Below are 144,179 nucleotides of genomic sequence, written 5' to 3'. Positions count from 1 at the left end.
GACAAAAATTATTAAAATCTATTTACAGTACTAATATTTTTAAAGAAAGAACCCCTCTTTTTTTAACACATAAGATAAAAGCCCTTTTAATTTTCCCTATACAGTGTTATCATTTGAGTTTACCATTTTGGTAGCATGAAACAAACATATAACCTTTACCTGAAGCATGTTTAAAGGATGTCAAAATCTAATAAAATTTACGGCCCAATTCTTTGCAATTGCTCCAATATATATTTCCTTTCTTAAACCAAGGTTATAAGTAAAAATACCATTTCTTTTTAAATGACTTCACATAATAAAAACATGAAGTCTAGATTAAATTGATCTTTTTACTACTGTTTATTCTGCTATATTCTCTTTACAAAATTGATATTTCATGTTCAAATGTTTAATTTCAACTAAAATTAGAAGACCAAAGCTACTTAGGCTATATAATAACAAAATTGCCTCACACTGGTACAGTTTCCTATTTTTCAAAGCACTTTCTCATTATTGAATTTTGTCTCACAGCAAATCTAGTTATTATTTCCCTTTTGTTATATGAGGGAAACGAGGCACCAAAAGGTTAAGTGACTTGTTTTTAGTTACACCATTTAATTAGTGGTGGAGCTAAGGCTGGCACCGAGTGTTCCTGTGTCTGCTACAGAGTTCTTTTCCACTCTGACTATTCCAAGAGTCTTGATATTTTCATGGAACTGAGCCAGGAGTGTACCCTCACCAGTGGAACCCTGACCTCTTCAAAATAGAGTTCAAGGAGATTGTCAGTTCTTGGAACACCCTTCGAAATTCTGCAAGAGAATGTGGAAACTATAATGACATTGGCAATCTAGTCTTTGGGGAGATGACAAGGTTCAAGTTTATATGGATCCTACTGGGAATCAGATAAATGCAGGATCAGGTGAATGGGTCATGGTTAAGTGCAAGAAACAAGCTCATGAAGTAGCGGGCTAGAAATTAATAGTTAACCCGGTCTCCATGGAAGTTTTTTAGAAAGTGAGAGTGTTCCTGGAGAAAGATCAGAATCTGAAGCTATGAGAAATGGGCTAATTCAGATCCTTTTCCATCCTTCAGCAGCTGACGTCGGACTATGTAGCAAGTGCCTATCAAGTGAGAGCTACATGTTTCTAGAAAATATAAGCATTTTCAAGGTACTCAGTGCCAGGAACTGGAGGAGAGGATTTGGGGATGAAAATTAGAATTTCTAGGCCTGGCATTCAGAATTATTCAGGAGTTTAAGGCCTCGAATGTCTCTTGCGACCTTAAAACAGGTATCTGGGAATATATCAATAGATATTCAGGAATATAGGGATTTACCAGGGCCGGCGTCAATAGGTCGATTCTGACCATACAATTACAAGAAGACAAGGCCTCAGCCCCTGTACCAGGACTGGAGAGACTGTGTCGATATGAATTTAAACTAGATGCTCTGGGACAAAGTCAGAAAGATTTCTGTGGGTAGGTACAGGAACAATTTACAGTCAGATTTTTCTGAAGGAGCTCAGACAGCTAAGAGACAGAGGCAAGGTCAGAAAGAAATTTGCCAAAATTGGTGAAGATAATTTAGAAGAAGAAAGAAAAGGAGAGATCTGGCTGTCAGGTGACAGGTAAACCAAAAAGGGAGTTTGCCCAGGTAAGTCCCAGTTCAAACTTGGGGAACTAGAGTTACTTGTTACGATTCAGTCTCCCAGCCCCAGTCCAGTTCCCCACAGGAGGATTTCTCAAAAAGAGGAAAACCCAGCCCTCCACAGAAGGATGCACAGAAAAGCTCAGGTCCTGCTCAAGCCCCACCCACTAATGTACCGGTGGTTTAGGCTCCCTATTCCCTGACAGGATAGGCACGACCACCTGAGCACCAGTCCTCTGGTATTCCTGTTGCAGGAAAATATGGGGCCTGAGAGGACGGTCATGTCCCAGGTTTCAGGTGAGTCCTTGGGACGGGCCGCCAAGTGAGGGTCCTTGGCTTTGCGCAGGAAAGAATTCAAGAGCGAGCCATAGTAAAGTGAAAGTGAGTTTATTTAGAGAGATATGCATTCCTTAGGCAGAATGTGGTCCATCTCAGAAGGCGAGAGCGGGCCCTAAAATATGGGGTGGTTAGTTTTTATGGGCTGGGTAATTTTATAGGCTAGGGAATGGGAGGATTATTCCAACTCTTTTGGGGAAGAGGGTGGGGATTTCCAGGAATTGGGCCACTGCCCACTTTTTGGCCTTTTATGGTCAGCCTCGAACTGTCGTGGCACCTGTGGGTGTGTCATTTAGCATATCCTAATGTATTATAATAGCACATAATGAGGCTCAAGGTCCCCTGGAAGTGGAATCTTCCACCGTCTTGGGCCTGATTGGTTCTAACCAGTTTATGTCATATCATCAATGGCTATGTCATTCTTTTAAAGTTGGTGCTCTGACGCCTTCCCTCCTGTTTCATTCTGAGGAAGACAAAGGAGTGCTGGGAACTCTGTTGAGAGAAACAATCAGCTTTCTTTTTCTTTTTCTTTTTCTTTTCTATTTTGAAAAGAGTAGGCATCTTGAAGGAGTACATCTATAAGGCAAATTTTACCCTGGTCCTCCGGAAACTGAGACAAGAAAATAAGGCAGGGATGTATTCCAGCTTGTTAGGTATTTGTGAAGGTATTCTAGCTTGTTAGGCTTACTACCTTCTCAGCCCCCTTTCCTCCCACTAGAGGCAGGGAACCTGAAGGTGAGGCTGACACAAGCCAGGTGTAGCCCTCAGAGACAATGGGAGTGGGGGTCAGGGATGAAAGACCAGAGATGAGCCCTGGGCTCTGGGGTAATTGAGGACCCAGCGTGGGCTTCCCAACTACTTTCCCAGGCAAATTTATATCCCCAAGCTCCTGTAATGAACCAGTGAAATCCACTTTTGCATGAAGAACAGGAGAATTCTCCAGAGTGGGAGGTGGGCTAGCGTGGGGAAGATGCCCTGTGGGAAGAGATGAAAACATTTCCTGTATCCTGTACCCTCGCCCATCCTAGCACGAGTGGCTGAACCCTAAGGCTTGAGAACCACGTATAAATCTTGTGTTTCTCTTCTGTTCATTCAGCCTAAAGGGACAGAGTCTCTATAAATGATTTGTCAGGGAGGAAATATTTTCTCAGGGGAATATGTAGTACCTGGGGAAAAACCCTTTTTTCTTTGCAGCTGGTAGGAGAATTCCTTTGTGGGAAAAGACACAGATTTGTTGAAGAGATGCCAGTAGTGGGGTCTAAGGAAGCTTCCAGTTGGCCCCTACATTTCTTGAAAAAGGAAGGTAATTTGAATAATATGAAGGGAGAGGGGGGAGGGGAGGACATAAGGGCTGGGAGGGGCAAGTTTCTGGAAAAAAGAGGAGGACACAGTTGCCCAACCTAACAGGTTTCAGAGGAAAAGAGAAATTTTTAAGAAGATATTATTAAATCATTGGCTAAGTGACATATGGAGTAAAGTTCCTCTGCTTCTCCTCTGAAATTACTTGTAAATCCTGTGTTTCTTACTCATACCTTCGTGGGGGGCGTTATTTTTTTTTTTGTTTTTTGTGGGAGTAGCTCAGAGCAACAAGTTGTCTGCTAGACACTTGAGTTACCCCAGGAGAAATAAAATGCTTTGAAATACAGCCATTGATCCCTGTTTCATCAAGTTTTTATGGGATGACTTGTAGTTTTAATATGTTCTTATAAAATCATTATTTTCTGTAAATAAGGCAGTATCATAGGTTCCATTTTTGTGAATGAGGAACTGGGCTTCAAAGAGAATAAGTAACTTGTCCAAGAGAAAAGTAACTTGAAATTTGATTCCCCCTTTTTTTTTTCTTGCTTAAGGTATCCACTGATATATTTTTTAAGGACTTTATTTTTTAGAGCAGTTCTAGGTTCACAGCAAAACTGAGAGGAAGGTAGAAATTTCCCATATACCCCTGTCGGGGAGGAAGAAATTTTCCTCTACACTTCTAGGTTCTTTCAGCTGGTCTAAGAATTAAATTGACATGAGACAGATTAACAGGAAAAAAATCAAACAAAAGTTTAGTAACATGTATATGTGGGAGAGACCCAGGAAAACTGAGTAATTCACCAAAAGGGCTGAAGCCCTCACCTTAAATACCATCCTTTGATAAGTTTCTAGGAAATTGGTCATCCTCCTTTTCCTGGTACAGCGAGAGAGACACCATTACAAAGGGAGATTTCCCTTATAAATGTAAATGTTTCTTAGGAAAAGGTAACTTCTACTTGGTTTTCAGAGTCTTTCCCATGTCTGCTGTTTCTTAAAAAATAACCAGCTTAACATAATATTCCAAAGAGACACATTTTGGGGTGGCAAATTCTGCCCCCCTAAACACATTGCCCCCATCTCCCATTTCTTATTTGCAGGAAAAAGACTTCAGCCTCCTAGACCTTCTGGAATACCAAAGGGCAGATTCAAACAGTTGCTAATCAGGGAAGGGAGGGAATGCAGAAACAAAGGAAGAGCAGTCAAGAGACAATACTGCAGTGTTGGGGCAGGGTCCTGGTTCCTCCTCAAGGAACATACATAACAGTATCTCTGAGTTCTTCTGCGAGAACTAAGGCCCCACCCACGTGGAAGAAGGTAACTACATGCTCAGACCCCAGACTGGTTAAAATCTGAAGGCTGATGATTGAGATTCCTGGAGTACCACCCTGTTACCTCACCACCAACCAATCAGAAGAAAGTCAATCACCCTGCAGACCTCACCACAAATTTTGCCTATAAAAACTTCTCCCTGAAAATCATCAGGGAGTTCAGGGGATTTTGAGCACAAGCCACCTGTTCTCCTTGCTTGACTCTGCAATAAACCTTTCTCTGCTCCACGCTCCAACGTTTCAGTTTGTATGGCCTCATCGTGCCTTGGACACATGAACTTGCCTCTTCTTTCCTGGCGAGGACTTGGCCAGTGAAAAGCTGTGGACTTTTTGTTTACTATAGCCCTCCCATCATCCTTCTCTCTATATAAAAGTGCTCTCCTTCCCTTGCCATGGGGAAACTTGCACATGGCTCATCATGGTTGTATACCCCAAATTTCAATTCTCTGCTGGTCCTGAATAAATCCCATGTTTGCTGGAGAAATATCTGGCAGTCTATTTGCTTTAGGTCAGCAATATCATACAGAGCATTTTCACTGCCCTATAAATCCTCTGTGCCCTCCTATACATCCCCCTCCCCAAATAACCACTGATCTTTTTACTGTTTCCATAGTTTTACCTTTTCCAGAATGTCATATAATTGAAATCATACAGTATGTAGCCTTTTCAGATTGGCTTCTTTTACTTAGGAATAAGCATTTATGGTACCTCCATGTCTTTTCATGGCTTTGAACTTTGATTCCTGTCAATGAGTTTGGGTGCAAGGAACCCTATACTTGTTAAATAAAGGGTCTCAGTGGTATGCTGGTAAATGTCTCCATGGGGAAAAAAAGCCAGGATTTGTAGCATTTGCTAGATTTCCATGATGTAAATGCATTTTACTTACGGTTGGTTTCAAACTACCAGTGGTGATGTCACCAAGTGCAGAGCTGGGAAGACATGGGTATGACCAGTAAGAGCAGGGAAGAACCAGCTCCAGCACACCACAGGGTGTTCTACAGTAAGGACACAACGGACAACTCCAGGGACATCCAAGGACAGGAAACAAATTATTGCTAGATCTTCTTTTAAAGCATTTGATGAGGAATCTTGTAACTTTTTTGCTTTTCTTTGGACAGATTCACTGATTTTAATCATGCCACTGACATGTTTACCTTGCTAAAGTACAACTTTCAGAGTCCAAACCAATAAAGGGAGCTAGTGTGTAGAGTCGTTTACAAAAATATCTTTCTCTTTACAGAGACTGAGTAGGGCCAGTCCCTATGCTGTTCGTGGAGTACAGAGGTGGGAAATATCAATGCTGTCCTGTATAACTCAGTGGTGTGCCACAGGGGACAGCCATCTGATGAAACACAGCTCTGAAACATGCAGCAAGAAAAACTAAGATTTACAGCAGACTATTCTCTTTTCTACATCCTGGAACTTCTATCACAGCCTAGTGACAATTCTCTAGAAGGATCCTTCTGTAATCCACTGAATGGACAGTTTCCCTATGAGAATGATGCTGAGAAGAAAAACCAGGAATGGGATTAACTACCTTGGAAACTTCCACTGACAGTGATTATGAGAATATCTTGTCTCTAGCACACTTTGGGACAAATAGTAGATTCTCAATAAATATTTTTGAATTGATAATTTTTCAAATACTAGCACATACAAGTATAAAATTTATTTCATTTGACAGGATTTTAATGTGATCAATTAAAATATTTTAAAATTTCACATATAACTTGAAACAAACGGTTTTGTCTTTGTAATAGTTACCTTCCCAAATCTTGGAGAATGAGTAATTTCTCTGGCCAGTGGTGATGTCACCATGAACCAGGTGTAAGGTTAGCTGCTGCAAGGACAAGGATTGATAGAACACAGTCCTTTAGGAGCTCTAGACTAACTCAAACTTTCCAATTAAAACCAAAAACAAGATTATGAGATTTTTTTTTCAAAAATAAATTCAAATAAATCCAAAAGCCATGTTTTAGTCATCTTAATTTTCTGTTTTTAGGAGCAAACATCTGATAGTAATGCACTTTGTATGGGCTTTCCTCCCTTTCTTACAAGAACAATAGGAGTACTTCTTGTTAAATGATTAGCACAGATGCCTGGCCTGTTATGCATCTGTGTATCTTTTATTTAACATTATGATGAGCAGGTTACCACGGTCAGTGACCAGAGCTCAATCTTGCTGCAGACTTTTTAAGAGAATGTGTGGAATACACTTCAGAATTGTGCCACTGAGTTGTGAGTCCCAGGCAAGCCCCTTCCGCTATTTGTTGAGGGTTGGGTCACTACTACTGGCACTAACCCTCCAGCATCTCTGGGTGGCATGAGCACATCCTTCCCTCTAGCTTCCCATTGCCTAGGGCTCATGCAAAGACCTCTCCTGAGGCAGATGCCTCACAAAATGATGTTTCTTCTCCTCAAGATCTGCCTTCACCTCCCCTCTTGGCTTCTAGACCAGTGACTGGGGTCAGGTCTCAGCATGGATCAAATGGGGGAAATACTGTCCCTGTTTTGTAGAAAACAGCTAATTTCCCCAGAGTTCTTCAGAACCTGGCTAGTATATATCAGCAAGAACCAGGAGGTTTGTATGATATGAATTTTGAGGGGGTTGGATGGGGGCTGGGGGTAAGGTGGGGACAGCATATTAACTTACTAGGGAAGAGTTTATCAATATGGGGTGCTCTCCTGTGACTTAGAGTGCAACACCTTGACAAGGATGCCTGGAGTCGGTCTCAGTACGCTGCTAGAATGACGCCTTGAACTTGGAGATAAGGATGTCTACAGTGGAGATGGAGATGCCAGCACTGCCTCAGCAAAATTTTGAGAAAGGGGTCCTGATACTCAAAGGGATGGGTTTATTACTTAAGTCCAGGGAACCCACTAGCTGACTCTGTTACCTAGAAGGGCCTGGGCAGGCACTCTTCAGGAAAACTCGAAGGATGCACTAGTGAGGGGGTGCTGGCATCATTGAAAAACTAAGTGATGGATGTCATCTCTAGGTCAGGGTTGACAATAGGGGAGACTGCTATGAAACTGAGCTTCCTGGTGATGAGGGAGATGAAAAGATTCTGGAATAACAGAGGCCAGGTGGCATCACTTAACTATTTCTGTAACAGGCACAGACTAGTGGTAACCAAGGAAACTTGATCCACAAGGATCTGTGATGATGGTTAATTGACCAGGGTGTGCCTTGGAACTAGATAAGTAGGCAACCAATAACAATTGTTGCTTGATTTGTATAAGCAAAAACAAAGCTGGAAAGCAAATGGTTGATGTCAGCTATTGCAATAGCAAATCATGATCACTTAACTTGTGTTCACATCTGAGTCAGTTATCAGACCCACGACTCATTAATTAAGAAGAGGAGACCAGGTTCCCTTCAAAAAGGGACTTGTAATGTCATAGCAAGTATATAAAATAAATATTTCACCAAATCTTCTCCAAAAGAACCTCAGGCCTTTTATCATATTAACTGTCCACTAGAGAAAGGGTAACACCCAGACCTTTCAAGGATTGCTTGAAATAGAGTCAAAGATGACACTGATGCTGAGGGACACAGAATGTCATCATGGCCCCTGTTCAAGTGGGAATACATGGAGGCCAGATGACAAATAAGGGTCCTGTCCCATGTCTGTCTCACACTGAGTCCAATGAGTCCCCAGGTAATTGATCATTTCTCCATTATAAATGCAAAATTGGATATCCCTTGCAGCTAGCAGAAACCTCCCATTAGTTCCCTGACTTGCTAAATAAGTGCCATGGTGATAGGAAAAACCAACAACAAGTCTCAGAAACTGGCCCTGCAAAATAGTAAATCAAAATCAATCTATATCTCAGTTGGAATGCCAGAGATTTTTGCCATCCTCAAAGTCTTAAAAGATAGACTCCACGGCTTCCCTCGTGGCGCAGTGGTTGAGAATCTGCCTGCTAATGCAGGGGACACGGGTTCGAGCCCTGGTCTGGGAAGATCCCACATGCCGTAGAACAGCTAGGCCCGTGAGCCACAATTACTGAGCCTGCGCATCTGGAGCCTGTGCTCCGCAACGAGAGAGGCCGCGATAGTGAGAGGCCCGCGCACCGTGATGAAGAGTGGCCCCCGCTTGCCACAACTAGAGAAAGCCCTCGCACAGAAACGAAGACCCAACACAGCCATAAATAAATAAATAAATAAAATTTAAAAAAAAAAAGTTCCTTTATAAGATTTATAAAAAAAAAAAAAAAGACTCCATTGCATTCTCATTTAATCCATTGGTATAGCCCCTATAAAAATCAGGTTGATGACTGCACATAATAGTGGACTACCATAAAACTGACCTTACTCACAGCTACTGTCATATGCGATATTGCTACTAGAACAAATCAACACAGCTGCTATTGACCTGAAAAATGAATTTTTAAAAATCATTATCAGGAAAGAGAATCAAAAGCACTTTACATCCGTCTGGATGGAGAGCAGTATACATTTAGAGTCCTGCCCCAGCTCTTTGTGAACTTTCTTGCTTTCTCTCGCAGTAGAAGCTGAAGGAGCACTCCACAGAACGTCATGCTGGTCCACTAGGTGAATAACATCATATGAATCAAACTAGTGAGCATGAAGTGGCAAATGCTCTGGTAAGTCACGTGTGAACTGGAAATTAAATAAACCCTAGGGACATCCCTGGTGGCACAGTGGTTAAGAATCCGCCTGCCAATGCAGAGGACATGCGTTCGAGCCCTGGTCCAGGAAGATCCCACATGCCACAGAGCAATTAAGCCCGTGTGCCACAACTACTGAAGTCTGCGCACCTAGAGTCCGTGCTCCACAATAAGAGAAGCCACCGCAATGAGAAGTCCGTGCACCACAGTGAAGAGTAGCCCATGCTCGCCGCAACTGGAGAAAGACAGCATGCAGCAACGAAGACCCAACGCAGCCAAAAATAAATAAATAAATTTATAAAATAAATAAATAAACCCTAAAAAAATTCACAGTACATTAGTGATATTTTTATGACCCAATGTTTTGAGGAATGCCAGGACATCCCTTCAATACTGAAAAGCAAGTTATTATACCCTTACCACAAAGAAAGAGGCACAGCACTTTAGTTCTCTTTGGATTTGGGAGATATCCTATCAGTAGGGTTAACTATCTGACATTCCTTGCTCCTTCTTGGTAAAATTCAGAGATATGTTTTTCTCAGTCTCTCAGAAGATCCCCAGCAGGATTGAGCCCCAGTTGTCCACAATGGTGACTTCTCATTAACACTAAATCTTTTATTGGCTTTTCTCCTTATCCTTCTCTCAGCACCACATCCTACAATGCTTCTCAGGAATACTTCCTAAATAAATTACACCCAAATTCTTGCTCAGGATCTGCTATTGGAGGCACCCAAGCCAAGACAGTTTATAAGGGTCTAGACAGGGAAAATAGGTACAAAGTTATTGCCAATAATCCAACAGGAGATGATGATGGTTCAGTCAGGGTGGTAGCACTGGAGATAATTGGAGTCATCAGGAGAGATTGAATTCTGGATGTATTTTGAAGTTAGATGTGTATAGTTGGATGTGTGATATGAGGTAATGAAGGGGCCCAGGACGTTTCTAAAGATTTTCCTGGATTAACTGGAATGATTGAGTTTCTTTCAAGTAAGATGGAAAAGACTTCAAGAAGAGCAATTTTTCTGGAGTAGATACAGAGCTCAGTTTTGGTCAGCTGCACTTTGAGATGCCTACTAAATATTCCAGAGAGGCTTTCAAGTAGTTAGTTGGAAACATGAGTCTAGAGTTCAGGAGGAAGCTCCACCAAAGGGATACAATGGCAGTCATTGGTATATAGATGATATTTCCAGCAATGAGATCATCAAGAGAGTGAATACAGAGGGAAGGAGAAAACCAAAACCTGAGCACTGCATCCCTCCAATGTTAAAAGGCTAGAGGGAAGAGAAGGAACAACGGAGATCAAAAAGAAGCTAGCAGTAGAATAGGAAGAAAACCCAGGAAATGGGATGTCCAAATGGGAGGCCAATGGGGCAAAGAAAAATGATGTATCAAGGAAGAGGTATCAAATGCTGCTGCTAAGTTAGGTCAAATAAGGACTAAGCATTTATGAGTGGATTTAGCAATGGGAAGGTCAATTCAATCCTGATGACAAATTTTGGTTGTCTAAACACTTCATAAATCCAGTGAGCTTCAATGGATATCTGAGCCTTCCTGGGACTAGATACAATCCATGCTTTCTCAAGAAGATGAAGAGGGTATGCATGAAAAGAAGGAAGGACTATTAAAATGTACTTTGGCTGCTTTGCCATTTTGCCTAGGGTCAGCCATGTCACTGACAATAAAACACTGGGAATAATATGAAGGGCAGATGAACAAACTCCCCTCGGTGCTCTGGGGGAAAAATACGGGAACATTAGAATCTCCTGGCAATCAAGCCAGATTAATTTACTCAATGCTTTGTGATAGATTTTGCTGTAAAATAAATTGGATAGTAGATTCTTTTGAGCAATAGTACCTAAAATTTCCAATTTCAGAGTATTTTGGCTTATTACAATCAATGGGAGGCCCCTAGATGCCTGAAATGATGGCTGGATCCAGGATGGTGCAGCCTCCTAATGGTAATGCTGGAAATCGCCCAACAGTAAGCCTTCATTGTTCAATGAAAACTCAAGAGGGATAATGCCAAAAAGCCTTATATACAAAAAGCAACTGACTCCCAGAAAGGAGGGGGCAAAATAAGTTCACATAATCACGTCATCCATCCTCTATGTGGCAAAAGTTGTTCTGTGTCTGGTTTTAACGTTGGTAAAAATAATAGATTATTTTACTCTCTTGATCGTATTTGATTTTGATCCAGGAATTACCTTTAGCTTTACTTCATTGGTGCTCAATATCATCTTCTCTCCTGATGGAAAATCCTACCTAGTCAGTGTTTGCATTTCTTCATCCACCATCGTTCTCATGGCAATAGTCACACTTGGGATAAAAATAATACCTATCTATAGGGTTGTTAAGAGTATCATGCAACTTAATCTAGCTCATTCACTTAAAACAGTACTTGGAAAAGAGCTTGTGCTGTGTGTATGAGTGTTTCCTCTTATTTTTACCTTTATACGGTAAATGTTCTACCTTTGCATGGCCTATGTTCATATTGGTTTCTGTTCTTTGTGACCGTGACAATTGTAAAATATAGAGTTTATTAAATCATTGTGAAAATGAATACCTCTAATTCTAAATGTATGAATGTGCTGGAAATGATGATCCCGAGACCTTCAGAAACCCCACAAACTCTGGAGACAAGAGTAAATATGAGCCACTCATATTCCAAAGGCCTGGATCAGACCTCAGAGTCTGAAGGTCTCTGAGTCTGAGATAAGCAATCGACATATCCTAAATGAGTACTTACAGCAATTACATACTTCTAAGAAAACTAACGCACCTATCCCTCTGCCAACCCACTCCCCCCCACCTCAGATTCAGTAGGTCCTGTCTTTGGCCCAAATAGGTCACAATTTATTGTCCAAGCCTGGACTTTTCTTTGTAAAGAGGTATCATTGATAACATGAGCACTGAGACCCTTGCAGAGGCTGGGAGCTTTGGTGATTGGATCCAGCCATTCTTCAAGCTCCTAACACCTCCTTGGGATGCACTGAAGGGGTAGAGTGCAGGTCTGCTACTCCCAGGACCCCTAATCACCACCCTCCTAGGACCCTCTTTCAGTTTTGTCATGTCCAGTTCCTGATCCTAGGGCCTCAAAGCCCATCCCCTTTCTTGGACTATTTTCTTTCACGAAACAAAATTTTCTTAACTCTGCAAGGTAAGGTCCAGTTCTGCATTCAACCAAAAGCCTAACCAGGACGGACGGGTTTGAGGAGGAGAGAAAATTCTTGTGCTTCTGCTCTATCTATAGCTGTGCAAACAAAACACAAATGAATTCCTCAGTGAATGATTCTGGCACATAGTAGTAAAGAGGGCTGTACCACCTCTTGCCTCTGACTTTCACACATGTCGCTTTCTCTGCCTGGAATATTGCTGCTTTTCCTTCCTCCTTACCTGGCTAACTCCTACTCACTCTTCCCATCTTAGTCTAAACATCACTTAGCAAATTTAAACTATGCCTTGATTCATTATTTTAAAAAATCAGCACAGCTGAACATTTTCAAGAACACTAATACACTTTCACACACAGTGTTCACTAGCACAGCTGAAAGTGAGGACAGGGTGGCCTGAGATGACCTGTGAGTAAGGCCAGGTTTCTCTTCAAGGGCTCCTACTTCCTTCCGGCAACCTTCTCACTAAAGGACGTCCACGTTTTCTGGAGCTGAGTGCTCCCAGACTCTTGCACCTTTTCGTAAAATCTTCCTGCAGAAAAGGATCTGTAATCAGTCATTTGCATCTTAATGGAAATGTAAATTGCTGTGTTAAGTCTCCCAGGGCAGCTGCAGCTTAAACCTAGGTACTTTTGTGGAATAAGGGCTTTGTTCCCAAGTAAAATGAAGTTAAGCTGCAGGGAGGATTTTGCTTATTTCAGTACGGTATTAAGCGACTTTGGGCCTGCCCTAAACTCTCCCTATCAGTTAAATATCACCAAACTTATTCTGATTTTCCCAAGGGTTATTTTGAAAACCAAATGAGATAATGTATTTGAAAGTATCCATAAACTATAAAGTATTACACAAATGTTAGTGCTATTATTAGTAAGTTATGAATTTGACATTCATTGGCATTCAAAGCAAGTCTAGAGATTCCTTATTCATAATTCCCAGACCTCAAAGTTGCTGTATTCTGTTCTGCATTCAGTAGGGTTTGTAATTCCATGTAGATTTAGGGAGAGGTTCTGAATATTGTCATAAAGCAAGAAAGCATTTTTCTTTAAGAATAAAATGATACATGTGTCTTGCAATGATTTTTTTAATCTTTTTGAATTCTGTCTTTTGTCTCAGTGGGAATCTTCCAGCCTTCCTTACTTTTATCCCAGAAGAGCATTTTATTTTCCTATGCGACTTGATTTTTTTTTTTCTGTCTGATCCAAGAGCTAAACTTTAATATTTATTAAAATAACTCACTTTTTCATTTTCAATAAAAATGGATCAGATCCTCTCTTAACTCCTAGTTAATTAGGAGACAATATTATATTTATTACTTCTTATAAGCGAATTACACAGAGCTATAGAAACGTATCTTTTAAAAAACTACTTTTTTCTGCCTACCAAATGTGTGCCGTTCAAACATTAGCATGTACTTCATATTTCCTGCATATCACTAAGCCACTAAATTTTTCCTTTAATCAAATGTTTTGAATTTGCATGAATAAAAATGATCACTGTCTATTCATATTGAAAGTTTGTGTAAAGATTGGTCTCTGTTTAAAGTGGTCTTTGTGAATCTGTTTTTCTCTGAAGCCAGAAAATAGTTTCAGAAAATAGGCAGTGAGTTATCCTAGGAAAAAAGAAACAAAAGAATCTGTTAGTTTATTTTCTGTTAAAGTGATATCTACTAGGTAAGAGTATGGCTGCTCGTGTTGCTAAATCAGAGGCAATGCCCTCTCAACCCAAATCAAATGAGCCACTGAGCTTTACTGACCCTGATGCACAGTAAACAAACAAATAAATCCATCTATCCATCCTCAAACTCAAGTACCTACATCATGGGACCATTTATGTAGATACATAGCTCTGAGTGTCAGAAAAGCGAACTGCAATGTCATGAGTCACATTGAGACTCTTGAGTGTGTTGGCCTTTTTAAAAAATTTTTTTCATTCAAGTATTCATTTACTTATGCAGGCAACAAGTACTTTTGGCCAACTATGTGCCCGGCAACCATTTAGGTGAACAAGTGCCTGATCCAGGCATTCAGATGAGTAAGAGAGAGAGGATCCCCTGCCTTCATGGAGATTATGATCAAGTGGGTAGAAGCAGACCATAAACAAATACATAAAACAAGATGATGAAGCACTGCAATGAGGGAGACGGATTGGCAAACAAAGGGAAGGTGACTCATTTAGATTGGGTGGCCAGGAAGCCCTCTCTGAGAACGTGAAATCTGTTTGAAGAACAAGAGCGAGCCAAACCCAGAAAGAACTAAGGAAGAATGTTCTTGGCCCAGGGGATAGAAATGCAAAGGCCCTGAAGAAGGAAGAGACTTGGCCTTTTTAGTATTTCTGCAAGGAGCCAGAGTGGCTGCAGCTTCGTGAGCAGAGTGGTGAGTGACAGGACAGGAAGTTAGAGATGGAAGTGGGGCCCACATCATCAAGCTTATGAAGATCACAGAAAGGGCTTTGAGTTTTACTCCATGTGGAAGAAGAAGCCACGGAAGAGCTTTAAGTACTGGAGTTACAGGGTCTGTTTACATGTACCGCATCACTCTGGCTGCTGTGCAGGGAATGAATTGCAAAATTGCAAGAGCAGAAATGGGAAAACTAATAGCAAAGTAATTGCAGTAGACTAGGTGAGAGATGGTGGTGGACCAGGTGAGAGCAGAGGGGATGGAGATAAGTTAATGGGTTTGTGGTACCTTTGAAGGTAAAGCCAATAGTTATCAAAATACTAGATTAGATACTGAGGAGGAGATGAGAGAAATCAGGGATAACTCCTAAATTTTTGAAATGAGGCACTGTGTTGATGGCCATGCCATTTACTGAGATAGGAAGGCTAAGAGAGGGATAAGTTTTTGATAAATCAAGAGTTCCATGAAGAGTATGAAACCGGGCAGGAGAAGCTAACATACCAGAATACTATATCTATCAGGTTAGACAAAAAATAAACCAATCACTGGTAGCAGAACTGCAATTAGGGAGGTATGAAACATGGTTCTTCCAGACTTATCTTTTTTTCTGCTTCAAAGACTAAACAATGGGCACAAATAATTTAATGCGTTCTGTCTTGGGAGGGCTGTGATTGCGTTTAGCTGCAGAACACATAGATTCACAGTTTTACAAAACATTGATATATTTAATTTCATCATATAAGCTAGAAATATTTTACTAGCAGAAATATACATATATTATAGAACTAGAAAAGTGTCTGGTATATAGTATATGCTCAAGAAATATTTGTTGAATGAATGCAAATATGTATAAAATATAAAATAATTATGAGTACGTGTGTTCATGAAAAGCTAGACTAAGAATCATAAACTACTTATAGATGCATTCAGCAAAGTGGTGAGCATAGAGAAAGCCAGAGTGGACACAGATTAAATGCGATTGTACTGTTGCTGATTCCACAGCTCCTATCTTTTCATTTTTTTCAAATAGGGAAAATCACTCAAAGAACATGTCATTTTAAAAATCAGCTTTCACCTGATGATACGATGAAATCTGCATCCACAAGGAAACGTGAGGATGTGGCCAGATGAAGGATATTCCTTCCTGGAAGCTCTAAGAACTAATGCTATAATTGATTTGGCTGGATTCTAGGGATGATTAAGTGGCCATAGATCATTGGGAAATAGAAGATTAACTAGAAAATATGTTCTTTGCTTTAGAGTAATAAGCTGGGAGTTTATGGTTTTTGATAATTTCACTATCCACTTTACATTTTTATTAAATCTGTGTTATCGGAGTACAAGTTAGCTGACTTTAGATGTAGCCTGTTATTCGTTGCAAAACATAGCTTTCAAGGAAATGCTGGTATGGCTTCTAAGGGTTAAAGTTTCCAGTGTCAGCTTTTCCTAGGCAACAGTTTAAAAGGCTTGACATTTGCTGAATAGCCCCTGAGAAAGGGCCTCTTATTAAAAGTGTTCTTCCTCTTGGCACATAGCATTTGTAGGAGCTAGACTCATTCAACAAACATTAATCGAGGGTCTACTATACACAAGGCATGCTGGTCTGAGGCCTTGAGACAGGCCTTCTATCTAATACAGAGATTAAATAGACCAACACCTACCCCCTTCCTTTCTCCACTGTTTAGTGGGGAAACAGCACAGCAAGGATAGGTACCCTGAGAGTCTAGAGGAGCAGCACCAGGCCCATTGCTGGAGCCTGGTGGCCCAGGAAGCCTTTCTGGAGGGGAATGACAAAGCAGCTGAGTTTTCAGAGATGAGTAAGATCTAAGGAGTTCACATTTCTAACATCTATCACCATTGTCTATTAACTGTCCGTTGTTCCTTACTTGTGGAATTTATATCATGTAAACTGTCATCTAAGGAACAGTATTACCTTAACTGAAACTTTGCATATTCAAACTACAAGAGTTCCAACCAGAGTATGTAGTTATTCTGAAAACTATGCTTAACTCACCTAATTGTTGAATTCATTATAAAGATTGAATTTAGCAAATTACATCCCAGAGCAAAGGTATCTGGGAATATCTTTAACAATAAGGTACACGTGTGTATGGGTGCTGTAAGGTTTCTCAGGCTTTGAGAGATATACTCTCTTCCTGGAAGTTTGTTGGGCAAGTATGGAGGAATAGAAAGCCATTGCCTAGCTAAGCCTCACAGAAACTTTGGATAATGTTTCTGAGTCAAGTAGCTTTTAAAATAGCTTTAAAAATAGTGGCTTTTAAAGGGAAAAAAAAAATGTATATATATACAAAGGTAAGACTAAGCCTAAACTCCTTAAGCTAATAGCTCTTATAAACTAAAATAAATACATAAATAAAAAATAAAATCAACAAAATTGCAAATTAAATATAAATCGAAGTATAAGTCTAATGCAATTTAAATTGAAAACATGGGACTTCCCTGGTGGCGCAGTGGTTGAGAGTCTGCCTGCCAATGCAGGGGACACGGGTTCGAGCCCTGGTCTGGGAAGATCCCACATGCCGCGGAGCGACTGGGACCGTGAGCCACAATTACTGAGCCTGCGCGTCTGGAGCCTGTGCTCCGCAACAAGAGAGGCCGCGATAGTGAGAGGCCCGCGCACCACAATGAAGAGTGGCCCCCGCTTGCCGCAACTAGAGAAATCCCTCGCACAGAAACGAAGACCCAACACTGCCATAAATAAATAAATAAATTAAATTAAAAAAAAAAATTGAAAACATTAACTATGTCTCATGCTACTATTTCAGTAAAATTAAATAGACAACTAAATAAAAGACTGGATAAAATAATTAAATAATAGAAAGATTTGAAAATACAGACTCGAGTCTTATATTTATGTATACTTTTTTTTTTTAACCACTGTGACAATCAAGGACCTTTATTATATTTTTCTGTTTTCTACCATCTTTACCTGCCACTTCTTACAGTATTATTTCAACCCCATCTTATAATGTTAAAATATGTGTACATTTTTTAACCTCAATAATACTAATATGAATAATGCTAATTCACATTAGTATTAATAATTTTAAGAATTTGCTTGCTATTTGAAGATAATCAGATCTTGTAATTAACTAAATTTTGTCCAGAGCAACCCTTGATTGTCAGTTTATTGAAATTTGCATTAAATAGGTACCTAACTCCAGTTAGTGGTGAGGAAAAGAAAAAAAATTTCTAATGTGTATCTATGATTCTATTTACCAAATACAGAGCCGGAATATGCACATACATCTCTGTATTAGTTTCTTATGGTTGATGCACAAATTACTACAAACTTGGCATAAAACAACATGTATTTATTATCTTGCAGTTCTTGGAGTCAAAAGTCCAAAATCGGTTTCACTGGGTTGGACTAAAGTGTCGGCAGGGCCAAGCTCCCCCAGGAGGCTCTAGGGGAGAATTTGTTTCCTTGCCTTTTCCAGCTTCTAGAGCTGCATTGCTTGTGTTCCTTGGCTTATGGCTCCTTCCTCCATCTTTAGATCTGTCTTTGCTTCACCATCACACCACCTTCTCCTTTTCTGTCTCTGTAGTCAAGTCTCCCTCTACCTCCCTCTTATAAGCCTGCCGCAATCTCCTTGCAAGTGTGGTTGTACTGTGGTGAAGACTTTTTTGAACTCAGCATGTTGTGTGATCACTCAATATTTCCAACACTTTTCTCAAGTTCCATTCCTGGGAAAGTCGCACTGATTTTAGTTGGCCTTAACTTGGTACATAAAATGTAAATGCAGTGTAGACACAAGCATGAGATTGGTGGCCATCCCAGTGATCCATGCATGAATCGGCTTATTTTTTCAGACTATCACATTTTTCAGCACATAAAATCTCTCTGGTCTGTTTGTCTACCATCATGGCAGTTTAGCTCCTCTGAGCCTGAGTTTTGACTTCCCCAGGGTGAGGTTTCAATTGGTTTGCCCAGCAGCATTTGTAATAGGTTATCTCCTTTGGACAGAGCTTTTGTGCCAGGCTGCCTAGCCCGGGCTAACAGTTATGGGATAAGCATCAGCAGGTCCAGTTATGCATAAAGCACTTTCTCTGGGGAAGGTAGGCAGTTTCTCAGAAGTGGGCAATCTAAATGCAAGTTTAATTGCATAATTTCTTTAGTAAAATTGGAATGGATTCCGTGATTCTAGAGCCTATGCAGTAATGAGGGTCACTAAATTGCTACAGTTGAGGAGATATGATAAATTCAAGGAAGAATACCCAAATTTATGAAATCTTTTTCACTATCAGTTACAGCTATATACAAGGCTAAAAGGATTGCTAAGTGCTTAGGGTGAAGAGGAAGGTGGGTTAAATTTGAGAAAACTGTCCAAGAGTTGTTATATCTTTATTGATTTCTTGCACGAAGAAAGGTTCTTCTCTTTGGAAGAAAGGAAGGGAAAAATACTTTCAGTGCAGGAATAAATACAGAAGAAAGTAAAAGTGTGAGAAACACATAGGAAAGATCAAGGTGCAATTTGTTTGACTTCAGCAAACAAATTAAGTTGGAGCAAAGCAGATGAGGGGATGCAATAGAAGCTTAAATTTATGGGTATTATGACTTCTCTAGTGAGTGAGAGACCCACAATTTAGGGTTCTTCTACCATAATTTGATGTCAGTCATTTATTTTGTCATGAATTTGAAAGCTTCAGAGAGGTAGAGTAAAATGACAGATGATGTTTATAGTTTCCATAGAGATTGTTGGGCAGAAAGGCACGGCAGTTACCATGGTCTAGCATTTTTATAATCTATTTTTTCTCATGCACCTCTCACAGTAATATATAATTTTTAGACCTCCTTGGGAAATTTAAATCATTTGGTAATTTTTATGTACTGCTAAGTTTCTAGGAACTTACTAAATTTTGATATGCATGAACTAAAATTACTGTGTGATTGAGTTTATTGAAGAATTTTATTCAAAACAAGACTAACAATAATTGAGAATCATGCTAAGACATCATTGTTGTTTATATTATTTCCCTGACCTATTCTTATAGGATGCTACTTCTTTGTTACTCATTGGAAAGTAAGAGAAATAGTGTATATGAGACAGAGTTCTTTTGCTCCTGCCATGGACCAAGTTCTAAAAACAAATCTTATGGCCATTGTCCTAGGGAAATTGGTTGGTCATTTCTAATAATGACTAGAGCATGTTTGTGGCTGACAATGGGGGAAAAGTGGAATCAACAGTGTATTGTCAGAAGTGGTCCCCATTGTTTAAAGCAATGAGAAGGTTCACAGGATTCTAAATAAAGAAATGACTGAAAAAAAAGGATGTTTCAAAAAGGGCAAGATATAGACCAAATTACTAGAATAGACAAGCATTAAAGATGGCAAAAAGGAGGTGCATCTCTACTGAATCTTTGCATTTACTGAATATCTGTTGGCCAATAATGGCTTGGTTTCTAATGCAACCAAATGCAAAACAATTTGGGCACTGAAAGTGCTTCTTCCAAAAGCAAATCTTTTTTTTGGAAAGCCAAACAAGTGAATTTTATGATGCATTATGATGATTTTTCCTAAATCACTAGTACAAATAGAATGTGGAGATTTAAAATTATATGTGGGATTTTGCCAGAATGCCCATTCTTAATTATTTTTTGAAAAGGATTGGATAGATTTAAGTTTGATTTACATTTTTTATCATCTTAGTTCCTTATGTAAACCTGATTTGAAAATTCAAATTTATCCAGAGAAACTTTCAAAATGAAGCAATACATCACTTTAAGTGAAAATTTCCAGAAATGCTAATTGGTAGAGAGAGCTTCATTTCCTAGCAACAAGTCTCATTCCAACGTTGTATTTTTCTGACTGTGAATATGCATTGTATCATAAGATTATAATTGCATTTCAAATTATCATAATTTACAGTTATCTTTTCCTTATATATACAACTTAACAAAGTTAAGGACAAACCTAACACTCTGACTAATCATTTTTTTTACCAGTTTAAACTGCCACAGAGAAAAGCAATTAAAATAGAGAATCTTTTGTTTGTTAACAGCTCACCGGTCAGACAGTGGGTAAGCAATTATTTTTCTGCTTTTTTTTAAGTTAAATTTTGAGATGAACAATTAACTTGTTAAAGACTGGGCATATATTCCCAAAATATATTATTATGACATGAGAATAGCATAACAAGATTTCTGAGGGTGAAATAATATTTCTCAATTTATTTCTCAATGATTTGAGAAATCATTTCTCAATGATTACATTTCATTTATATAAAATGATATTTCTCAATGATTACATTTCATTTATATAAAAATCAAGTCATTTATAGGACGTTTGGGAAGACAGGCCATTCTTGATTATTTAGAGATCAGAGAGGTCTTTCTTCTGAGTTTTCATAATCAAATTCCTGGATTTATACAAGATTGTATAGGAAAGAAAATACAAAATACTTATAAATACATAATACAAAACTGGCCATTTATAAAATTAGTACTCAGTCAACACAGAATTCTCTATGCCTAACACTAGATTGTATACTCCCTGTTGCTTAAAGCATCAGCATCTGGACAATATGATATAAATACAATGCAAATCAAATTCAAAGTAAAAATACAAATATTGCATAAGATGCAAACTTTCTTGAAGTCACTGAAAGTGACAATGGACAGTTTCTAGAATCTTGAGCAAATGAGAATTTCACCACTCAACCACTGGAGAAGAGAAAAGAAAGCAGTAGCAATGATGACAAGGTAGGAGCTTCAAAAGAGAATTATTTGACTATCAAAGGATTAAGAGAGACCCTTGGGAAAAAGTGGATTCATAATGCCATGTCCAACTATCAAAAACATTTCTTTGCCATGTTACACCTCAAACCAATGAATTTTTGGCTCATTCTTGGTTCATTCTAAAAATGAACACAAGGGCTTCCCCTTGGTGGCTCAGTGGTTGGGAGTCCTCCTGCCAATGCAGGGGACATGGGATCGAGCCGTGGTCCGGGAGGATCCCACATTAGCGGAGCAGCTAAGCCCATGAGCCACAGCTGCTGAGCCTGCGCTCTGGAGCCCACGAGCCACAGCTACTGAAGCCCGCGCGCCTAGAGCCCGTGCTCCGCAACAGGAGAGACCACCGTGCTGAGAAGCCCGCGCACCGCAACGAAGAGCAGCCCCGGCTCGCGGCAACTAGAGAAAGCCCGTGCGCAGCAACGAAGACCCAACGCAGCCAAAAATAAAATAAATAAATAAATACATTTATTTATTTTTAAAAAAATGAACACATAATTGCAGTTATAACCTAAATGTTAAATAAGATAATTTATTTTCACAATTTAAATTTCATTTTTTAAGCTAAAGATCCATCAAATCTCTTTTATCTTCCTCTTTGTTCTTCTCCATCGCCTCTTCCTTCTCTTTTTTTTTTCATTCTCCTACTTTAATATTTGTTATGAAATTTTGCCCCGGGGTTAAGAGGACCCACCTCCCACCTCAAGTGGACCTTCCCAGTGCGAAATAGTGTCAGATCCCAGGGACCTACTGGGCAAAAACAGAAAAAGGAATGAGCCAGAGCCATTTCAGATCTCAATATTCTGAAAAAGATGAAAGAGCAGGCATTTTGGGACATAGGTAACAACACTTGTTCTGGAATGCCATCATCTTTTGGGGGTAGAATATCCAAAATCGGTGGCCTTTGGGGGTAGAATATCCAAAATCGGTGGCCTTTTCCCAGTTCTCAACCCTTGACCTCTCAGCGCTGGAGGAGAGTTTTTTAAAGAGAAGAATGTGATCGCGATGTTTTTCAGTCTCTTCCTCCCTGCACCCACCTGATTCACGTACAATCCCAAACTCTTCTTCAAAATAAGTTTTTCAAACTTAAGTGATGCTTCCTCTATACCTGAATTCTTTCTTTTAATCTGCATCATCTTGCTTCTCCTGCCTCCTAATGTCATCAGTCCCCTAAGGTTCTTGTCCCTCTTCCTCAATACTTTCTCCTTGAATGTCCTGGATTTCGAGACTCGGGTTTTTGGAATGCTTTATTTACCATGTGGTAAACAGGGACATTTTAGAGATCTTTCTAAATACTTGTCTGACCAAAACAATTTTTTTTCTAATGGAAATCAAGTTTCAACAAATCGAACAGGTACAACATGCACAGTCTCAGGAGGAGGCCATTCTGGTTGCATTACTATTCTGCAACGTGTGGAAACAAATCTCTCACATCCTTCCCTTTCATTCTGGACTTGAAACGGAATCTCTTTCTATTCAATGTATTCTTTTTGTTAATTCCAAGTATCAGAGAATACCATCACCAGAATAAATTTTCAGTCTCTCCCCGGCTTGAGTAATTGAAAAAGGGGATATGACTGAACAGCTTTGCTCATTATGATTCAGCCAAGAGGATCCATACAAGTGAGGAATAAGAACCATGGGTACCTACCCTCCCAGTGCTTTCTAATGAACCATAGGTCATTGGTACTGGGTCTTTTGGTCACCCCTAGTTCTAGTATAGATGCCCAATAAAAATATTAAGCATAAATTTTAGGTTGAGTTTGAATCTTAAGAGGCTGTCCATATTTGCAATTTATTTTCTTCAGATACCTTACAACTGATCTTAATAGATTATTTTAAAGAAAATCTCACCAGTGACATAGCTCCAACATAAAATGTGAAATCATTATGCCTTATAAAAACATGATTTATACAGGATTTTATTATATTTCATGTAAATAGTTATTAAGTAAAATGTAGTTCATTGACTGATTATAAACTTCTATAAATTGTTTCATGATATTCTTCATTTCATTTATGCAGAATATGAATAATATATCATAGAAAGGAGCTGTTATCCCCTCCGAAGTCATGTTGGAAAACTACAAAAGAAAGTTTATTACTTTAAAAACAAATTCACAATTGTAAAGTTTTTCTTCTTATACTTCATTTCAGTGAGTTAAAATATTGATTTTCACAAACATGAATATTTTTAACTTTTACTGTATTAAAAAACATGCCAAACCTTGTAAAGTAATGAGTACTGTATTTGTATTCAAATTTTCATTAGGAATTTTAATAAATATACTCTATGTATTAAGTAGTATACAAAGAAGATAACAAGTGAAGCTACTTTAAAATACAGAGGCTGCAGTACAATCAACTTGGAATAAGATTGTACTTCTCTTCCAAAGAGCTTGGTGCCATTTTTCTCCTTAAATGTTTCCTTTAAGAAGCGCATTGTTTGGAATTCATATTGCTCTCTCTTAGCAAGGTTAGGTCCTTTGTTGCCTTGACAGGATATGGATGTCTTGATTCATGTTTGCACAGAACTAAACCATCACAGTGTATCACACGACTACTGAAACTATTTTATTGTCTTTCTGTCACATTACAAATTGATTTTAAAATACATTTGCCTTATAAAGGCGAAAACTGCATTGCTTGTGCTTAAATATTGCATAAACCAAATTCAGTGATCTGTTTATTCTTTATGCTTGCTTGGGCCCAGTTGTTAGCACTTTGGAATGTCCAACTGTCTGCAATAATTTACTGCAGAATAAACTCTTTCCTATATTTCTAGAGTCTGCAACTCTTTAACCTTATGAATTTAAGAATGAGTCAGTTTAATCTTATATCCTACTACAATAATATATTTGTATGTATGTACTATTACATTTGTATGCATTTGATCTTAGTTGTATATGTAGTGGTTTGTTCTGTGTTTACTTGGTTGTAAATTTAAGTAAAGCACAACAGAGAAATGAATACACATACTGATTTATTGACAAAGGCTGCAAACATAGTTCAGTTTGTAGGAAAGAAGGTGATGTATTTATCTATTTTATTGTCTTATGGTAACCTTTATTTTCAAAAGTTAGTGGCGTCTTTATTTAGAAGATCAATGGATCAAATACTGTTTAAAGTAGGTACTACCACTATTTCAAAACTGGTATGCTTGTCAGCAAGTAATACTTAAAATACAAGAAATACTCATTTCAAGTAATACTTAACAATTTTTGAATAATTATAACACACTTAAGCAGAGCTGAGCTTGTCAAGATTGCTCGACCTGTGACCATGTTAGTGCTGTAATTTTATTTAAAGAGATATAGCGCATGAATGAGAATAAGAGAGGATGTGGGGCTATGGTTCTGTTTGATTTGATATTAAATTTATTCTCTGAGTAAGCAGATTAAATTGTTACTTTAATTCAGTATTTTAAAAAATGATCTTTAGATTTTTTTTTTAAACTATGTTGTACTAATGTTGTGTAATTAAATACTACCTAAGTCTGAGGATATCTCTATTCAAATTATAGGATTTTCTTTTTTGTCTGTGGTTCAAATATCAGAACAGAATGAGTGCGATTTTGTGATTCTCCCCCAATGCTTCAATCATTTATTCTGGCACCCTATAATTCAAGAAAAGAAATTTAATTCCTACTTAGAAATGAAATGGAGAGGAGACATTTCAAAGCAAGCCACATTGTCTATTGATCATAATGGGAGTTGCACAAAATCTTGATAGATTTTTTTAAAAGAAGGTATTTTTTTTCGGCAGAGGCCATTGTGCACTGATGATTGAAGTTTTAAAAATTTGTTTTAATTTTAACAAATGTAGGGTTGGCTGAGTACCTCTTATTTTGAGTTTGGATAAAGAGAAATATAAGGATAATCATTCACGTGTATAGTTTACAAACTGCTTTTTTTTTTTTAACATCTTTATTGGAGTATAATTGCTTTACAATGGTGTGTTAGTTTCTGCTTTATAACAAAGTGAATCAGTTATATATATATACATATGTTCCCATATCTCTTCCCTCTTGCGTCTCCCTCCCTCCCACCCTCCCTATCCCACCCCTCTAGGTGGTCACAAACCACCAAGCTGATCTCCCTGTGCTATGCGGCTGCTTCCCACTAGCTATCTATTTTACGTACAAACTGCTTTTACGTAAGGTATTCTCATTTGATCGTCACAGAAACACTATGAGAAGGCAATTATTATTTTTCCCATTGTAGAGTTAATAAAAGGGAAGCAGAGATTGTAAACTCTGTGATGAGGGGGTCAGGTTGGGCTTCCAACACCTAAGATAGTGACTGGTATGTAAGCACTCAAGAACCATCGGATGCATGAGATAATTGGAAGATGCATTAAATGGCTTAGGTAAAACAAATTAGCAAATGGCAGGGCCAGGGCTTGACCATGTATCTTATAGTTTCAAGGACAATGTCCTGTCTTTGTTTTTGTTTTGCCTATTCATTAGTTGTCATCCCACCTCTCCTGCTTTTTCCTGCCTGCTCCTTCCCCAAGAGATGCTCATGAATTCTCTTACAAATATGTATACTTTTAAAGTATATTTCTCCTTTTAGTTTTAAATACTCTTAACCATTAAAAAGAGCTGGAAAACAAAGGGTCTTTTTCCTTTTCCTGTTCTTTCTGGGGTTTGATAATTACTGCTATCACAGCATCCACATTCACCTAAAGTAATAAGCCAGAAAGATGTGAAAATCTTTGACATCAAGTCACTGAGTGTGAAAATAGAACTCTATGGAGAAGATAATATGATCAGAAAAAATTTCAGGTAATATATTTTACCCACACGGACTGTCGTTTCTTGCCTCTGGCAGGATAAGCCTTCATTTGCTGGGCTGTTTGGACAGTTTTGAGAGTGAGACGATAAAAGCCTGAAACATCTTCCAGCACCACGGCCTTTGTCCATCTTGTTCTGGTAGCAAACCGTTTCCCCTTGGGGGCAGGAAGTATCTGATATTTAAAAAAAACACAAAAACCAGAAGCTTCTTACCCAGCCCTGCTGAGATAAAACAAAAGATTAGATTTCAAACCAGACTGGTGCAAATCTGAGCTCTCACCGTCTTTGCTAACAATTTCATACTTTCCTCATCATTTCAAGGTCCCAGATTGCCAGCCAGCTCCTACCTTTTTTTTTGGCCACATGATGATGTGCTCTGACTCTGATCTGTAAGCAATAATGTGTTCACCCAGTTCACTTGCACAAGAGACCTACCTGTTCAGACATGAAATATTATCACCTCTGCACTCAGTGTACACAGCATCCATAGCATTTTCCAGGCAGCCAGGCCCCATAAATCCATAGATTTCCGGTTTGTTTCCACAGTAATCCTATATCCAGCTAAAAGAGTTCCATAGTTTAGGACTTGTTCTTAAGGTTCTCAATCACCCAACTCCTGGGACTCTTCACTGGCTGCCTTTTCTTGTTGCAGTTCCCATCTCGTGACAATCTTGTCGCCTCCTCCTTCTGTCCCTCTCCCTCTCTTCCCCTTCCTCCTTCCCAAGCCCCAAACCTAATTTCTCTTGTCCATGGAAAGTAGTTTAAACACTGCCTGTTGATGCTTTGGCTTTTGCTAATATCCCTCTTAGCCAAGCACCTTATCAAGAATTTTCCCAAACCATCTCACAAAAGAAATTCCAATCTGAACCATTAAGAAAATGGTTTTGTTTTTTTTTTAACATTCTGATTTAACACACTCATAGGTTTTATTTCTCTTCATTCAGTTAGATTACATTACAACGTTCCAGTTACGACTTCATGTATGACTAGGGAATGGTGTGGGGAGAGGAATCTAAGCAGTACCCACCGAGGAGAATTTAATCATCTTTAGAGAACTTGGAGGGCACAAATGATTTAGGAATGTCTAGAGAAAACAACAACAACAAACTTATCTTAATTAAAGAGAAAGTAGAGCAAGTTTGGTCCAGAAATAATGCCCCCAGCATCAAAGGGCCAAGCTGATTCTGACTACAGCGTATCTGTCGCTTTGTCCTCATTCATTCACTCACTCATTCATGTAAATACCTACTAAGCTCCTGGTGCTGTTCTGTGTGCTGCGGTTATAGCAATGAGTAGACAAAAATCCCTGCTTTCCTGGAGCTTACATTCCATGAGGAAACACAGATACTAAATTAGATAAATGTAAGTTAAATATATAATGTATTAGCTAGTGATACCCGCCAGAAGCACACGGAGAAGGTAAAATAGGGTAGGAAGTGTTCAACCAGTCCAGCCCCTCACAGGCATGTGATATGAACATAAAAGCACAGCAAAACCAGAAGCGTCAACTTCATACATCCTTTTTGGGAGATACTGAAGGCACTAGGCAACATAATTAGTACAGAGTAGGTACAAGATTGGGGAAAAGGAAATCTCCCTATTCTAATAAAGCAGTGTTGACCCAGAGTACCTTCCAAAGGCAGCAGCTAGAGATGATTTTGAGCTGGAGGGGTTGTGGAGTCCAAAGAAGTAAGAATCTCACCATCTCAGAGCATATCAGGCTTCTGAGCCGAGGCAGCAGAAATCACTGCAGGGCTCAGAATCAAAGCCTAGGAAGAGGGAAAATCTAGATGCCAATACTGTAGCCAATAGCACTGTGTTTGTGAGTAAACGTGAAATATAGCCTGAAGACTTCCACTGGGTTGGGGGTGGGGGGTGCGGGGGAGACACCAGATCCAACACAGCAGGAAGATGCGCTGGTGTACAGGTAAATGTTGAACAACTGGCTTTCTGAGAGTAATTCCCACACACGTTCACTGACATTTGTGTTCAATTCATGAGTAACATAAAAGTGAAACTTGTTTGTCAGTGATGTGAGTGAATTGTTTGCTCAATCAGTTTTGAATACTGGAAAAATAAATCATCAATTTTTTGTACCTATTCATGATACAAGAGCTATAGACATGACATATTAATCTGTATTATTACCATAGATTTCGAGCTACCAAGGTGATGTTACTGAACGTGGAGTTGGCAAGAAATGTGCAAGGGCATACCATTATATACTATGGCATGTCCATCATAGACATTTTTTAAAAATGTAATTCACATTAAGAGGTTAGATAATAAAAAAAAAATGTAGTAAAACATTTAGGAAGTGATGAGTTTTAAATATTTATTACTTTTGTTTTAAGAAATTATTTAATTCTAAGTTTACACAATATGGTTTTTAATAATGGCTATGTTTAACAAATAGCTAGTAAAATTCCTACAAATATAAGGTTGGCTCTTATGAGCCTGTATAAACCAGCTAGCACACATCACTGGTAGATGCCAAAACTATGTAAATGTAGATTGTTATTATTAATAATGTGACAATTTTTATTCTCAGGCTCAAGTTGCCCTGAAAGGGCAAGTTAAAAAAAAATTCAGTCCTTTAATTTTACTTTATTTGTTTTGATTGGACTGGGGCTTTTCTTTGAATCTCTAAGCAACCTATTTCCAAATCTCTCTTACAATGCATAAATGAGCAAATAATAATCTCAACCATTATTTGTTGATTCCTGCTAGCTTCCCTCTCAAGAAGGTGACTTTTCACTAATTCCTCCCCAAATTCCAGAAGTTCCTTTTTGCGTTCATCTATGTACTATATGTAATCCCTACTATCTAATATGCATTAGGTTGAGCCAGATGAAATTGCTGTTACCTGACCATTTCTGACCTACAAAAACAGTAATTTCATATGCTTCAGTCTAATGTCTTTGCTCTAGTCAAACTGGTGCCGATGTTCCCCCATCATTTGTGTCTCTGTGTTTATATCATTTTGCCCATTTGAAATAATCTTCCTCCACCCTTCTACTACTTTAAACCTCTCTATCTCTAAGACTTAACTTCTGCTTTCACTTCTTCCACAAAGATATCCACGATCACCCCAGTCTTCTTTTTTAATAAATTTATTTATTTTAGGATCTGTTGGGTCTTTGTTGCTGCATGCAGGCTTTCTCTAGTTGCGGCGAGCGGGGGCTACTCTTCATTGCGGTGCACAGGCTTCTCATTGCGGTAGCTTGTCTTGTTGCGGAGCACAGGCTCTAGGCGTGTGGGCTTCAGTAGTTGCAGCACGCAGGCTCAGTAGTTGTGGCTCGTGGGCTCTAGAGCGCAGGCTCAGTAGTTGTGGCATGCAGGCTTAGTTGCTCCACGGCATGTGGGATCTTCCCGGACCAGGGCTCAAAGCTGTGTCCCCTGCATTGGCAGGTGGATTCTTAACCACTGTGCCACCAGGGAAGTCCTCCACAGTCTTCTGTAAGCAATTTTTTTTTTTTTTTGGCCGGGCCACAAGGCTTGCAGAGTCTTAGTTCCCTGACGACCAGGGGTCGAACCTGGGCCACAGCAGTGAAAGCGCTGAGTCCTAACCACTGGACCAACAGGACCCTGTAAGCAATTTTAAGCATTCTCTTCCCTGACCTTTTGTGATACTTACATGTGCACCACATAATTGAACACTTAATTATAACCTGTCTCATATCATATTATTTGTATTGTTTCTTATATTAATCTTGTCTGTAGACAGTAAATTCTCTGAGAGGAAAGACTATAAGTTAAACTTCTTCTGTAATCATACAATGCATAGTTGTGCTGAAAATCAGTATGCACCCTCACATTTAAACTGACTTGGACTTAAAGTCCTTGGAAGTTAATTAAAACTAGGTTATGCAGGTGCTTAAAATCTGGGCTTTGAAGTCAGGCAGACCTGAATCTATTTCCCTACTCTGCCGCTTATAACCTGTGTGTCCTTGGGATGATTACTAAACAACCTGAAGCCCCTTTCCCCCTTCTGTCAATTGGATAGATAATGACCTCTTTATCTTCAGGTGATGGTTAGGATTATATGGTAAGTCTAAATTATATAGACTCTTTGTGGAAATTTAAAACCAACGGATACAGTTGACCCATGAACAACAGGGGTTTGAACTGCACAGGTCCACTTATACGTGGACTTTTTTCAATAAACACAGTTGGCCCTCCATATCTGTAGTTTCGGCATCCACGCATTCAACCAACCATGGATCCCAAACTTAATACATGATCTAAGGTTGGTTTAACCCTTGGATATGGAACCCCGGATACAGAGGGCTTACATGGGACTTGAGCAACCTTGGAGTTTGGTATCGTGATAGGTCATGGAACCAACACCCCCTCCCTACCCCCCTGGCCCCTGTCCCATTCTGAGGAACGACTGTATATTTTTCTCAATGATTTGATTAATTCATGTAAAGGAAAGACTATCATTGTGTATGTCTGGCTTAACAATGAAAAGTGTTGTTATAGTTATTTTTAAGATAAGGTTTATTTGTTGAGGTAACTTCCCAATCTCCCAATTAACACCTAAAAATTGCATATATATATAATATTATTTTGAGGCTGGGGGGAACAGATATTTTTAAAAGTTGAAATATACTGGATTGCAGTCTACCTGACTATCCAAGAGGATATTGTTCTTATTATCTAAGAATAAATTTCTTATCATTTTCTTTTTTTTTTTTTTTAATTTATTTTATTTATTTATTTTTGGCTGTGTTGGGTCTTCATTGCTGCACGTGGGCTTTCTCTAGTTGCGGTGAGCGGGGGCTACTCTTCGTTGCAGTGCGCAGGCTTCTCACTGCGGTGGCTTCTCTTGTTGTGGAGCATGAGCTCTAGGCGCTTGGGCTTCAGTAGTTGTGGCTCACGGGCTCAGTAGTTGCGGCTCACGGGCTCAGTAGTTGCGGATTGCAGGCTCTAGAGCGCAGGCTCAGTAGTTGTGGTGCACGGGCTGAGTTGCTCCGCGGCATGTGGGATCTTCCTGGACCAGGGCTCAAACCCGTGTCCCCTGCATTGGCAGGCAGATTCTTAACCACTGCACCACCAGGGAAGCCCCATTTTATTATTCTTGAACCTAGAGTAGAGTAGGTTTGTAGAGTAATAAGTGACAGCATTTATTAAGAACTTACTGTGTGTCAAGGACTTTGCTAAGGTTATTAGCTTATTTTATCCATGCAACAGCAATGAGGTATTTTCTATTGTCCCTACTTCACAGATGAAAAAATATATAAGCTATCTTTTGAGATAGCGAGAAAAGCAACTAAATGAAGGCAATGCAAAAATATTGAGGAGAGATTTAATAAACTTTCTGTCACAGAGAGTGACTTTACAACAGTAACTAAATTTTAATTCAATATTCTAAACTCCAAAATGTATTTCTAAAGGCCTATTAAGGGGTATTATCAATACTAGCAAAATGAATCCAATATGAACAAGGCATAATTTCCAAAACAGTATATGTGAATGGAAAAAAAAAAAGCTGAAATGCACTTGGTAACTGGCCATTGCTTTCAGGGACAATGGTATACAGTCATTCACTCATTTCCCTATTTATCGAACATATACCGTGTCCAAGCCATACTTAAATATACTGGTTACCTCTTACGTGTCCTTGGAAAGAAATTTAAATTATTGTATGAATTTTGATTGCACTGATTACAAAATTTTGAAACACAATGGAACCCAAACTAGGGTCAATGCTCATTTCCTAAATGAACATTTTATGTGCAAACAAACAGCTGCTGGAATTCAACAGAATTTAAAACAAGCTGTTTGTAAATTTTACAAACAGCTGTTTTTGGTGATTTTTGTCAACAGAATCTTCCTGCTTTGCATCACAACATTCTTTCATTATGGTGTCCCGTCAAAGAATAACTTGCTGGCTTTAATCACATTTACAGAGATTTATGACTTAATACTTATTCAGTGGTAGAGCTTCTCAACACAAAATGTCAATGAGCGTGTTATAAATTGCTTCTGGCATTCCTACTCTATCTTTTATTTGGCTGGGAGTATTTCCACCTGAAAGTGATAAATTCCTGCTATAACCATTTTATGTGCTTCAGTAATTACACTGTACAGAAAAAGGGGGTTTCTACTGAGATCTCTCCTTAAAAACAGCAAGCGATAAAAGGCAGTGGAATGAGCTGAACTCTGAAGTCTGTTGAACCAAAAACAATGACCAGTGAAATATCTGTGTCAGACTGAATTTGATAAATGATCAGGAAATACAGAAGATACCAAAACCTTTAAAACCATTGCTGAAGGGACATAATAATATATCTATGTCCTTAGACGACATACTTTTGATTCTGTAACAGAAATTTGGCAGGTCAAGAATGGGGTTAACATCCTTTCAAAAACCATTTCAAAATATCTAGATGCTTCTAGTGACTTAGGTAATTTTTCAGTAAATGCCAAGGTCTACATGACACTGAGACTGTGTCTATATGTGCAACTCAGAGAGACTGTAGCCACTAACTTGATCAATACATGTGTGTACAACTGTACTGCCCAAGTAGGGGTCCACATTCATCATATGGTGTCTGTGGGTGGTAGGTACTGATTAGTTTTGGCCATACTGTTTTGTTTGCTTCATATAAGCTGTCTATAGTACATAGGGCAAAATTACTGTTTTTAATTGTTGAGGTTTCCTTGCTCTTAAAGGAAGAACAAAATAAATAAAAGATCTCCAAGTTAACTGAACAAAACTATAAGGGTTTGCCAAGGATGGTGTTAGGAATTCAGTAGATAACTTCATTTGCGATGATACTAAGAGAGATTATGGTCATTAAGCAAAATTCAAGCTTCCTTTCAGAGTTATTGCACCATATTTGCAAAGGAATTGCTACGGCAAGTATCTCTGTTCCATAGTCACGGAATTGAGCAGCTCCCTCTAGCTCAGAAGATGTACTCTTTCGTAAGAGAATTTTAAAGCAAGCATAACTGGCTTAGTGCAACTCAACAATGCTAAAACCAGTTCTAAAGATGGGAAAATGTGTTGTGCGCTGTGACTTAAGCTTCACTATATGTATTAAAGTTCAGGACAGTCCATTGTGAAGGGATTTGCATTGGTTGTGCTGCATTCCTGGTTTAGAACAGTTTCATAGTTTGTAATTCCTTTCTCACAGCAACCCTGTGAGAGGTCGGTATACATTGATCTGACATTTACAAAAGATGAAACTAAGTTCCAAGATAGGTTAAACAACGGGCCCATGGGCGCAATTCTAGGAAATGGCAGGGGTCGGTTTATAACCCAGTTCTGCTTGACTCCAGAGCTCTATGGCACTTAATCATTATACCACATTGGATTCCAGAAAAAATGGCACAGAGCTTATGACTTTAACTTAGGTTAATGGCATTTTCACGTAGGAAGGCTAGCTCCGTCAAACGCAGAGAGCAGACACCACACTCCTAGATGCTGTGGAGGTTTGTTCCACTCCATCAATTACCACATTCAATTGTTCTTTACCAATTGTTTTCAAACTGCATTTTCTGGGGGTAACTCTAGGTTTCATAGAGGTCCTTACAAACAAAATTTATATCTGTCAAAGAGAGTGCACTCAAAAGAATTGAGGTGGTCGATTTCACTGCATGACACCATAATTCAAAGCCAGAGAAGAATTAGTGTACGTGCTGAATTTGTGAGATAGCTTCACATTCCACGGGCTGAGAGTCTGGGTGTTACTCTTGTCCCATTTTGCTTGTTATATATGTTTATCCAAGTGAATATGAGGAAGATTTACTACTTGTAAAATACTTCACAACAGAACAGAAGAAAAAAAATAGCATTTAGACTGTTTTTAACAAACTGTTATATTGAGCCTAAAGATTGGGAAAGAGATCCAGGCTGGAGATGCCTTTGGAGTACAGTAGAATTACAGATGGTAATCAAAGTGATGCGGGGCAGGGCATGGAAAGAGAAGAATGGGTAAATAGGCTAAAGCAAGCCAATTTGTATGCCTCAGAATCCCTCCTGGGACCGGAGAGTTACACTGGGGTAGGATGAATCATTTTGGAAGGGTTGAAGGTTCTAAGGTTCTGGGGAATACTGCTTAACTGGAAGAAGAGGAGGATAGACTAGGAGTGAAATGGAGCAACAAACCTAAACTTGATGGACTCAGGAGGTCCTTGCAGGGAAACGGAAAGGGAAATAAGATACCATTTATCCCTTTTTAAAGTGGAGACGGGATATTGTTAATGCCCTAAGCTAAGGCTTTACCAGGACCCTATAGCTGGACTGTATTTCCCTGGGGAAGTTTTTTCTGGGAACAGAATTTCAGGATTTCACACATTGTTGGTGTACCTCATCCTGGGTAGGTCACCCATCTTTTACTTGCACACATAATGGACATGGGAGAAAGAATTGGCTCTTGAAATTCAGGATCCAGGCCTGCGAGGAAGAGTTGGTTCAAAAACACATATCCCATCTCCACTAAAAGCTAAGCATCAGTCACCTGAGCTGTAGCACTGCAGGGCTGGGAGGAAGCAAATGGAAGGGGAAGTGGCAGACGGAAGAGTAACCTTGCTTATTCTCTTGACCAGTGTACTATGGCCACCATGAAACAGCTGCCGAGAATTTCGTGAGTTTGGGGAGAGCTAATGGAGCAATGGTAGAAGGAAGGAAGAGGAAACTAATAGGAGAAAGAAGTCATTGCACCTGCATCATAAGTCATTTAATAGCCCTGTACGAACAGGCCAGTAACAATTGTTTGGTCCTCAAAGCATTTGACCAAAATGTGAAATTTTCATTTACTCTGATCACAGTTAAATTATGCCCTAATAAAAAAAAAGCATCTGATAAAAATATTCAATGTCATTCTGTGGTAAGTAAAGCATTCACAGTACTGATCATCTTCACATTAGTTTTGAGTACTTATGATGTAGGTGCTTTTACATTTACTGTAATCCCACAAATCTACAGGATAAATACTATTATCCCGGTTTTGCAGATAAGGAAACAAATGCTCAGAGAACTTAAGGCTTGACTTAAATCACACAATTATTCAGTGGAGGAAGTGGGATTAGAAGTAGGACTTCCCGGCTCCTGAAGTCTCCAGCTAACTCCATTATACACCATAGCATCTCTCCAAGTTCATTTAACATTTTAAGTTCTCTAGAGTTTGATTTCTCTGCAAAGGGTAAGCAATGGCTTAAAAAAATCAAGGATTAACTTCTTGGCTACCTGTGAGGTTAAATATATATATTTATATATATTTGGTTAATTTCATGTGCTATCATAGGTCAGGTAAAACACCCTGTAAGATCTTATTTAGTTTTACTCGTTCTGCGTCTACTAACCACGTGTTTATTTGGAAATGTTTTAGATGGCTGCCGTGTAGCTTAAAGACTCAGCGGGACTTGGGTGGACACCGGGTTATCAGCTAGAAGGCTATGGGAACACTCCAGGTGAAAATGATACAACTGGGCCTGTTGTGAAGACAGAAGTGGGAAGATTTGAGAGTAAGGGGGAAAAAATGCAAGGGTTTGGCAGCGGACTGGATGGGGAGGGTGAAGGGGTGCGTAGTAGGTGTATCTGTATATATGGCCATCAATGAAAAGCCGGGCGTGGCGTGGGGAGAGAAAAGAAAGTTACTTTCTTAGGAATTAAGAGTGTCAATGTTACGAGCAAAGCGTTTCCAAGCTCAGCAGTAGTCGAAACAGCACTCCTTATAGACCATGCTCAACTAAAAAGTTTCTCGGTTTGTGACTTTCCATTGATTAAATTCGGCCAAGGGTCCCTAGAATCCGCGCTCTGGGAAAGCAAGGACTTGCTCACATTCTTGCCTTTACGCCTCAGGGCAGCCTGTGGCCCCGCCCCCTTTCCCGCCGACAGCGGGGGTCCTACCGCGGCCGCGCCCCGCGCCGAGGCCGCGCCCCGCGCCGAGGCCCCGCCCCGCGCCGAGGCCCCGCCCCGCGCCGAGGCCCCGCCCCGCGCCCCGCGCGCCGAGACTTTTGGCGCGTTTTGGCCATGCCCCGCCCACCCCGCGCGCCCCGTCCCCTAGGCGTCCCGCCGGCACAGAAGCGGGAACAGCTGGGGCGGGGGGCTGGGGGTCAGGTCGCAGGCTTGCGCTGTCTGGGTGATTGCCCGAGTTCGCCCTGCCTCCCGCTCTCCCAGGAGCCTTCTCCGCGAGGGCGGGGCGATGCGGGGGAACCGGCAGCCGAGGGTCCGCTCCGGGAACGAGCCACATCCCGCGCCCGCCATGGAGCCGGCAGGTCGCGGGGCCTGGGCCCACAGCCGCGCCGCGCTCTACCGTCTGGAGAAGCTGCTGCGCTGCTCGCGTTGGTAAAGACCGACCCTCGAGGGGGCTGCCGGGAGGGCCTCGGCGGGGGCAGGAGTCTTTTCAAACCTCCGGTTTCCTCCGTTCATTCCCGTCTCCCCACCTCCCCCAGCAGTTGGGCCGCCGAGCAGAGTTAGTACCTGACCAGGGATCTGGTGTTATTTATCCCCACTCCGGGCCCCCATTCAACCCTTTCTGGGCGGCTTTCTAGCCTTTCTTGCACCAAACCCAACTAAGATGGTAGTTTTCGAACTTTAGCGGGCCTAAGAGTCTAGAGGCGTGGCTAAAGATGCGGATCCCTGTTCCCGCCTCCAGAGTTTGAATCTGTAGCGCTGGGGCATCTGCACGGTTCACCGGGCCCGTGATTCTTGTGACCAGGGTAATTCCAGAACCTTAGGCCGAGGGCTGTTAAGTTTGAAGAGGCCCACTAAATTTGAAGCAGCTGTCACTGTTTGCTGAGCTGGACCCTTTGACCTTTTCTCCGTCGCAGCCTTATTTGGGGAGGGAGGAGAGTTTGGGGGACTTTTTTGGGAGGTAGATTGAAGATGGAGGTGTGATGGACACCGCCAATTTCTCATTCAATATCACATTTCCTTGGTTTGATCAAAGACTGTATGGCTTGGGGTTCCAGCTCTTAAGAGATGCTGTTTATTATTACTTTTTGCTTCTTATTTTCCTTCATGCTGTTACACCATGGGAATCCTTTAAGTTCAAGGTTTTCATTCCATCTGAAGACATCACTTTCTTGACTGGTCCTCCTTGCTTCTTCTTTTCCTGTAGCTCCTCCTAGTACAGAAATAAAGAAGGTTTATAAAACCCAAGAAGGGCTTATCTCACTTTTCATTTCTTCCAAAAGCGTTTATTGAGCGCCTGCTGTGTGCACAGCTCGGTATTTCTGCATCAGTATCACTCTGGCAGGTTTTCTCTCTGCTCGTAGCTGTTCAACCCTGTTTCTTTTTTGGACTTTGTTTTGATTTTTTTCCCCCCCTCTGATGTCCAACTTGCAGAACTTTGTTGTACGTAAAGCGTAAGTAACATAGCAACTCTTTCTTTAAAAATGGAAAGGATGTAACTCTCAGAGTTTCGCACTTATATTTTGTTTTACAAAAACTTTAAACCTTGTGACAAAATGACATCATTACCCTCCTTAGAAAAGTGGCACTTTTGTCCATGAAGACATTCTGATGTTGTGTGTGTTTTCCCATAGCACAAGGGTCATCCATCAGAGACTAAGAAATTTAAAACTGGCTCTGCTGGTTGCTATAATAGAAGCAATTGTAGTCACACCTTCATAGGTCAACGAAAGTTAGACGTTCAGATGGCACATTTCTGTATGGGAGGCACTAGGGCGGCAGCGGGATGCCTCACGTAGACCGTAGAGTCAGACTGCTGGGGTCAGGTTCCAGCTTTGCTACTGCTGAATGGCCCTAGTCATCCAACATCTCTGTGCCTCAGTTTCCTTATCTGAGTGACGATAGTGCTCAGCTCATCCTCCTGTGAGGATTCATTAATAATAAAAAAAATATATTATTGAACACCTACCAAGTGCCAGACTACTCTAGGCATTGGAGATTCATTAGTAAGCAAAGCAGACAGAAACCCCAACCCTTATGAAGCTAACGTTCTATGGGAGGGAAGAAACTAAATGAAATTATACATGTAAAGTGGTGAATGTGGTGATTGTTATAGAATAAGTGATTAGCAGCAGGTGTTTTATGAAAATACAAAAATACAGTCTGCTTGCTGAATGGTTTGGGGGAGACAAAAGAGGAATAATTTATAGCTCGTCCTGAAATCTAATAAAGCCAGTTTCACTTTTATCCCCTACCAGTATTTTTCCAGTTTCTAACTGAAGTGAGCAGACAGTAAGAGCCAAAAGACTGAAAGTAGACATCAGTAACTAGGTCCAGACTTTTAATACAACCCGTCGTGGATGGTTAATGATACTGAACTCCAGTGATTTGTTTATTTATGAAAAAACATTTTTTTTTTTTGGTCCGCAGCTCGCCATGCGGCTTGTGGGATCTTAGTTCCCCAACCAGGGATTGAATCCGGGCCCTTGGCAGTGAATGCGAGGAGTCCTAACCACTGGCCTGCCAGGGAATTCCCTCCAGTGATTAAAAAAAAAAAATTAATATACAAACCACTGATGGATTAACTAAATCTCAGCTGTTTCTTTTAGTGCATATTTTAACATAGGGCTCTGCAAACTTTCTCTGTTAAGGGTCATATAGTATATATTTTAGGCTTTGCTGTCACAAACAGTGTCTGTTCTTGTTTTTTTTTTACAACCCTTAAAAACATAAAAAAAAAATTCTTAGCTCAAGGGCTGTACAAAAATAGGCTACTGGCTTGATTTGGTGCATAGGCAGTAGTTTGCAAAACTGTTTTAACAGGTAAAACATCTTAAGGTTAAAAATCCTTTTTGGTGTAAAATTTAATGTCCCATGGGGTTTAGTGTTTAGAAATGATTAGTGTTCCTCTCCCTGTCACTGCACGTTTGGCATTGTCTCTAGTGAGTAAAGCATAGGAAAAAACCAACCCATTCTACCCTCCTGTGCTTTGCCTAGTAGCTGCCTGACATCATTACTCCAAAGGAGCAACTCAGGATGGCCTGCTTCTTGCTTTTGCTACCCGTCGTTCAAAACAGTGTCATATTATTTGAAATTGTGTGTCAGTGTGTCTGTCCATTTTACAGAGCTTCAAAGTTTTACCCAGTGGGCTAGTGATTACCCCAGTTACCCTCACATTCAGCTTGCAGCTGTTATCCATCTCGTGCTCCCAGCTGTCACCTGTCCTGTGTAGCACATTGGATCTGTTTTCCAGCAAGCATTACTTGTGAGTGAGGGTGGATTGGCTCCATTCCAGGGCATCTTTTCTTGACCTTTAACATAAGTATGACTCCAAGGTGAAGCTGATGAAATTGTTCAAGAGGCCAGATGTGACATATGTGTTAGGTCCAAGCCTCACAACCAGACAGAAGCTATTTAAAGATTTGGGAAAATGAGACAGGAAGCATGAGAATAATGGGTTCCTAAAGGAAGCAGGAAATGGGAGCTGTAGTGAAAAAGCCCAGGTGTCGCATGACACTGTTTTGGGAATTTAAATAATTAGATACCTCTTGATCTGTTTTTTGATGGGGGCTGGGGTTTAGCATCTACCACAATTTTAATTCGGAGTTCTGGTGACTTTTATTTATTTATTATTATTTTTTTAATTTTTATTTATTTATTTATTTTTGGCTGCATTGGGTCCTCGTTGCTGCGCGTGGGCTTTCTCTAGTTGTGGTGAGCGGGGGCTACTCTTCGTTGTGGTGCACAGGCTTCTCATTGTGGTGGCCTCTCTTGTTGCAGAGCATGGACTCTAGGCACGCAGGCTCAGCAGTTGTGGCGCACGGGCTTAGTTGCTCCGCAGCATGTGGAATCTTCCTGGACCAGGGATCAAACCTGTGTCCCCTGCATTGGCAGGCGTATTCTTAACCACTGCACCACCAGGGAAGTCCTCTAGTGACTTTTAAAATTGTAGTTGATTTACAATGTTGTGTTAGCTTCCGGTGTACAGCAAAGTGATTCAGTTATACATATATGTACATTTTTTTATGTTGTTTTCCATTATGGTTTATTACAGGATATTGAATATTCTCTGTGCTATACTGTAGGACCTTGTTGTTCTAGTGATTTTTTAATCAACTTTTAGTAAAAAGTCAAAAAGCAGTCTTGTGATTTTTAAGATAGGTGATTTTATTTTTCTAAATTATCTCTTGTCGTTTTAGTAAAGGTGATTGAGATTGTTTTCTCTTATATTTTGAGGCTGCATAGCTTAGTGGTTAAGAGAATGGATTTTGGACCCTGGCTTCAAATCCTGGCTCAGTGATTTTGGGCAAATTATTTCATCTTTGTATGCTTCCTTTTCTTGACCTGCCGATGAGTTAGTAGTAGTTTCTACTTTATAAGTTTGTTAGGGGAATTAAATGAGTTAATTTGTAAGGTACTCAGAGCAGTGTGTGCTATGTTCTAAGTGCTATATGAATGCTTGTAAAATAAAGGGTAGATTTCCTGACTCCAGCGTTAGCCTTTGTCTTTCTTCATTAGTTTGGAATGTTGAGAGGCATTCTTATAGGCCATTCATCCTTTGATGGGATGATTACTCCCTTCATTGTTAGGACTGCAAACAATCCCTGAGGCCCTGTAAGTGGTGGAAGTGGTGATGCAGTGAGGCTTTCCACCCTTCAGGAGCTATCCTTAGTTATAAGGGATGAAGTGTACACACAGTTCAGGATAAATTAGGATGAAGGCCAAGGGGATGCAGAGAAGAGTACTTGGGTGGGACCAGTGGAGGAAAGATTCCTGGACTTTTGAACTGGGGCTTGGAGAGATTTTTATAGGTGAGCCGGGTAGAGGGTTATAGCAAATAAAAATATGCTAAAAAGTATGTAGAATACAGGGGGAGTGAGTCAGGTGGGCAGTGTTACAAGGTCAGATCCTAGGGTTAGAAGCTTAACATTGTTTCACATAGTTACTCCCTGAGGAGAGCAATTTGTGTAACTTTCCTGGGACTCCGGTGTCCTCATATGTAAAATGAGGAAAATGGATGAATTGATTTTTCAGGCTCTCTCCAATTCACAGATTCTGGAATTATTAGTGTCTTTTGGATGCAAAATATTGTTTAAAACTTTTTAGTGAAGTTTGACATACACATAGAAAAGGGCACAAATCATTGGTGTTCACGTATCATATGTCCCTCCAAATTATGGGATTTATTTACTTTTGTGGTATTTTGATTCTTTGATTGACACCTGCTCCTTCAGTTATACTGCGCATTTCATAAAGACAGGCTCACATTTGCAGTCACAGTGCTGGACACATAGTTTCTTAGTGTTTGTTAGATTAAGACATGAAAATTTAGGTTAAGTTAGGATCACATTGCAGGTGGAAATACCAGAGGACCTGGTTAATTCATTTGAATTGCCAAGAATCCTCCATAGGTTCCTGGTAGTAAACAGTGACTAAAGTTTCAGGGCAGATGTAGAAGGTGCAGGTCTTTCCCCCTGGGAAAGAGCTAGAACCACGACATGCACAGTCCTGTTACAGGCTACACATGCCTGGTGTTATATAGGGCTTGTGACTGCCAGGGAGACTCACCAGACACATTGAGCACCCTTTAGTACTGTCCTCCATAGCAGAGGAGATGGAATTACAAGTGAAGTTACTGTTATGCAGGTCTGGGGCCCAGAGGACAGTTTTCAGGCCGAGAGTACAAATTTGAAAGTTATCTGCGTACATGTGGCAATTGAAGGCATACTTCTGGAAGTGAGCTGGGAAGAGGGTATAAAGGTGAATGCCTATGTCTGAGCCTGGAAACTCAATATTTGAACATCGGGTGGAGGAAGTGATGCTTTAAGGACAGGAATATCAGCAATTACTTAGATACTGTTTTGCTTTGGAGGAAAGGGAATGTAGAAGACAAAATAACCAAAACTGTTTGAGCTGGGTATACATGATATTCTCTGTGGCTTATCTGTCTCCTAATAGTAGATTCTATTATAAATAGTCATTAATAGATAGAATTCTATTACCCCTTTGATTTTGAGGATATTTGACTCATTGATTTATTCAGTATTTGACACTGAACAATTAGACATGAGTTACTATTTTTCCCATGTGATTTACTTTAATATGGCATACAAAATAACTATACAAAATAAGATACTTTCATGTCATTATCCATATCCCTTACTTGTTAACAATTTTATTTATTCTCAAGAAAAATAAAGCCAATTGTTTAATTGGCTTGGGGAGCCTCTGCATTTTGGTGTTAAATGTGTTGGTCCACACCTAAAAATAGCATGGGAATTTTCTAAAACGCAAGAGCACTGTAGTAGCTATCTTGCCTAATATTAAATAGCAGTTGATATCTCATGGAAGCTTAGGGAGTCATTCAGTTAAGAAATAGGTCTGCCTCTGTATTGTAATCTCAACTGAATTTACTTTCCTTTTCTTCTTTGCAAAGAAAATTTTCTCTCAATAGGACCTTTAAAAAGAAAAAAAAAAAAAGTTTGTTTTCCCTACTTAGTTCTTCCCTAAGTTATAATCCTCTGACTGTACCGGTCTTTCCAAATCAACTACATATAAAGTAACAGAAGTATGACTGCAGATGGAAAAAAATAAAGTAGCTGAATTTTCAAGGTACAGAAGTCCTGTTACCATGCAAATGTCTTTTGTTATTCTTCTGGATTTTTTTCCCTTCTAATATATATGTATATCAAACAAAAAATAGGGTAAGGATAAAATAGAATTGTTAATATAAATGCATTTTGTATGTAGTCTTCCACTTAGTTCGTTCACTAAGGATTTATTGAAATCCTGCTGTTCGCATAGCACCATGCTAGGTAGGTAATGGTGTGTTGGGGAGCTCAGAAGAATTGAAAGTCCAAGATCTCTTGTCTGTAGGACTACAATCTATTTGGAGACTTAAAAAAAAAAGAAAAGAAAAGAAAGAATCAGGCAGATAAAATACAAAATACTTAGTTTTCAACATTGATTTCCAGAGCCCCAGCTTGATGCCATCTCTGGAACTTTAGAGCATTTTGTACTTAAGTCATATGTTAACTTGGCTTATAAAACTACCCAGCTAGATTATAAGCCCCTTAGGAAAGAGTGTAATGCAGTCAACTTTGTGTCCTTTGTATGTGTCTCCTGCAGGGTACAGATTCTGCACAAGTGATGGCATGGAAACTAAATTCCAAGAAATTCTGTGCTTCTTTGTTTAGTGTCATTTTTATTGTATCATCCTGGATGGTATTTGGAAAATGTGTTCGGCTTGAATAGTTTTGTGGGAGGAGGAAGTATATTCTAGGCTGGGGACAGTCTGAGCAGTACTAGGCTTGGAATTGGTCATAAGGTGTTTGACAAATGTTACAGACACTGACTGGCCTGATAAGAGCAGTTTTTGTTGAGGAGCAGTGAGAACAAAGGTTGCCTGGCTTTGGAGTAACCAGACTGTGAAGAACTTTTTAATATTAAGTTTTTAAAAATTGAAAGTAATACATCTATATGCCAAAGAATTAAAATAACATGGTATACGGTTATTAAATATTTTTTAAATGAATGACAAGTAAGTCTGAATCTTCTTCAAGAACCCACTCTGATCAGTTTCTTGTGTATCCTTTAAGAGGTTCTCTATGTTTGTACCTCAGATGAGAGGGTAGCAGTCATCAGGTAGATGTATCATGATTTATTTAACCATTTCCTTGGTAGAAATTTAGATTGTTTCTAGTCTTGTGCTGTAATAAACACAAGACTTATGCTGGAGTGAATATCCTTGTCCATGTGCCTTTACATTAAAACTTTTTTATTAGAATTATACGTGAACACAGTTGACAAAGTCAATAGGACAAAGATTATAATGAAAACATTCTTTTGCCTCATCCCTTATCACCCTTGAGTTCTATACTCCAGATACAACCTCTTTCATCTCTTTTAATTCTTTAATTTCCACATTACCAAATGTGTTTCTATTGCTAGTTCTAGATTATTTTTTCCATTTTAGACATTTTTTGTTAACTTCCTAACTTCCTACTCTGAAAGATGAGTTTTTTTAAATTACCAATGATCAACTTTCTACTATGGAAGATGACTGGATATAGAATTCAAAGTACAAAATAATTTTCAGTCATTACTGTGAAGGCCAAATGTTTGTTCCTTGTCACCCGTGAGATGTCTTATGCTATTCTGAATCCTTTAAAAATATATATATATATATATTTATATATATATATTTATATACACACACACACATATGTATCTGACATTTTATTATTTCTTAGTTCCTGGAAGCTTTTGGTATTTTGTTTAGATAGATATCTTTAGTGTTTTGAAATTTCAATTTTTCAAGCATCTGAGATTATCTGAAGAATAAATTCCTTGCAGTAGGATAGTTGAGTTAAAGTTTGGTACATTTAAAATTTTGATAGATACTGTCTGGTTGTAATAATTCTTTTATTCCAGAGTGTCTTCTCAGCAAAGCTCTAGACATTTTCAGAAAGTCTCGCTTTGACAAAGATCCATGCCACCCTCTGTGCAGTGTATCTATTCTTTGAGCTCTTCCATTAAAATTCTTTTGAACTTGGCACTACCGTCTCCCACCTTTGGCTATAACACTTCTCTCTCTGCTCCTTCCCCCAACACATGCGTGCACATACTTTTCATTCACTCTCCCAGTGTCTTTTCTCATCTATTAACAGCAATAAAAAGTATTTTCTAGGTCACTAATTAGAATAATTATTACAGTTGATCAATTATTTGTAGTACTAGATTCATTGCTACTTGCACTGTAGCATCTTGTTGCTAGGATGAAGGGTAAGAACTGTAGATCAAGGGGTACAGAGTCATCTTAGGATGGAAATTTAAGTTTAGAAATAGAATCAAGGCACTGAGTCAGGTATTGGCAGAGAAAGCCAGAAGGCTGTGGACTGCATCCTGGGGGTAAACCTACATGGAGAGATGGGAAAAGAAGCAGCTAAGGACGAGCTGCAATCGGCACATAAATGTGCTATAAGGAAATTAAAACTCAGTGGAAGGGAAGGTTTCAGGAAAGGGTGAGGTCGATGTTATTTCACAGAGGGTCAGGGAGAAAGAGGACCACAAGATGCTTTGGTGAGCAGTTTGAGCAGAGTGGTGGGAATTAAAGCTAGGAAGGAAAGGAGATGGAGTTAGCTGGTACAGAGCACCTACAGAGAACTTACAAGAACTTACATCCGCAAGAAAGGGAGGAGCTGGGGCAGACGGTAGAGTGAGGGGCAGGGTATAAAGCAGGGGTCCCCAAGCCCCGGTCCGCGGCCTGTTAGGAACCAGGCCACACAGCAGGAGCAAATCTTCATCTGCCTCGCTCCCCATCGCTTGCATTACCACCTGTACCATCGCCCCCATCACTGGCATTACTGCCTGATTCTGTCCTGCCGTGCCCACCCCGCCCCCCGTCCATGGAAAAATTGTCTTCCATGAAACCAGTCCCTGGTGCCAAAAAGGTTGGGGACTGCTGGTCTAAAGGGTTTTTTGTTTGTTTGTTTTAGTTTGCAGGAGAGATTACCTTTGCATGTTTAGATGCAGATGGAAGATGAAAGGTGACTGTAATGATGAGAATAGACTCTTAGAAAGCAGAGAAGGTAAGGGATCTAAGGACAATAGAGCAGCACATTTTACGAAGGAAGAATGACTGAAGGAGTTCTTTTCCTCTGAGCCTGGAGGGAGGGGTAAGATTATGGGTGGAGAGGTAGGAATGAGTCTGGTGGTGAAAAGCTCACACTGCTTGGCTTCAGTAACGTTAATGGGATTTAGGGCCTGGGGATTGTTTTGTATAGCCGTCTATTCATTTGTTTGTTTACCCGCAGAACATCTACTACATCACTTTGGTAGAGATACAAAGGTGAGGAAACTACCAAATGAGTTTATAGAGACAAGTTTGTATATCTTCCTGTCTTTTTGTAATGGTTATTCAGAGCCCGAGAGCAGGCACGGGAGTGGACTGGGGAGCCTGTCTAGCATTTTATCAATAGATTGGCATCCTTGAATGTCTAAGAGGTTAGTAGAATTAGGGTGGTGGTGAAGATGGCCCAGAACAAGTTAGCTCTGTGGCCTGGGCTGGTAGGGAATCCAAGGAGCTAATACTGAATGGAAGTCTTTCCATGTGGAAAGCAAACTGAATATGGAGGTTTGGTCAGGGTGATGGGATAAAAGAGAAGGGGGATATTATGATAGGAGGAAGTGAGATCACACCACTTTTGGGATCTTAGAGGCAGAGCTCGTAATGAAGTAGAATTCAGCACACTTGATTCGAGATCAGAGGTTAGGTTTGGTAGGTCAAGTAATGAACAAAAATTATAGGGCCAGCATGAGCATTGTAGTAAGGATCCTCTGAACTGCCAGAGTCACAGAAGTGGCTGGCACATCGCAAGTCATATTTTTATCACCATGTTCTATGTAGTGTGATAGAAAAATCAGATATTCTGAGTTTTTAAAAAGTGATGGGTTTTATAATGTCAGTGAGCCCCATTTTCGATAACTTGAGTATAACATTGTGGGTGTGCTCTGTTTTTAGCACTCTTTCTGAAAGCTGAATTTCACTTTAATGTTCATATCTATTAAAATGTGCAGTGTGATACTTTTGATCTTTCAAGAAGTGTGGAAAACTATTTTTATTGATACATGGTATGTGTACAGAGGTAATTGGATAATAATGGTGTAAATACCTACAGGTCCTAGCGTTAGTATAATAAACCAAGCACAAAAAATGTTCATTCTTTAAAAGCTTTACTTCTCCTGTTTGCTCGTGCCTTATTACGCCCTCTGAATATAATGACTTGATATGTGTTTATTAGTTAAGTAGCATTACCTTCTTAGGATTATCAAACTTAGCAGGTGTTTTTTGATGGAAACGTTGGGAATACTTAATTGTCTGCAGACAGCCAACCTGATGATTCCCATTTGCAGTTGCTTTAAAGAAAACAAACAACTTCCTGTAAAATGAAAGAATGGCTGCATTTTTGATAAGACATCTGTAAAAAATTGGTGGGTACTTGACAACAACCGGAAACCAAATTTTTTTTTTTTTAATGGGAAACCATAAATTCTTATGGTCAAAGTGACCAGATGTCCTATTTTTCTGTGGCAGTCCTGCTGTTCTATCTAGTTATCACTCCCCTTCACTCTCAGAAGTGTTCTCATTTGGACAATACACTACATAGTCATTCTACTTGTGGGTCTCATTTTGAGATTTATGGTCTACACTTTGAATCATTAGTTGAAAGAAGCAGCCAGTGGTTGGTTTTGCCTGTAAGAGGTTCAGAGATATTGAACAACGTTGCTTCTTTCTATGATTTCACAGTATATGCATTATAAAAAGTGTTACAATTTGAACTGAGTTTGGTAGTTGCTATTTGAATTCAGCAGGTGTGTGATGATACAATATTTAATCAGGGAGTAACAACCTTTCAAATGAATACATCCTTAATATCTTCTGTTTTGAGAAAGAAATATGGTAGTGTTGGGCCTTGGACTTGTGAAATGTTGAGTAAAAAATGTTTATCTAACAACGACCTAAGTCTTGATTATTTTTCTTTCTTCAAACAGCACTAATATTCTGAGGGAGCCTGTGTGTTTAGGAGGATGTGAGCACATCTTCTGTAGGTAAGTAATTATGGTTTATGATAGATACACACACATACACACAAATTTAGTGTAACTATGTTTTTTACTAGGTAATAGTCATGTAATCATGTTGATACTAGTATTACCTTATGTTGTGTAACTCTCATAGATTGCAAAGTGACTTACTGTACATTATCTCATTTTGGTCCTTTCAACTGTCTTAATTTACAAATCAGAAACTAAAAGCTCAAAGAGGATGACTTGTTGACAGTTACAAAGCTTAGTAAGTGGCTTTGCTAAGTTTTGGGGAAAAATTAATATCTGTTGTATAATTCAAATATGTCTCTCTTATTTTTCCAGTTAGTTTTGAATCCAGACTTTGCAAATTGTGAAACTTTAGTTCTTATCATTACTGGATTAGTTTCCTAGGGCTGCCATAACAAAGTACCAAAAACTGGGTGGCTTAGAGCAACAGAAATTATTGTCTCACAGTTCTGGAGGCTAGAAGTGTGACAGCGAGGTGTCAGGTAGGTTGGTTTCTTCTGAGGGCGATGAGGGAAAATCTGTGCCATGCCTCTCTCCTACCTTCTGGTGGAGAATCTTTGGATTCTGGCATTCTTTCCTTGGCTTATATAGATACATCACTCTGATCTTAGCCTTCATGTTCACATGGCAGTCTCCCTTGTGTGCGTGTTTGTCTTTGTGTCCAAATTTCCTCTTTTTATAAAATACCAATTATATTGGATTAGGGTACTCACCCTGATGATCTCATCTTAACTTGATCATTTACAAAGACCCTATTTCCAAATAAGATCACATTCACAGGTCCTAGGGTTTAAGACTTCAGCATCTTTTGGTGGGACACAATTTAAGCCATATCAGTTATTATAAAATTATATCCATTAAAGCCCTGGCTGAGAGGTTAGAATATTAGGTTTTCATCTCATCTTATTTCTTATTCAGGAGGAATCAATTAAAGGAGTGAATGTCATAGTTTAATTGTCTGAGACAGGGTTAATATATCCTCCTTTGAATCAATCTTTTAATTATTTCAAGTTATGACTGTGATTATCTGGCATGCACAGATTGCAATATGAAGTTTAAGCACATGTGGAAGTAATTTACTGTATGACTTCAGTGGGCTGGGGATGTGTGGAGGGCAGCTATGCTTGGGGTCCCAATTTTGTTTCTAGAAACATAGGTCTGTTACATAGGGCATATCCAGCAGGAGGTTGGGGTAGGAAATAGTATCTATTGCCTACCTGATGTCTCCATCTGGATGACGAAATGGGATTTCAGACTTGATATGTTCAGAGCAGATCTGTTGATCATCCTCCCCTTTACCCTGTTCCTGCCTTGGTAATCTTCATAGCAGTAACTGGTGCCACTGGAATAAATGGTATCAAAGTTGCTCAAAGCAAAAACCAGTAGTCATACCTGGTTGCTATTTTTCTTCCTTATCCTACGTCATTAAGTTCTGTCAGTTTCACCTCAAAATGTGCCCTAAATCGTGAATTTTCCCACTTTTCTCTATATTTACTACTGTTTATACTTTTGTCCAAGCCACCATCAAATTATCTCTCCTCAGACTATTGTCAAAAATTCATAGCTGGTTCGCTTCCCCATTTTCTACGTTCTTGTGAGTGATCTCACAAGAGATCTTTTGAAAATGTAAATCACGTTCGTATCATTACGGCTCTTAAAGTCCTTCAGTGACTTCCTATTACAATTAGAATGAAATCCAAACTCTGCACTGAGACCCACGAGACCCTGTGCAGGGCCCAGTCCTTGCCTGCCTCTCGGACCGCACATCCCTCTGGCTCACACTGTTCAGCCACCTTCTCCTTTTAATGCATTAAACACATCAAACTCACTCCTGCCCCAGGACTTTTGCACTTACTATTCCTTCCATCTAGAATGTACTTCTGCCAGATTTTTGTGAGGCTAGCTTTTCATCAGTTCCATTTCAGCTCAAATATTACCTCCTCCAAGAGGCCTCCCATTATTCCTGTATAAAATTTTGGCCACTCCCTGTCTTCACTCTGGAGCAAGCAGATTTGTTTCAGGGGTTGTACTCACTGTATATGATAGATTAGTGACAAATCTGGAACATAACAAACTTGAAATTGTATGTAATGAAATTGTATGTAAAGCTTGTGTATGTGTGTGTGTTTCATACATTTAATTGGATTCTAAAGGGGTCTGTGACTTAAAATGGCCAATGAAAGATTAAGAGAGGCATGAGAACATCTTAAAAGAGAAAATGGTCATCTGTATATGAACAGAGGAAAGAATTGATTCAGTGTAGTTTTGGTTCATTTTCATTATATGATGCCAAGAATTAGGGTAGCTGTTCGTATTCTTTGCAGATTTGGAGATATGTAAAGCTGCTGAGCAGTGTTATAAATGCCATGAAGTTTTGTTTTTATTCTTTTTTTTGGGGGGGGGCCGCGCTGTGCGGCTTGCGGGATCTCAGTTCCCCAACCAGGGATTGAACCCGGGCCATGGCAGTGAAAGCCCAGAATCCTAACTACTAGGCCACCAGGGAACTCCTGCCATGCAGTTTTAAAAGATGGTTTTGATATGTCGCAGTGCAACTGAAGCATTGGAGTCAAGGGGAGGTTGGAGGGAACACAGATTTTTATCTTATTGACATGTTCTGCTAGCTTCAGAATACTTTCATGCCAATCCCTAATAAAAGTAGTCCATGAACTCTCTTTAAGACGTAAGTTTAAAAAAAAAAAAAAAAGTCTTTAAGTCATGTGGCAGGGGGACCCAAACTTTTTGGTCTCAGACCACTTTACACTCTTGAAAATTGATGACCCCAAAGAGATTTTGTTTACTTGTGTGTGTATTTCCCATATAAAACAGACATTTAAAAAATACTAATTCATTTAAAAATAACAGTAAAAAACCCATTACATAATAACATAAATAACACTTTTTAAGGAGGAATAACTATTTTGCAAACTAAAAAAAAATAGAAGAGTGGCACTGTTTTTACATTTTTGCAGATTTCTTTATTTTGCTGAGTAGAAGACAGGTTACATATTTGGAAGGGCGCTCCATTGTAAGAATCCTCTGGCCCTACAAACGAGAGGGTCACATGAAAAGGGATGTAGTGTTTGGAGTAGATGTGGCTTTTACGACTATTATATTACCCAGTCCTGCTAGAGCCCATCTGGTGAAGCTAAGGGAGGTGTGGATTTAGAGCTTTCTTATTTCAGGATTCACAGATAGGCTTCAGGGGGGATTGTGAACAAACACTTGTGCACATCTTCATCAGAGTCACAAAGGGTTTGTAATCCCCAAAGTTAGGAAAAACCTTTCTAACTATGAGACTGTAACTCTTGGACATATAACCTGGGTAATTTAATTGAGTCTACAGGTTATAAAAGTACCTGAAGGAACCAAACATCTTTTCTCAAAAACTAAAGCCTTTAGACACTTGTACAAAAATAAAAGAAAAAACACCTTTCCCCATTTCTTTGCAGTAATTTTAGGTATCTCCATGAAGCACAGTGTTAGGTTTAGAGTAGGAAAGGTTGAGATGCATGGCTTACATGCATTAGGTACTAAATATTTTTTTTATATCTCCCTCTGTACTCTCACTCTTTAGAAACTATAGATTTATTTGCAGGGAAAAATTATGCAGACTATTGTCTGGCCAAGTGTAGTCTCTACATAGCAAATTACATAAGCAACTTTAGATTTAGATAGGGTGTGTGTGTGTTTGTGTGTCAGTGTCATACTCTTTCAAAAACACTGTTTTAACTAATATTTTATAATTGACCATTGTTTATTAGAACAGCCTCTGCTTCATTTACTTCAGTTCAAACTGTTTATTTTTTTCAATTCAGATCCTGCTGAATGTATTGATCTCTATATATTTTTTGATCCTTTTTAAGTAATTGTGTAAGTGACTGCATTGGAACCGCATGTCCAGTGTGTTACACCCCAGCCTGGATACAAGATGTGAAGATAAATAGACAATTGGACAGCATGATCCAGCTTTGCAGTAAGCTTCGAAATTTGCTACATGGCACTGATTTTTCAGGTGAGAAATTTCACTGTCTCTCTTAGTTAAATAACTGATAAATTCATATTGATTTCATAAAGTATGTAAAATATGAATGACATATTTCAGATGTTAAGATTAATAGTGTTAGGAATCATTTTGAGAGGTGACAGATACCTTAGAGGTAATTAGGTCTGACTCCCTTATTTTATAGATGAGAAACCAGGGTCCAGAGAGGTTAAATGATCTTGCCTGAAGTCACACATGCAGTTAGTACCAGGAGCAGGAGAAGTAGAGCCCGTTTCTTCTGATTGTCAGTCCAGAGACTTTTTTACCACCTATACTACCTGCTTTTTACAGTTATAATAATTTCTGTATAATATATATGGAATAGTGATTTTGTCCTTAAACTCAGTTAACTATTATTTCACAAGATAGAATACAACCTTTTGGGTATCACTTTTCTACAAATTAGTTAGATTAATTTTGCACATTTTTGAAAGAGCAAAAGTCTAATATTCATTTTCTTTTCTATTTAAATGGAGGTTAATGTTTTTCAAATTGTTCTTACACTCTGTGTATTAACTATATATTTTCCCATTGTGCTTTCCGCTGAGAACTAATTAGCTGTGGAAAGCAAGCAAAGTGTTTTGTATCTTCATAATCAGATATTGAAATTGTCTTTTTATTGACCAGATAACATCATTTTAGCTTGTGTTTATGGGAGAACCTTTTCTTGACTGGCAGGATGCCATGAATGATTGATAAAGCTCATATAAAATGGTTGAATTTCTGTTTTGAAAACTTTTGATCTTAGTTTTCCAACATGATGTGTTATTGTCAGCTACTAAAGGTGAAGTTGATTGGGCAAAATAAAGAAATAAGGCAACTACTTTGAGTCTTATTGACAAGGTCCATATTTCTGAGAAGAATTTAAATCGCAGTTTACCTAAGAAAAGTTTTCGTCTAGTTTTCTGATTATTGTATTAGACTCCATTCTTCCATGACAAAATGTGCTATGGTGATGAAGTTTTACTGATTTTCAGATGTAATTATATATGCACATGTTTTAAAAAGTACTTTAAAAAAATGATATGTAGTAAACCTCTTTAACAGCACAGTGAGGAAAAGTTTTATTAGTTCCTCTATTGTTTTCCTTCTTTATCAAAGACAGTGCTGATAGTGTTTTATTTTCTGTTTAAAACAGATTAGTGTATGATCCGTTCCCCCTCCCCGCACCCCCTTACCATCGATTAAAACAGGAGTTCTTAATTAAGAATCCATGCATCTTTAGCAGTGAATTAGCTAAAGTCGGGGGGAATTAGCGAGTCTCTTGAGTTAAGTGTGCAAGATGAAAAATGTTCCTGTCTATGTGAAAGTGGCTTTCCTCAGATTCTTAAAGATGTGTGGTCTGTTAGGAATGTTGGCCATGCATTGACATTTGGGTGTTATCTATATTTTGTCTGTGGCTGTCATGATGTTTGATTCTTCTTCAGTTGCTGTAGAGTAATACATTAGCTTGCTAGGGCTGCTGTAAGAAAGTACCACAGACTGGGTAGCTTATCAACAGAAATTTATTGTCTCACAGTTCTGAAGGTGAGAAGTTCTAAATCAAGGGCTAGGTGAGTTTGGTTACTTTGAGGTCTGTGAGGGAGGCGTGTGTTCCAGGCCTCTCCTTGACTTGTAGAAGGCGGTCTTCATGTTCACATGGCGTTCTCCATGTATGCGTGTTTGTGTCAAATTTCCCTTTTTTGTAGGAACACCATTCATATTGCATAGAGCCCCACTTTCCTCATCTTTACCAATTATATCTGCAATGACCCTGTTTCCAAATAAGGTCATGTTCTGAGGTAATGGGATTAGGACTTCAATATATGAATTTTGGGAGGGACACAGTTTAACCCATAAACAAGTAATGTGACATTTTTAATGGTGATAATGGGGGAGCAGAATAACCTTCAGTGGGTTGATTGTAGTCAGTTATCGCATGCCGGGGTACTGCGTACCATGTGGTGCAAAGAATTAGATGACTCCTCAAGAAATTTTGCTATAGTTAGTGATGTTTGAACTATCAGTATGGTTTTCATATTTTGTGGACCATGGAATATGAAATGCCTTAATATTTCATCATTAAAAAAGATATTTAGGAAAATTGCTGAGTTGAGAACAAGTTTTTGTGTGGGACCTGAGGCCTTTTGGAATGCTGTCTTTCTCATCTCAGAGGAGAGGTGGAGTTTGGGGAGAGAATTATGGTGATTCACTTTCCAAAGGCCATTTTGTGTTCATTTTCCTTATTATAATGAATAATAATTACATTAGTCATTACCAGACTTTAGCTGTGCTGACTTTAATATTTTACTTATTTTAAGATGAATTGAAATTTCACTGATTGCCTAACCTATAATCAGAATTTTAGGATCTTTATTCTGTAGGTGAGGAAATTGAGGGCCTAGGTTAAGCAGGGTGGTCATGCTGTCAGTTTCTTGCTTATTGTTTTATCATTTAACACGGTGCTTTTGTTAGAAGTGTGAGCATTTGTTTTATTTGTTGAATTGTGTTGGAGAAAAATTGGCAGTGTTAAGACTAATTCATATCCTAGAGACGAGACTTAATTAAAACGATTTTAAAACAAACTCTTAGGTTTTGGTTTCAATAATCCATTTTATAATGGTGACATCATCCTTTGCTACATTTAGAGAAGATGAAATAAGTCTAGAGTATAAACATATACTTTTCTATCTGGATCTGTAATTTCCATGGTACAAAGCGTTTTCTACTTATTGTAAGTTGCATTGTTATCAACTTTTCCTCCTAAGGTCCCCCAAAACAAATTTAGCCTTGAAGGGCATTGGAGGTGTTTTCTTTCAGTATATCCCTTGGTTCCTTATAGTTTATCTATTCAATATATTTCATGTATATATACCTTTATGTTAGTTTATTATCTAGCAAGTACTTCTAAAACTAAAGTATAAGGCAAACTAGGTGAATACGTAGAGGGAACTAATAGTTGGGGACGAATAATGGTTGATCCTCTTTATAATGAGGAAATTGGAAAATGATATCATTATAAAATAAAGGTATTAGATTAAGTGATTCCTGAGTTCTAGCTCCAAAATCATATGGTTCTGTTAAATAGTCAAGTGCTGAAGATGATGAATTAAGCGGAATGGTTGGACATCTCCCACATTTTCTATATTTATTTTTTTAAACCTGTAGTTCACAATTCGTCTTCCAAATGAACCTTGTTACTTTCATTTACTATAAAATATATAATTACTATAATTAAGGTGGGTAATTAGGAAGAACTTGTTAAATCGTGGGCATAGTATATAGTATACTGGAGATAAAGAAGCTTGATTTATAGTAATACTTTCTCAAATGAACTTCTAAATACTTGAAGAAATTTTTGTTGGTTCAGTGTACTTTAAAGAGAAGAGGTTGTCTGTCATAAATTTTTCTGACAACCATTTATGGATAATTTTACCTTATTCTTTAAAACGTAGTCTGCTTTCTACCAGTGGCGTTAAATTTAGAAGTTTTTATTTTCTCTTGCCCCCTATCATATTAAATCAGACCTTGCAGGTGCTGGTTAGGTTTTGTGAAGCATATGTTGGTGTTGGTGACATTAAAAAAAATGCTTTGATTATGCTTTCATAGGATCCCAACTTTCCTTTCTGTTTTCTGGTTTTGGGAGAGATCCTGGTCTTTCTGTAGCGAATTACATAGTGTTTCATATATGCTATGACTTTTTTATAATAGATGAAGATGAGCATTTGAATAGCTGTGTGGCTGTTGTTTTGTTTTAAATAGAACTGAATACTTCTTAACTTACAAAATAATCATTCTTTAGTGAAGGCGTTAATGTTGCACAGATGGTAGCAAAGTACTTTCCTTTGATTTTTAATAAGGGACTAGTTTGTCAAAGAGATTTCTCAACTTCTGTTGTGAAACCTATAATAGAGAATAATTTGAAAGGCACACAGTGTACATCATTATAATCCTTTGATGTAGATTAATGATAGCTAAATCACATTTTCTAATTGCCTCCCTTTTCTATAGTTTATTACTAAATTTTAAGAAAAACACTTGGCTAAGCAGCTCCTTAGCAACATGTGTGTGTGTGTTCCTCGATATTTTGTGGTATACTCAGAAATATTTAAATTCAGAGAGTAGAATTCTTTTAAAAATGTCATCATTAAGAAATTTACTATGTAGAGGAAGGACCAATATTTTTCTTCGTGAAATGAGTATGATAATTTATCATGCTTAGAAGCATTCACCCGTAAAAACGGTTGTAGCTGTTAGTAGTATGATTTATGTTCCAGCAGTGGTGGTGTTTTTGCTTTTTACAGTCTTAACTTAGCTATACTGTGCAAAATCCAGAACTTAAAATCATGCTTGCTGTAGTGGTTCTTGCTTAGTTAGGACAAGATGCATAATCAAAATCTTCTTAAGTAAATTTATTACTGGATGATTAGTGAGATTATTGTGTACATGTAAACTACATAAATATATGCTCTCTGCATTTACTCCTTTGTAAGTTAGGAAATATGTGCTCCTGAGTTTGAAGTTTTGTTGTCTTTTTAGATTTAGATTTTTTAGTTGATTGAGTGTGTTGTTACTACCTACAAGCCTTAATTTTCCTTTAAAATGCCTAATTCTACATTTTGAAAGTTTTGTAAGTGTGGAGGACTTCAGAATTCGACATTGTTTTTAAATGAAAATGTCATCAGCTATGTTTAATAATAAATTTTAAAAAATCAAGTACGAGTTTTTACAGACTACCAGAGGATTAACCTTTAAGTCTTTGTAATCCTGAGTCTTTCTTAAAAAGTGATCCTGATAACATTTCATTTTGACCTTTTCTCTAGTCTCGAGATTATGTCAGAAAGGACTTGGTTTTGAAATCTACTTGTCACTGCAGAGAAAAGACCTTGTTGAATTTAGACATGAAGTCTGTGTGAATGGATCCTCATTCTGATTGTTTTTATTTCCAAGATCCTGTCCTAACAGCACTTTTCTGAGCAGGTGATGTTCAGTTCGGATGTAAAAGGGTGACAGAGGGTCTGCTCTTATTTGGATAGCCACTCCTCCTTCCAGCTGGGTTTATCATTTACTGACTTTTCAGTGCAGTGCTTTCCTTTTCCATTTCCAGGAGGAAGGGATAGCTTCTTTGAAGTGGAGTGGAGTTTGAATTCTTTTGCTTAGCAGGGATCATATCCCTGAAATTTCTACAGAGATAAATGCTAATTGTTTTTCAAAATCCACTGTTTCATTTCTTTCTTGTCTGTTTAAAGTGCTGTCTTTTACTTGGCAGATCTATTTATAAAGATAGGACTTTTGTACTTAAGAAACATGAGGTGAAAGAATAGGCAAAAGAGATTTTGAACTTTAGAGAAGATCTGAGATTTTAGTTTATTAATCCTCTTGTGTATTAATAATTTTAAACTGATAAAATAATAAAGTGTTCTGTGTGAATAAAGAATATCTAAAAGGAATTCAAAAAATAATATTTTATAACTTCCTTTTCTTTTGCTAATATTTTAAGACATGAGAAATGTTGAAATATATTCCCAGAAACAATAAGAAAAATGAAATTAAAATTATGTTGTCTCTTTTAAGTATGAAAGCTTTGTAGGAAGAGCACACTTGACAATTTTATGAAACACTGTAGTAACGTCAGACACGCTTATTCCCCACACAGTGGCTGTTACCTGTCCTTAGGCGAAAGATGCACCGGTGGCTGTTGGTTTTCCTCTTAAAGTAACTTAGTGTTAGAACTTGGTTCATTAAAATTTTCCTCTTGATTCCATAATGTAAGAAAACTGTTATACAGAGTTCTCTTCAGCTTCAATGAGGAGTGACCTCTCAGGAGAAAAACATGATTCAAATAATGTCCTTTTTCCTTCTTTTTAAAAAAATAAGACAAATAAAACATATTTCAGTTGTCCTAGTTGGCTATAGGAGATTCAGTCTGTGTTAATTTGGAGAATGAGTATCAGGCAATATGAAATTATTTGTTAGTCACTGTCAATCCTGTCCGGTGGTGGTGGTCATGGTGATGGAGTTTTTTCCAGTTTCCCTGCCTTTCTGGTGTTCTTTTTTGTACCTGAAATGGCCTCTTGATAATCCAGTTTGTGTGGAGAGAAGAGCACTGGATTGGGAGTTAGGAGACTCCCTTCCTCTCCTTTTTAACTTTAATGCCTCATATTTAAAATGAGAGAATTGGACAGGTGATCCTCAAGACTTCTTCTAGCCCTTAAACTGAATTCTAACCTCCCTTGTATAAATACCTGTCAAGATTTAAGAGAGGATATCAGATAATTTATTCATCAGTTCATCAATGTTTTCTGAGCACGATTTATGTGCACACCTCTGTGCTGGGCTGACCTGGGTTGGTTTTACCTGCCTGTATGGGGCGAGAGAAGAGAATTTTAAGGGAATATTTTTTAAAGAAAAGTGAATGGGCTTAAAGGCAAAAACAAAGCAAGAGAACCTGAAGAGGGATCACTGCCAGAATCAGAAAGGGAAAACTGTACAGTTCATCACTCTTTCTGGAGCATCTGTTAACAGGCAAGATCGGTAGGTCTGAAAAAATACAGTACATACAAAGATTATACTATATGTGTGTAGAGAAAGACTCACTTCTCCTTTGTGTCTCCTCTACTCACACTACTGTGTTACATACAGTACCATTTCACTTATGACACCAGATGTGTGGGTTTTCCACACATCATGCCATTCTGTGACATCAGCTGGGTGTCCTACAGTTTACTCAATTCTGACACTGTCCACCTGGAGATAGTGTCAGATCTTACAGGTTAAGAGTCCCACAAGACCGCCCCCCGCCCCCCCCTACTCCCCACCCCCACCCCTACTCCCCACCCCCACCCCTACTCCCCACCCCCCGCCCCCAGGTGCCAGTCTCAAGTCCAGGTTGTGCTTCTGAGCAACTGGCTATAGATTGGAAGCTCCCGTCAACTCCCCAGGTTTGAATAATTTGCTAGAGTGACTCACAGAATTCAGGAAAACATTTTACTTACCAGATCACTGGTTTATTATAAAAGGATATACCTCAGGAACAGCCAGACGGAAGAGATGCACAGGGCTAGGTATGTTGAAGGGGCAAGGGGCTTCCATGCCCCCTCTGGGTGTGCCGCTCTCCCAGCAGCTTTGCACGTTCATCAACCTGGAAGCTCTCCAACCCTGTTTTGGGTTCTTTTTTTTTTTTTTTTTTTTTAATAAATTTATTTTTTTATTTTGGCTGTGTTGGGTCTTCGTTTCTGTGCGAGGGCTCTCTCCAGTTGCGGCGAGCCGGGGCCACTCTTCATCACGATGCGCGGGCCTCTCACTGTCGCGGCCTCTCCCGTTGCGGAGCCCAGGCTCCAGACGCGCAGGCTCAGTAGTTGTGGCTCACGGGCCTAGCCACTCCGCGGCATGTGGGATCTTCCCAGACCGGGGCACGAACCCGTGTTCCCTGCATTGGCAGGCGGATTCCCAACCACTGCGCCACCAGGGAAGCCCTGTTTTGGGGTTTTTTTTAATGGAGACTTCTTTACATAGGTATGATTGATTAAATCACTGGCCGTTGGTGATTGGCTCAACCTCAATCCCTCCTCTCTTCCTGGAGGTCAGGGGGTGGGATTGAAAGTTCTAACCCTATAATCCAGGTTGGTTCCCTTGGCAACAAGCCCCCATCATTAGGGGCTTTCCAAAAGTCACCTCATTAACATAAACTGAGGTGTGGTTGAAACGGGGCTTGTTATGAATAATAAAAGACACCCATTTCACCTTTTTCATTGGAGCTATTTTGGGAACTGGGAACACCATTAAGTATAACAAAAGATGCCCCTGTGGTTCATACAGGAAATTACAAGGGTTTTAGGAACTATGTGCCTGGGATAGTGGACAAAGACCAAATATATATTTCTTGTAAATCACAATATCACATATAGTGTGTACTTAGTGAAACTTTTGAATGTTTACTTAGTGAAAACATATGAATTCAAATGCCAGCTCTATCACCAATTAGGTATATAACTTCATGCAAGTTTTATTTTATGTTTGTTTAATTTACCTAAGAAATATAAGAGAACATTCTCTTAGCAACGGATTAAGCAATATAAAAGTGTGTAAAGTGTGAAAGTCCCCCCTTCACCCTTTATCCCCAAACAAAAAACACAAAATCTTTTTCAGAGGTACTGTTTTCATTGTTTAACCTTCCTAGTCTTTCTTTTACGAATTTATGAAAATATTTGGACATAAACACAATAGAATTTTTAAAATGTAAATAGGGTTGTGCTACACTTAAAGTGTCTTGAGGATGTTTGCATGTTAATTGACATGTATCACGGCTACATAAGATTTTGTAATATAAATGCTCCATAGTTAACTGATTTCCAGTTGATGAACAATAGTTAACTGATTTCCAGTGAGTGAACACTGACTTTTTTCCTAATTTGGGCTATTACAAATATGGCTGCAATTAACACACATCTATGTTTGCAGGCAGGCACATGTATGAATATTTTGTATATTTTGTAAGATAGGTTACTGGAGGTAAAGTTGCTTTGTGAAAGAGCATGTGCATGTAAAATTTGCAAATATTTTATCACAGTGCCCCTGAAATTCCTCAGTGCAGTGCTGCATCTTTGATGATACTTGGCAAAGGGCCTATCATGGCTTCCTGCACGTACAGGGGGTTGCGATACAGGAAAGGAGCTCTGAGCTTTGGGGAACTGACTGTTTTTATAGTAAGCAGAAATAGGCGTGCTTTTTTTCCCCTGGGGGGACACTACTGCATCCCTCACAGTGGCTTGCTGCAAACACAGCCCTGAGAAATGGCCTGGGTAAAAAGCAGCCAGGGCCTTGCCTTCTTGGTACATCCTGCAAGAGTGTGTAGGGATGTTTAGGAGCGCGGGCGGCCTGTCTCTTCCAGCATCAGTGTTTTTTCTCTAGGTGCCTTCAGTGGTATAAACCAGAAACATATGAATTGTTTTTGTCACCTTCTCCTTTATTCATTTCATCACCAAACCCTGTAAATCTTATCTCCTAAATATTTTTCAAATAATTCTACTTCTTTCTTTTTCTACTATCACCTCCCCAGGCTGTCATCTTCTACTTAGACTCCTATTTCGGCCTCTTAATGATTATTCTTGCATCCACTCTTGCCTTCTTCCGACCTATTCTCCCACACTCAAGCCAAGAGGGATCTTTTAAAAACACAGGTGTAGTCATGCCACCTGATTCATATAAAGCAATTTATTGGTTTTGTGTTGCTCTTAGCATAGGTATCGAAGTCTTTAACATTGCCAGCAAGAATCTGCACAGTCTGGCTATAAAGTCTTCATCTTTAAACCACTTTCTTCCTTGGTCTCTCTGCAAGGCAAATATACTGGTTGTCTTTTAGTTACTGAAATATATCATACGCTCTCTTGCTACTGGGCTTTAAGCATTTTATCATCTCTCCCCTGCCTATTTGTTTAGTTAATTAGTAGCCTTTTAGGTTTTGTATTTTACCATTTCTACTGCTACAGTGCTTGTCAGAGCCACTGTGATCTTTCTAGTGGATGATAGCTATGTAATTGGTCACTGTGTCCATTCTTTTCTTCTAAAGTTCCTTCTCAATAGCAGCCAGAGTGATCATTCTAAAGCATAAAACATTATTCTCCCTGAATTGAGTCTGAATGAGATCCAGCTTGCTTTAGCTGGATTATATGATCCCATTAATTTCATTCATTTAGCAGGAGGTATTAATTGAACATCTACTATGTGTTAGACATTGAGTAGACACTGGGGAATGGCAGGGTAGAGATACAAACTTCTGCCTTCCTAGAGCTTCTATTCTGATAGGACGAGACAGACAAGACACAAAAAGAGATGTAAAATAAGTAGGAGGTGAGAATTTGTAAATTTAAATAGAGTGTCAGGGATGATCTCACAAAAAATGTGACATTTGAGCAATGACCTGTAGTTGGTGAGAGAGTGAGCCATGCAGATATTTGGGGAAGAGGTCTCCAGGCAAAGGGTCAGCAAATGTGAAGGCTTTGAGGCAGAAGCATACCTTGTGTGTTTGAGGAACAACAGGGAGGCCCAGTGGCTGGAATGGTGAGGAAGGAAAGAACAGGAGGTGAGATCAGGAAGGAAATGGAGGGTCTGGTTATTTCTGACCTTTTAGACTAAAATTGTGGCTTTTATTAAGAGTCAGATTGACAGTCTTTGGTGGGTTTTAGTGACAGGATCTGACCAGTTATAAAAGGACCACTGACTGCTATGTTGATAATCGACTTAGAGCGGAGGAGGCAAAGACATCGTCAGGGAGAGGACAAAGGAGGGTGGGGCAGTAATCTAGTGAGACAGTATGGTACCATGGTGGTAAGAGTGGAGGTGCAAAAAGTAGTCAGATTTTGGATGTATTTTTCAGGTAGAGCTGATAGAACTTGCAATTTGCATACGGGATGTGACAGAGAGAACAGAGACAAGTTTGACTCTTAAGGGTTTTGTTCTAAGGCATCTGGACTGATGGATGTGCCATTTACTGAGATGGGAAAATTGTAGGAGGAGCAAGTTTGGGAGGATGTGGACCAGGAGCCCAGTTTTGGTCATGCTTGGTGTGAGATACTTACTAGGAGTAGACATGCAGGTAGAGTCGTTAAGTAGGCAGTTGAATAGTGGAGCCTGGAGTCCAGGGGAGAGGTCTGGGCCGCACTTATACATTTGGAGTTGCCAGTGTATACATAAATAACTGCGTGTATGTTATATATATATATGATTATTAAGGGGGAGACTGCAGATAAAGTCCTGATCCCCCCCACTTCAGAGGTTAGTGGAATGAGGAGTACCAGCAAAAAAAACCCGAGACTGAGCTTTTTATAGAATGCTTCTGCTTACCTGCCTGACTTCATTTCCTTCCATTTTCTGCTCCTTCTCCAAGTTCCAGCCACAACGGCATGCTATCCATTGAATAGGCTAAACTTGTTCCCATCTTAAGACCTTGGCACTTACTCTTCCTTCTGCTTGGGAAACACTTTCCTAGATCCTTAAGTGGCTGCTTCCCTCTTGTCATTTAGGTCTCAACTTACAAGTGAGCTCCTCAGAGAGGCCTTTCTTCATGACCTGAGCTGAAGCAGCAGGTGTTTGTGCAGAAGACTGCTCACTCACAAAATGTCACACCTTGTCTACTTAGGGACAATGGTTATTTTCTTCTTTAAAATTCTACCGAATCTTTGTGTTTTAATTCCTGATTATAAATACGTATTTTTTTTTAAAAACTTTCTTTTATAGTATATAATACGTACATCGTAAGTGTATAACTTGATGAATTTTCACAAACTGAACTTACCCAGAATAAACAGTACTCTAGAAGCCCCTCTCATTGCCTGTTTCCAGTCACTGCCTCCTTTCCCCATAGGGATGATCACTGTTCTGACGTGACACGTTAGATTAGTTACAGCTGTTTCTCTGTACTCTTTTATATCTGGCTTCTTTTGCTCAAGAGTACGTTTGAGTATATAGTTATAGTTCATTCATTCTTGTTAGTTTTTCGTTTATGTAGCTCGAGGTTATATTAGATGGTACCTGAAGAGTTGTGACTATTATCTTTAATTCCCTAGATTCATTTTGTCTGAAGTAAGTTGAAATCAGGTAGCGTAGTCCTTTCAACTTTGTTCTTATTCAGTGTTGTGTTGGCCATCCAGGTCTTTTGCTTTTCCACATTATAGTTACTTTGCTTTTCCATGTAAATTTTAGGATTAGCTTGTCTATTATTTTTTTAAAAAACATACTGGAATTTTCCTTGGGATTATGTTACAGTCTATAAATCTGTCTGGGAGAATTGACATCTTAACAATAATGAGTATTCCAGTTCATGAACACGGTATGTCTTTCCAATTGTATAGGATTTCTTTCATAAATATTGTTAATTTTCAGCAAGCAGAGCTTGTACATATTTTGTTAGACTTGTACTTAAGTATTTTTTTGCTACTATTATAAACAGTACCAGATTTTTAAAAAATTTCAGTTTACATGTTCATTGTTAGTATACAGAAATACAGTTGCAGTTGAACTTGGTACATTGACCTTGTATTCTGTGACCTTGTTACAGTCACCTGTTTTATTAATTTTTTTTTAAAGATTCTCTGGGATATTCTATATAGCCAATCAAGTCAGCTGTGAATAGATACAGTTTTATATCTTCCTTTACAATCTGTGTGCCTTTTATTATCTTTTTCTTATCTTGGTGTGCTATCCAGGGCTTTCAGTATGACGTTGAATAGGGATGGTGAGAGCAGACTTCTTCACCTTGTTCTTGATGACAGGAACAAGATAATAGGAACAAAACAGTAGTTCCAGTCTTTCTTCATTAAGGATGGTACTAGCGGTGTGTAGTTTTGTAGATGTCCTTTATCAGGTTGAAGAAGTTTCCTTTTATCCCTAATGCTGAACCTTTTTAAAAATAATGAATGGATGTTGGATTTTGCCAGATTTTTTTTTTTCTATATCTGTTGAGAAAAGTCACATGGTTTTCTTTTAGTTTGTTGATACAGTGAATTATATTGATTGATTTTCAAAAATCTTTTTTTTAAATTAAGCATCAGTTAATAAGTCTTTTTTTTTGACTACTGCTTATTAAATCTCATACCTGCCTATCAGTCTGTTTATTTATTTAGTATAGCTTTTCTCCATGACTCTTATCACTACCATACAGCAGACTGTATGTTCTACTTATTTATTTGTATATTTTGTCTTTCCCAGTGGAATAAATATACAAATATTTATTTGTATATTTTGTCTTTCCCATGTTTCGTTCCTGCTGTATATCCAGCCACTAGAACATTGTCTGAAATAAAGTAGGATTCTGTAAATATTTGTTGAATGAGGATATCTGCTTTCAAGGAGTTCAGAATCTAGGAGGGAAGGAAGAAGTACACAAATAAAAGGTGATACACCTTAGGAGAACTGTCAACAAAATTCTTTGGGAGCTCAAGATGGGAGAGATTAAGTCTCGTAACAGATTTCTTTTCCTTTTTCCTATCAGATTTGAAAGAAGAAACATCTAGGAAACGTTTATTTAGTGATGCAGAATATAAGAAGAATTCAATAAAAATGTGGTTTAGTCCTCGAAGTAAGAAGGTCAGGTATGTTGTGAGTAAAGTTTCAGTGCAAACTCAGCCTCCTGTGATAAGCGATGAAAATGCTCAGCAGGCCTCCATGTACGAATTTGTCTCTACAAGCCCTCCAGTGGATGTTTCTGAGAGGGCTAAGAAGGCTTCCACAAAATCTGGAAAAAAACAGAAAAAGAAAACTTTGGCTGAAATCAACCAAAAATGGAATTTAGAGGCAGAAAAAGAAGATGGTAAACTTGACTCCAAAGAGGAATTTAAGGAAAAGCTAGTATCCTTCTATAGCCAACCATCTGTTATTGCTAGTCCGCAGATAAATGGTAAAATAGACTTACTAGCAAGTGGCTCTGTAACAGAATCTGAATGTTTTAGAAGCTTAACTGAAGTCTCTTTACCATTGGCTGAGCAAATAGAGTCTCCAGAAATTGAGAGCAGGAATGAAGTAGTGACTCCTGAGAAGACTCTCTGTGAAAACGATCTTACATCTAAGAAATCCTTGCCATCAGGTCATAATGGGAAACGTGGGCGTCGCAACAGACTTTCCAGTCCTGTTTCTAAGAGATGTAGAAGCAGCAGTCCGAGCACCAGTGGAAATTCAGTTAAGCAAACAGTGCTCTCAAAACACATGCCATTGCCTGGATGTTCTTCACCACCTTCAAAGAAACTTAAAGTTGGTGACACAGTGAGGAGGAAAAGCAGTAATATATTAGATGAATCCATTAGCCTTTCACCAGGTACGCCCCCTTCTACACTGAATAGTCCAAGTTACAGACGAATGATGTGTAGTCCCTCAGCAATGAAGCTATCGCCCAGTAGTCTTATGGCTATGAAAAGAAATCATCGAGGAGAGACTTTGCTCCATATTGCTTCAATTAAGGTAGGATGCTTACTCGAAAATACAGCTTCAGAATGAGACCCAGTATAAAACAGTTTCTTTGGAGTTTGTGGAAAATGATATAAGATTACTAGGCTAATTAACCTAACCAGATGTGATACTTCCTGTGAAGCAGAGAAGCAAAAATTCATAGGGACTGTATCCCTACCTCAGAGCAGTGGCCCCTGGTCCTGAGGAGCGTGATCTTGCAGGAGAAAACCAGTATTTCCGTATTTCAGCTTCAGCTTTGCCAAGCGCTTTTATTTTTGTCTATTCCATAATGTTTTTTTTCAGTTTTCACCATTTTGTTTACCCATTCTTCTCATGCTTTATGGATATAGACAGACAACTACCAAGTTACTGCTGGCAACACATCTTTATTACCTAACTTCAGAGCTCAGGGGCAGTGTGAGAGCTTCTGTATTGTTGACACTCCTAGTGGGTACTGCCGGAATCTGGGAGGTTGCAAGACGTGGTCTGTACATTTCTCCAATGACCTGAAAATTTGATTGTCAGAAATGGCTCCTGTGGTTCACCATAAAGGGGCTTCTCTGGGGCCCACAGTCAGCCCATTCCTTTTACTAGCCTATTCACTGAGTTACCTTTATTGCCTCTACACCTGGGATGCGGCAGTGTTCGTTTTTTGGAAGCTGGCTAGTTTGCTGAGCATGTGGTGTATGTACTTGCAGTGGTTAATCTTTGAAATTGACACAAGTGCTGCACGTAGAGGGGAGCAGTTAGCATCATAGCTTTATAGACTTTGGTCTGTGAATTCATGCAAGTGTTATGAAAATACAATATGGGAGAGATTAGTACTAAATTAGCATAGCTTTTATGATCTTTCAGTAAATTTACGGGGAAACCCTTGGGTCCTTTGCATGGATAGGGAACTTTGGGAGGTCTGGAAAGAGCCCCTTGAGACCCTGAACATGAAGCTGGTGAGCAACATAAAAAATGTCTGGGAAGAACATGGAGTAGGCATTGAGTCCAGGGATTCCCGTATTTTTCTGTGGAGAAAGGGAAAAGCACAAAAGTGAGTTTCTTCCAACGCTTTTTTTTTTCTTGCTTTATCTTCCAATAAATGATGAATGTAGGATCTCTACGCCTGATGCCAGTAAGGGGAGAACCTGCAACATGACTACTTTCTAGGCATTTCGTATCCTTTGAACAACTTGAATTTTTGGAGTTGGCTCTGGTTACGTTTTAGTCTGATTTTTGCAAAGCATGATTTTAAAAAGCAGACTATATTTTTTGTCCTCTTTGTTTTATTTAAATATATGTGTTTGTGTGTGTATTATATAATATATAAGGTATAATACTTCTAACATTATAATGTTATTAATGCTTCATAGATATAAGTAGCTAGCATAATAATAAATATTTTTTGTTCATTTTTCTGGCTAATACATACATGTAGACTGCTTTAGTTTCTACATTTTGCTTACTGGGAATTATTTTCAGACCAGCAGTTAAGCATCTGCTTTCATTGGTAGAGAATTTTTCACTCAGTCGTAAGAATCATTTATCTTTATTAGTGAGGATCTCTAGGACCTAGAGTCTAGGCCATGGTTTGGCAAATCTTTCTTAAAGGGGCAATTAGAGTAAATATTTTCGGCTTTGTAGGAATATAGTCTTAACTATTCAACTCTGTTTTAGTGCAAAAGTAGTCATAGATAATATGTAAACCAATAAAACTTTACACATGAAATTAGGTGTCGGGCCTACAGGCCATAGTTTATCTGTGCTTGGCGTAGGCTGTGGAAAAAAGCCCAGTGGAATCTTAAGACAGGAAAAAATGGTGGCATGATGCCATCTTGGTGAATTTTCTCCATTGATATGTTCAAGATTGCTTCAATACAAGTTTTGTCAGATTGTCATTTTACTTAACAATTGTCTTGCCAGAATTAGAATTACTCATTTTGATTCTCTTGAACTTATCAAATACTATACGTCATTCATTGGCAGATTCTGATATAGTACATTTAAGAAAAGTTAATTGATTTCTATTGTTTTTTAAAATGCCTATTTAACAATAATGTTCTCTTTTACAAATTTATTATAAGTTGAATGCATGTCCCCATCTCAGCTTGATTTTAATAATCAAACAAATACTTGAAGAAAAATCAAAGGATTTATCAGTATATTTATCCTTTTATAAATAGTATTCATTTCATTTTCTATCCTAATTGTTTTGTTTGCAACCAAGAATGAATAATCTGTGCATACTTGAAAACCAAATGCTGCAATCCTGCTGTCTTGTTTATGCTTTGTATCCACCTACTTCAAAAAAGGATTTGAGGTGGCTCTAAAGTTAAAGCTACAGTTGGCCTTTGAACAAGGCAGGGGTCAGGAGGGCTGACCTCCACATAGTCGAAATCTTCGTATAACTTTTGACTCTTAAAAAAGTTAACTACTAATAGCCTACTGTTGACTGGAAGCATTATTGATAAAACAAAGTCGATTAACACATATTTTGTATATTATATGTATTATATACTGTATTCTTACAGTAAAGGAAGGTAGAGAAAAATGTTATTAAGAAAATCATAAGGAAGAGAAAATACATGTATGGTACTGTACTGCATTTATTTATTTATTTATCTATCTATCTATCTATTTATTTATTTATTTATTTTTGACTGTGTTGGGTCTTCGTTTCTGTGCAAGGGCTTTCTCCAGTTGCGGCGAGCGGGGGCCACTCTTCATTGCGGTGCGCGGGCCTCTCACTGTCGCGGCCTCTCCCGTTGCGGAGCACAGGCTCCAGACGCGCAGGCTCAGTAGTTGTGGCTCACGGGCCTAGCCACTCCGGGGCATGTGGGATCTTCCCGGACCGGGGCACGAACCCGTGTTCCCTGCATTGGCAGGCGGATTTCCAACCACTGCGCCACCAGGGAAGCCCTGTACTGCATTTAGATAGCATAAGTTTACGTCATCTGATTATAAGATGAATCATCTGTCAGTACATGCATCAATGTTGTCTTACATGATACAAAACACTGTAGTTAGTATATGTATTACTAACACTAGACATCAAAAATGTAAAGATATTGTGAAAGAGAAATTCATATTTATTTACAGGTATAATGAATCATACATTGATAAGAAGCAGCAATGTGATTGCTTTATGGTAGACTAGTGTAATTGATAGAGTTGCATCACTGTAGCCTAGCTATACACTATAAATGAATCATAAAATTTTATGGCCTAAGTATTACAGTCATATTCATATTACAGTATTGGAAACATCGTTACTTTTTTTAAAAACCACTTACCTGTGATGATAGGCTAATGGGCAGTTTCTCCAATTACAAGAGAGAGGCATGCTGTACAGAGAGGCATCTTGTATGGTAATGTAATTCTTTGAGAGCAAAGTTATAAAACAGTAAGAAGACTAACACATTATTAATTTTATATTAAATGTCACCTTATGTCTATGTAAGGATAAACTATTATCTACATATATTTTATGCATTCATGACATACCTAACTTTTCTTAATTTTTTTGATAGTTCTGTGCTACCTGGATTGTCTGCAAGTTTTTTCAAATTGTCGCAAATCTTCCAAAAACTTTCCAGTATATTTATTGAAAAAAATGTGTGTCTAAGCAGACCCGCACAGTTCAAATCTGTGTTGTTCAAGGGTCAGCTGTACTATAACATGGAACGAGGAGCAGGGAAAAGGAAAGAGTTACTGCAGCTGAGTCATGAATACAGACCTGATGACTTTGCAGGTAGCCAGAACAAATGAGGTTTTTTGCTGTCTAAGGTAGATTTTGTTGTTGTTATTGTAGTTGTTATTTTCCCCTGAAACATCTTGTAGACATGCAATGTCCACATTTTCCACGTTTCCCCCAGATCCTAAGTGTGCACTGTTGCACTGTGCATGCCTGGTGGATGCGCTGAGGGCAGAGAGCCCCACAGTAGTTTTACTCTTCTGTTGGGCTAGCTAGCTTCCCTTGCTACAGTGATGGCTTTATAGAATGATCTTTGAACTTGGTCACATCATTAATAAAATTCTTTAATATCTTGCCCCAGACCTACCTCTGGGCATCTTTGTTGGCCATAGCTATCACCCTAGTGGAAGCTACCTGTATTTTCTTGTCCTAACCACTTGCAATAGTTTCCTATTGCTGTCATAACAAATTTCCACAAATGTAGTGAGTTAAAACAAGGCAAATTTATTTTCTTACAGTTTTGTAGGCCAGAAGTCTGGTATGAGTCTCACCACACTAAAATCAGTTCGTTGGCTATGCTACTTTCTGGAGACACTAGGAGAGAACCCGTTTCCTTGCTTACTTGGGTTGTTGGCAGGAACTGTGTACTTCCTTCTGGTTGTAGGACTGAGATCCTGTTTTCTTGCTGGCTTATAGCTGAGGGCCCTTCTCAGGTTCTAGAGACTGTCGCATTCCTTGGTGTGTGGACCTCTTCCTCTGTACTCAGAGCAGGCAGCAGCAGGTGGAGTCCTGGCATTCCATCCTTCTGCCCCAGCCAGGAAGAGTTCACTGCTTTTAAGGACTCCCATGATTAGATGGGAGCCACTAGGACAGTGCAGGATAATCTTCCCCACCTCCAGGTCTGTACACTTAATCACGTTGCAGAGTTCCTTTTGTTGTGTAAGGTAACATAGTCACACGTCCCTGGGGATTAGAACGTGGACATTGTTGGTGGCAGTGTGGGTGTTGTCAGTTTTCATGCACATCACTGAACTACCTTCTCTGCTTTTCTTCTGTACTTAGTGCACTCAGTTCTCTGTATAACAGCCAAAGTCATCTGACCAAAGTCATAACTTGTCTTTTCTGTGCTGCCCTACCAATAACTTCCCGACTCACTTAAAATAAAATCCACAGTCCTCCTTATGGCCTATACAGACCTCTGCTCAGATGCCACCTCTTCAGAGAGACTTTTCTGAACTTACCTAAAATAGCAGTCTCTGCCATATGCTTAGCTTGTTTTGTTTTTCTTCCTATTATTATTTCTTGGCATCATTATTGCAGATCTCTTTGTTTCCTGTCTTTCTGTTTAAAATGAGAGAAAGAGTTGTTTGTTCAGTGTTCTGTCTTCAGTGTCTAGAACATTGCCTGGTATGTAATAGATTGATATTTGTTGAATAACTGAGTGATTTTCCCACTTAGCCATGATCTGAACCCTCTTCTTCTGACACTGAACTTTAATGCTACCAATACTTGGCACATGTTCTTTTTTCTGCCTCTTATATCCTTTCCTCTGCATCTTTCCCTTTCCCTCATGATCCTTTGTATCTAACCTTCAAAATCTAGCTTATAGCCTGCCTTCTGAATCAGTCTTTTTCGGAATTCCCAGAGTTGGTTTTTCCTCTATGGTGACATTGTTTTGTTTGCATTTATATGTTTTTAGCTTTCTGTTTATTATATGACTCCTCAATTTGACTTTGTGGTTATGTGGAGTTTATTCCCCATTTAAAATGTAATTTCAAAATGTGAGTAATAACTTCATGCTTCAAAAATAAGAATAAAAGTATTTACAGTGGAAAGCCTCACTCCCATTTCTGTCCTCAGCCACCCTCTTGCTGAACAAGCCCTTTCTTACTTTCTTGTGTATCTTTTGTGAATTTCTTTATACAAATATAAGTAAATGCTTTCCATATTAGTACACACTTTCTGTACATTCTGTTGTAGCATAGTGTTCCGTGAATTTTTATTATTTTACTGGTCCCTTACTGATGGATGCCTGTGTTTCCATTGTTTTGCTTTTATAAACTGTGCTGCAGTGAGCAATCTTTGTTTCATACGTGAGCAGGTATATCCTTAGGATAAGTTCCTAGAAGTGGGACTTTTGGGTTAATGTAAAGCATCTGTTAACCTTATTTATCTTGAAACGGTCCGTACTTGGCAGTAGAAGGCTCTTATTAAATATCCAGACTGCCTAAATATCAGGCTGCCTGAATGTAGACAGTTACTATATCATCAGCAGATAATGTTTATGTTCTCAGTTCTCAGATCCTTTTCTCCTCAGGATCATGGGCTTATAGGCCAGCCAGCTAGTTTTTGGACATTCAGTGACATTTGAATGCATACCTTAGACAGGATTATTCTTGAATTCTTTATTTATGCATTTATTTTCTTACACTATTGAATTTCAGGCAGAATATTTATTAATACTGTGTCTGGGATGTTGTGAGTATCCTTATTCAACCAGAACAAAAGTTGAGATTCACTGTGCTCTCTTCATGCCCCCATGTTTGTACTTGAATATCTATGTCACCTATGGCTAAAGTGATTTTGAGAACATTATGTTATGAACAAGAGATTTTACGAGGAAGCGTTATGCCTGCATAGAAACTAAGATAAACACTCATTGTTTATTCTTCTGATTTAATAAGAAGAATCTTAGTATTTGACATTTCATTATACAGAGAGAACAGTTTGGTTTGTTATTCTGTTTTTTCACCTTTGCTTGAGAATTTGTTGATGCTGGAATAAACCGCCCCAAAGTTCTCTAGCACAGATTCTTCAAATGGTAATGATTACTCATAATTCATTGCCATAGCAGTGAATGTATTAGAAATAGAAGAATGGCTTGAAGTTGACATGCCATGATGTATTTAAGGTGCAGACATAATAGATAATATTTTGAAGGCAACTTACAAGGGATGGTATGCCTAACAGCATAACAAAGGTGATGAGGATCTCTTAGGTAGAGAGAAAATCCCTTGTGAGGCATCTCCTTTAGGGTTTGACTTAGTAACCATTCATTATACCTTAAGGTAGTCATGTTATATTGTGTGTAAAATCATGTTATTACTTACCCTCCATACTGGCTTCCTCAGACAATAACAAAGGACTCAAAAGCAAACTGGCATCTGTGATATTTTCAAGATTTCAATTTCTAGAGCACCTCTTGGAGTCAGTCTCCATTTTTCCCTTTGTCACCCACCATCTTTGTAATACCAATAACTTACTGTCACGATGGCTAGGTTGTCCGAGTCATCTGTGAAATTATTTTATTCAGTAAATAACTAAGACACTCAGAAAATGTTTAATAAACTTTAAAGCTCCGTTCCAGATGACTAAACTTTTTTTTTTTTTAACAACACCTAGTTGCTAAAAGGAGAAATTTTAGGTACCTGGTTAGTTCATTTATGTGGAAAAGCTTAACCGTTTGGGTAAGTCATCATTATTGTATTTAACTGTAATGTCCTGTACTATTTTTATAAAAATATTTATTCTTAATAGTATTTTAGAAGAGCTAACCTTTATAAGGAAAAAGAGTTTTATTTGTGTGTGTATTTGTTTTTGGAAAGTTAACTTATACTACTGCCATATGCATGTATGAAGAATATTTCCTTTGAATGAAAGGTTAGCAATAAGAAAATTCAATGTGACACTCATGTTCCGTTATTTTCTGCCTTTAAGGTTTTATTTGAAAACACCAAGTCTGTTTAAAATTTTTTATAAGCCTTGGTAAATACTTTTTTCTTAGATGTTTTTTTCCCCCCCTGTGGTTTTTTTTTTTTTAATTTTATTTATTTATTTATTTATTTATTTATGGCTGTGTTGGGTGTTCGTTTCTGTGCAAGGGCTTTCTCCAGTTGCGGCAAGTGGGGGCCACTCTTCATCGCGGTGCGCGGGCCTCTCACTATCGCAGCCTCTCTTGTTGCAGAGCACAGGCTCCAGACGCGCAGGCTCAGTAGTTGTGGCTCACGGGCCCAGTCGCTCCGCGGCATGTGGGATCCTCCCAGACCAGGGCTCGAACCCGTGTCCCCTGCATTGGCAGGCAGACTCTCAACCACTGCGCCACCAGGGAAGCCCCCCCTGTGGTTTTAAGAGAATCTCAATTATTCTTTTAAGTTGTGAGAAGCCTAAAAGTGAGTGCTTATTACTCAGAAAATATTCTGTTTGAGAAGAAAGTAATTTAAAGCAATCAGAAGCAGAAGTTAATTTGTTTCCTGGAAACTTTATATTGGTTCAAGCTTACGCAGTTACTGTGGACCCTATCTAATTATCATAATTTTATTTATGTGCATGACATTAAATTTACATAAAGTAGAAGGAGAAAATATGACAAACTTTTAAGTACTAGGGAGGAAAAAGCAGATCGGGTATAAAAAGCAAGCAATTTGCAAATCAGCTATACATTTCAGGGAAGTATAGGGGTAAAATGTTAACAGAAGACACCTTTGATAATATGAAGAGGTGACATGAAAGAAAAATACCACTGGCTAGCAACCTGAAAAGAGATTCTGCTTTTAGCTTCTAAATTGTCACTAATTGTCTCTGTGACTCTTCCATGGGACTTTTCCATTCCATAGTTGTGTTTATATTATTTTACAGGCTTCTTTAGGTTAATATGTTTTTGTGATTGCCATGTAGAATTAGATTGAGGACATTTTTGAGAAGGTTTACATGTATTTTTTTGTGGATACTTCCTTTTGAAGGTCAGGAATGTGCGTGGTTCTGGCAGTTCATCTGCCCCAATATTCATGGGATCATTTAAAAAAAATCAAATTTGTATCTTGACAGATTTTCCTGAGCTCATTTGGAACTGACTTGAATATAGTGCAAAAGTTGCTAAGTGTATGTTAACTTGCGCTAGAGGTGTAGAATTTGTACCTCTAAGGAACTATGGGAAATATTTTTTTTATTGGAAGTGGGGCAATTGATTTGAAACATATAGAATACTTGTTTTTTTAGGCCCATTTAATATTTAAGGTCATTTTGCTAATTTAGGATCTTAAAAATATATGTTGTGTGCGGGTTTGTTTTTTTTAGAAAACTGAGTAAGCTACCATTTTAAGATTTGCTGTATTTGAGAGGTAGTCTGAAACAATCCAATAAAAGCAAATGTCACTGTATTTAGGGGACTTACTGACTTCTACATTTTTCAAACCAATAGAGAAAAACTCATTTCAGAAGAGTGCTGGGGCTGGGAGTGGTAGGAGAGAGGAGATGTCCTTCTCCCTAAAGAAGCTCTTCTCAAAACACAACATTGGCATGTATAACTTTTGTCATATGTAACTTTTATTTATTCAGCCTTTTTCAGAGGAAGCTGTCAGTTATTTTGGAGAAAATAAGCTTTGCTTTTGCCTAAAAAATATCTTTGAGCAAATAAGGTGAATATAAACTAAATTAATATCAAGGATAAGTGGATTAACTGCCAATAAGACAACAGTTTTTGGCTTTCTAACATTGGTTTCACTGAGCAGCCCTCTTGGCTTTAATTTTGTTTTAAACAGAAATCAGAAACCATTTTCATGTATGCTCAGAAAGGATGTTTTTCACAAACGAAATGGTGACTTTAAGAACTTCATTTTGATCAGGTGATCTTTGGCTAGTGTCCTTGGTATTTTGAAATGAATTTTGATACAGGTTGCTAATAGCAGAGATTTTGTACTCTGTATTCAGTGATGGACCACATGGCTTTGATGAGTTGGCACCTCAGAACAATCCATGCATACATAGCTTACTATTTATTGACTCATGAGCCATAGGCATAGAAGAGAAAAGATTTAAATTTTATCTTGAAGATAAAATCTTAAATCTTAATTTTTTTTTTCTTTCCTTGATGATTTTTAATTTCTTTCTACCTTTTCATTTTTCTACTAGGGCGACATACCGTCTGTTGAATACCTCTTACAAAATGGAAGTGACCCGAATGTTAAAGACCATGCTGGATGGACACCATTGGTAGTTTTCTAGTTGTTTGTTTTTATTATCATTCTGTTTATGTTTTATAGTTATTATAGTTTATAGTTATGTAGTCATCTATATATCATCCTCTACCACATATACAATCTCTTTTTAATCTGAAGAACTTACATTTTCAACAAATAAGAGTAAATGATTATGTTTTATCTAGCTTTTCTGTTGTGACGGGCGAAAAATTGGCTACCTTTTGACTGACTACATTTAGATTTAAGAATCCAATTACACCATATTGCTGAATTTAGCTCATTTATGGAGAGGTAACTGCTACAGCTGACATCAGGCTCCATTCTGCAGCATTGCATGTCATTGGAACCACATTTCTTGGAACAAAGAGAGGTCAGAGGAACTGGGTGTAGGAATGTATCACAAGGCAGTGATTCTTATTGAGGATCTGTCTTAGGCTCACTTATACCCTATCCAGGGTATAACACACAGAGGCAGTAGAAATCTTTGCTCATGTTAAACATTTTTTAAAGTCTTTGCTTATTATTACTAAAAAAAAAGTGTGAAGGATAGTCTGGAAAAAGAATGGTACAAATACATGGGAACAAGTGCTATATCGGCTAATTACATTAGGACAGTAGCATGTGGCTTGAATGCAGCCATAGAAGTGTTAAGAGATGAGGTGGATGCCCTTATTCTGTGAACTGTAAATTCACAGAAATTGAGAGAGTCTCATTAGAACAGGTGCAAAAAAGGTTTTAAAGTTGTATATAATGACTTCTCCTTGCCAATTTTTTAAGCTGGGAGTATTTAGTCTGGATCAGAGTCACTTTGTTGTTTGGACTCCACAGGCTGGCTAACCTTTTCAAAGAATGGTTAATTTTTCTTTTAAGCCACTAAGACAAACTGTAGTAGAAGTTGGTGAGTGATTTAGAGGACCTGATGCCTTTAAAAAGTATGGCATGCCAGAGGTTTATTAGAATAATACAACATAGTGGCATTGTTAGCAGATCATTAAACATAAGGAAAGACGTGCATGTAAAGCATCTTTGAACATTCATTCAGTAAGCTCTTTTTGAGTGCCTACTCTGTGTTTTTTCTGTTATCATTGGCACCAGCCATACAGTATCTGTAGCTTCAGCAGTTGGAGAGGCTTTTCTTATAAATACTCATTCTAGGATATTCACTCTGTTGGGCGCTTATATAAACATGCAGGTGCACCGCTTAGCTTATGGCTAAGCCCCTGATTTGGTGAGTTCTATTCAGCCTTGGAGGATTTCAGATTTTATGCATGATCTGGTTGTTAAATATTTTCTATGTTTTTTTTTTTTGTCTTGTTTTAAATTTCTTACTGTAGAACAATTTAGGAGCCATAATTGGCCCAAAGCTATATTTTCTTCCAAATTAAGAGCGCTTGACCCAAGGCTCAAATGAAAAAAATCTTTTTCCATGAATTGCATAAATCTTGATTGCCATGCATCTTACCATAAAGACTATTAATAGTGGCTTTTACTCTGTCAAGAACTTATGGTTTAGTATGAGTATTTAGGTAAGAACCAATTTACTGATCGAGGTTCACATTTAGTTTTCTAAAGTGTGGTTTTGTTATGATACTGTTCATTGCTCTTCCTCATCACTCTTCTTTTTCTTTAATTAGCACGAAGCCTGCAATCACGGGCACCTGAAGGTGGTGGAATTGCTGCTCCAGCACAAGGCGTTGGTGAACACCACTGGGTATCAGAACGACTCACCTCTTCACGACGCAGCCAAGAATGGGCATGTGGATATAGTCAAGCTGTTACTCTCCTATGGAGCCTCCAGGAACGCCGTGTAAGTAGTTCAACTTAAACACTGTTCTTTTCACTGACTTATTCTTGAATCAAGGTCTGTGATGAAACAGACTTTACTACCCAAGTTGATGGCTCTGTTTTCTTTCACAACTAAATTTAGATGTGGCCATTATATTCTGGATTTAATATCAGCATTCATGCCCTTTTCCTTTATGATACTTACATATTTGAGGGAGATTTGCTCTTTTAATTCAGAAACAGTTGTCAAGTTAACTTTGGAAGCTTTGACTTTCTGGAAAAATTCACTTAGTTTTTATATTATATAAAGTGATTCATACTTATTAATAAGGCAAGAATTAGAAGCATATTACTACTTTGTATGCTTCCCAATACTTTAGAATTGTTTTAAATATTCTGTGCCTTTTCTCCTTTTTTTTTTTGCATATTTAGTGTAACCACAGTTAAAATATGTAAGAATTCAGATGTTAGGCAAGTGCAGTCAAATTATTTCTTAGATTTTTTTACATCATTCAAACGAGCTCTGGGTAAATTGTTTTGCAGTGTTAGGGCAGAGAGACACATTAGTGAATGCTGGCGGCTGCATTTTAAAATTGCTGTTGTCAAGAGTGTCACAAGCAAATGCTGTATGTGGATTTTATATCTTTAATCTCTAACTTGGTTCATGTCTCCCTGTATATTACTTTACTCTTTTCAGTTAATGAGGTAGTTGAAATGAAAATGCAAGAATTGCCTCTCTGTGCCAGCATTACTTCTACAGGTTTGGAAGGAGCACACAAAAGTCAGGACTTAACGTTGGTTACAGAGGCAAATAAGGATTACAAAATGCAGAGCTTCTAGGTTGTAATTTTTTTATAGGTAATCATATAATGTAATTGAAAAACAAGTTAATAACACAGGAATGTACCATACCTTGGTGCTGTTAGTTTTGGTAAGTGTTTTTAATATCCTTTATTTCCCATCACATGTAATAAGATAGGGCAAGCTCAGGGAATACATATCTTATATTTTTAAATTTTTCTGTTTTTTTACGTACACACACATACACGTACACGGTATGTGTTCATGTATGTGTGTGTGTGTATATACATATATATACATATCTAACAGATATGACCCTCCTGTGGGCATAGCAATCCATTTGATAGAGCAAGTGGTTGCTTGGGTCAGGTGAAACAGGATAGTTTCTATTCACGGGTTCTTAAATCAGCCATGACTACTCTAATGAATGGAACACTGGTCAGGGCATTAGGGATTCCAGCTTTTATTTGTGACTCCATTATTGACTTTATAGCCTCAGGCAGGTTAGTTTCTGTGCCTTGGTGTCCTTACCTATAAAACATGGATGATGCCGGCTGCTTTTCTATTTCTTCAGAGCATAGTGAGGATTAATGAGCCAAAACACAGGGCCTGTCTTATGGGGTGTACACCATGATTCTTCACTACATTGTGAAGCTCATTAATACACAAGGTGAGGGCCTGAGACAGTGAGCGGGTCTGCCTTCACAGGTGCCTTCTCAGATAGCTGTGTTGTTCTCAATAGGCTTACATAGTGAAGTGGCAGTTTTAGGTACATCGATAGGCCAGCATGTCCAGTAGATCTTTCTGCATTCATGAAAATGCTCCATATCTGTGCTGGGCACTCAGTAGCTACTAGACATCTGTTACTATTCAACACTTGAAATGTGGCTATTGCTACTGAGGAAATAAATTTTAAAATGTATTTTAATTAATTTAAATAGTCACATATGCCAAGTGGCTACTGCATTCCAGAGAGCTGGTTGATATAGTTAGGATAGTAGGGAAGGAAGGTTTATTTGGTGACAGAAGTTGGGAATGATGTTGGATAGAGGATAGTAAGGCAACTATAGGGCAAATGCAAGAGTCGATTTAGTCTAGGGTGTAACAGGGTGGGAGCTGTTTCTAAACATCCTTATTTTGTGGACTATTGGTCATTATACTTAAGTATTTTCTGTGTTTTCTGCTTTCTGTTTTATTTTGTGGTGGTAGTTGTTGACCTGATTGGCTTTGCCATTTACTAACTGGTTTCCTTTTCAGATTACTTTTCATAAAGCAGCCCAAGAACTTTAAAAATATGCACTTCTGGTCAAATGACTTACTTGCTTAAAACCCTTCACTGGCACCTCTTAATGTTTTTACAATAAAAGTCAGACTTCAAAACATGGTTTGTGGGGCCCCAGACGGTCTGGCTCTCCTCATCCCTCCAGCCCCGTCTCTCTGCAGTTCCTCCTGCCCCCTTCTCCTTCAGCCTTTTTTTGCACTAGCACTTCTAAATTTTTATTTCCTTAAAATGTGCCAAGCTGTTTTGCTTCCTAACCTTTAAATATGCTTTCCCTTTGTCCTGAGTATTCGTTTTTGGTGGTCATTTTCTCATTCTTTGGGTTCCATCTTAGGTATCATTTCTTTTTGGCTGGCTTTCCCGAATCCTTTGTCTGTGTGTGACACTTCCTCCCAGTCATAGACCAGAGGTGGTAGTGCCTCTGCCTCTTACTATCTTCTCATTAGGTAGTATGCGCTAGGTACCAGGGATCGTGCCTGCTCTCCCAGGCCCTGCCGAGTGCCTAACGTAGTCCGTACCCACATTTATTTGTAGAGTGAATTAGTAAGTGTTCGAATGCATAGAAAGATGGTATATTTTTTCCTCTCTTGATAAAAGGGGCTGATGAGCTGAAAATAGGAATTGCTTCCCTCTGCTCCCAACTTGACTATAATTGTGAAGAGAATGTCTAAAACCAAGTTTCCATAAGCTGCACCTTGTCTAGGCCGGTAGAAAGGGTTCCTGGTAGATGTCAGAGTAAATGATGTGGGCTCCCTGAGCAGAATTGTTAGTCTCTTGCCCATTAGGCATCCATGTTACCTTTTGTGGGATCACAGAATAATTTCCCAAAGTAATTCCTCCAGCCTTGGCATTTTTAAGGTCTATTTTTCTTTCTGCCAGTGTTCTGTCTATTGTCTTTCTAGAGTTAAGTACTTCCAGGTGAGAATAGGTGAAGTTTGTTCCTGTGCCTTCCTCCATCCCTTAAGCAGAGCGTGGGGAGCGGGGCATGGGGACTCTATAGGGTTCTTACTACTCTTTTTTTTTTGCCTGAAGTTCTTGTTCCTTTTAAGCCATTAATATCTCAGACTCCAGACTCTGAGTTGGCAAACATGCTTTTCTTTTTTTTCTCTGTTACTCTTACTGTATCTCTTTTCTCAATAACCAGGACTACACTCTTTCCATCCCTGGGAGAAGAGTAGGGACCTTCTCCCTACTCTTAGAGTAGAAGAAAGTAGCAGAAGAAAGAGTAGAAGAAAGGGCAAAAACTATTCTTTTATCTTTCCTTCGTTAGGCCTTGGTACTTTGACTGATTGAAGTTGTAGATAAGTAGGGTCCTTTTGCTTATTCTAAATTTCTAAATGGCATTCTTTAGCTCTAGAACAGACATTTTGGCAATCTTTATTATCTCAAAGTTGAAGTCTTCTTTCTACTTAGATGCCTTCTTTTCCTGGGTTTCCAATGAAATGCTGTTAGGTTTTCTCATTCTCTTCTCCATCACTCCCTTTACTTCTTCATCTCCCCAGTTGTTTTATCTGCTACTTGTATTCTAGTAGGAGTGAACAGACAGTTATATTAGTGGTTACAGAACAGTATGATACAGGCCTTCATAGCTCAATGCCCCAAGATTCTATGAAAATCCAGCATAGGGGCTAGAAATATGACTAGAGGACGTCATGAAAGGCTTTCTAGAGGAAGTAGCACTTCAACTGAATTTGAAGAAAAAGAATAGGAGGATGGGCTTTTCAGAAAGAAGATGATGGGTGCTAAGGTACTACGGCCAGACTGCTTGTTGGTTCACTTCTAGGAGCTGATACAAGACTGGAATGAAGGGAGGGAGGAGGATGAGATGAGAGGCCAGAGAAGGTGGGCAGAAGCAGTGAAAGGCCTTGTGTGCTAAAGAGTTCAAATTTTAAGTTGAAAACTTTCACCTCCACACTGGGCAGGAAGTTCAGTGCAGAGGTGTGTCCAATAATCTAGGGGACAAGTGATGAGAGTCTGAATTAAAGTGGTGACAGTAGCAGTGGGGGGTGGAGGGGAAATTGGCTGTTTTTATCAGTTTATTCCTTCACATGAAGTTTGATTTACTATGTTAAGTTTCAAAAATATCCTATTATGATTTTGATTAAAATTGGGTAAGTGTATAGATTATAGTGGATTAATAAAGTTGATTTCTCACTCAGGACCATGGTATGTTTCTGTTTATTTAAGTCTTCTGTTATACATCTTAGTCAAGTTTTTAATCTGTTTTATATATGTGTGTTTGTATACACATGCAGCTAACTATTTATTGAGATTTTCCTAGGTATTTGAGCCTTTTGTTGCCCTGGTGAAGTGGATATTCTGTTAATAAATATAACTTCTTATTCCTGATATAGAGGAAAGCTGTTGACTTTAGTGTGTTTCTCTTATACCTAGCCAACACCTAATTTGAAGGATTTAATGGTCATTTATTAACTTTTATTTCTTACTGCCTTTGTCACAGTTTCCAGAACAATATTATAAAATAATATTGATAGTTGGCATGCTTGTTGTTTTCTCATTTTTAAAAGATATTGACTGTAGGTTTATAAGTCACTATTAAAATCAATATTAAAAGTAAAGATCTTCTCATACAGATGGCCAACAGGCACATGAAAAGGTACTCACATCACTAATTCTTAGAGAAATGCAGATCAAAACCACAGTGAGGTACCTACCACCTCACACTGGTCAGAATGGCCACCATCAAAAAGTCTACAAGTAATAAATGCTGAAGAGGGTGTGGAGAAAAGGGAACCCTCCTACACTGTTGATGGGAATGTAAATTGGTGCAACTGCTATGGAAAACAGTATGGAGACTCCTTAAAAAACTAAAAATAGAGCTGCCATATGATCCTGGGATCCCACTCCTGGGCCTACACCCGGAGAAAACCATAATTCGAAAGGATTCATGCACCCTGATGTTCATTGCAGCACTGTTTACAATAGCCAAGACATGGAAGCAACCTAAACGTCCATTGACAGGAATTGATAAAGAAGAGGTGGTATACATATAAATACAATGGAATATTACTCAGCCATGAAAAAGAATGAAATAATGCCATTTGCAGCAACATGGATGGACCTAGAGATTATCATACTAAGTGAAGTAAGTCAGAGAAAGACAAATACCATATAATATCACTTTTATGTGGAATCTAAAATATGATACAAATGAACTTATTTACAAAACTGAAACAGACTCACAGACATAGAAAACAAACTTATAGCTACCAAAGGGGAAAGGGGATGGGTGAGGGATAAATTAGGAGTTTGGGATTAGCAGATACAAACTACTATAAATAAAATAGATAAGCAACAAGGTCCTACTGTATAGCACAGGGAACTGTATTCAATATCCTATAATAAACCATGGTGGAAAAGACTATGAAAAATATATATATATGTGTGTATATATATGTATGTATAACTGAATCACTTTGCTATATACCAGAAAATAGCACAACATTGTAAATCAACTATACTTCAATAAAAAAAAAAAAAAAAAGATCTTCTTCCCAGTTATTTTACCATTTTTAAACAAGACTGTATTTTATTTTATTAAATGATTTTGAGATGATCTTAGACTTTTTGCCTGTTGATGTCATTAACACATTTTAAAATATTACACCATGTTGCATGCCTGGGATAAACTTGACTTTGTGTATTGTGTTATTCTTTAAACAAATACATTAGTTTGCTAGGGTTTTATTTAAGACTTTTTCATCTATAGGTATAAGTTAGAATGGTTTGTTGTTTTAGGTTTTTTGCCCTCAGATTTTGATATGAAATCATACTGATAGCTTCTTAAAAATAATCAGGATGCTTTCCACCTTCTTTGGTCTGGGGGATGTGAATGGAGTATCTTACAGAAATAATTCCCACCCTACCTCCTGTTTTCCATCCCCTGTCCCTTGTCTCCAACCTGATATAACATTATTTATTTTGATAACTTTCATACTGTACAATATTTGGAGATCTCTCTCAATTTGGTTACTAGTTGTTATCACTCTGAAATACTAATGTATTAATAATAGAGTACAGGAACTAAAGAGAAACTGACTTTTTGTTATCCCATTAAATTTATTCTGAAATCGTCCCTGTGGACTATAATACAAAGTTTACCTATTTTATAATTTTATCTGAGCCCATATATGTACTTCTGACTTTATCTTTTATTTTGATTTAATTTTAATATTCTAATACTTTACTGTTTTCTTAAAGTCACATTTTGCTTAGAGTACTTTCTTACGTGCTTTGAGCTTTTGCTGCGCAAACTTTGGCATTTTTTAAATGCCTCTTACATTTGAATACAGTGTTAATTCATTTAACTCTGAATTTACTTGTGTTTTGCATGAGAAATTTACTTCTTAAGGACTAAAATAAGAGTCCATTACCTAAGAAGGAAAATTCGTTCTATATTAACTTCAGATATGAGAATAAGGTTCTCATATCTTCTATACTTCTTTGTTGCTCAAGAATATTTATATTGATAACTGTTCAAAACCTCATTGGCTATCCATCTGCACTGCCTTCTGTGCATCCCAGTGTGAACTTAAAACCAGCGCTATTCCAGTCACATCAGAACTATTTTGAGTGTTTGGAGAATATCATATGCTTTTTTTTTTTTTTTAAACAGAAATACAGAGTTTAGGATTTGGTACTTTGTCTGCTATTAACAGAGTTTTCCTTGCAAGGATGTAGAATTCTTAATTAGAATAGTATATAGACCATTGGACTTATTAATTATTCCACTGCCCTAGTTAATGTTTAAAAAATTAATCTATAACAGATAATTTATGTTTTATAGCTTTTAGAAAAACATGTTGCTCTTTTGAATTTCTCTGCTTTTTCTTGCTTCACCGCAATTCAAGTGACTTGAAAACTTAAAATCTATGTTTGCAATTTCATAGTTGTTCATAAAGGATTTCATCATGGACCGTCTTGGTATTCTGTCATGCATGATAGGTTTAGCATTACTAAAAAAGCCTTTTTGCATGTGTGTTTGGGATTGAATGATCTATATGTGCAAGTGCAAGTTTAAATTTGCCCATCTCTCCTTCTACTAGTGGTAAAACTTATCTTGGGCACAGTTGTAGGTGGGTGTCTATTCTATCATTCTTGAGGGGAAAAGGACATTGAAGTGCTATACTATATTCTGAACTCTACCTTTGGGGTAAAGCCAAAATGTTAAACACCTGCAAAAAAGCTGAAGTGTTAAACTTCCTTTTTATTAGCCTTAGTGGTTAAAAAGAATCCTAGTGAGGAAAGGAATTTTCAGAGTCATCTAGTTTATACATTTTTTTAAAATTAATTAATTAATTAATTACTTTTTTTTGGCTGTGTTGGGTCTTCGTTTCTGTGTGAGGGCTTTCTCTAGTTGCGGCGAGCGGGGGCCACTCTTCATCGCGGTGCGCGGGCCTCTCACTGTCGCGGCCTCTCTTGTTGCAGAGCACACGCTCCAGATGCGCAGGCTCAGTAGTTGTGGCGCACGGGCCCAGTTGCTCCGCGGCATGTGGAATCTTCCCAGACCAGGGCTCGAACCCGTGTCCCCTGCATTGGCAGGCAGATTCTCAACCACTGCGCCACCAGGGAAGCCCCTAGTTTATACTTTTTATCTTTACATTGTACCATTCATGCTTTTTATCTTTATGTTGTACCATATAGGAAAACATAAATCTACTCCTATTTTAATGTTGCTAAGAAACCAGGCTTCTGTCCTTCCCTTTAGTGTACATCTAAATTGTCATTACAAAGCCTACATGAAGTATGTCATAAAATTGGAGAAAATGAAGAGAAGAGGTCAACACTGGAGATGTAACTTATGTTCCTATATCTTCATTTTGTATCTGTCTCCCCAAAAATGCCAATCTGATAATATTAATAGCAAGCAATTATTGAGCACTTACTATCTGCCAGGCACTGTTTTAAGTGCTTTTGATACATTAATTCATTTGGTCCTTACATACATTAATCCTGCAAAGTAGGTTGTATTCTCATTTTACAGATGAGGAAACAGAGGCATAGGAGGTTAAATACCTCTAAAGTCGTACAACTATTGAGTGGCAGAGCTGGAATCTAAATTCAGGCCGTCTGATTGTGTAACCCTAGCTCTTAGCTACCGTGCTGTATTGATGATATCCCTTCTGCTTGCAACCGTCTAGGGAGCTGTTCAGAGTTTCTTGTGCCCTAAGGAGACAGTCCACCTCTTCAGTACCATCCTTTTTGTTTCTGGTCACAGCTTACATTTCCAGAACACCCCATTCTTCTGTGCATTCTCTCTCTTCTCTCTCTGTCTTTCTCCCCCTTCTTCTCTTCTGTCTTTCTTGCTCTTCTCTTTGTTTTTAAATTTTTTGGTGTTTCTCATTTGCCACACTAGCTCACTGCAGTGCCTTCGCACAAGCTTTACTCTCTGCTGGGAGACTTATTCTACTTCTGTACCTCCTTTTATTCTTTCTCCTTTCACATCTAAGCAGCTTCACCAGGCTTTTAAGTTCTTCCTATTTTCTTTCCTCTGCTTTTGCCCCACTGAGCTCTGTGCAGACCTTATATCTCATTGGTTCTTTAGTGACTAAAAGAGTCATTAGAAGTACTTGAATGAACGACTGTCAAACTGAGTACAAAGTGATGTTTGTAGCTTTTCCCCTATATGTACACAATTACCACTTGGTACCCACAGAGGACTGGTTCCAGGGCCCCCCACAGATACCAAAGTCTATGGATGCTCAAGTCCCTTATATAAAATGGCATAGTGTTTGCGTATAACCTATGCACATCCTCCCATATATTTTATTTATTTTTTAAATACATTTATTTATATTTTATTTATTTATTTTTGGCTGCATTGGGTCTTCGTTGCTGCACATGGGCTTTCTCTAATTGCGGCGAGTGGGGGCTACTCTTTGTTGCGGTGGCTTCTCGTTGTGGAGTACGGGCTCTAGGCACACGGGCTTCAGTAGTTGTGGCACGTGGGCTCAGTAGTTGTGGCTCGCGGGCTTTAGAGTGTAGGCTCAACAGTGGTGGCACACAGGCTTAGTTGCTCCGTGGCATGTGGGATCTTCCCGGACCAGGGATCAAACCTGTGTTCCCTACATTGGCAGGCGGATTCTTAACCACTGTGCCACCAGGGAAGTCCCCTCCCATATACTTTAAATCATCTCTAGATTACTTATAATACCTAATACAATGTAATGCTATGTAAATAGTTGCTGGCACATGACAAATTCAAGTTTTGCTTTTTGGGAACTTCCTAAAAAAAAAAATTTGTTTTTTTTAATGTTTTGACTGCTCTTGGTGAATCCGTGGACATGGAACCCGTGGAAACGGAGGGCTGACTGTATACACATATACTCATTCTGTGTGTGTTAAATAAATAAATGATTATTACTAGTTGTGATATATGTATATTATGCATATTAATATATACATGCGTTTTTATGTTGAATCCATTAATCTGTATCAGTAATGATGATCCTTCACTATTTCTTAGTAACATTTTGATAGTAAAAAGCAATAACTTATGGGCACTTAGATCTTCAAAAGTCATATCTTCAAAAATTTTATATGAAATATTTTTAAAATTATGATTTAAAATCACAGCTAAAGGAATAGAGCACGAATATATCAGATGGAAAAAAACTGGTAAAATTTGCCAATGTACTGTGTTGTGAAGGAACAGAAAAAAAAATTTGGAATCAGAGATACCTTCTTGGTTAGTGACTATATAAAATGTTTCAATTACCAATTTTTATGATTTAGGATTGATAAAGTATATCTGTATGTAATCATTTGCAATTCACTGAATTATAAAGGGCTTTTTTTGATAAGGTCATTAAGAGAACTGAATTGTCAAAAGTGGTACATTTGAAAGCTATTAATATACTGTCGTGTACTATATGTAAATTCAGCAGTGAAGATGTTGATGTTTTCCTGTGTTCTGAAAATAGTTTTAATTATATTGGTGTTGCGTTGACCCATATAGTTTAGCCAGTAGACAATTATGCTTCTCTGTTTTCACAGCTACATACTGTCTTTGTCTCTAATGACTGTTGCTTTATGCCTGATTATTTCATCAATTCTCCATATTGTGTTTGGCTCAGACACATGAGCATACAGTAATTAAACTCTTCAGCCTTGATAGAAGGCTTTCTTCCATTAATTCCATCCATTTCAACAATCACATCGCTTATTCCCTCTACAGGCCTTTCACATTCATCTACCAAATTCTAGTTTCTAGTCCTGAGTTTGAGGTCATTTTATTTGCTAATGTGTATCGTTTTTTTTTTTTTTTTTAACCTCCTCTGAAATCCATCTCACATTTTGCCTCATTACTTGTGCCTTGGTTTATGCCTTATCAGTTTTATACTTATCTCTTGAATGAGTATTTGTCCTCAGTAGGATTACAGGCAAAGACAGTGTTTTCTAAGTCTTATGTATCCCTCCAAAATACCTAGTTTAAGGTTAAGGTTTTAGGTTAAAGTATGTCAGAAAATAGGGAACATGCTCTATTTAAGAACATTTAGAAAAAAATCATTCTATAAGCTCCCTTAGTAACCCATTCTAATAAAATAGCAAATTAAATTATTGATGTTTATCCTGAGTCCATGGTGTTGCAATAAATCTAAAACAAACAAACAAAACACACTTCTTCCTTATGTAGAGATGGGGAATAATTGATTTATCCCTGTCTTCAATTAATAGTCGCATTGAGGGCTTCCCTGGAGGCGCAGTGGTTAAGAATCCGCCTGCCAATGCAGGGGACACGGGTTCGAGCCCTGGTCCGGGAAGATCCCACATGCCGCGCGGAGCAACTAAGCCCGTGCGCCACAACTACTGAGCCTGCGCTCTAGAGCCCACGAGCCACAACTACTGAAGCCCATGTGCCTAGAGCCTGTGCTCCGCAACAAGAGAAGCCACCGCAATGAGAAGCCTGCGCACCACAACGAAGAGTAGCCCCATCTCACCGCAACTAGAGAAAGCCCACGGGCAGCAACGAAGACCCAACGCAGCCAAAAATAAATAAATAAAAAATAAATAAATTAAAAAAAATAGTCACATTGATAGTCCCTTGTGACTTGTCCTCCATGTATTACCTATTTTTTTAAAAAGAATAAATCTAAAAATATATATTTTAAACTGATTTTTCACATAAATCTGTAAGCAAAGTATTATTCCATTCAAATATATCATTATGAGAAAAAAAGTTTAATGACTTTCTTGTGCCCACATAATAAAGGAGAAGTCTTACGTATGCTCTGTCTTCTCTTGCTATGGTTTTTGAAGGTGTCACATAAAATATTGTGTCTAATTCCAAATTTCAGTGGTCCACGGCAAAGCAGAATCATGACAGGGTTTAATAGGCTCCATCTCTCACGATGCAGGACTAAGGGTTTACTGATTATTTTCAATCTGTAGCATTTTTAATGTGCCGTTCTCCAGTTCATTAGCAATGCAGGAGGGCTAAGGGTTTAGCAAATTGTGTATAAGCAGAAGCCATCCATAATCCAAGTGGAGAAACCACATGGTTAAAAGCCATATCAGATAGTAAGCTTTTGTATGAAGGACTCTAAATGTAAATTAGGATCTTGCTAGTCATTTTATGAAGCAGTTCTTTAGATGGTGAAAGCATCTTACTTGTTTAAAGACAGTTGTTTCATTGGTTATTTTTTGATTTAAAGTCCTCGTTAGCTGATGGTCGTTCTTTGGGAAGTAGTTTCACTTAACATTTTTAAATGTTGTCATAGTGGACTTTTATTTGTATTTGTGTAAAATATCTATGCTGTAGTTACTGTGCATTAAAGTACACTGATTGGGCTCTTAAATTTTATTTCCTTGGAGAAATCTACATTTGTCTTTGTGAAAAAGTCCTTACGTGTGCATTGATTGTTTGGTGTTTTTTTTTTGATGCATGTAGTGACCTTTTTTTGGTTTGTTTATTCATTTTTGCACTTGGTGATTTAAGATCTAGAGTATTGATTCCTTTTTGATACATACTTACAGCATATGTATGTGAGGAGTTTGTATATTTGGTACATGGGCATAATAGAGAATGAAATTGCGCAGTATCAAGTATAGTGGATGAGATCAGCTACCTTTTGAAATAAGGTGAGCTTGTCTGCTTTAATGTATGGGAATTTGGGAAGACCCAATTTCCAGTACAGTAACTTGTGTCACTTTGCTGTAAATCAGAAAGTTGAAATACAATTGATTGTATTGTACTTCAGTTTGAGAAAAACTGTTGCCAGAAGAAAGTAACAGGTTATAGGACCTGGGCATATAGGTGAATCTGAGAATACACATTGATCAGTGTTTTTTTTTTTTTTTAACATCTTTATCGGAGTATAATTGCTTTACAATGGTGTGTTAGTTTCTGCTTTATAGCAAAGTGAATCAGCTATACATATACATATATCCCCATATCTCTTCCCTCTTGTGTTTTCCTCCCTCCCACCCTCCCTATCCCACCCCTCTAGGTGCTCACAAAGCATTGATCAGTGTTTACATAGCATTTTCCCAAGAAGAAAGAGTGACTGAACCTGATAGTCATGAATAGCAGTCATTAGGGAAACATTTGCTGTGGTTCATTTCTTAATCTGTTAGCTTTCTTTTCCTACTCTGCCATCAAAACAGCTTTCTCCAAGGTCATTAATGACCTTGTCTCTAAACCCAGTAGGTGCTCGCATCCCTCATCTCTGTGCCCTCCAGGCAGCATCAGAGTTGACACCTTCTTCCTTCTTCTTCCCCTTATGTTTCCCTCTGTTTCCTTCCAGATCTGTTTCTATACATTTAATACAAATTTAAAAACTGGTATTGTACCAGGTTTATCATTTTATATCCTGTTTAACACATTGCATTTTTTTACATGAACATTAATGACCATTATATAGATATTCTGTAATCTTAAAAAGCCATAGAAGATTTTAAAAGAAATGTTCATTTTAGAAAATTTTTCTGCCATGGTATAATAAATTAAAATCATTTTGAAACCATATGTAAGGAAGTGGAATAAAGGACAAAGTGCTGTAGTTTTAACAATTTATTTATGATTGGAAGACTAGTCATGGGCCATATGGAATATTGTTGGAATGAATGGAAGGAAAATGTGACCTTTGTCAAGTCATTGGAACCTTTCTCTCTGTTTTCTAATCTATGAAATAACCATTGTACCATGTTTCTGAGGTCTCTTCCAGTATAATATTCTGTGACTCGTGAATTACTGCATGCTGGGAATTCCGCGTCAGTATGTTCTCTGCATCACATCAGTTTGCTCTGTGATGGCTGTGATTATTATAGATTATAGTGTACATACATAGTAAAATTAATTTGAAAAGTGCCCTGTTTACTACTTTATTAAATTGTTTGTCATGTGGCATAGTTTTCCTTCTAGTGGATCTAAATTCCTATCTTGTGAATTTATCTAATTTCTGTATTTGTTTATATAGACTATGGAGCCTATAATAGCTACAGTAAATGATTTTTATTTGCATTTGAAAGCATCTCACCCCATAGTGATTAATGATTATGAAGCTATATTTTAAAATATGAGTATGAATACACAAGAATACAGAGTTGTGAAAAAATTCATGTGTAAGTAACAATATATTCAGTTAGAAATACTCCCTATAATGGTCTGGTGTCAAATTGAAATTTTATATCTTTTTTCTATTCAGCAGCTTGTGGTACTTGATCCTTATGCCTTATGTGAATTCTTGAGTCATTTATTTTAGTAAAAATTGTATATTATTAAGGAAGTTGAAAAAGTTGTTCCACTAGTGTATTCATTTAGTTAAGAATCAAATCACACATTTTATTTACTTAAACCCATCTGTGCTTATTTTACCAGTAACATATTTGGTCTGCGGCCTGTGGATTATACAGACAGTGAAAATATGAAATCGCTGTTGCTGCTACCAGAGAAGAATGAATCATCATCAACTAGCCATTGTTCAGTAGTGAGTATGGTTTTAGCTTTGGGAAATTTATGTATTTTATTGAAATCAGCTATAAAATGAACATAATGGCAAAATTTCCAGTTAGCGAACTGCTTTCATTCACCAATTATTGAGCACTTTCTGTGTAGTAGCTATTGTGAATTCAAGTTCAAAGACATAATCAGAATAAATCAACAAATATTTATTGACCTGCCCCCTCTATATTTTAGGCAGCACTCATACAGCAATAAATATGACTGATAGAACTCTTATTCTCAAGAAGCTTACATTCTAGTGAGAGCTAGGAAAGAAAAAGACTGTAAATATATAAACTAATATAAATAAAATAATTTCGGAAACTTATAAATGAGTGCTTTGAAGAAGATTTTATAGAGTGTAACGGAGTGGAGAAAGTGGACTCCAAAAAAGGTACTGTTTTAGCTGGGTCATCGAGGAGGGCCTTTAAAGAACCGATACTTGGTCTGAAACCTGAATGAGGATGAGGGGGCATCCAGGTGAATATCTGGAGGACGAGTGTCCAAACAAAGGGAACAGCAAGTATGTAGGCCCTTCAGTGGATGACCTTGGTGTATTTGAAGATTAGAGAGAAAGTCATTATTGCTAGTGAATAGGGCATGTCTAAGAGTAATGGGAAACCATTGATAGGATTTAAAGCAAGGAATGGTATGATTTGATTAATGCTTTAGAAAGTTCACTCTAGCTGCTTTCTAATCAAGAGACATGGGGTGGCAGCAAGAGTGGAAGCAGGGAGATCACTTAGGACTGTTTCTTTGTGACAGGAGAAAGATACCGTCCTGGATTAAGGTAACAGCAGTGGAGATTATGAGAAGTAATGAGATTAGTATGTATTTTTGAGTTAATGCCACCAGAACTTTTGGATGGATTACATACAAAGTGTGGAGAAGGAGTAGAATTAATAGTGGAGAAGATGGTGGTGCCATTTACTGCCTTGTGGAAAGAATGCCTATTCCTTAGGAACCTCTAGCTTAGTGGGGAATATGGATGTAAAAAAAATTGTTACACACTGCAGTGAATTTGTAATACATGCCATAGAAAATGTACAGTAGAATCATGAAGGAAGAAGCTGACTTTAGGAGGGATCAGAAGAGAAGATGACAAGGTGTTTAAGTAAGCCTTTAAAGGTACAACTTTTTGCAAGGTATCTAGTAGCGTGCTAGTGGCTGCAAATAACAGAAAACGTTCACTCAAACACTTAAAGACAGCGTATTATCTTATATAAAGATAATCCCAATATAGGATAGCTCTTAATTTGGTTAGTTTAGCAATTACATGGCTGCACCAAAGACCCAAATTCTTTCTGTTGTTCTACTTTGCCATCCTCCGCTTGGTGGCTTTGTCCTCACTAATCTCCCTCCTAGTGGCTGCAGGATAATTGCCACAATTCCAGATGTGACAGTGTCCAGCATTAGGACTAAAACCTTTCCCAGAAGCCTTCCAGTGGACTTCCCCTTTATGTCTTACTGGTCAGAACTGGTCACACAATTGTTTTTGGCATACATCACGGTTGAAGATAGGGTCAGTCCTTGAAGAGTGGGTGTCTGAACAAAATTAGGATTCTCTTAGTGTGGAGGGAGTGAGGAATGGATTTTGATTGCTTCCTGCAATCAGGTGTACGAAGCAGGGATGGCAGGCCAAATCTAAGGGACAGCTAGTCAGAGAAACAGAGACATGAAGGACCTTAGAAATTTGAGAAACTAGAGTTTAGTGTGAGAGGAGCATGAGGTGCGTTAAAGAGGAATTGGAGGTAAAGAGATTGTGAAAGACCTTGAGTTCCCTGTGGAGGAGTTTAGACTTTATTCCCCAGTCAGTGGGGCACCTTTAGCGTGTCTCTAAGTGCAATGGGACTCTGCAGGGGATAGCTGGGGGCAGGCCGGGACCGAAGACTGGTTAGGAGGCTACTGAAGTGGGGTCCAGGTGTGCAATGGTGAGGACTGCAGCTACAAGTGGCGGGGGAAGGAGCAGGTGTGTGGAGAGGAGGTGAGGGGTTTTAGAGAGAGAGGGATGGTGGACGCACTGTATCTTAGCAACTGCTCAGACGGGGGAAAATGAGAGGAAAGGATGAGCTGAGATCTAGAACTGTTCAGAGAAGACTTCTTGTCTAGTGAGGGCAGTGGAGTAGTGGTTGACCCCATTGTTTAAGATAAGGAGGTAACCGAAAGTGTTTATAATTTGAGGTGGTCATAGGTGCTGTCACAGGCTGGTTACCCTTATACTTTGCAAACTCTTAATGTCCTGCTCCAGACTTCAGCCTTTTAAGTGTGCCCCATCTATAGAATTGGAAGAGAACCTAGAAATTAGCAGTTTAATATCCTCATTTTATATAAATGAGAAAACTGAGATGTAGTGTGATTTGCCCAGGGTTAACCAGCCATAGGAAAAAAAACTTTTTTAATGGATCAATTAGAACTTAAATTTCTTAAATCTTAGGTCAGTATTCATTCAGTCCCATCATACTTAACTATAAATTGGCACTTGCTTTATTCATTTGGACTTGAACTCTGCTGGCAGAACATAACATAACTAAGTTGTCATTTGCCAATGTTTCTTTTATGTAAAATCTGGGAAAGGATTATTTTAGATATGTCAAAAATAAAGATATCTTTATGGTATTATCGGAATCTGAGAGTGGCAATCTTCCTTTTAATTCAACTATCCAATTACTATCGTGTTTTTTTTAAATGTAAGAAACCTATACTTTCTTCATGTCACATGGACATAGCCTGTGAATATCGTTATTTACTATCTTAATGGTAGATCCTTGGCTAAGGAAACGATAATGAATGGTAACAAGTCCTTAAGTTGAAAGGGTTGTTTCTTTACGTGTACTCATTAAAATCAAGCTCTGGGATCTGCTTCCCCAGCCACTATCAGACTCCCTTTCACTCATCGTTTTCAGCCACATAGGCTGCCTTGCTGTTTCTTGAATCCCCCCCAAACACGGTCCCATTTCAGGTCCTTAGCATGAGCTGTTTTCTCCACCAGGAACAAATGTAGGGAGCCAGATGTACACATGGCATCCTTCCTCACTCCCTTCGACTCTTTGTGTAGTTTTTCAGGTCCTATTATTGATAAAGTCATTAATTTTGATAAATTCAGAATAACTAATTTTTCTAAGAAAAAGTTTCATATCTAATTATTCCTTAAATAAGAGTGTATTTAATGCCAGTGTACATAATATCTAATCTCTCTAAAAGCAGAGTATTGAAACTTTTGGATGTTTTCTGAACATCTTCTGAACCTCCTGGTTCTGAGACCTCTGCTTACTCTCGAATCAGATGCCTTCCCCACTCCCACCTCCCACCCCACATCACACATGTGGCTTTGATAGCTGTTTGCTTTATTTTATTAATTTTTTAAAGAGCTTTCCTTAACTATGAAAAATTAGTGCCAGTTTCTATTTTTTATTCTAATTTAGAAACTGGATAGGAAAATGCTTGACCCACTTTGGTGCTTTCCTGAGGTTGGTGGAAATAGTATCATATGCTATATTTAGAATTGATATCTTTTCATTTTTTATTTCGTGCAGAGAACTACTTTAGCTGAAGTGGAGTTATATAAATTGAAAAGTAATGTGTTCCATTTAGAGCTATTTTATGGCACTTATTTGTATAACTGACAAGAATATTTGAAATGCTGTTTTTTAATATTATCATTGTATAGCAATTGAATGATTGATAAAGTAGACTGAACTGTTTTCATCTTATGGAGTGTTTACAGTGTTTAGGTTAGGCATGGTTACCTCATCTTATAATTTAGTGAATAGGAAAGATAAGTGGACAGAAATGTGATGTCAGTATGTGTGTGGTGTGTGCACAGCATATCCAGGAAAACCTTTGCAACTTGAACCTTAGAGAAAGAAGTAATTCAGGAAGCCGAACTTTTAAGTGTTGAATATTGCCATTAAAAAAACTTTTTATAGAAATCTTTTTTAAAATGTCTTGAATACACACTTAAATACATAGTAGAATCTTACTTAGTGTATTTTGAGTGAATGAATTATTGAGATCAGTCTGTTTACAGTTGTAGCCAACAATTTATGTGTAATATTGTATGGCATCAGACTGGATAAATTATCGCTACTCAGATATGTGAAGTGAATATTTAAATACCAATTTTCTCCCATCTACTTACTGAACTATACTGGTAATTATACCTGCAGTGTTTTACTCATGTTCTGTGGAACTTTTGAGAGCCCAGATGTCCAGAATACACATACACTCATACATGTAGGAGGACCCTTTGTATGGTGTTTGAAAATTAAAGTATTGTGTTTGGCTTTTTATCTTGTAACACAGTAGTGCTGATTTACGTTTTCTTTCTTATCTGCTGGGTCATTGCTTTTCTTTTATCAGGTAGCTTTTGGCTAACTCTCACTCCAGTTTCATTTATTAAATTTCTGTTGGCTGCTATTGAAAACACTGTCCCGTTGCTTCTTTGAATCTTTCATGTCTAATCTTTAACGGTGTCCATTGGTGCCTCCTTTTTATTCTTGTCTTTTTTGTCTTCTGTAAGTTCTAAGTCTTCCTATTAAAATGAAAATATTAGTCTTTGTTAGTTCACTTCCCTTTTCATAAGCTGCATTGACTTACTACTGTTGGTGGATCTGATGTAACTTTGGTATTCCTTTGTCTGTTTTCACTTTCTTGGTTTCGAGAGGTAACTGTTTTAGTGTTAAAATTTTGTTTTCTGTCTTTGAGATCAGTGCTGTTCTAGAAGCCTTAGTTTTCTTTAATTTTTTATGTAATCTCAGTTTAAATTAAAAAGACCAAGTTGAGTTTAATTCTATTGGAATAAGTTAGTGGGGGGGAGATAGAGAATTGATCATTTTAAGTGGGTATTTTGGGTTACTTTAAAAAAAGGGAGGAGTGCTTACTGGTGACAGAATGAAGTTGTAAAACCCTAGAGAGACCCAATTTAGCATCAAGGAGGGAATTCCTAGTGGCACAGTGGTTAAGAATCCGCCTGCCAGTGCAGAGGACATAGGTTCGATCCCTGGTTCGGGAAGATCCCACATGCCGCAGAGCAACTGAGCTCGTGCGCCACAACTACTGAGCCTGCGTTCTAGAGCCCATGAGCTGCAACTACTGAGCCCGCGCACTGCAACTACTGAAGCCCCTGCGCCTAGAGCCCGTGCTCCGCAACAAGAGAAGCCACCACAATGACAAGCATGCGTACCGCAGTAAAGAGTAGCCCCCCACTCGCCGCAACTAGAGAAAGCCCCCGTGCAGCAACAAGGACCTGGTGCAGCCAAAAATAAATAAATAAAAAATAAAATAAATTTATTTAAAAAAAAAAATAGAATCAAGGAAACAAGACATCCCGGGTATAGACAGCTAGCCCAAGTAGTGTTTTATTGGGAGAAGGGGGTAAAGAAATAGAAAAACAGCTATTCAAATGCATTGAGCATTAAGGTTCAATGGAAATTTTGGGGAATTACTAGATAAACTAAGGAATGAAATCCAAGCTTGTATCAATTGAAAGTTAGTTTAATTTTTCTCTAATCTTTAAATGTTTTTAACACTGTGGCATCTCCTCTTCCATTGACAGGTAAACACTGGTCAGCGCAGGGATGGGCCTCTTGTACTTATAGGCAGTGGACTTTCTTCAGAACAACAGAAAATGCTCAGTGAGCTTGCAGCAATTCTTAAGGCTAAAAAATGTGCTGAGTTTGACAGTACAGGTGAGGATTATTTATTTATTTATTTATTTTTGGTTGAAGAAATTTTTAAATGGGTAATTCCATTGTAGAGCTCCCTTTGATAATTTATATGTTTTAACCATTGGGATCTGACTATATACTTTGACTCTGGTAATAATTCTAAAATGTTTTTACAGTTATAAACTACTTACAAGTCTTGATTTAGTTAGGAAATATAAAGTTTAAAGCTTTACACCTATTTTTAAGACAGAACAATACGTCAGAGCAATTTTATGAGTTTGCTAATGTCAAATAAATTGTAATGCAGCATAATGCTTTAATTCCTTAGTTATAATTTGAAATAGAAAAGAAAAATTTGTTTTGGCTACTGTGGCTTTAAGATATATGGTTTATAAAAAAAAAAAAAAAGATATATGGTTTATGATCTGGTTTTTCATGTTGGTAGCCAGAATAGAGAATGAAACTAAATAAAAGAAGTCTTATACCTAAGTATAAAAATTGTTGCCTTTCAAGAAAATTCAGGTATAAGTTTATAAAATGTAGACTAACTGGTTATAAAAAGCAGACTGGTTAAAAAATTATTTCGGTTTATATTTCTGTTTCTCTTATTGCTTTTTTTGTTTTCCAGTAACTCACGTCATTGTTCCTGGTGATACAGTTCAAAGCACCCTGAAATGTATGCTTGGGATTCTCAGTGGTTGCTGGATCCTAAAATTTGAATGCAAGTATTGGATTTGGGAGAGTTACAAAAGGAATTAAGTAATGAAATAAAATGAAATTGACTAATTTCATTTTTATAATGCACGACTGCCAATAATTATTTAAGGACCTTATGCTAATTTTTTTACCTCTGGTTAGTCACTGCATTTTGAAAAAGCATCTCATATTAATGGTATCATTTAGATGTTCTTAGTAAATATCCACAAGTATGTCCTGGTTTCAAAATCTTTTATTCTACAGTACCAACTATTTTAATCAAGAGTAAATGGATTATGTAATAGACCTGTAAGCTTAAACAATCTGTATTACCATTACATGATATATATAACTTAATAAATGCATGTTTTAAATATACAACTATGAAATGAAAGTAGTTTATTGCTTTCCCTTTTTGATTCCTAAAAACTTAACTGTATAACTCTCTTTTGCTCTCTTAGCTAATATGGTATATTTTAGGAAGCTGTTTGGCAATTTAGACTGCCCTGTACTACCTGGTTTGGGGCGAATACACTAGGTAGTCTCTAAACCTCTGATGAAAATGTGTCCCCATTACCCCTTTCTAGTTACGTAGTCAAACACCACTACCTTTGGAGCTGCCTCTCACCTTCCCAGCTCTCACTTGTTTGTTTTTCTTAACCTTGGATTCACCTAGGACTTAACAAAATAAAAAGAAAGCTCACGCAAGGTTATTTTCTACTCCTCAATCACTAAAGTATCTACTTGTGATATGATGGCTAATACAGGACAGTGAAATGACCTTTTTTGCTAACTAATTGTTTATAAAAGAATAGTGGCTATAAAGGGGGTACACAGGGAATCTTGTTATGATGCAGTTGAGTATCTTGATCCTAGTGGTAGTTATGTTACACAGTCTACACATGTGATTAAATGTCAGATGTACGTGCGCATGCGCGCACACATACACACAAAAGAGAGCGTGTATAATTGATGAAATCTGAATAAGTTCTTTGGATTGCGTCGGTGTCCAATTCTTGCTTTTGATAATTGTGCTATTGTTGTGTAAGATGTTAACATTGGAGGTAGGGTGCATGGAACCTCCCTGTATGTTTCTTTGCAACCGCCTGTGAATCTATAATTATTTCAAATTAAAAAGTTAAAAAAGAATAGTGAGTATTTTTAATGAAACTTTCCTTGTAAGAAGCAAATGATGGATTAGTTTTGAAAAAATCTTTTGTTTTATAGCTTTGTGTTTTGAAGGTTTTTTGGCAGAGATGCTTGATTTAGTCAAAATCTTTATATTATTAATTTAATCTGTTGTTTGAAATTAACTTGGTTTGTAAAAAAGTTTCCTTTTAGCAACTGATATTCACGTCTTTATAAAATACAGCTACCACTTTTCTTGTGATGGTAGTCTCCACTGATTTGGTCTGAGTCACCTGTGACTAGCAATGCTACTCTATCTGTTCTCGTCAGTATCTGTTACTAGACTCTGCCAGTCAACCAGTTAAACAAGTATGATAAACAATTGGACTGATTGGCCATTTACATAGAAAAAAAAGTTTCTCTTTATGTCTCTTATTTTTGAATTTTCATTTCCTTTTCTAATCTGTGGCAAGTCTTATTGGGCCTCAGTATTTTAAAAAAATGACTTAAAATGGTTCCATGATTATAGATGTTTTTGTACTGAACTTGTGCCAGAAACCTTGCCTGTGGTTATAGGAAGGAATGGATTTTCATAATAATAAGGTCTCAGTAATAAAGAAGCCATGTGAAATTTTGAATATTAAGACAGTTACCACTTACCCAGTAAGTCTAGTTCTTGTGAATTTGCCAAACTTGCATCTGGTTACGTATACAGACTACATGATTCATTTCCATAATATCTGCCTTCTTTAAGAAATGGAAGTTTTGTCACTTTAATGGCTTGGTCATGTCATTTTTATAGAATCACTGATGGACTCAAGCTGACCTAATAGCGTGCTGCTTGGTGATTTTCACAGTAGTGAATAATATACTCTAATATCAATGTTTTAGTATAAAAGATGGATGGAATCTCTTACTGAAGTTCATATCCCCATATTGTCTAATATGTTCAAATAGGTTTGAGAAATACGTTTAGGGTTTGAGACAATTACTTTAAATAGCCGCTGGGTTTATAAAAAGAAAGCAAGAACACTCAAATACTTTCTATCCTAATACATTTTTCTATGGTTTCTGTGTTGTTCTTAATGTCAGGCAACTTAGTGTGATTTTTTTTTTTTTAACATTGCTTTTTTTTATTTTAATTAATTAATTAAGTTAGTTAGTTAGTTATGGCTGTGTTGGATCTTTGTTTCTGTGCGAGGGCTTCCTCTAGTTGTGGCAAGCGGGAGCCACTCTTCATCGCGGTGCGCGGGCCTCTCACTATCGCCGCCTCTCTTGTTGCGGAGCACAGGCTCCAGGTGCGCAGGCTCAGTAATTGTGGCTCACGGGCCCAGTTGCTCCGCGGCATGTGGTATCTTCCCGGACCAGGGCCCGAACCCGTGTCCCCTGCATTGGCAGGCAGATTCTCAACCACTGCGCCACCAGGGAAGCCCTAGTGTGATTTTTAAAGAAATGTTCACAGCTATTCAAAACTAGTTGAAAACCATCTATATTAAGGAAAGATGTGGTGGACCAAAGCTTTCAAAATTAATCATAAAGATTTATGACTTATTAAAACTAGATCTTGTGTTTGAGTATATCCACCAGCTTGCCTGGTAGACAGAAGCTTTACTGGCTGAACTATATAGAAAGTTTAGTATCAACTTTTTATGGCATTTTCCACAAACCAAGTAGATTAAAGAGGAAATTTCATCTCAACTTTCTCTGTAGAGAACTGTCTTATTTAAAAACTTAAGCAAATTTAAACAAAGTAACAAAAAGAATTATACAAAACAGTCTGGATCCATTGGATCCAAATTTAACTATTGGAAGTCTTCTGTTGAAACTTATTTTGTCTTAATTGGTTCATATCTCTTATTTTTTTATATTATATATATAGAGAGCATCTTACAGTGTCATAGTTAATGAACTTTGAATGAACATTCTAAGAATAGGGCATAATTATACTATTGTACTAGCCATTCTGTCTCATCATATTTATTTTACAGATATTTTATCAAATGGTATTTATCTTTATTTTACAGAAATGGGAGATACAGCTAGGAAAGTTCCTTCTTCAAGATTAAATTTGTGCCTGAGATTCTGCTTTAGTCCTAGTTTTGGTGCTAATTCCTCACAGGCAACTAATAACCATCCCTGTACAGGGTGAATTTTGGTAATTAAAGAGGTGACTAGAATGAAGATTAGAAGATATATAAATATGCCATTTTATTCATCTCTTAGAGAATGAAAAAGGTGGAATTGCATCCTAAGGATGTAAACTAGCCTTCAGAAAGTGAAAATGTATTTTACTGACCTGTTCTTTCAGTACACTGCTTTCAAAATCTCCTCTAGCCTAACCTTTTTTAAAAAAAAATTTAATTCTGCCTCTTCATTTCTCATCTCACTGTGAAGGGGAGAGCAGATGGCTGTCCTCTTTTCTTTCGTAATCTCTTCCTCTTCTCCACTCTCATCTAAGTTTAAATAAAATTGCTGCTATAGAAGTTCTGAAAGACCTCAGCACCTAAGGGAATTGCTGCGGGAATGTGCCAGACATTTTGCACTGGACTTGTGCTGTGAGGAGAGGAAGGGCCAGATACGGTGTTTCTTTGTTTTTGTTTTAGATGAGGAAGATGGAGCCTAAGAGGCAATCATTATATCATCATTTTGTAAATGACTTCATGATCAGATTAATAAACTTATACTTTTCTATTAAAATTTATTTCTTCAAATGGATGTTGAGTGAGCTGTGGAATTTTAAAAATACAGGTAGTTTTTACTAGTCATATTTTGCTAATTATCAAAAAATAAGTATACCAAAGCATTTCTGTCAGCTAAGATTGATTAGGCAACTTCATGCTTAGAGAAATATTTTACAAAGATTGTCTAAGAATAAAAAAAAATTAACATCTGTTGATATAATAGTCCTACGTCTGAGAATATACTCCAAGCAAGTAATACAAAAGAAAGAAAAAAAACGATTTGCATTGTTATTTCTTATAACAAGAAGTAGGGGGAAATAACCGGAATATGAAAAAATAAAGAACATTCTGGAGTGCTTAAAGGTGTTTTCTGAAAAAAATTTTATTTTTATATGATAATTAGTAGGAGTGAAATATGAAAAAACAAATTTGTTTAAATTTTTTAAAGAGCATAAAACAATTATATCTTCACTGTCAGTATATAAATGTGTGAATATGTACAGGGAAAGAAACAAAACAGTTGTAGATTGGTAGGTCGAGGTCTGTTTGTTTATAACAGTTTTAAAATCAATGTATGTCTCTTAAATTCAAATTTTTTACGAAGAAGTTCAAATTCTCAAGTTCTAATAACAATTAGATCTTCTTTTTGACCTTTTCTAAAAATTAATTGGGTGGATAAGGGTTTCATTCTTAATCAGGGAAATTAGAACCTGTGTATGTATATTGCTCCCGTCTGGTACACCAGATTGTTGACACCTGCTGTGCAGACCAAGCAGATACATTTTAACATGGTTGTTGTCCAAGAAAAATGGAAGTCTTACATAAATATTTCAGTTTTAAATATATGACTAAAAAAGAACACCAAGTATGAGTTTTTAAATTATTGAGAAAAATTTTGGACATTAGGCTGAGTTTGGTCTTTAACCACATTTATAAAGAGAAGGATTGTTTTGATATTATTATTCATAATACAAGGTTTTAGAATTGATACCCAGATTTTGCCCAAGCAAATTTTATGATACAGTAATATATTTTTGTGATAGAATTTGACCTGCTTCTCAATATGCATTAAGTAAAATAAATAAATTTAGCAAACTATCCTATGAGGAAATGGATTTTTATGTATACATATGCTTAGAATATTGGCTTAAAAAGTAGCCAAAAATAAACAGTTGTTCAATGGTATTTATTTGAAAACACAAAATCTAATGATCTGTGACAGTTGATTTCCTAAATCTAAATGTTTATGATGGCACTAGAGGAGCATTTACCTCTTATTTTACATTTTCAGCCTTCATTTTATTGTCCTTCCACTCTTCCCTGTGGAATATCATAGTATTGGGCTTAGCTCTTCTTTTACTTGCCATCCAATTTTTTAAAAAATTACAGTGAGAGTGAAAGTTGTTTTTCCATTTTTGTCATTGTTGTAAAAAGTTTCCTCTTAAAAACCATTTCTTTTTGTCTGAAGTTTAGTGATATCATAGCCTGTTTGACTAAAAAGCTTACTAGAAAAGCATCTAAAAATAATTTTTTTTGTTTTTACAACTTGGGTCTTCATTTTCAATACAATCAGAAAGGAAATTCTTCAGTGTTTATTTTGCTAATATGCGGTTTTCTTGAGTTACATAAGTGCCCAGTTTGGATCTAATGACATATATTTATTAGGATTTTTGATTTTGACATAAAATATTTGATTCTGTATTTTCTTTTTTTTTTTAGGATAACATTTAGTGTTGGCTAAGAGTAATATTTAATTCTGATTTTCAGTGCTATTTCAGTTACAAATAGCCAGTGGCTCCAGAAGAATAACAGTTCTTTAAATTAGGAATTTATTTATTGCTCTAGCTTTTGAAGAGAGTAAGCACATTCTGTGGTCTTCATGGAGGGATACTTTCCCCTTTGGACATTTGGAATTTTGGGCATTTAACAGATCTCCATTTTAACGCTTCATTCTGTCTTCATTGTATTCTATAATCATTTGTATGTAGCTGTAGATTCAGAAACCCTTTTTTGTACTCCCTCCCGTTTGTGCAATCCTTTTTTTCTTTCTAAAACTAGGAAAAGTGACTAAGCTTAATATAGATTAATGAACATCATCAGTGGTTCATGCAGCTGAAATGAAAATACACATCCATGGATATATGTGCTTTTATGAGGTAGGAGGCAAGAGTGGCTACTAGAGATTCAGAATAAAGGAATACATTTCTGGAGGGTACAAGCTTCTTTTAAAAAAAAAAAAAATCATATCCCAGAATTCATAAGCTGCATTAGTATACAGATTCTAGACTTTGCTTAGGTAGCCAGAGCTACCTTAATGACTTTGAGTTAATGACTTTCAGTTAAGCAGTACTTTGGGAATTGGGCTGCTTACCTCTATATAAAAAAGTAATAAAATCAGGGCAAAAGGAAAGCTTACCTGAAATGGTAGACATGATCCGGAATACATCTGCGCTGAAAAGAATCTTAGTTTTAATAAGATAGGTAGTTGATTCCTGTATTTCTGAAAAATGATAGCTTTCGTCAAAATCTTAAAATATAATAGAACATGTGAAAAGTAAGAAAGATGATATAAAGCATACATTTTACAAGGATAGTGGCTTGACACATTTTAAAGTATATATCATTCTGGCATATTCAGAAATCTCCTGTGTTTACATAAACAATATAAATTATTCATGTATAGTCATTTCAGTTTGGATTCAGATCCTCCTATTTAGCTGAGAAAGTTAACTAGTGATCTTGCATATGCATATTTCTTCACAAGAATCCATTTCTGCTGAACTATTTTATTGGCAGATAATGGAATAATATGGACTTTATTAAGTACAAATACAAAATATAATTTGGTTGAGTTTTAGGATGTATTTTTTTATTGAAGTATAGTTGATTTACAATGTATTAATTAGTGCTGTACAGCAAAGCGATACAGTTATACATATATATACATTCTTTTTTATATTCTTTTCCATTATAGTTTATCACAGGATATTGGATATAGTTCTGTGTGCTATACAGTAAGGAAGTATCTTTAAATTGGTGGAAAATGACCTGTTTTAAAATCTTTATAGAGATTAAGGATTACAGTATATATTATACTTTAGATGAGTTTATGACTAGAAATTTTGTGAAAGTTCTGATAGTTTGTTTAACATGGAAAATAGATTTAACAATTCTTGCTGCAGTTTGCTTAACTAACTTATGTTGAGTAATTAAAACCTTAAAATATTATCTATTATTTAGGTTTGTTAATTAGGTAGTATTTTGGCTTGTAGATTCTTCCATTTCATTGATGATGTTAATATATCAGCATTTAGGTTGCTGAAAGTTTAAAGCATTTCATTCTTGTTTTGGTAAATCAGTTCAGTTGGTTTATCTCCAAAGAAATCTACGAGGAAGTTGATATGAAATGTAATTATCGTAAATGTCTACTGAGAAGTATGAACATTCTGAAACTCAGAGGGTACAAATGAGAGAGTGGCAGCTTTGGCATCAGTCAGATTAAACAAACTCATTGATTCACTGAAGACAAAGCCAAATGCATTGTTCTCCCCCCTCCAACCCCCCACTCCCAGGTAGTCAGCAGTTTTTGACATTTTGGTATACTTTTTGGCTAATCTCTTAAAAATAAGGATCCTCCTATTTAGTCATCTGTTAAGTGGTTATGTCATTTATTTTGAGATAACAATATATTAAATCTGAGTAGAGAATACCTGGCATTTCCTAAGATGCTTTATTTTTTTTAATAAAGGTAAAAAAACACTGATCTAGAAGTTGGAGGATATCTGAGTTCTCATCTCACATGTATCACTGGGAAAGCTGCTTAAATCTCTTAGGATTTAGCTTTCCTTATCTATGAAATGAAGAGGTTGATTAGACAAGCATCAAGAGTTTCAAATTGGCAATCTAAGTCCAAAACAGATACAATTTATGTGGTTTAGTTCAGCATAATCATTTAATTTTTGTGTCTTTAGGTAGGATGTACATTTTCCTATTTGTTACAGTCTCCATAACTCCCTACCACTTAACACAAGGTTCCCCACATGATTATGTAATTTGAATGGCCCTTGTAGGCATTTGAGTTACAGTCTTTGGACTAGATGTCACACCCGAGTTTCAAAAAATTCTCCATGTTTTCTGTTCTACAACGGCAATTCTCACGGGTTGTTATAGACCTAGAAACTGTTCCTTAGTTTTCAGGGGGAAGCTGTATTTTCCTTCTTTAGCTGATATTAAGTGGTAGAGAGAGTTGGCAAATTGTTACTTGGAATAAAAGGATATCAGAGGAGCACATTCTTCATTTAGCTCAGTAATTGTAATTAGAGCATTGGATTTTTCTTTCTGCCTTTACAGAAATTTACTGAACAATTGCTATAAGGCTGAAAGTTTTGTGACTTGAGGCATATTTACACTGAAAGAGTACTGGCATCTTCCTCTGGTATTGCCATGCTGCCCTCTTGGTGTCTGCCATCTCATTTCTCTTGATGCCATGCTTATCTCATTCTGATATCTGTTAAGACTACATTCTGTTGATTGACTAATGCTGGCATCTTGGCCCGGATCAATTGAAACCATTTTAGTATGCTTTTTTGATAGTTTAAATAACCAGTCAAATAAACCCATAAAATGGATAAGCAGCCAGCATAGGCACAGCCCATTTATTTATTTCTGTAGTTAGACATTAGCTGTTTACTTGTTACAGTTACTTGATATTATAGGAGTATTCAATGATCAGTCCTTGGCTTTATATGCTGGCATATACAGTTCATCTAAAGATACTGGTATAAATGCTCTTCAGATATCATCAGGAAAGGAGGTTTAGGAAGGGGGTTACATGCTTAAGTGATAAAAAGTAAAAGTAATAATTTATATGTGAAATAATGAGCTTGAGGTAAGTCAATGATTTGGCTAGATTGGTAATGTTTTTTGCGTTGGTGTTTAATGTAGAACCAATATGTGATGTCATGTAAGCACACTGTCAGTGTTTCTCGTATGATTTTGACCTAGTCAAAAATTTTATTTTGAGACTCATTTTCAGTATACAGTAAAGTTAACATTTTAGTATTAGCTTCATTGGAAAGATAGTTTTTTATACCCTGTGAGTAGTTATTAAAAATTCTATTTTTAAAATATAATTTTTACTACATGCAAAAAACCAACAATTTTTTATAAAAACCATCATATTTATGATAAGTTAGTGAGAAGAGTAGAATTCAGCGTAGCAAACTTAGCTAAATATGATCCTTGTATTGAAAACACTGGGGACTAAAACACAGGCAAAACTAGCAAAAAATTAAGAATCACATGATAGGGAATTATAGATATGCCAGGGTTGAGTGTTCAACTGGAATATGCATTAATAGTCCCAAGTTAAAAAATTCAGTCCCTTGACAAAGCTCTGCTTTTGGCGAGATAGATGTATTCAGTCATTAAGATATTCTAACTTTTATATATTACACAGTGTCTTGGAATATCTCAATTGAAGCAGCTCTAAAAACATTTGAAATATTCACCGAGTCATCTCTAGACTGGTGACTTCAGTGTGTACCTGTCAATTCCAAACACGTCCCAGACTCTGCTTTACTGTTTATTTTAACAAGTGCTGTAGAGCCCCTGTTATTTGACCAGCTTAATAAGCGAGGTGTTCTGGACTCAAGTACTTTCCTTAATGTCAGATCACTTTTAGTCTAACAGGAGGTTAGGCATAGGACTGCCAGAATGAGTGGGGCAGATGACAAGACCTCAGGGTCAGATCATTGTGGGATCTGGGACTTTTTATTCACTTTAATTTTGATAATGGTTATAAATTAAAATTTAGATTTTTATTCTTGTACATGAAATAATGTACTGATTTAGGTTTTTCAGAAAGAAAACTAAAATTTGTATTCAGTACTACTTCATTGCTCAGTCCTCTGAAGGAAAGATTTCTTACATTTTCTTTATATGGAAAACCAGTTTTATTACATTTTGTTTTGGCATAAGTAAGGTTTCTTTTTCTGTTTCAGAGCAATATTTAACCATGAAGAAGAAAAATCACTTAGGTAAATGGCATAATTTCAATGTGAAAGAAATAATGCTCACTTGATATTTATTTTGCTTTTATCCTCGTTTTTTTCCCAGGGGTGAAAGCATGTCTACAAAGAAAAGAATATGAACAGGAAGAAAAGTATGAAATTCCTGAAGGACCACATAGAAGCAGGCTCAACAGAGAACAGCTGGTATTTTCCTTTTGATACTACTTTTATTGTTCTTATTATAACTTAATACTATTATTACCGTCAGGAAAAACTTCTCCTGCCCTTTCAACAAGTACAGGTGACTGATTAAAATTTTAATTGTGCTTATTTCAAGCACTTGATTCTGAGAGATGATCACAATGAGCAGTAAAAACCAGAAGGTAATAATTTCATACTGTTACTAGATTTTGGGCATCTTGAACATTCCCATAAACCTTTCAGAATCTGAGGTGAGTCTCAGATAGAGGAAGTAGCTTGAGAGAAGAATTAGAGCTACTGCTCGGATTTAGTTAATCATGTCTTTATTACCACATATTGTAGTTTTAATGGATAAAATTCCATTACCCTGTTGACATATAGGTATATTAAAAATGCCAAAGAAAAGTTTTTGTAGAAGGGACTTGTGAAACTTTTTCTGTAAAGCTCACAGAAGTGTGTTTCATATCTAATTGGATCCCTAGCCATGGCCTTATAATGTATTGTGTTCTAAGGAAAACATCTCTAGAATCCTGGAGGCCACACTCCCACGTCACTGCCCTGGCGACCTTAGATTGGTAGTATATAGGAACCTAAACATGGATGGGCAGAATTGGAAACTCCTTAGAAAAGCTGTTACTCTTACAATTAAGTTTAGCTTGGTATCCGTGAAGCATGTTTCAGATACCCTAGGAAGGAATTCTTGGGGCTTTAAGTCCCATGAAATATGAATAAATATTCTGATATAAGACGCTTGATGAACAGGTTTTATGTGTATGTATACCACACACACACACAGAGACACACACACCGAGCACACCTAAAATGTGAGAAGAGTGAAAAGCACCAGAGTCTTAAGGAAAAAATTGTATAGGAAACCTTTATTTGCATGAGTATTTTTTTTGACCTAAATGGTTTATTTGAAATACAACTTGTCCTAGCACCTCATTAAGTAGCTTCTTAACTGCTTGTGACTTTTATTTTTATTTCCCTATTCATATGCAGTGTTTTTAAATATTTTGGTCTGCTTTTAATGAGCTTTTTTTTTTGTTTTTTCAGTTGCCAAAGCTGTTTGATGGATGCTATTTCTATTTTGGGGGAACCTTCAAACACCATCCAAAGGACAACCTTATTAAGCTTGTCACTGCAGCTGGGGGACAGATCCTCAGTAGAAAGCCCAAGCCAGACAGTGACGTGACTCAAACCATCAATACAGTCGCGTACCATGCCAAACCTGATTCTGATCAGCACTTCTGCACACAGTATATCATCTATGAGGATTTGTCTAATCATCGCCCAGAGAGAGTTCGGCAGGGCAAAGTCTGGATGGCTCCTTCCAGCTGGTTTATAGATTGTGTGATGTCCTTTGAGTTGCTCCCTCTTGACAGCTGAATCCTATACCAGATGTACATTTCAAATTGAACTTACACAGTGTGAGAGCCCAGTGACTGCACTGTTTTGATCATTCACATTTTTACAAATAGGTAGACTCATTCATACATTTTTTTTCCCTTGAATTAAAAAAAAACAAATTGTTTGCCAGATTATGAATTCATTCTATGTTTACCATTTAGATGCAGAGATTGCTTTAAGGGATTTTTCTTTTTAAAACTGGCATATGTGTTGATTCATCATGTCTTTCTATTCACATTATCAGCTCTCAAAGATTAATGAGGGGATCAGAACTGTTGGTTAAACACACAAGTGGTATCACTATGTCTCACCCTTTTAATGTTCTTTGATGAAAAAAATCCACACCTGCCACCAGCAAAAATACTTGCCTTCGTTTAGTAAGCAAATAACATTGTCAAATAATTTATTCTGGCTTTGTTATAATGAAAATAGATTACCTGGTCTAAATGTGCCACCATAGGTGTTAAATTCTTCTCCTGTCTACAGTTGTATTTATTTTGCTACTTATAATTTACTTGTTCCTACATTTTTGTTCCCTTTTTAAAAAAAAATCTTGTCTCTTAATCAGGAAATCATGATTTGAATCTCAACATTACTGTTCTATGTTGGTGAAAGTCAACATTGGGCTCGTGATATATATTTTTGTTGTATATATTTGCTTATTGTTAATCAACTTATAACTGTGTTAATAATATATATATATGTGTAGAACATTTTCTCTAACACATTTTAGAGACATTGTCAATCAAATGTAAATAAATTAGGGAGCAGTCTTTCTGGTAGACCTTACGTATTGCTAAAATAATTTTTTCTGTAGGTCTTAATTTCTTCATAAATTGTTTTTCATTTTTGGATTGCTGGGGAGGCAGAAGTTGGTGATTACTTGATTTAGAACAGATTTTTGTCCAGGTGATACAAAAGGCTATGACAGTAAGTTTAATGGTAGTAGTGAAGAGGACTTATTCATAATACCAGGACCATCAAGGCTGCAGAATAGTAGACAGGACGTCACCTGAGAATGGGGAGACCTGGGAAGGTTACTGTGGTCTGAGTGTTCTTATTTGTGAATCAGTGAGGTAGATTAGATCATTTTAAAACATTTTCTAAGAAGTAGAATTCTTTAATAAGTCTTTCTAGAAATTTAATGTACTTATAATATTAAAGACATGGAAAGGGTGTTACTGTTGAGACTTGCCAGTTTGGTCCCTTTTGGGCCAAAGGGAATGAATAGTTTGGTAACCACTAGATTAGAATACTGAGATTCTGAAGTTCGTGAACATTTTAAGATCCATTTATTTGAAGTTTGAGATTCGGCTGATTATTTCAAAATAAAATTTACTTTAATTCCTTCTTTGACATGTTATTTTTCCATATCAAGAAATAAATTATGTGAACACAATAATACTGCTGACCCTGACCTTCAAGGGTGAATTAGCTCTGAAACACTCTCTCCAACCAGTATTGTGTTTGTTCCACATTTCATTCAAATGGAGAATGATGAACAACATAGCACCAAGCAAATCTGAGGGGTTAGATAATGTCTGGATTAAATAATTTAAGACTCTGGGATTTTGGTTGTCATTTTTGATTTATAACTGACTTGTAGTCACTTTCTATTGCCTCATTGGTCATATTCCTAGACAGGTTTGTGTTTGTTCCTCTGATCTGAATCCCCGTTTGTAAAAACACTTTGGGGAGTTGCTACTCGCTTTCCTTCATTCACTTTCTTGGTTTGTCCTCCTCCCTCTTTGTTGTATTTTGTGTCCCACTATTAAGCAGTTTTGTTTTTGGTTTCTTTAAATATTTATTTTGGCAGCAGTTAATTGATGTTAAGCTCTTGAAACTTGTATTTTCTGTATAGATATACTTGTAATTATTTTCATTTTTCAGTCATAGATTCAAGCTTCCTTTTTATTTACCATAAATCACTAAAGTTCTTTGTGCTTCCACATCTCTGTTTCTTCTATAGAGGTGACTTACTCTGCACTGTTGAAGAACGAGCCTCTGCAAGACTTGTGAGGAAATCTTTCAGCTGACAAAAGCTTGTCTTTTTGACCACTGTATTTCTGAAGTATATTAGGTACTTTATTACTTAAATAAACCTTTTTGAATGCAGTGTAACCTTGGTAGTTTGGAATCATCATTAAGACTGTCATTTATTACACAGTGATTCCCTTGTGGTTCATTTTTTTTTAAACTGAAGTGTAATAGACGTAGTACTGTATCAGTCTCATATGTGCGTCATAGTGATTCAATATTTTATACACATTTCAAAATGGTCACCTTGTTAACTAGTTACCATTTATCACCACACAAAGTTATTACAATATTATTGACTATATTTCCTGTGCTTCGCATTACATCCCCATGACTTTATTTTATAACTGGAAGTCTGTACCTCTTAATCCCCTTCACTGATTCTGCCTGAACCCAACCTGCCAACCCCTTTCCCCTCTGGCAACCACCAGTTTGTTTTCTGTATCTGTGAGACTGCTTCTGTTTTGTTTTTTAGATTCCACATATAAGTGAAATCATAGAGAAATTGTATTTCTCCGTCTTATTTCACTTAGCATAATACCCTTTATGTCCTTCCATGTTGTCGAAAATGGCAAGATTTCATTCTTTTTTATGGCTGAATTTGTTGATATTGTATATAAACATTGTACATATAAGTCACATCTTCTTTTTCCATTTTCTCTTGATGGGCTCTTAGGTTGTTTCTGTATCTTGGCTATTGTAAATAATGCTGCAGTGAACATTGGGGTGCATATATCTTTTCAAGTTAGACTTTTTGTTTTCTTCAGATAAATACCCAGAAGTAGGATTGCTGGATCATATGGTAGTTCTATTTTTAACTTTTTGAGGAACCTCCATATTGTTTTCCATAGTGGCTGCATGAATTACGTTCCCACCAACAGTGTACAAGGGTTTCTTTTTCTTCACATTCTCTCCAACACTTGTTATTTTTTGTCTTTTTGATCATTGCCATTCTGACAGGTGTAAGGTGATAAACACTGTGTTTTGATTTGCATTTCCCTGATGATTAGTGATGTTGAGCATCTTTTCATGTGCTTATCGGCCATCTGTATGTCTTTGGAAAAATGTCTCTTCAGGTCCTCTGTCCATTTTTAAATAGGGTTTTTATGGGGTTTTTTTGGTGTTTTTTTTTGTTTGTTGGGTTTTTTTGTTTTGTTTTTGGATATTAAGTTGTAAAAATTCTTTATATAGTTTTGATATTAGCTCCTTATGGAATATATGATTTATGAATTCAGTAGGTTACCTTTTTATTTTGTTGACGGTTTCTTTTGCTATGCAAAAGCATTTTAGTTTGATGTAGTCCCATTTGTTTAATTTTGCTTTTGTGTCCCTTCCTTGCCTGAAGAGACAGGTTCAAAAAAATATGGATAAGACCAGTGTCAAAGAGCTTACTGCCTATGTTTTCTTCTAGGAGTTTTATGGTTTGCCTCCAGCTTTGTTGTTTCTCAAGATTGTTTTGGCTATTTGGGTCTTTTGTGATTCCATACGAAGTTTAGGATTCTTTGCTCTAGGTCAGTGAAAAATGCCATTGGTATTTTGATAGGGATTGCATAGTATCTGTAGATTGCCTGGGGTAGTGTAGACATTTTAACAGTGGTAATTCTTCCAATCTATGAGTATGGTATATTTTTCCATTTATTTATGTTGTCTTCAGATTCTTTCAGAGTACAGGTCTTTCACCTCATTGATTAAATTTATTCCTAGGTGTTTTATTCTCTTTTTATGCAATTGTAAATGAGACTGTTTTCTTAACTTTCTGATAGCTTGTTTTTGGTATATAGAAATGCAACTGATTTCTATAGTTTGTATCCTGCAATTTTACTAAATTTATGTATTCCAGTAGTTTTTTCATGGCGTGTTGGATTTTCTGTATATAGTATCATGTCATCTGCAAACAGTGACATTTTTACTTCTTTTCCAGTTTGGATTCCTTTTATTTCTTTTTTTGTCAGATTGCTGTGGCTATGGCTTTCAATACTACACTGAATGAAAGTAGTGAGAGTGGGCATCTTTGTCTTGTTCCTATCTTAGAGGAAAAGCTTTTAACTTTTCCCCAGTGAGTATGATGTTAGCTGTATATTTGTCATATATAGTTTTTATTATGTTGAGGTACATTTCCTATACCCACGTTATTGAGTTTTTATCAAGAATGGATGTTGAATGTTGTCAGATTTTTTTTCTGCATCTGTTGAGTTGATCATATGATTTTTATCCTTTGTTTTTGTTAATGTTAATGTGGTATATCACACTGATGGATTTGCAGGTATTGAACCCTCCTTGCATTCCTGGAATAAATCCTATTTCATTATGATTCATCATGATGTATGATCCTTCAATGTATTGTTGATGACTGGTTTGCCTTTTTTTTTTTTTGGTGTATGGTTTTGGTATCAGGGTAATGCTGGCTTTGAAAATGAGTTTGGAAGTGTTCCTTTTCAACTTTTGGGAACAGTTTGAGAAGGATAAGTATTAACTTTAAAAACTCCCATGGGAATTCTACCAAAATTTTTTTTAGTAATTAGTCTATTCAGATTTTATCTTCATGATTCAGTTTTGGAAGATTGTGTGTTTCTAGGAATTTAGCCATTTCTTCTAGGTTGTCTGATTTTTTTGGCATATGATTGTTCATAGTAATTTCTTATCCTTGGCATTTCTATGGTATCAGTTGTAACTTCTCTTTCATTTCTAACTTTATTTGGCTTCTCTTTCTCTCTCCATTCCCCCCCCCACCACCACACACACACCCTTATGAGTCTGGTTAATGACTTATCAATTTTGTTTATCTTTTCAAAGAACCAGCACTTACTTTCATTGATCTTTTCTATTGTTTTTTATTTTTCTAGTCTCTATTTCAGTTATTTTTGTTCTGATCTTTATTGGTTCCTTCCTTCTACTAACTTTAAGCTTTGTTTGTTCTTCTTTTTCTAGTTTCTTTAGGTGTAAAGTTAGATTGTTTATTTGTAAATTTTCTTTTTTCTTTTTTTTAATTTTTATTTTTTAAAAATTTATTAAGGTATAGTTGATTTACAATATTGTGTTAGTTTCAAGTGTACATTTTCTTATTCACATAGTCTTGTCTCTCTGAACTTCCCTCTTAGAGCTACTTTTGCTACATTCCACAGATTTGGGAAAGTTGTGTTTCCATTTTTATTTGTTCAAGATATATTTTGATTTCCTCTCTGATTTCTTCATTGGCTGATTGTTTAGTAGCATGTTGTTTAGTCTCCACATGTTTGTGTTTTTTCCAATTTTCTTTTTGTAATTGATTTCTAGTTTCATACTGTTGTAGTTGGAAAAGATGCTTGATGATGATTTCAGTCTTATTAAATTTATTGAGACTTGTTTTGTGGCGTAACATGTGATCTGTCCTGGAGAATGTTTCATATGCACTTGAAAAGAATGTGTGTTCTGCAGTTTTTGGATGGGATGTTTTGTGTATATCTCTTAAGTTCATCTGGTCTAATGTGTCATTTAAGGTCAACATTTCCTTATTAATTTTCTGTCTGGGTGATCTAGTCATTGATGTAAGTGTGGTATTAAAGTCCCCTACTATTATTGTATTACTGTCAATTCCTCCCTTTATGTTTGCTAATATTTGCTTTATGTATCTAGGTGCTCCTCTGTTGAATGCATAAATATTTTCAAATGTCATATCCTCTTGTTGGGTTGACCCCTTTATCATAATGTATTGTCCTTTGTCTTTTGTTACAGTTTTGGTTAAAGTCTGTTTCATCTGATATAAGTATTGCTACCCAAGCTTTCTTTTTGTTTTCATCTGCATGGAATACCTTTTTCCATCCCTTCATTCTCATCCTGTTTGTGTCCTTAGATCTGAAGTGAGTATCTTGTAGGCAGCATATAGATAGGTCTTCTTTTTTTTTTTTTTTTTTTATCCATTCACTCACCCTATGTCTTTTGATTGGAGCATTTAGTTAATTTACATTTAAAGTAATTGTTAATAATTAGGAACTTACTGCCATTTGGTCAATTGTTTTCTCGGTTTTTTGTAATTCTCTGTTCCTATTTTCTTTTCCTATTCTTTTTCCTGTGGTTTAATGATTTTCTTTAATGTTATGTTTGGATTCCTTTCTTTTTTTTTGATATATCTATTAGAAATTTTGGTTTGTAGTTACCATGAGGTTCATATATAACAGTCTATATATAAATCAATCTATTTTAAGTGGATAGTTGCTTAAGTTTGAGCACAGTTTAAAACACTAGAGACTTCCCTGGTGGCATAGTGGTTAAGAATACACCTGCCACTGCAGGGGACATGGGTTCAATCCCTGGTCCAGGAAGATCCCACATGCTGCGGGGCAGCTAAGCCCATGCGCCACAATTACTGAGCATGTGCTCTAGAGCCCGCAAGACACAACTACTGAGCCCATGTGCCTAGAGCCCATGCTCCACAACAAGAGAAACCACTGCAATGAGAAGCCTGCGCACCTCAACGAAGAGTAGCCCCCGCTCACCGCAACTAGAGAAAGCCTGTGCACAGCAACAAAGACCCAACACAGCCCAAAATAAATAAATTTATAAAAATAAAAACACCACATCCCCCCCAAGGTTTATGTTTTTTACATCATATTTTACATCTTTTTGGTGCTTATTCTTTTATTACTTATTGTAGTTATAGTTGATTTACTACTTTTGTCTTTTTATCTTCATACTAGCTTTGTAAGTGGTTAATTCACTACCTTTACTATATATTTGCCTTTACCAGTGAGATTTATGTTTTTCATATATCAATATTTTCTTATTTCTATTTATGGTCTTTTCTGCTTAAAGAATTCCCTTTAACATTTCTTGTAAGGCCAGTTTAGTAGTGATGACTTCCTTTAATTTTTGCTTATCTGCAAAACTCTTTATCTCTCCTTATATTCGGAATGACACCCTTGTCAGAGTGTTCTTGGTTGTAAGTTTTTTCCTTTCAGTGTTTTGAATATTGCATGCCACTCCTTTCTGGCCTGCAAAATTTCTGCTGAAAAGTCTGCTGATAGTCTTGTGGGGGTTCTCTTATATGTAATTAGATGTTTTTTTCTTCCTGCTTTTAAAATTCTCTCTTTAATTTTTGACATTTTAATTATAATGTGTCTTGGTGTGGACCTCTTTGGGTTCATCCTCTTTGGGACTCTGTCCTTCCTGGACCTGGATGTCTCTTTTCTTCCCCATGCTAGGGAAGTTTTCAGCCATCATTTCTTCAAATAAATTTTCTGCCCCATTCTCTTTTCTCCTTCTGGAACCCCTATAATGTGAACGTTAGCAGGCTCGATGTTGTTCTAGAGCCCCTTAAGCTATTCGCATTTTTTTTAATCCGTTTTTTCTTTTCGCTGTTCTTTTTCTTTTGCTGATCTGTGTAGTTTTAATCTCAGTTATGGTATTCTTCAAGTCTGAGTGGTTCCCTCTTATATTTTCTAACTCTGTTGAAGTTCTCACTGTGTTCATTCATTCTTTTGAGTTCACTGAGCATATTTCTGACCATTACTTTTAATTTTTATCAGGTAGATTACTTATTTCTGTATCATTAAGGTCTTTTTCTGAGGTCTTGTCTTGTTCTTCCGGTTGGAACATATTTCTCTGTTTCCTCACTCTTCTTGGCTCTCCGTATTTTTTCTATGTATTAGGCAAAACTTCTGCTTCTCTCAGTCTTGAAGGAGTGGCCTCGTATAGGTGCTGATTCTTCTCATTCAACCCTGCACTAGCCCTTGGTTGTCTCTTGGGTCTTTGTGGTTGTCTATACTGCCTAATTTATTTTTGATAGGCCTCTGTTGTTCAGGGTGTGCTAATACCTGTCAGTGTTCCAAGGGGATCTAGAGGTGTTCCTTGAGCAACAGTTGCAAAAATTAGGGCTCCTGATGAGTGTATAAGCTTTTTTATGGGGAGTCTCCTTGAGCTGTAGGAAGACCAAGGAGGTGCATAAGGGTGGTGTCCCCTGCTTACATTCCCTGTGGGTGCCCCCTAAACTCTACATCTGTGGAAATCCTGAAGCCTGCCCCTCAGGATCAAGCTCCAGGCTAAGTAAATAGGCTTTTCACAAGGAAGATGGGTTGTGTTTCAGTCTGCTGTCTGTGTAGTTTCGTTGGGCGGGTTGGCCCACCTGTGCTAGCAGGTTAGGTGGGGAGTGCAACAATGGCCTCTCCCAGCAGCTCAATCTCTGGGTAGTGTTTCCACCATCCCAGCCCCTCCAGCTGATGCTTTCAGATTTGCAAATATCTCTCTTTTACACAGTCTTAGCACTTTTCAAACTGGTGTTATTTAGCTGGGTCTTGAATCGAGAGAGAACACATGTGTGCCATTTAAGAGGGAAGTCTTAGTTTCCTATAGCACTTTGGGACCTTTTCGAAGCCAGACATTTTTGAGGCTGGTCTCTCTGGTATACATCCTAGGGGCTGGGGTGCCTGATGTGGAGCCGCAACCCCACGCTTTTCCAGGAGAAGCATCTGCCTGGTGAAATCCCTCCTTATTGTGTGCCACCAGGTGTGGGTGGGATTTTTGGCAAGAGTGTTTCTCTGCCACTCCTACCCATCTCGATGTCCTTTTATCTTTTCTTGTGGAGCAAGTATTCAGTTAGTTCTCAGGTTCTATTCAGAAGGAATTGATCCAAATGTAGTTTTGTATTTGTCGTGTTTGTGGGAGGAGGTAAGTTCAGCCTCTTCCTATGCCGCCATCTTGAATCACCTCTGTCAGAGTCTTATGGTTCTACTGAAGTCAGAGGGTTGGGAGCTCTTCTACAGTGTTACACATGGCTGTTTTCTAGTTCTAGTTCTACCTGTATTTTGCAGTTTTCCCCTTGACAGCTGCTACTTTATAGCTACTTATCTATTTCCATGAATACATTACCCTATCTAATTTGTTAATTTTTTTTTCTTTTGACTTTCTGGGAAATGGAAACCAGATAGGAAGTATATTAGAATTATGGATGAAATAAGGATAAATCAACAATGTGTGAGAGTTTTAATGATTCACCTAAGAGTTAGATACTTAAATTTTCATAGGTAAGACTTATCATTTATTTCATCTTTCTTGATTTCTTTTGAGCCTTCTTTGTGAATTCAGCAATTAAGTGACCTCTGCATAGATGAAGATTGTGTTTTGGAAGGTTTGATGTTTCCTGTGGAAATAAGATGCAGAGAGGGGGACCACATTACACGTTAGCTCTTACTGCCTCCATGAGTTGGGGTAGAAAAAAAGAGTCAATGATGTTCTAAAGGTTTGTGGACCTCATCACAGTCACAAATGTCTATTCTCTAAATGTGGCAGGAAATAATGTTTTTATTTGATAACGATAAGCCACAATCTTATTTGAAGACGGAGTGAACTAGAAATTGTGAACTTAATGTATATCTTTATAAGTCAGCCCTTTTCAAGAATATGCACATCAAAGCAACTAATAAATGAAAACTAAGCAGTTCTAATTTTTTTTCCCAGTCAACTGATATGTATTATGTTTGGCTACTTAGCTGCATACTCTCTTATGAATTAGGGATTGTTGATTATTTGTGTAGCTTTCTAAGGCTCTGAGTGCACCTTTCTATACCTGGAAGTTTCTATTAGAATGGTGATATGGGAGAAGTGAGGAAAACACTGAACTGTTCTGACTCTGACCTGGCTTAAAGGGTTTGTGACTAACACCCCAGCACTTATAAGGATTCCTTTGGTCCCAGTGCTCCAGTTTGCCTGCGCAAGCCACTCTGAGAAGGTCAGTGAGCCTAACATCAGGCTTGAAGATTGGATTAAAGACCCAGGAAGGGCATGCCTCCTGCACAAGCTTTGAAGTCAATTGGACTTGGGTTTGTTTACCATCTCTTTACTACTTTAGTTAACCTGTGTGTACAGTTATAAAGTTGGGATAATACTGTCTGTCTCACATGGATGTCAAGGTGGATGAAAGCACTGAGCACCTTGTAGGCACTCACAGGGTCACCTTTCATTCCTATGTGAGCCAGATGGATCAGAGACATCTCTAAAAGCAGCTCTTGAAAAGTGGCTTTGGGTAGCACAGCTCGTCTTGGTCCTGAATCATCCTGGCTATTGTCCCCATCCCCAGCTCAGCTGCTGGCTGTCCTATCTTCACTTTACTGACATTAGCCTTAACAACATCCAGGACCTGGCTTGTCTGGCTAATTTCTCACATCTGACTTCTCTCCCCAGCTGTGAGTGAAGTTTCGCCAGCTGTGTAGCCTCTCCTACCCATTCAGGTAAGATTTTGTTTGGCTTTCATCCCCTGAATGCATGTACTTTGGGTACCAAGACTACTCACCTTCCATACTTAATATATGCCCCTTAGAAAGCACTGGCCAAACTTCTCCTGTCAGCATTGTGTCACAATCCCTTTTGGGCACCTCAACCCTTCTGCTGTATGACTTTGGGATAAACTTACTTTACACATCTCTTAAAAAAAAAAAAAAAAGGTTGATTTTTTGCTGCCTTTGGTTTATAACTTGTGAAACTCATATTTTCATTATTAATACTACAAAATTTTCAAAATCACTCCCCATTGCCTGCTGGCTAAAATAATATTGCCAAAATATTCTTCCATCAGTGAAATATATAGGTCTTTTTCTAAATTTTACCAATGTGGCTACCTTCAACTTTTTTAATAACTCTTCTTACAGAAGTATTACATAGTTACTGTAGAAAATTTGCAATATACAAAAACACAAGGAAGAAAATAATAGCCAAATTCAGGGACCATAAACTGACAAATTGGTTTTTGGCTTTCATAATGTAAAAAAATAGATTGAATGCTATTGAAAGGTCATGTATGCTTCTGTTTTCCACAGTCCCCATCACTCCTTACTGTCTTACCCCGCTTCTACTTTATTCATTTACTTGGGCCTTGGAAATATTGAGTTAATCCACAGCTCAGAATAACAACTATTAACATTCTTATCTTTTCTTCTATGCAAGCACACACACATATAGCTTTTATAACTAAGGATTTAAACCCTGAAAATACTTCCCATATTTTTCCATGTAATTAAATATTCTTAAATGTAATTTCCTGTAGTTGTGTAGTAACCTATCAACAACATGTAGTATAATTTATCAAATCTGTGCTATTGAATATTTCGGTTATTTCCATTACAGATTAAGCTGTATAAACATCTTTATAATACATTTTGGTCCTGGGGGAAGGGAGAGATTTTCTTTAAAATGTCAAGCCAAGTCAGTATCTACCATTACCATCTCTATAAAATGCAGTGCACACCCTACATATTTAAATTAAGACCTATAGTTATGCTTAAAATATAAAAATTAGAAAATGAGCCTTCGTTGATTGCAATGATTTTCATGAGTTGATGAGGCTTTACATGTAAGGTTCAGAACACTCCAGCTCTTATGGGTTAGAAGCTAATTAGAAAAAGAAGCAGAAAAGGAATTTTAGGCTGTTTGGTAGAGATCTTACGGGTCATCTTGCCAGTGAGGAGCTCTTGTGTTAAGATGAGGAAACGGGCCTGGAGACCTTTAGATCACATACCTCGTTGTTGGCTGGGCCCAGATTAAAAGCATGCATTCTTCTATTTCTGCCATGTCACCTTCCAGGGTACATTGCTTCTTTAAGAAATCCAAAGCACTCGCTGTTATAGAGCCTATAATCTGACTTCTACTTAGAAGAACTTATTAAGCTGATATAGAGCATCTAGAAGAGTAGATGGCATCCATCCCCTGCATGCTGTGACCCCCACCCGCCTCTACCTCAGCAGACGTTACTAATCATTACTTCTGTTTTTGAGATCAAAAAGGGTCTTAAAATCTTTCTCAACTCTTACTTCAGGCAGCCACAACCAACTGGTCAAGTTGGTTTATCAGTTTGGATGTATTTACCATCACTAAACTGAGCCATGCTTGAAAAACTTAAGGAATCTTTATATGTGCATTGCTTTCCCCACAGCATACGGGAAGTATAGGACCTATTCCAGTCAATAATTGTGGCTCAGTATAGAAGTGATTCTCAACTGGGAGGCCATGCCCTCTTAGTTGAGGGTTGAAGGGGGATAAAAGCTCAAAGACAGGGAGAAAGTGGGAAGGAGGAATATGGTTTGAAAAAGGTCTCTAGGTGATTTTAATGCCTGCACTTCCCACAGTGCAAGTTACATCTTTGGTACTATTTATTGTTGGAAATGTATTTGTGATGTGGTCACACCATTTAGAGATTGTATTCTGATTCAGGAACCTATTGCAATGCAAAATGTGCATGTGTGTATTTGACTAGATGTAACTCTATATTGTGTATGTAATATATCTGATTCCTCAAGACATGCATTTCTAAAGCTAAGGTATGCGGTTTTTGCTACAGAATGTGGTTGATGCATGTGCCTTAAAATCATCATTCTCACTATAATAATCATTTCTTTTTTCTGTGAGTGCTGGAGTTCTGATACCTGGTGGTAAATTCATATTATTTTTCTGGGCTGTGGAAGTAATGATTAATAAGTATCATGTTTATTTTAAAAAGGAATTAATACATTGTGAAAAGTAAATGAAGTGTGAAGCTATTTTTCATTGACTTTTTTTTTTTTTTTGCAGATATGACAGAAGCACAAAGGGCAGGCAATTGACTTTTTCAGTAAGTATCCTCTTCAAGTGCTATGCAAAGATTCACTAGTAATTACACATAGCATTTTATCCTTTTCCGTTTGAAAAATATAGATCTGATGTACGTTTTCAAAGGAGGTTGAACAAGAGTCTGATACTGATTCCCTCACTACTTTGTACATTGATTCATCAAATATTTATCTGGAAACTGCTGAATATCAGGCTTTGTTGCTCAGCTGGAGCAACGAAGGTGAATAAGACATGGCCGTAGCCCTCGAGGGGCTTACACTCCAGCAGGAGAGCCAACAAGTAGACAGATGACTGCACAGGTGGTATTGTTTCTGGCAAGGCTGGCGCCTGTCACCTGTGCAGGAAGAACACCGTGGTGGAGACCTGTACCCTAGTGGGCATTTCTATGTTGGGGCATCAAGAAGGCTTCCTCACACACAGCCATACGTGACTGACTTGGCAGAAGGACCAACCAGCGTTTGCTCTGGATAGACAGGTATGTTCTGAAAAGGTTTCTAGGACTCATTCTTAGGACCAGATGAATTAATATTCACCATAAAACATTTTTTGATTTCCCTTGAGTGATATTTCTAAGAATGACATTTTATCAATATGTTATTAGGTTTTTTATTTTTAATTAGAAAGTCAAGTCAGAAATAGGAAATGTAGCTTGCTGAAGCCATGAATAGGAAATGAGGTTTTGCTATCAGTGTTTAATTTGCTAAGTTATCACATTTAATCTCAAGATAATTTAAACAGTAGTTAAAGCTATCCAGATTATGTCATCTACCTTTTTTCCCAAAAAATGCATGTTTTTAATATTCATGCTGGTTTTCTATGAATTCAGATGTAGTCATTAAGAAGGGATTTTTTTTAATGTAAGAAAGGCTTTTTATATGGATTGTTGGCATTTAAAATAATTTCCATTTTGTAGCAAAGTAATTTGTGTACATAGTTTAAAAGTCAAATAATACTAAAAGATTTAGATGGAAAAGCATCAGTCTCCTGAATCTCTCTCTCAGTCTCTCCCCAGAAACAATCATTTTGCACACTTTCAGCAGTTTACTTTGGTATTTGCCTTCTCCATTAGTATGTATGTGTGCCCTGCATTCTCTTGATTCATCCATTCTAGACACCTACTGATTTCCTCTTATGGTACATGGTCATCTTGGCAGTCTGAGATTCTGTCTCCTTTCCTCTCCAAATCTTCCTAATAAGTGACTTAAATCTCTCTTCAGGGTTTTCACCATGATGACTGTGGAAATATTCCCTGCTCTTTCAAGTTATTTGCAGTGATTGCATTTCCTTTCTGCAAACCTTTTTGTTTTTCTTGAATTTTTGTTAGTTTTTAAAATTTACGTTCAAATGTTTGAACCTATATCTACATCTTCCACTACTTCCTGACATCTTTGAGAAAGGTCTCACAATATAATTTTTCTCCAAGATGAACCTGTTTGGGTAATAGACTGGTTTCAGTGTTTTTCTGGACACTTCCCTCCTAAGCCCTCTGTTTTCCCCTCTCCAGTGTGGACTGCTCACCGGTAATATCTGCTGCATAGCTTTCATCCTGCGACTTCTCTTCTCTCCTGGGTCCTGGGAAACCCCTCTGCTTCTCTCCTCTATTGGAATCCCTGTTTTCTGCTTTACACCGATAGTTTGATGGAAGATATCCTCCAGCAGCTTCATGAGAAGCAATACAATCTCTAAATACTTTGTCTGAAAAATGTTTTTATTCTCCCATCACCACTGACATTTGGCTTGGTAAATAATTCTTAGGTGGTAATGGTTTTCCCTCAGAGTGGGGTTTTAAGGGGTGAGTCAACTTCTTCCTCCTCGTCTGTGTTCCCTCTGCAGGCACTGGGGTTTGACCTTCCTCCCATCTACGAAGTCATTTTCATCTACTGTATACTGTTTTCATCCACCGTATATTGGGTTTTGCAGTGTGGTTTCCAGGCAGAGAAAAGGGCAAGCAACGGAACAATGCCTTTAACATCTGTACTCATTCTTCTGAAAACCAGAAATTTTTACCTTTTATATATAGTTAATAAAACAGTGCTTTGGACTACTTTGTCATTTGGAAATAACTGGGCATAGTTTGTTTAAAATGATGTTCTCTGGCCCTCTTAGAGTAATGTTTGACCAAATAAGGCAGGCTAGTCATGTGGGGCTTGGAGCAACTTGCTAACTGAACTTAGTTAAACAGTTCCAAGTGAGATTTGGGCCCTTGAATGGTGATTTTAAATGGCTGAATCATTCTTTGCCCAGAAAAGCCCACTGATTCCATCTGTAGTATTCTGTATACAAACTATCATGATATTCATGGTTAATCTTTTTAGCAGCAAGCCTTCCCACCTAATGTTTCCTGACCAGGCATGCTTTTCTTTAGGTAGTGCTATTGAGATTTATAAATCTTAGAGCCTAAAAGTAAAGGCAGTATTCACAGGAGATCTGCTGAAATGAAATGAAAGTCATCTAGATGTAGGGGAGGTGATGGGGATTTTAAAAGGGCATAAGAAGAGAAAGCTATCAGGTAATGATGACACAAAAAGATAAGGCCAATTGATGATGACCAATTGGACATTTTGGAGGGTGGAATGCCAAGTAGAAAGTCTATCAATCTCCTAGAACTATGGTTGAGGAAAGAGGAAGAAAGAATAAACAAAATGAAGCATGCATAATAATTGCTTTAATAAATAAACAAATTATACTATAATTTCTTAAGAATTGGCAGATAAGCTACACCTCTTCATTCAAAGGTAAGCTTGTGGTTTTGTGGCTTTTCATCTGTAAGAAAATATAGTCATTCAATTCTCAATATATCTGTACATTGTGGGAGTTTAGGGCAATAAACCTCTTACCCTGCTATGAGTGGTAAATAATCCATAGAAATATATTCAGGTGGTTATCTCTGGAGAATATCTTAATATTATATAATAATTTTTGAAGGAAAGGAATCCATAGAACAACAAAAAAAAAATTCAGAGTTCAACATGTCCTTGATGGGATCATCCCTAGTAATACTGTCAACTTGTGTTGAGTTTCAGGAAATTGTGAATTAGAATCTCGATCCTGAGCCATTTTCTTCTCTTGTTTTGAACCTGTTCCAAAATTTTGTCCCATTATAAATCATTTCCATTTGTAGGTGATCTAAGGATCACTAAATATAGCATGTTGCTTCAGTTGTCTTGTTTAAAATGTTACATCACGTATAAACTAAAAGGCTACAGAATTGGACCTAAGGGTTTTTTTTTTCCCCCATTTTTCTCCACTTTATATTTGAGTGTTTTCTTATTGCCAGTTCTACCACCTGATATTTTTAATACATTCTTCCTTAATAGAAAGGTCTCTGCCTCTACCTCTGCCCTACATCTACAGCTTGAACAGAAGACTGATTGCATTGTCTCTGGTTTACTTTTTTATTTTGGCTTCAGCTAGACTTCCATTCCCCCCATATCACCATTCTCCTGCTTTCTCTGTATTTTTACCGCTCATTGACTGTTCAATGGCATTCAGTCTCAAAAAGTCTGTTTCCATGCTCCCCAGTGATTTTCTAGCTTTGTCATCCAAGAGGAAACAAGGTTCCACAGGATTCTTGGAATTGTCTACTTTTATAAAGCCATCAGAGGTTCACCCACTTCAGTAAATAAAACACTACTTTTTTTTTTTTTTTGCCTTATGAATTATTAGCTTTTTTTCTTTCTCTCTTTTTTTCTCTCCAGAATTTGGGTTTTACTTCAACATTGACTCAGTGTAGCTATCAGAAAATTACCAAAACTTTTATTTCCAGTTACTGGTGAAAGTCAATGGTCTTTTGGCTCTTACTAAAGAAACCATGACCTAATTTGTATAAGCTCCTTAAAAGTCAGGACTATATAGTAATCAAAGCAGTGAATGCTTTCTTGTTGCATGCCTACCATGATTAAACATCATTTTCATTGGTTTACAAGTGTTACATAATTATTGTAACAGCTTTCATTTCCTTGGTACAATTTTTGTCCCATTTTAAAGATAAGCAAACAGGCTTTGAAAGTTTAAGTACTTTGGCCAAAGCCTTACAGATAGCTTTAGTCCTGCTGAGACTTGAATCCAGATAATCTCACTCAAGGGCATGAACTATTTACTACCTCAGCCCTCCACAACATCTTGGAACCCACATGTGGCTCCAGAAGAGTTTTTAGTGCAAAGAATCAGTCCCTAAGCTCACTGAAGCAACAACTCTAAAGAGGATGAACTCGGAAAAGCAGTGTGAAAGAGGACGTAGTGTAGTGGTTAATAACGGACTAACTTTAAATTATAAAGTTAACTTAAATGATTTGTGTCTGACACTCAGTTTCATCATCTGTAAAACGGGGACAAAAATGTCTTGAAAGGTCATGAAGATTAAATTAATACATATAAAGTGCTTGGCATGAATAGAGTAATAATTATACATGGAATCTGTCTTAGGAATAGATCAGTCACATGGATCTGAAAGGCAGCGGTCTAAATGAGGTAGGGAATTATTTTTATCTTATGTAACAAAAAAATCTAGAGGCAAGTAGTCCAAGGCTGGTACAGTGGGTCCCATTCTCCACCTTACAGCATTGTTAAAGGTGTTCACTATAGCTTTGGCCATCTCATCTGCATTTTAGACTGGAAGGAGAGAGCCAGGGAGCTACCAGCTCTGTCAACCACACCTAAAATCTGCTTCTTCTGTCTCATTGATCAGAAAGTCACATGATCACCCCATCTGCAAAGTGCTGACCCTTAACAACAACAAAAGAAAATGGAACTGTTAGCAACGAAGCAGGAGCTAGGCAACATAGGTATGTGAGTGTGCATGTGTATTTATACATGGCGCTTACATGTGTGTGTTATGTACCAGAAGCCATAGCAGAAAGAACAAACTACCACAAAACTAGGGAAGAATTGGAGCAGTAACAGCTATAGCCAGCAGCAAACGTAAGGAGCAACACCTCATAGAAGCCGGGGGAAATAAGTTAGAGAGGGAATGAAAGGATGTTCCTGCTACAAACATTAAAATATTAAGACAGAAAAAAATGAGCTTGACCCTTGCAAAAGAATGGTGTGCAGATGCCATTTTATATATATATAAAGGTCACATTCACGTCTTAAGAAGTTACCTTAATTGGTTAGGCAGAGTTATCACAAAGCCTCTGTATTGGGCTTGAACTCCACAGAGATTAATTACCTGCCCCCTTATCGTCTGTCCTTGGCCAACCTTCTCATAAATGAGTGTAGTCCAGACAGTCATGAATGTAGATTTTTTTCAACCTATCTTCTCTCCCATGGGGAAAGCAAACCCAAACCACAAAACATCCACTCAGTAGATAATGAACTGATAGCATCATCTTTGCTCTAAAGGACAAGAGGTGGTCTGTGGTGATAGAAGGCACGTGGTTGGCTTGGGGCTTTGTGGCCACCAGAAGGGGCCCATTTGTCATCAGCCCACTGCACACTGTATTCTTTTCTAGAGTGACATTTTCACATTGGAGGTCTCCTTACCAACATGGTCCAGTGGATTGACATTTGCCCTGCAAATGGTTGATTTCATTAGCCTTATTGATCTGTAATGAAAAATACTTTCAATGCTGAGGCTCCATTGCTCAAAACAATTATATAATCAAAGGTTAATTTAACCGTGGATACATGATCAGATTATATTTAGATGACATTTTGGTGTCTTTTCGTTTGACGAGGCTTAAGTTCATCTGAGGGTAAATGCAGATACAGTTATGCCAAGCACATTTCTGAGGTTGATTTAAAACAAGGAAATTGTAACTATAAAACAGGGTAATAATTTTAATGATACTGAGTTTCACTCAAATAATTCAATTGGCAATATTTAATAGCTAAGATGATAAACAACAGGTACATACATTTCTTTAGCCATATATGTAATGGGTTAAATAAAGGAATCTTCAAGAGTGCCAATGCAAGATGGATGGAACAGATAGAAATACAACCCATGAAGAATAATGCCCAGGTTCACTGTTAATGGTGAATTTCTTATATAGTAATGCTGGGAAACAGCCTGGCTGAAAAAGATAACTATGATTTTTTTCCCCTATGTGCTTTAAAATATGAAGGTAATGTGATTTTAATATGCCTGCATTTGAGAGAGGACAGTGACCTGTATACATTTCTTTCGCCTCTGGTCCGATAAAATTCATTTTTACCCTTTCATAAGATAGGCTATTTCAGAGAAGATTCTTGCTTGTTAGGCAAAATGTACTAGTAACAAAAGAATGCAGAAAAGAGGCAAAATTTGTCCCATCTAGTGAAAAAGAAACATTTAAAAAATTGGAGATATATTTAAGTGCTGGGCTGTCTTGGGATCTTACCAGAAAATCCAGAACTGAGCCTTTAGTGTTTAAGAGTCGTCATTGCCCTTGGAGGAAGATAGGCATATTTGTGTCCTGCAGTTATGAGTCAAGCCCATTTCATTGTGGCGTTGATGGAGTTTGCTGGCTTCAGCTGCTCGGTGTTTGCCGTTATAAAGATAAGAGCTGATGCAATCACACAGAATCTCCTGTTATTTATGTCGATGTACTCTCTCTGGCTTGAAGGATTCTGCTTTACCTAATTTCAAATCACTGCTAGGCATGATTGGGCCAGTACAGTGTTTCTCAATTTCTTGGAGCTTTGCTACATATTTCTGCCACACAAAAGTCAAGGATTTATGAAATTAAATCACCATCTCCTGATAATAAGATCTGCAACTGCCACTCTTACATCAGAGCGCAGTCTCACATCCAGAAATTAAGATGTCAAGAATTTCTGCCTCTATCAGGACAAATTCAAGTATTTCTGAAACAGGGTTCAAATATAACGTTTTGCCAAATATTTGTATTTATTTTATATATTAAGAACATAGCACTGAAACCATTTTTTTTTTTTAACAAAGAAAGTTTCTTTTGGCTTATATATCATTGCCAACAATGGTGACTCTGAAATCAGAATTTAGCCAGCTATATTTTTGATTTATGAATACAGAATAGCATGCATTTTGCTCTTCTGTAGCAAGATTGCTTCCTCAGAAGGGGTGGTAGTAAAACATTTATGTTTTCTGAGTAAGCTAAGCAGACGTGAATCAGAAGACACATGGGGAGGAAATATATGTTCTGCTGAGGCACTGTTTTTGCAAAGGCTCTTCTTGACAATAACCGCACGTTATGTCCCCGTCCTTTACAATATTCTGTAATTTCTAATACAACATAAAATAAATGTACGCTTTCCTTTTTAAGTCAACAGTTGTAGGTTCTGCTCTCAATCCCTCAAGTTAAAGTATATTGTGTGGTTGGAAACAGCATGATACAGTAGCAAGTGCATTAAACCAGGCATGTCCTGGATTGAGTCCCCACCGTGCCATATACTAACTGTCAACTTGGACAAGGCTTTTCACAGTCTCCTTTTTTTGACCTGTACCACAAGAATAATCATCTTTGGCTATCCCATGGGGTTGCTTTGCACATCAAGTAATAATGTGCATGTAAATTGTTAGGTCCTTTATAGATATAAGAAATTATAATTTAAGAGTCTTTTAACACCATACTAGCCTTTCTAAATTCAGGGTTTGTTCTATCAAGGGAAGAAATTTACTGATAGATGTACTTGATCCAGGCAGGCAAAGTTATTGGCTGTCAGGAGAAATGGGAAGAGTTTTTGACATCAAACAGGTATGATATTTTAGAGATGGATAACACCTCCAGATGCTCTCTAGTTTCAAGATATAGGATTGCAATAATTGTAATATTATTGTCAGAATATTAGCCACCTATCTAAATTTGAAATATTTTATAGATGTCATGTAATTAAAGGTAAATAAAATCAATGATATTTTCAAATAAATGGTTTACACTCTGTCAAAATCACAGATACATTATTTGTTACCGAGATACAATTATCATGCAGTTCTGATAATAATTCAATTCAGATTATTTATTATCCTTCCTTCATATTTAAGGTAGTAAGTTATTTCTTGGAAAAGGTTAATTACATTCTTAAGTGAGGAGATATTCTCAAATAAAAATGTTTTATTCCTAATCCTCTTTTTTTTTTAACCTTACAGAATAGAAAGTATATCTTCTTGAGCTATTCTTCATAGTTACATACTCTCACTGGGATCAAATAATCATAAATTGCAACCAAGATTAATGTTTACATTGGATTCTCAGTCACGCATATATTCAACATCACCTTCAAGAATTAAAAAGGGGAACTTTAGTGGCATAGACTATTGAAATCGCAAAGTAATCACATGAGAGGTATCTTTAAAAATGCATGTATTTTTGTTCTTTACAGTGTAGTAAAAATATGTGAATTTGAAATTTGGCTTTGAACTTAAAAACTTGCAAAACTCTACGTGACAGTACAGGAAATATGTTCTCAAAAGTAATCAGAAACCAAAGGTCAATTCAATATGACCAACAGAGAGATTACTAAACGTTATTTTCTTTTTTTCCTTCCTTTTTTTTTTTTTTTTTGAAGGAAAGCATTCCATCTGTTAATATCATTCTCCTTTAAATGCTCAAAATAATTTCCAAAAGAATGTCTTTTATTGAGATTTTTATGCTACTTATCAAAAACTTTTCATTCTTTACACCCCATTTAGTCTTTTTTTTGTTAACATCTTTATTGGAGTATAACTGCTTTACAATGGTGTGTTAGTTTCTGCTTTATAACAAAGTGAATCAGTTATACATATACATATATCCCCATATCTCTTCCCTCTTGCATCTCCCTCCCTCCCACCCTCCCTATCCCACCCCTCCCATTTCGTTTTGACATTATAAATGTATATCTCTTGAAAAGCATCATATCTTAAATAAATATTTACAAAATGACCAGGTATACTACTGCTCAAGACAGTATGGACTTAAAGATAAGACATAGTTTTTGATTCATGAGGAGAAATTGTCTTTTCCTGATGATTTAACAAGTTTAAGAATCATTATTTTAAAGAGACAACAAATATTTTAAGTCTAAGTCAGATGAAAACAAATTGTGTATTTTATCATCAGTCTAACATGGGAGGGTGTGTGTGTCAGTTATATATTACTGTATAGCAAGACTTAGTGGCTTAAAAGTTATATTTCATGAACCTCTGGCTTGATTGGACTCACCTGGATGGTTCTGTTCTACCTGGTATCAGCTGGGACTTCAGACATCTGTAGCTTTGACTGGGTTGGGCCATTCAGTATGGGTCAAGTGAATCAACTTCTCTGCGGTACACACAGACCGGCAATCAACTACCCTATTGTCTGCTCCCTCTCCCCTCCTGTCCTTTGTCTTACCTGTTCTTGGTCTTAAGTTGGAGACTTGATTATCTCTCTACTGCCCTGAATCCTACTTTGTTTGAACTCTAGACTACAGCTTCCACAATTTTATCTCATTTGTCAGCCCTCTTCCATCTGCTTTTTCTCTTCTAGAAATATGTTGAAACAGCCCATCTGCTGAAGGCCTCCATCTAGTCTTAGAGGACTTTTATCCTTTACTATCTTTTGAATGGGGTTCAATAAAGAGAGGAGACAAAGTCAAACCACAGTCTAGAACAGCTGATCAATTGATGCTCTGCAGTGTCAAAGTGATTCAAACGGATGTTTTTCATCTCTCCCCAGGCTCAGCCATGAATTGATTTCTGACTCCTCTAAATTATGTTGATAATCAGGTTTGTAACGTGATGCTCCAAGATCCTTTCTAATCTTTAGATGCTCTCTCACTGGTAAGAGTTGCAGATAGCATCTTGGTGTCTGCTTTTGGTCTGACCTATGTGCACTATATCTGCCCCACATCTCCTCGTTTCTGACATAGCTACACAATTTTTTTTCTCTTTTGATTATTTGAGTAGAAATCAGTGTGGTGTGGAGTTAAATGCCCACCTCAGTTCCCATTTGACTTGGAAGTCCTTTCCAAGCCCTTAATTTACAGATAAGGACATTAAGGTGCATTAAAGTATGTTAAGATAGTAACAGCTATTTAGTAACAAAGGTGGACTTACATACACTTAGATCGTCTGACTCCTTCCCCAATGCTCTGTATACTACATCACTGCTACTAACTGGTTCCTGGGGCATGTATTATTCAGGGTCACTAATATCATGAATCATAGGTATCAATCATTTATTCTATCTTTCTGTCCTACATTCTGACTGTTGAATTGTTCTTATGTATGTTGAGCTAAAATTTGTAGCCCAGTAGCTAGTACCAGTTGGTGCTGGCTTTTTCTTAAGGTCACAAGAATAAGTTGTGTTTTGTTTTGTTTTTTCCCATGTAGTGACTCTTCATTAATAGATTTGACCTCTTTCTTCTATCTTTTGACCCTGAGTCTTTCTCTTTTCCTGATTAAACAATCTTTGTTCTTTCAGCAGATTTCCTTTTAAGCTTTTAATTGTGGTAAAATGCACATAACATAAAATTTACCATCTTAACTATTTTTAAGTCAACTGTTCCATGGTATTAAGTACATTCACATTGTTGTGCAACCAATCTCCAGAGCTCTTTTTCATCTTACAAGACTGAAACTCTATACCCATTAAAAATGACAGCTCCAGAGTTCCTTGTGGCCTAGTGGTTAGGATTCTGGGCTTTCACTGTGTGGCCCATGTTCAAGCCCTAGTCGGGGAACTCAGATCCCACAAGCCGTGCAGCGTGGGCAAAAAATAAAATAAAATAAAATGGCTACTCCACATGCCACCTTCCCCTGAGTCCCTGTCGCAATGAATTTGACTCCTCTAAGACCCTCATAGAAGTGGAATCATAAAATTTTTGTGACTGGCTTATCTTACCTAGCATGTCCTCAAGGCAGTTCTTTTTTTTTTTTTTTTTAATTTATTTATTTGATTTTGGCTGTGTTGGGTCTTCGTTGCTGCACGCGGGCTTTCTCTAGTTGCGGCGAGCAGGGGCTACTCTTCGTTGCGGTACGTGGACCATTCATTGCAGTGGCTTCTCTTGTTGCGGAGCATGGACTCTAGGGCAGGAGCGCTCAATAGCTGTGGCTCGCGGGCTCTAGAGTGCAGGCTCAGGAGTCGTGGCGCACGGGCTTAGTTGCTCCGCGGCATGTGGGATCTTCCCGGACCAGGGCTCAAACCCGTGTTCCCTGCATTGGCAGGCGGATTCTTAACCACTTCGCCACCAGGGAAGTCCCAAGGCAGTTCTTTTATACAGGATTTCAAACCCATCCCAGTCACTCTTCTTTTAATTTTCTCTTCTTTTTCCACATCCCATTCAAGAAGGTGAGGTCCAAATAGCACATATTAATCTAGGCATAGTCTGTGAGGCAGGGAACTCGTTCTGAATATTACGTTTCTAATAAAGAATGTGTGAGAGTTTTTGATTGCCTCCTGCTACTGTTGACTCATACTGAGCTTTACTATCAACTCAGACTCCTAAATACTTTAAGCCACTTCTTCCCTGCTGCTCCTCCCTCACCATCATGTCACACCAGGCACAAGGAACATTAGAAATTGCATATTAAGGTCATAATGAGATTTTGAAAATCTGCATAGGATCTGCATGATGATGAATTTTCTTATGCTGTTTCTTTTATGATAACATTTCATGTTTTCATTAAACTCTGGTCCATAGGTAGAATGAAGGCTGTGACCTTGGGAGAGAGAAAATAATAAAAATTATTAATATACACTGACCCTGTTCTCCAAATGCATGTTCTATAATGATCCAGAATTACTATGTCTTTTTTATTCCCTCTGAAGACACAACATATGAAATTGAATTTTTTCTTTACAGACACTTTAGTTTGCATTTAGCAGGCTAACAGTTCTTCAAAACGATGTCAAGCCACACTTACGCAACTGTGATAAAAATGGGTTGTGAACCCAGGTATAGGTCGTTTGTTACTAACAAGAGTACCAAAGTTTATAAATGAGTTAGTTACATTTTGTTAAAAATTAAGATATACCCAAGATTCTCTCTCTTACGTGCTTTCTGATATGGGAGGAAAGGGGTTGAGTTATAATTCATTAGCTAAGTGGGAAATGTTCATATTTCACAGCCTGTCCTTGAAATGCAACTGCTACTTATGTACTGATAATATGTGAGAGATTATGAATCATTTAAATCCTAATAAGTTGCAATTATTATTATTATTATTTAGTTTTACCAGTAAGGAAGACCGTAAGGATAAAGAAAGTATGAATAAAAATGTGAATTATAACTCTGCATTACATCCAGAGGTCCCAGCTATTTCTTTCTTTGTGTCAGCAAAATGTGTGTAACCAAGGGAATGGAACTTGTAAACATTGTCCATTACATATGTTAAAGCTGAAAAAAAAAGTGTTGAGAACCACTGATGTAGGCAATTAGGATAAAACACACACATGTATATCCTATATTTATATATAGGATATACATATATATGTATAACTGAATCACTTTGCTGTATACTCGAAACTAACACAACGTTGTAAATTAGCTATACTTTAAAAAACATATCTGGGGACACAAATATAATTTTTACATTATAAAAACTTATACATGTGTAAGTCTGTATTTTATGAGACACCTGAAGCATTGGTATTTAGGCAAGCAGTTACCTGGTACTGCTGAAATTCCCTAAGAATGTAATTCACTAGCCCCTGCTAGGGTAGAACTTTTGTAAAGTAGTCCTTAAAATGGATTTCAGAGACTCTGGGAGGGCTCACACCAAGGACTACTTCCCAGAACTTCTGCTGCAGTGTCCTTGTTCCCATGGTGAGCCACAGGGGCTGCCCCTTGCCTCTGCAGGAACCCCTCCAACACCAGCAGCCGTGTGGCTGACAGGGCCTTCGTGCTCCAGCCAGGTGTCAGGCCTGTGCCTCTGAGGTGGGAGAGCTGAGTTCAGGACACTGGTCCACCAGAGACCTCCCAGCTCCACATAATATCAAACAGTAAAAGCTCTCCCAGAGATCACCGTCTCAATGCTAAGACCCAGCTCCACTCAATGACCAGCAAGCTATAGTCCTGGACACCCTATGCCAAACAACTAGCACAACAGGAGCACAACCCCACCCATTAGCAGAGAGGCTGCCTAAAATCATAGTAAGGTCACAGACACCCCAAAACACACCACCGGACACTGTCCTGCCCACCAGAAAGACAAGATGCAGCCTCATCCACCAGAATACAGGCACCAGTCCCTTCCACCAGGAAGCGTACACAACACACTGAACCAACCTTAGCCACTGGGGGCAGACACCAAACACAACGGGAACTATGAACCTGCAGCCTGAGAAAAGGAGACCCCAAACACAGCAAATTAAGCAAAATGAGAAGACAGAGAAACACAGCAGATGAAGGAGCAAGGTAAAAACTCACCAGACCAAACAAATGAAAAGGAAATAGGTAGTCTACCTGAAAAAGACTTCAGAGTAATGATAGTAAAGATGATCCAAAATCTTGGAAATAGAATGTAGAAAATACAAGAAACATTTAACAAGGACCTAGAAGAACTAAAGAGCAGACAAACAATGATGAACAACACAGTAAATAAAATTAAAAATTCTCTAGAAGGAATCAGAAGAATAACTGAGGCAGAAGAATGGATAAGTGACCAGGAAGATAAAATAGTGGAATAAGTACTACAGAGCAGAATAAAGAAAAAAGAATGAAAAGAACTGAGGACAGTCCCAGAGACCTCTGGGACAACATTAAATGCACCAACATTCGAATTATAAGGGTCCCAGAAGAAGAAGAGAAAAAGAAAGGGACTGAGAAAATATTTGAAGGGATTATAGTGGAAAACTTCCCTAATATGGGAAAGGAAATAGTCAATCAAGTCCAGGAAGCACAGAGAGTCCGATACAGGATAAATCCAAGGAGAAACATGCCAAGATACATATTAATCAAACTATCAAAAATTAAATACAAAGAAAAAATATTAAAAGCAGCAAGGGAAAAACAACAAATAACCTACAAGGGAATCCCCATATGGTTAACAGCTGATCTTCCAGCAGAAACTCTGCAAGCCAGAAAGGAGTGGCAGGACATATTTTAAGTGATGAAAGGGAAAAACCTACAACCAAGATTACTCTACCCAGCAAGGATCTCATTCAGATTTGATGGAGAAATTAAAACCTTTACAGACAAGCAAAAGCTAAGAGAATTCAGCACCACCAAACCAGCTTCACAACAAATGCTAAAGGAACTTCTCTAGGCAGGATACACAAGAGAAGAAAAAGACCTACAATAACAAACCCAAAACAATTAAGAAAATAGTAATAGGAACACATATCGATAATTACCTTAAATGTAAATGAATTAAATGCTCCAACCAAAAGACATAGACTAGCTGAATGGATACAAAAACAAGACCTGTATATATGCTGTCTACAAGAGAACCACTTCAGACCTACTGACACATACAGATTGAAAATGAGGGGATGGAAAAAGATATTCCATGCAAGTGGAAATCAAAAGAAAGCTGGAGCAGCAATTCTCATATCAGACAAAATAGACTTTAAAATAAAGACTATTACAAGAGACAAAGAAGGACACTACGTAATGATCAAGAGATCAATCCAAGAAGAAATATAACAATTGTAAATATTTATGCACCCAACATAGGAGCAACTCAATACATAAGGCAAATGCTAATAGCCATAAAAGGGGAAATTGACAGTAACACAATCATAGTAGGGGACTTTAACACCCCCTTTCACCAATGGACAGATCATCCAAAATGAAAAGAAATAAGGAAACACAAACTTTGAATGATACATTAAAAAAGATGGATTTAATTGATATTTATAGGACATTCCATCCAAAGAAACCAGAATACACTTTCTTCTCAAGTGTTCCTGGATCATTCTGCAGGATAGATCATATCTTGGGTCACAAATCAAGCCTTGGGAAATTTAAGAAAATTGAAATCATATCAAGTATCTTTTCCGACAACAATGCTATGAGACTAGATATCAATTACAGGAAAAAAAATCTGTAAAATTTACAAATACATGGAGACTAAACAATACACTACTAAATAACCAAGAGATCACTGAAGAAATCAAAGGGGAAATCAAAAAATACCTAGAAACAAATGACAGTGAAAACACGATGAACCAAAACCTATGGGATGCAGCAAAAGCAGTTCTAAGTGGGAAGTTTATAGCATTACAGTCCTACCTCAAGAAACAACAAACATCTCAAATAGACAATCTAACCTTACACCTAAAGCAATTAGAGAAAGAAGAACAAAAAACCCCAAAGTTAGCTGAAGGAAAGAAATCATAAAGATCAGATCAGAAATAAATGAAAAAGAAATGAAGGAAACAATAGCAAAGATCAATAAAACTAAAAGCTGGTTCTCTGAGAAGATAAAATTGATAAACCATTAGCCAGACTCATCAAGAAAAAAAGGGAGAAGACTCAAATCAATAGAATTAGAAGTGAAAAAGGAGAAGTAACAACTGACACTGCAGAAATACAAAGGATCATGAGAGATTACTACAAGCAACTCTATGCCAATAAAATGGACAACCTGGAAGAAATGGACACATTCTTAGAAAAGCACAACCTTCTGAGACTGAACCAGGAAGAAATAGAAAATATAAACAGACCAATCACAAGCACTAAAATTGAGGCTGTGATTAAAAATCTTCCAACAAACAAAAGCCCAGGACCAGATGGCTTCTCAGGAGAATTCTATGAAACATTTAGAGAAGAGTTAACACCTATCCTTCTCAAAGTCTTCCAAAATATAGCAGAGAGAGAAACACTCCCCAACTGATTCTATGAGGCCACCATCCTGATACCAATACCAGACAAAGATGTCACAAAGAAAGAAAACTACAGGCCAATATCACTGATGAACATCAATGCAAAAATCCTCAGCAAAATACTAGCAAACAGAATCCAACAGCACATTAAAAGGATCACACACCATGATCAAGTGGGGTTTATCCCAGGAATGCAAGGATTCTTCAATATATGCAAATCAATCAGTGTGATAAAACATATTAACAAATTGAAGGAGAAAAACCATATGATCATCTCAACAGATGCAGAAAAAGCTTTTGACAAAATTCAACACCCATTTATGATAAAAATGCTCCAGAAAGTAGGCATAGAGGGAACTTATCTCAACATAATAAAGGCCATATATGACAAACCCACAGCCAACATCGTTGTCAATGGTGAAAAACTGAAACCATTTCCTCTAAGATCAGGGACAATACAAGGTTGTCCACTCTCACCACTATTATTCAACATAGTTTTGGAATTTTTAGCCTCAGCAATCAGAGAACAAAAAAATAAAAGGAATCCAAATCAGAAAAGAAGAAGTAAAGCTGTCACTCTTTGCAGATGACATGATACTATACATAGAGAATCCTAAAGATGCCACTAGAAAACTACTAGACCTAATCAATTAATTTGGTAAAGTAGCAGGATACAATATTAATGCACAGAAATCTCTTGCATTCCTATACACTAGTGATGAAAAATCTGAAAGAGAAATTAAGGAAATACTCCCATTTACCATTGCAACAAAAAATAAAATACCTAGGAATAAACGTACCCAAGGAGACAAAAGACCTGTATGCATAAAACAATAAGACACTGATGAAGGAAATTAAAGATGATACAAATAGATGGAGAGATATACCATGTTCTTGGATTGGAAGAATCAACATTGTGAAAATGACTACACTACCCAAAGCAATCTACATTTTCCATGCAATCCCTATCAAACTACCACTGGCATTTTTCACAGAACTAGAACAAAAAAATTTCACAATTTGTATGGAAACACAAAAGACCCCGAATAGCCAAAGCAATCTTGAGAAAGAAAAATGGAGCTGGAGGAATCAGGCTCCCTGACTTCAGACTATACTACAAAGCTACAGTAATCAAGACAGTATGGTACTGGAACAATAACAGAAATATACATCAGTGGAATAGGATAGAAAGCCCAGAGATAAACCCCCACACATATGGTCACCTTATCTTTGATAAAGAAGGCAAGAATATGCAATTGAGAAAAGACAGCCTCTTCAATAAGTGGTGCTGGGAAAACTGGACAGTTACATGTACAAGAATGAAATTAGAACACTCCCTAATACTGCATACAAAAATAAACTCAAAATGGATTAAAGAACTAAGTGTAAGGCCAGACACTATAAAACTCTTAGAGGAAAACATAGGCAGAACACTCTATGTCTTAAATCACAGCAAGATCCTTTTTGACCCACCTCCTAGAGTAATGGAAATAAAAACAAAAATAAGCATATGGGACCTAATGAAACTTAAAAGCTTTTGCACAGCAAAGGAAACCATAAACAAGGCGGAAAGACAACCCTCAGAATGGGAGAAAATATTTGCAAATGAAGCAACTGACAAAGGATTAATGTCCAGAATTTACAAGTAGCTCATGCAGCTCAATATCAAAAAAACAAACAACCCAATCCGAAAATGGGCAGAAGACCTAAATAGACATTTCTCCAAAGAAGATATACAGATTGCCAACAAACACATGAAAGAATGCTCAACATCATTAATCATTAGAGAAATGCAAATCAAAACTACAATGAGGTATCACCTCACACCTGTCAGAATTGCCATCATCAAAAAATCTACAAACAATAAATGCTGGAGAGAGTGTGGAGAAAAGGGAACCCTCTTGCACTGTTGGTGGGAATGTAAATTGATACAGCCACTATGGAGAACAGTATGGAGGTTCCTTAAAAAACTAAAAATATAACTACCATAGAACCCAGCAATCCCACTACTGGGCATATACCCTGAGAAAACCATAATTCAAAAAGAGTCATGTACCACAGTGTTCATTGCAGCTCTATTTACAATAGCCAGGACATGGAAGCAACCTAAGTGTCCATCGACAGATGAATGGATAAAGAAGGTGTGGCACATATATACAATGGAATATTACTCAGCCATAAAAAGAAACGAAACTGAGTTATTTGTAGTGAGGTGGATGGACCTAGAGACTGTCATACAGAGTGAAGTAAGTCAGAAAGAGAAAAACAAATACCGTATGCTAACACATATGTATGGAATCTAAAAAAAAAAGAAAATGGTTCTGAAGAACCTAGGGACAAGACAGGAATAAAGACACAGACGTACAGAATCGACTTGAGGACACAGGGAGGAGGAAGGATAAGCTGGGATGAAGCGAGAGAGTGGCATGGACATATATATACTATCAAATGTAAAATAGATAGTTAGTGGGAAGCAGCCGTATAACACAGGGAGATCAGCTCCGTGCTTTGTGACCACCTAGAGGGGTGGGATAGGGAGGATGAGAGGCAGGGAGACACAAGAGAGAAGAGATAGGAGATATATGTATATGTATAGCTGATTCACTTTGTTATAAAGCAGAAAGTAACACACCATTGTAAAGCAATTATACTCCAATAAAGGTGTTAAAAAGAAATGGATTGCATTCCAACCTGTGAAATAGTATTAAATATTAATAATGTTTATAAATATTAATAAATATCTTTGAATTTGGAAAATTGTTTAACAGGTATAATTTGCTGACTCTCCCTGTTAAAATACATGTAGCTTCTTAAAGCTATATTGAGTTTTCCAACAATATCAGCACCTTCAGAAAATACATATGACTCAGAAATAATACATTTATTACTAAAAATTAATTTGTGTATTTATTTATCAAAAAGCAGGGATAGAGAATTACTCTCTACTTTTTTACTGAGATTCATTCAAAAAATGTCAAGATGCTCAAATTGTTTCTAACAGCTAATTTATTAGCTTTATTTGACCATAATTGCCTTAATTTTCATAGTTTTCATAATTTTCATAAGTTTAACTAGCTTTTGTTTTCTGATCTTTAGGTCATACTTCCATAGAGTTATATTTTATTGATAATTCTTTTCTAATTACATTATTCTATTTAAATTGCATAACAATCTCATGTTTCCTCTTTTAGGATGACTGTAGCTTTTTCTGCTTCTCTCTGTCTTCATTCTTTTGCTTCTTTTGCTTTGTGCATTTACTTATACACCCAATTGTTTTGCTCTTACTTCCTTATCATTTAACTTATCATATTGCACATATTAGTCCCTATAATCTCAGTTATTTCAGTTTGAGTTGATAAAATTTAGTTTGCTACTAAATGAGTAGAAATTAAACTGCCCATTCACTGCCCCCAAGTTTTGTTACTGTGTAGTAAGGTTTCAGAGTGGTACCATTTAAAATTCTTTATGCAGTTATTGAAATCTTTCTTTAAAAATTATTTCTGTTTTACTAAACACTCTCTAGATTGCTGGGCTGGCTGGACACCCGTGCTCTTAGTGAAGGCCGCAGGGTCCGAAGTGGGTGTAGCTTGTCCCTTTCCCCTGCTGCCCTGCTTGGTATCTTCCTGCTGTCACTGTATTATTACATCTGGAATCTCTACAGTCAGCTCTGCTCTTAATTGCTCCCTTGACCCTTTACTGTGTTCATCTGTTTTCTTCTTTCTTAATATTTGTGTTGTTCTTCCCACCCATCTGGCTTTGGTGTTGAAAAGGCCTGATTTTAACCATTGCTATAAGTGTTTGTGGATTTCCTTCCTTATGGTTCTTGAACCAGCCAGCCACACGTCATCTTTTGTGGTGTTCCCATGTTTAACTTTAGCAGCGAATATCACCAATGATATTGGTTCATCTTTTGGCCATACCACTTTCAGCATGATGGATCTTGCTTCATGCTTGCCCCAGCATGGACAAAGATGGCTGCAGCAGCTCCAGACATCACACAGCAATCTCCCGTGTCTAGAAGAGTGTCTGTGCCTTTATAAGAGCAAAGAAGACTCCCCTACAAGTTACATCAACAGAATTGCTTTCTCATCTCAGCGGTCAGAACTGAATTGTTGGACCAATTCTGAAACCAGTCACTTGGGAGAGGAATGGAATTGCCATGATAGATTTATACTAAACAAGATTTTCCCACAGATCTGGGGAGGGGCCCAGCTTCCACTAAAGACGAGGATACAGATTCTTGCACAGAATCAAGACTTTGTTAGCAAGAAGTCAGAGATGGGATTGGCTATTGATTAGGCCACAAGTACAACTGCTGTAGGAATGAAGATATTTGATTGAACATGTATTGACTGGAACCAAATAACTGAGATCAGACTTGAGGAAATATTCTATCCAAAAGGCTTTTTGTCGGGCCGAACCACCAGTGTCCTTTTGATTTCTGAAGTAACAGTTGATATAATACTCACTGACACTTAGCATATCTGAACTTTTGGAGTTAATTATCCTCTCATGTCTACGTTCTGTTTCCCCAACTAGATAATGGTGGTGGATAATATTTTGACATGTGGAAATCAGCAAAAGGACAATTTAGGGTTTAAGGTTATGACCTTGTTCCTAATCCCAGTCACACTTCCATGTACAGAGCAGAGATTGGCCCTGAGCACTGAATGACTCCTCTTGCCTTCTCATTCAGGGGCCGCAGACTGCCAGCTGTGGGTGTGTCAAGTTCACAGACATGCTTTGTTTCAGTATTACAATGTTTTTGAAAACAATTTTCTGAATAGTTATTAATATTTACAAAATGAGAGATGTTATATAAAATCCTGATTTCTCACTTCTTTTGAAAGATCTGATGCTATGACACCACTGGGTCTGCATCTGTCAGGGCCGCAACTGGCTCGGGCTGCCCAGTGCTGGCCTTTTTAGAAGGGAGCCTGTGGTCTCCTTTCCTCCCACAGCTGGGTTCTCTTTACGCTATGAGCATTTCATTCACTTAAGGTAACTGATTGGCCCCTAGACCATTTATATTTGAGACTCCTATTCCAAATCATTCTGTACAATACTGTCTGTATTGATTTTTAAAAACACTCTTCTGTTCTACACTTTTGATTTCTTCTAGTTGTCTTCAAATAGTTTTCAGCCTCCTTAGTAGCATTTTGTCCTACCACTTAAATGGAGATCTCCTACCTCCATTGCATAAACCCTTTCCTCACCATTCCTCCAGTGGTGGTATCCCCACCTGCTTCCATGCCTTTCATCAGAAAACTTCTGTGGCCTGGAACACTTTCGTGGTAGGCTGAATAATGTCTCCCCTGCCCCAAAGATATCCACATCCTGATCTCTGAAACCTGTGAATATGTTACCTTATATGGAAAAGGGAACTTTGCAGGTGTGGTTTAGTTAAGAATTTGGGGATGGGAAGATTATTCTGTATTATCCAGGTGTGCACCATATATGCACAGGGTCCTTATAAGAGAGACACAGAAGATTACATTGGGAGAAGGTGATGTGAAGACAGAAGCAGAGATTGGAATGATGCTATTACGAGTTAAAAAATGCCAAGGTAGCCTTTAAAAGCTGGAAGAGGCAAGGACTGGATTCTCCTCTGGAGCCTCAAAAAGAAACCAGCCCTATTGACAACCTTGATTTTAGCTCTCTAATAGTTACGGTAGATTGCTGACTTCCAGAAACTGTATTTACTATGAGACAATATTTGTTTTGTTTTAAGCCACTAAGCTTGTGGTCATTTGTTACAGCTGCAACTAGAAAATCACTGTAACCTTCTTTTCTATATTTACTTATAAATGTTACCTTCTTGAAGCACTCCTGGGTTTTCAAAACAATGCACAATCTCTCATTGATTTTATGTGTATATATTTCTTAGTTCCCCTTCTGGGTTCCAAGCTCATTGACAACAGGCCGTTGGTGATTGAGTGCTGTGTTTTTCCCAGGACTTACTGAGTGTGTGAACACAGTTAATAGTTAAGGACTATTTGTTGAGTGAAAGGGAAGACTAAGGATGTCGGTGGCTAAAATGGTCATGAGAAGCAATTGTCGGTGAGCGAGTCGATTAGGATGCTTAAATAACATGAGTTTATATGCTTTAGTATCTTGAAAGGTTAGTGCATCTAGGTTACTTGCATTGGCCTGATGAACCTGAAGGAGAGGAGAACACGATTAAAATGGAGTGATTTCCCCTTCAGTTTGGGTGTGGTATGGATCCTGAAAAGCCTACATTGCCTGTTGGATCCCAGGAGAAGAAATTTTACTCAGTGAGTTTTAAATTCGACTTCTATCGAGGGCTCCTCCCAGATGACATGGATTGTGGATTGCTAAAGCGTTTTTTCCTTGTGGGAGTTTTAGTCTAGAAGGCTACTCCATGCTAGAAATTGTAGATTCCCTTAGCAAATGAGGTCAAGATAATTTTTATTTGTTTTTCTGACACAGTAGAGTAGGTTACAGCTGTCTAAGTAGACAACGTGTTATTTCAGTTATACCTAGACAATGGCATCCAGGCAGAATTTCTCCAGGGAACGTGACACATTTGCATAATGTCACTGAAGGTTTGTGTTTCTGTATTAACTGACAGAGATGGGCAATGACAGGATGTCAGACGGCTGCAATGATGACAGAGCCCTTGAAAATAGAGACTGCGTGTTCCTTCAAGATGACATCACTCTTCTGTTACAGGAAGGTGGGAGGACACCCAGAGGAAGGAGACAGGGGAAGGTGGGAAAAGAGCTGCTGAGGACTTGAGAGGGTGAAGAGTAGTGTTTGATCACTGAAGGAAGGAGGGAAGCAAATGTTATAATTATGTTCGAC

At 37.6% G+C, this 144,179-nt stretch overlaps 1 protein-coding gene across 1 annotated transcript; it reads left to right on the top strand.

Moving 5' to 3' along the window:
- The first annotated feature begins 36,418 nt into the window (after positions 1 to 36,418).
- On the top strand, positions 36,419 to 109,123 carry BARD1 (BRCA1 associated RING domain 1). The gene is made up of 11 exons (XM_061204747.1): positions 36,419 to 36,636; positions 47,758 to 47,814; positions 51,684 to 51,832; positions 64,830 to 65,791; positions 75,369 to 75,449; positions 77,071 to 77,243; positions 91,141 to 91,249; positions 96,818 to 96,950; positions 97,558 to 97,650; positions 107,552 to 107,649; positions 108,703 to 109,123. Exons 1-11 carry the CDS (start codon positions 36,494 to 36,496, stop codon positions 109,033 to 109,035), a joined length of 2,331 nt encoding a protein of 776 aa, XP_061060730.1. The 5' UTR covers positions 36,419 to 36,493; the 3' UTR covers positions 109,036 to 109,123.
- Positions 109,124 to 144,179: the final 35,056 nt, after the last annotated feature.

This window comes from Eubalaena glacialis, chromosome 1 (genome assembly GCF_028564815.1).
Source record: "Eubalaena glacialis isolate mEubGla1 chromosome 1, mEubGla1.1.hap2.+ XY, whole genome shotgun sequence".
Lineage (NCBI taxonomy): Eukaryota > Metazoa > Chordata > Mammalia > Artiodactyla > Balaenidae > Eubalaena > Eubalaena glacialis.
The sequence above is the reverse complement of the archived record's forward strand: the minus strand, read 5'-3'. Positions and strand labels throughout refer to the sequence as shown.

Excerpts from the sequence above, each read along its gene's own strand:
- BARD1 (XM_061204747.1), top strand. The coding sequence starts at position 36,494 with ATGCGGGGGAACCGGCAGCCGAGGGTCCGCTCCGGGAACGAGCCACAT. Across the intron at positions 36,637-47,757 it reads CTGCTGCGCTGCTCGCGTTG|CACTAATATTCTGAGGGAGC; the intron begins GTAAAGACCGAC and ends TTCTTCAAACAG. Across the intron at positions 96,951-97,557 it reads TGCTGAGTTTGACAGTACAG|TAACTCACGTCATTGTTCCT; the intron begins GTGAGGATTATT and ends TTTGTTTTCCAG.